General features: G+C 41.8%; 1 protein-coding gene, 1 non-coding gene and 2 pseudogenes across 4 annotated transcripts; 2 read left to right on the forward strand and 2 right to left on the reverse strand.

Annotated features, from left to right (window-relative positions):
• The first annotated feature begins 14,783 nt into the window (after positions 1-14,783).
• LOC133774279 (ADP/ATP translocase 2-like) lies at positions 14,784-16,208 on the forward strand (annotated as a pseudogene).
• Positions 16,024-56,527, reverse strand: LOC133774280 (actin-related protein 2/3 complex subunit 2-like; annotated as a pseudogene).
• Positions 41,635-41,763, reverse strand: LOC133774734 (small nucleolar RNA SNORA3/SNORA45 family). Its single transcript, XR_009868132.1, has one exon. It is a non-coding gene; the product is annotated as a small nucleolar RNA SNORA3/SNORA45 family (small nucleolar RNA).
• A 55,273-nt stretch (positions 56,528-111,800) lies between the features above and the next one.
• On the forward strand, positions 111,801-117,964 carry FST (follistatin). 3 transcript variants are annotated; one of them, XM_062211900.1, is made up of 6 exons: positions 111,801-111,909; positions 113,686-113,877; positions 114,281-114,499; positions 114,847-115,071; positions 115,783-116,010; positions 116,763-117,964. In XM_062211900.1, exons 1-6 carry the CDS (start codon positions 111,825-111,827, stop codon positions 116,843-116,845), a joined length of 1,032 nt encoding a protein of 343 aa, XP_062067884.1. In that variant the 5' UTR covers positions 111,801-111,824; the 3' UTR covers positions 116,846-117,964. The 3 variants fall into 3 exon arrangements, with proteins under 3 accessions (XP_062067884.1, XP_062067883.1, XP_062067885.1); XM_062211899.1 differs by having other exon boundaries at positions 115,780-116,010; positions 116,763-117,963; XM_062211901.1 differs by lacking the exon at positions 116,763-117,964 and adding an exon at positions 116,495-116,753 and having other exon boundaries at positions 115,780-116,010.
• The last annotated feature ends 26,215 nt before the right edge of the window (positions 117,965-144,179 follow it).

A 144,179-nucleotide genomic window follows, 5' to 3' on the forward strand; every position in this document is an offset into this window, starting at 1 on the left:
GTGGAAGATGACTCAGAAAAATCAGCTGGTACTCGGGGAACAGCCTGGAGTCTCGTAAAACAGACATGTTTACTCTGCAAGTTTAAACTATTGGCTCTTCCAGGATTAGGATAATTTCCTCCTGTCTTAGTCCTACCACCTGAGGGAGAAGGGATAGTCTCACTTAAATGAAGAAGATCAAAAAAGTTAGAGCCTTTACTGTATGGAAATGCTTCCAGAAAGGATGGTTTCAAGCTGGATTTTGAATATAGAAAATCCAGGATTAAAGACTGAGTCTCTTCTGAAAGAGGAGAAGGGCATGAGAGGAAGAAAATTAATATTTATTTGTTGCCTGTGATGCTTAATTTTGTGTATCAACTTGACTGGACTAAGGGATGCCCACATAGCTGGAAAAATGTCACTTATGGTTGTGTCTATAAGGGTGTTTCCAGACTAGTTTAGTACTGGAGTCACAGACTAATGAAAAAGAACCACCCTCAACACTATGAGCAACATCATCTAACCAATTGAGGGTCTGAATATAACAAAACGTAGAGAAAGAATGAATTCCCTCTCTATCTTCTTGATCTGAGACATCCATTTTCTCCAGCCATTGAACACTAGAGCTCCTGATTCTCAAGTCTTCAAACTCCAAGGCTTATAGCAACAAAAACTACCAACGTACTCCAACTGCCACCCTGAATCTTAGGCTATCTACCTGGGACTGGCATTTATACCATCAGCTACCGTGGTTCTTGGGCTTTTAGAAACCTACAGAATTATACCATTGGCCTTCATGATTCTCCAGCTTACAAATTACAGGTCATGGGGCATTCAGTCTGCATCACCACATGAACCAATTATCATAATAAATCTCTTCTTAAGTGTGTCTCTATATCTTTTTTTTTTCAGTCTATTTCCTTTTTTTTATTCCTTTAAATTTATTTATTTTTTATTTATTTTCCCCCGAAAGAAACCTTTTATTTAAGCAATACAAACTTCATGTACTTCGTAAGTACAACTTCAGGAATCAAGTGATTCTTCCCACCACTCTCCCACCCCTCCCCCTCCTCCTCCCTCTCCCATCCCCAGTCCTATTCTCTACTAAGATCTATTTTCAATTAACTTTAAACACAGAAGTCCAACTCTATACTAAGTAAAGAGTTCAACAATTTGCATGGAAAACAAAACAAAACAAAAACTTCCTCAACAGCTGAGACAAGGGCTGTTCAAAGTCATTGTATCTTCAAGTTAATTTCACTTTTTTTTTTTAGAAACTCAATTAACTTTAGAGAGGCACCCAAGAATGATACACCTTTTGTGAGCACTTAGACACAGTTATAATACAACTCTCTGAGGACAGAGGTCCTGCATGGAAAGTTAGTACACAGTGACTCTTGGTGTTAATTTGACAATTAACACCCATGTATGACATGAGTGATCACCCAAGGCTCTTGACTTAAGCTGCCTAGGCTATGGAAGCCTTCTGCATCCACAAACTCCATCAGTATTTAGACAGGGCCATAAGCAAAGTAGAAGTTCTCCCCTCCCTTCAGAGAAAAGTACTTCCTTTTTTGATAGCCCCTTCTTTCCACTGGGGTCTCACTCACTGGGGTCCTTCATGTATCTTAATAACTCTAGAGGTTGGAAAACTGTAATATACTATATAAGTGCTTCAATTAATTTAAGACTATTTTATTTGTGGAAGAAATGGAATTTCAGAAAACTAAATGGTATTCTCTTTGGAAGTCACTTGGCTGTGGTGCAGACTAGAGAATCTTGCAGCAAACAGAGTCTGAATGTTCTATTTCCAATATGGTGAAATATACAAGAGGGCTTGTCAAAGCCCATGAAAATTCACATTATATTTTTTTAAGATTTTATTTATTTGAGAGGTAGAGTTACAGTGAGAGGCAAAGACAGAGAGAAAACTCTTCCTTCAATTGGTTCACTTCACAGATGGGCACAACAGCTGGAGCGGCGCCAATCCGAAGCAAGGAGCCAGGAGCTTCTTCCGGGTCTCCCATGTGGGTGCAGGGACCCAAGGACTTGGGCCATCTTCTACTGCTTTCCCAGGCCACAGCAGAGAGCTGGCCTGGAAGAAGGGCAGCTGAGACTAGAACTGGCACCTATATGGGATGGCGGCGCTGCAGGCGGAGGGTTAACCAACTGCTCCACAGCGCCGGACCCTCACATTATATTTTAATTCATTTTGTTCATAAGGTTTTTTTTTTAAGCACTCTCTTGTTCCTGCAAATAAGAATGAATTCTAAGGGGATTCCAAAATGGATGAATAGGGAAAAGATGTGCTGGTTTTGATGGAGGGGGAAGAAAGCAGAAGACAGGTGGAGGTGGTGTGTTCCCGGAGAGAGTTGGAGGGAAGTTTGCAGTGGAAATTCTATGGAAGGAAGGGGGACACTGTGGAGCAGAGTGGAAGGAACAGATTTGCGGCAGCAAGCAGGGACACCACGTATGACTGGCACAGCCGGGAGCTAGAGGAGACGCCAGCTCCTGAGAACAAGGTGAGAGCAGACTGCGGCAGTCCGTGTCACTGGTGATGTCGCACGAGGGAGATCCTCGCAGACCACACTGATGTTGAGAGTGGAACGCAGCCCCAGTGGAGGGCAGGGTACCCATCTAATCCAGTAAAGGAAAAGTACATTTCTTTCTCCCCAACCCCCCCCCAACAAAGTGCCTGGCAACCTCTGGGGAGAAGGCACCATCTTGACACTAGTACAGGATGCAGCATCTCTCGCATATGCAATCAGGGGATTTTACCAGGAGGAAAATAAAATTCAGTGTTCCCCACAGATCTTGAGTCTGGCCTGGAGGGTTGACAGGGGGGTTGGGCATCCACTTAGGACTGTGAGGTGCCCCCATCCTCTCAACTTAGCACAAACTCCTAGGTTCAAACTGCCAAGGTGGAACACCAACAGGCATCTGGCTCTGGAAATGACTGCTGTGTTCATGGATGGAGCAGGCCCATAGGGTAGAGAGGGGATCCTCTGCACCCTATGACTGTGGGAGTCTTGTGTGCTGTGACTGCACAATAGGGTAAGCGGTGTGGCTGGGTCTCTGGGCAATCACTGCATCTGTTGTCAGAGGCTCAGAGCTCCCTGATAACCTGAGGTAGGTCACTGCAGGCAGAGGATTATGTGCTCACACTGACAACTGCACAGCTCCTTTATGCTGTCCATGTGCCAGTGTGGGTGAGGCTTGTAGCCACCATGGGCTAACCCAAGGCATCGATCACTTTGGAAGAGGAGAGGTGAGGCTGTGATTACACCAACAGGCATGGTCATACCCTCACCCCTGCTGACAATAGAAGAGATCACCCACTAACCAACGCTCCCTGACCCTAACCAGCACATACCTCTGGGTATTCACTGAAGGAGCAGACACTCCACTAAGCCCAGAGGTATAGTTCAAAGATAAAACCAATCAGTGGAGAAAACCAAAAGTGTTTCCACAAATGCTTGAATATTAATGCAGAAATATAAGAAGCAAGACCAAGGAAGACAACATGATTCCCCCGAAGGAACACAACACTTCAATATTAGAATGTGAAAATGAATAATTGATGAAATGCCTGAAAAGGAATTCAAAGTAATAATCATGGAATTACTCAGAAGCAAGAGAAGAAAAATTCATGAGTTAAACAAATCCATACATACCATGGATGAAAAATTTTCCCATGAGATAGAGATTTTGAAGAGAAATTAAGCTGAAATATTAAAAATGAAGGATTTGGGCCTGGTGCTATGTTGTAGGTTAGGCCTCCACCTGTGGTGCCAGCATCCCATATGGGCACCACTTGAAGTTCTAGTCACTCCACCTCTGATCCAGCTGCCTGCTAATGGGCCAGGAAAGCAGAAGATGTCCCAGACACTTGGGAAACTGCATACTTGTGGGAGATTTGGAAGAAGGTCCAGAAGCCTCAGATCAGCCTGGCTCCAACCATTGTAGATATTTGTGGAGTGAACCAGCAGATGGAGGGTTCCTCTCTCTGTTGCTTCCTACTTCTGTATGTAACCCTGCCTCTCAAATAAATAAATAAATATTTTTTAAACTTTTATTTAGTAAATATAAATTTCCAAAGTACAGTTTATGGATTATAATGGCTCCCCCCCACCATAATTTCCCTCCCACTCCCACCCTCCCATCTCCCACTCCCTCTCCCATTCCATTCACATCAAGAGATCACACAAACAAGACAAGTATCTGCTAATACTAACTGATAGAATCAAAAAGGGAGAGAAAGATCCAACATGGGAAGTGGGATACACAGCAGACTCATAGAATGGCAGATGTCCTAAACAACACTCTGGCCTCAGAATCAGCCCTCAAGGCATTCAGATCTGGCTGAAGAGCCCATGAGAGTATAGCAGGCATGGAAAGCCAAGATATCATGGAAAAAAAAAAAAAAGACCTAAATGAATGATCTCTGTGAGTGAGATCCCAGTGGAAAGAACGGGGCCATCAAAGAAGGAGGTACCCTTCTCCGAAGGGAGGAGAGAACTTCCACTTTGACTATGACCCTATCGGAATAAGACCAAAGTCAGCGAACTCTAAAGGCTTCCATAGCCCTGGCAACTCATGACTAGAGCCTAGGGAGATTACTGACGCCATGAACAGGAGTGTCAAATTGTTAAATCAGCAACAGGAGTCACTGTGTACTTACACCCCATGTGGGATCTGTCCCTAATGTGTCGTCTAAAGCGAAGTGATGCTATAACTAGTACTGAAACAGTATTTTTATACTTTGCGTTTCTGTGTGGGCACAAACTGATGAGGTCTTTACTAATTATATACTGAATTGATCTTCTGTATATAAAGAGAATTGGAAATGAAAAAAAAAAAAAACAACCTGGTGTTAAAATGGAAATGGCATAGAAAATTAATTAATTTGAAAAAAAAATTATGTAGGATCTCTGTCTTTAATGTGCTGTACATTGCTATTTAATGCTATAATTAGTAATCCAATGGTAGTTTTTTCACTTTGTGTTGCTATATGGGCAAAATGTTGAAATCTTTACCTAATATATACTAAACTGATCTTCTGTATACAAAGAGAATTGAAAATGAATCTTTACATGAATGGAAGGGGAAAGGGAGCGGGAAGGGGGAGGATTGCGGGCGGGAGGGAAGTTATGGGAGGGGGGAAGCCATTGTAACCCATGGGCTATACTTTGGAAATTTATATTCATTAAATAAAAGTTAAAAAAAAAAAAGATTCATTTTCAATTATCTTTATATACAGAAGATCAATTTAGTATACATTAGTAAAGATTTCATCAGTTTGCACCCACACAGAAACACAAAGTGTAAAATAGTGTTTCAGTACTAGTTATTACTTCACATTGGACAACACATTAAGGACAGATCCCACATGAGAAGTAAGTACACAGTGACTCCTGTTGTTGATTTAACAATTTGACACTCTTGTTTATGGTGTCAGTAATCTCCCTAGGCTCTAGTCATGAGTTGCCAAGACTACGGAAGCCTTTTGAGTTCGCAGACTTCGATCTTATTCCAACAGGGTCACAGTCAAAGTGGAAGTTCTCTCTTCCCTTCAAAGAAAGGTACCTCCTTCTTTGATGGCCCTGTTCTTTCCACTGGGATCTCACTCACTGAGATCTTTCATTTAGGTCGTCTTTTTTTTTTTTTTCCAGAGTGTCTTGGCTTTCCATGCCTGAAATACTCTCATGGGCTCTTGAGCCAGATCCGAATGCCTTAAGGGATGATTCTGAGGCCAGAGTGCTATTTAGGACATCTGCCATTCTATGAGTCTGCTGTGTATCCCGCTTCCCATGTTGGATCATTCTCTCCCTTTTTTATTCTATTAGTTAGTATTAGCAGACACTAGTCTTGCTTCTGTGATCCCTTTGACTCTTACACCTATCAGTGTGATCAATTGTGAACTGAAATTGATCACTTGGACTAGTGAGATGGCATTGGTACATACCACCTTGATGGGATTGAATTGGAATCCCCTGGCACATTTCTAACTCTACCATTTGGGGCAAGTCCGATTAAGCATGTCCCAAATTGAACATCTCCTCCCTCTCTTTTTTCCACTCATATTTAACAGGGATCTCTTTTCAGTTAAAATTTAAACACCTAAGAATAATTGTGTGTTAATTACAGAGTTCAACCAATAGTACTAGAACAAAAAAAAAATACTAAAAGGGATAAAGTATTACATTGTACATCAACAGTCAGGACAAGGGCTGATCAAGTCACTGTTTCCCATAGTGCCCATTTCACTTCAACAGGTTTCCCCTTTGGTGCTCAGTTAGCTGTCGCCTATTAAAAAAAAAAAAACAAAAACAAAAACAAAAAAAACAAAAAATACAGTGAAAAGCCTTAACAACAGATTTGGCGAGACAAAAGAAGGAATATCTGAGCTAGAAGAAATAGCTTTAGAAATACCTCAGTCAGACAAAAAGAGGAAGAAGGAGGAGAAGGAGGAGAAGAGGAAGAGGAAAAAGGAGAAGGAGACTCCACAGCAGCAGAGGAGGAAAAAGAGGAAGATAAAGAAGAGGGAGGCTGGCCTATGGAATATCAGGTAAAGCCACTGCCTGCACTGTCAGCATCGCATATGGAAACTGGTTGGAGCTCTGGCTGCTCCACTTTGGATCCAGCTCTCTGCTATGGCCTGGGAAAGCAGTAGAAGATGGCCCAAATCTTTGGGACCCTGCACCCAACTGGGAGACCTGGCAGAAGCTCCTGGCTCCAGATCAGCACAGCTCCAGCAATTGCAGCCATTTGGAGAGTGAACAATTGGACTGAAGACCTCCCCCCCCCCCCCGCCTCTGCCTCTGCCTCTGCCTCTGCTTCTCTGTAACTCTGCCTTTCAAATAAATAAATAAATCTTTAGGGGCTGACACTGTGGTATAGTGGGTAAAGTTGCCACCTATAGTGTAGGCATCCCATATGGGCGTCAGTTCAAGACCTGGCTGCTCCACTTCCAATCCAGCTCTCTGCTATAGCTTTGGAGGGCAGTGGAGGATGGCCCAAGTCTTTGGGACCCTATACCCATGTGGGAGACACAGAGGAAGCTCCTGGATCTTGGCTCCTGGCTTCAGATCAGCTCAGCTCTGGCCATTGCAGCCATCTAGGGAGTGAACCAGCAGATGGAAGATTGGAAGATTGCAAGATTCTCTCTCTCTCTCTCTCTCTCTCTCTCTCTCTCTCTCTCTTCCCTCTGCCTCTGCCTCTGCCTCTGCCTCTGTAGCTCAGCCTTTCAAATAAAATAAATGAATCTTTAAGAAAAAGAAGAGGAAGAAGATGAGGAAGAGGAAGAAGAATAATGAGGAGAAGAGAGGAGGAGGAAAAGGAAGAAGAAGAAAGAAAAATTTAAAGGAGTGCTGAAGATTTATGTGATAGGCCGGCGCAGTGGCTCACTTGGCTAATCCTCCAGCTGCAGCGCCGGCACCTGGGGTTCTAATCCCGGTTGGGACACCAGGTACTAGTCCTGGTTGCTCCTCTTCCAGTCTAGCTCTCTGCTGTGGCCCAGGAGGGCAACAGAGGATGGCCCAAGAGCTTGGGTCCCTGCACCCGCATGGGAGACTGGGAAGAAGTACCCAGCTCCTGGCTTCAGATCTGCACAGTGTGCCAGCTGTGGTGGTCATGAGGGGAGTGAACCAATGGAAGGAAGACCTTTCTCTCTGTCTCTCTCTCACTGTCTATAACTCTCTCTCTCATTGTCTAACTCTGCCTGTCAAAAAAAAAAAAAAGATTTATGTGATAAACCCAACATACTGTTTTAGGAGTTCCTGAAGGTGGGGAAAAAGAGAATGCATTAGAAAGCCTATTTAGTGAAATAATTACAGAAAACTTCTCCAATTTGGAGAAAGAAAAGAACATCCAACTACAGGAAGCACATAGAACTCCTAATAGACACGACGAGAGAAATACCTGATTAACTTCAAAAGATCTCCAATTAAACTTTCAGCTGATTTCTCATCAGAACCACTACAGTCTAGGAGAAAATAGACAGACAGTCCAAGTCTAAGAGGAAAAAAACTGCCAACCCAGAATATTGTACCCTGCAAAGCTCTCATTTATGAATGAAGGTAAGATAAAGACCTTCCATGACAAACAGAAATTGAATTTGTCACCACTGTCCAGCCTTACAAACAACGCTTAAGGATTTGCTACTCACAGAAACACAGAAACATGGTCATCACTATGAAAGAAGGTGAAGGCAGAAAATCTCCTAGTAAAAATACAAAAGAAATCCAACGCCAACAATAGGAATATTTATGGGAAAATGGAAGCGCCAAATCATTACTTATCAAGAGTAACCTTGAATATAGATAGCTTAACTTCCCCTAAAAGATACAGATTGGGGCCAGCACTGTGGCGTAGCAGGTAAGGCCACTGCCTGCAGTGCCAGAATCCCATATGGGCACCAGTTCGAGTCCTGGCTGCTCCACTTCCAATCCAGCTCTCTGCTTTGACCTGGGAAAGCAGTAGAAGATGGCCTAAGTCCTTGGGTCCTTGCATCCATGTGGAAGACCCAGAGGAGGCTCCTGGCTCTTAGCTTCAGATCAGCCCAGCTTCAGCCATTGTGGCCATTTGCACAGTGGGCCAGCAGAGGAAGATTTCTCTTTCTTTCTCTTTCTCTTTCTCTTTCTCTTTCTCTTTCTCTTTCTCTTTCTCTTTCTCTTTCTCTCTCTCTCTCTCTCTCTCTCTCTTTCTGCCTCTCTGTGACTGCCTTTCAAATAAATACATAAATCTTTTTTTTAAAAAAAGATACAGGCTGGCTGAATAGATTAAAAATAAGACTCATCTAAAAAAAAAATAAGACTCATCTATTTGCTGCCTACAAGAAACACACCTCACCAACAAAGATACATGCAGACTGAAAGTGAAAGGATGAAAAAAGATATTCCATACTAAAGGAAAGCCAAAACAAGCAAGTGTAGCCATCCTAATATAAGACAAAATAGACTTCAATACAAAAAATGTTAAAAAAGACTAAGAATGGCATTATGTAGTGATTAAGTTATCAATTCAACAGGAAGATGTGACCATAATAAAAGCATATGCACCCAATCCCAGGGCACCTGGCTATTAAACAAATGTTAATGGATCTAAAGGGAGATATAGACTCCAATACAACAGTAATGGGGGAATTCTACACACCACTTTCATCAAAGGACAGATCAACTCGAAACAGAAACAACAGAGCTAATCCACATGATGGACCAAATGGACCTAACTGATATCTACAGAACTTCACATCCAACAGTTCAAGAATACACATTCTTTGCCTCAATGCATGAAACTTTCTCTAGAATAGATCACATGCTAGACCATAAAGCAAGTCTCAGTAAATTAAAAAAAAAAAACTGAAATAATACCATGTATCTTTTCTACCACAATGGGATGAATCTGGAAATTAACAACCTAAGAATTTCTAGGAAATATGCAAACACTTAAGAGACTGAACAACATGCTCCTGAATGAACAATTGGTCACAGAAGAAATTAAAAAGAAATCAAAAACTTCCTGGAAATGAATGCAGATGACAATACAACATATCAAAACTTGAGCATGACCCAAATTGTACATCTCCTCCCTCTCTTATTCCCACTCTTATATTTAACAGGGATCACTTTTCAGTTAAATTTAAACACCTAAGAATAATTATGTGTTAATTAAAGAGTTCAACCAATCGTATTAAGTAGAACAAAAAAAAAATACTAAAAGGGATAAAGTATTAAGTTGTTCATCAACAGTCAGGACAAGGGCTGATCAAGTCACTGTTTCTCATGGTGTCCATTTCACTTCAACAGGTTTCCTTTTTGGTGCTCAATTAGCTGTCACCGATCAGGGAGAACATATGATATTTGTCCCTTTGAGACTGGCTTATTTCACTCAGCATGATGTATTCCAGATTCCTCCATTTTGTTACAAATGACCGGATTTCATTGTTTTTTACTGCTGTATAGTATTCTATAGAGTACATGTCCCATAATTTCTTTATTCAGTCAACTCTTGATGGGCATTTAGGTTGATTCCAGGTCTTAGCTATTGTGAATTGAGCTGCAATAAACATTAAGGTGCAGACGGCTTTTTTTATTTGCAATTTAATTTCCTTTCGGTAAATTCCAAAGAGTGGGATGGCTGGGTTGTAAGGTAGGGTTATATTCAGGTTTCTGAGGAATCTCCAGACTGACTTCCATAATGGCTTTACTGGTTTGAATTCCCACCAACAGTGGTTTAGTGTCCCTTTTTCCCCACATCCTCGCCAGCATATGTTATTGGTAGATTTCTGTATGTGAGCCATTCTAACCGAGGTGAGGTGAAACCTCATTATGGTTTTGATTTGCATTTCCCTGATTGCTAGTGATCCTGAACATTTTGTCATAACACTGACTTTCAAATAAACAAATCTTTAAAAAATGCAAAGTATGGCTAAAAAGTCAATAGATAAATGAAAAATGGAATTCTCAAAGTATTCAAGTAATTCCTTTGAAGGTATAAAGGAAAATTTGAAAAACAAAAAAACAGAGAATTGGAGCATAGTGAATTCGAGCATTGAAATTATTCTGTATGATGTTATGGTTATTAATGCAAGTCATTATACATTGGTCTAACCCATAGAATGTATAGCACCATGAGTGAACTCTAAAATAACCTACAGCCTTTTGGGTAATTATTATGCCTCAAGGTGTTTCATCAATTGTAACAAGTGTATCACTCTGTGTTGTGGTGGGGTGATTAATAATAGGAGATTATGCATGTATAGGGGCTTAGAGTATATCAGAAATCTCTTGATCACCTATTCAATTTTGCCCCGAACTTAAAGACACCCTAAAAAATAAAGTCTATTTAAATAAAAAAATAGGGCTAATATAAAACAATAAAATAATAGACCTAAATACAAGCATATCAAGAAGTGTATTAAGAGTCATTGGGCAATTTACAGGTTCAACTTCAACACGAAAAGAAGATGAAAGTCATCACTTCTGTCATTACAAGTTAAGCTGGACATGCCAAAAATCAATGCTTTTTTTGGACTCATGAGAGAGTAAGAGTCACAGGGCAAACCACCACCCTGAAGTCTGGAGAGACAAGTGAATCCTAATTCATAGCTGAGATTGTATTACCTGGAGCAAAAGGAATGGGAGCCATAAACTGGTAGGAATATTTATATAGAAGTGCTGATGAATTGCGAGGCTAAGTACGGCATACCATGAGAGTAAAAACTCCTTGATGACCTCAGTTTCTTGGTGCCCCAAACATTCATGAGTTTCACCTCCAGGAACACTACAAGATGATCACAAAAAGGTCCCTTCATGGCCTTGGCAAGTGTGGCTGGGAGAAAGTTAACCATTGTGAAATGGGTTCAGAGACTTCTCTAGAACAACGCTTCCCAGGAAAAAAAGCTTTGTCAGAGTCCTAACTCAGAGGAAGCTGATTGCTTTTAATCTAGGTCTTTCTAACTCTCTTAAAGTAGAAGAAAAACAATCAATAAAGGTCATAGCTTCAAGGTAACATGTTGCAGCTGTATAACAGTATTTAAAAAAAGAGCTATACTACTGGAAAACAGTCAAAAGGTCACAAGTGTACCAAAAGATTAAAGAGCAAATGTAAAATCTTTCAGATCTTACCACCATATTAATAGGCTCTAGTATACCAGCTAAAACAGTTGTAAAATATTAACTCTATCTAAAGAGTCTAAGAGATATTCATAAGGCAGCCTAAAGACAACAGAGTAAATAAGTCCAAAGGCAGGAAGCATTTGAAACTTCTGGCATATACAGCTACTGTAACTTTTAAATGCAGCCCAAATCCTAACTATATTAATAATAAAACCTCATACTCAAATTCTGTTATCTCAGTTCCTATTATCCAGTGCATCATGTATGATTTCAAAAACACACACACTACATATCATGCAAAAATGTAAGAAGAAACTTAGTCTGAAAAGACAGAGCAAGTATTAAAACCAGATTCAGATAGATTTTGAAATTATCCAATGAGAAATTTAAAATAATTATGGTTAATATCTTAATGGCTCTAAGAGATAAATTAAATGACATGAAAAAATGGGCAATATAAGCAGAAAAAAAAGGAAAGTTTAAGAATCCAAGAAATGCTAGAAATAGAAAACATAACTGAAATGAAGAATGCCTTTGATGGGTTCATCAGCAGACTGGACATGCACAAAGAAAGAATCAAAGAACTTGAATACACATCAACAAAAATTTCTCAAACTAAAACACAAATAGAGGGAAAAATCTGAAAACTGTGGATACTCGTAAGTGAAATACCATAAGACAAAAAAAAAAGTGATAGAGGATGGGTTGAATGGAGGGGAAAAAACACAAGAAATATTTGAAATAACGAGGGCTAAGAATTTTCCAAAATTAATAACAGACATCAAATTAAAGATCCAGGAAGTTCAGAAAACACCAAGCAGGATAAACACCAACACACACATACACACACACACACACACACACACACCCCACTAGGCTATCATACTCAAACTGCAAAAAACTAAAGACAAAGAGAAAATTTGTAAAGAGATCAGAAGATAAAATTTCCATCTGCTGCTTCACTCCCCCAAATGCTTGCAATAGCCCAGGATAAGTGAGGCTGAAGCCAGAAGTCCAGATCTCAATCCAGTTCCCCCACACGAGTGGCAGAGACTAAGGACTTAAGCCATCATCTAACACCTCCCACAGTATTCACCAAAAGTGGTGCCAGAACTTGAACCCAGGCATTCCAACACATGATGCAGAATACCCAAGTGGCAACTTAATTGCTGTGCCAAAAACCTGTCCCAAGAAATTCATTCAACTTGCTAATCTTTTGCTGAGGGTGTCTGTATCTATGTTCTCAAGAGGGATTCTCTTCTCAGATTTTCTGGAAGAGATCGTATAGTATTGGTACTATTTCTTCCTTAATGCTTCACACGTGAAAGCATCTGGACCAGGTACTTTCTATTTCATAATAGAAATTTTCTGTTTCTTGTTAACTAAGTTTTCTTAATGATGTGAGCCTCTGTTTGGATGACCAGTTTCTCATTGTGGTCTTGCTATATTGTGTCTTTTAAAGAATTGGCCAATTTCATTTTTTTATTAAATTTGTGAGTATAGATCCTCTGAGATTTTTTTATCCCTTCCTCTACAATTTGTCATAGAGTTTTTGCTCCTCTACAACATTTAATGAGAGACATGAATTTTCATAAGGGTCCAAGAGCAATATAGCAGTTTACTAGACTTATCTTGCAGGGATCTTGCCATATGTTAAATTCTGTATTATGAAACAATGTTCTCATGTCAGAAAAGCATATAATGACTCCCTCCATGAACTCTCCCAGCACATGACCAACTAGTTCTTGCTGTAATTTGTTTGTAGGATTAGTCTAGTGATCAACAGAGTTGGTGGTAGATCCTGAGATGAACCAACATTCTTTGGTTGCTCGCCTCATAGTCTCCAAGAAAAGAAGATTCTATATTCCTACAGTGATGACCTGGTGCCATATTGGCAAACCCAGAGAAAACAGGGGAGTTTCTGGGGTCAAGCAAATCTCCATAGATCACTTCCTATTAAGTGTTAGGATCTCACTGGTTCCCTATCAAGGAACCATTATCAGCATGGGAGCCTTAGCTAGGCTGAGAATTTGCCTTCTCTGAACTTCTTTTACTTCTAAAGATTAGGTCCTGGACCTGGTCTTCCTCTCTATCTGTCCTCCACTAGCAGAAAAGAAGATGACGTTGAAGGCTACCTATGAAGACATCTAACTCCTATACTTCACTTTAAACAAATGACAGATTGTCCTGAGCCTATAATTCCTCGTTTTTCCAAGTTAATATGGTAATAGCCACTCGACTTTCTATTCCTTGTACTTTAATTATCGTCTCTGTTCTGTATTCCAAAGAGATTTATAAATCTGTGCAACATCTCTCATTATATCTCAGGGTGGATGTCTCAGCAATTGTACTTCCGCATACCACAACAAACCATCAGAATTGGTGATGAGATAATATCCAGCTGCCATGATGAAAGTAATCCAACTTGGAAACCTGATTCTTAGAGTCAGCTTCCTAGGAACACTTCTGGAAATTGCTGCATTGTGTTGGATTCCCTAGAAGCAAAGCCCAATACAAGGTCTTGCAGTACATACAATGTATTGAGAGAGTATTCTTCAGGAAAGATCCCTATAAAGGGACAGAGTGAAGCAAAATTGGATAAAAGGATAAAGTGTAAAGCAAGCATGTGGTGTCTGGTAAAATCCAGCTATGGCTTACTCCCCAGAGGGAGGCTTAGAAGCGTATCCCACACCACAGGATCGACCCTGACGTTAGTCCATCAGTGACTGAGGATCATTCCCAGAGGCAATGCAACTCCCTAGGAGCAGTAGTTCCCAATAGAAGATGACAATTCTCTGGAAAACGTAAGCAGCCACAGACCGTGAGCAGTTGACACAGCATCTAGAGATATGGACGCACTGCCTTGCTAGGTGGGGATCTACTGCAAGTGGTGAAAAGAGAGTTTTTCCATACAGAGTGCCAGGAAAACTGGATATTCAGGTGACTGAAAAAAATAATAATCTTGAGCCTTTTTCCTATCATACTAAAACATCAATTCCAAATAAGTCGTATATACATACATTAAAGGTAACACAATAAAAGTCCTAGGAACAAGGTATATGATCTTCATATTCTTTTAGTATAGGATTTATTAAAAATTACACAAAAAATTGAGAGTCCCAGAGTCAAAGCCGGTTCCCAGCCCAGTCCTGTCCCGCAGTTGCCTGCCTCCTCTTTCCTTCCAACATGACAGATGCCACTGTGTCCTTCGCCAAGGACTTCCTGGCAGGTGGAGTGGCTGCAGCCATCTCCAAGACTGCGGTAGCGCCCATCGAGAGGGTCAAGCTGCTGCTGCAGGTGCAGCATGCCAGCAAGCAACTCACTGCCGATAAGCAATGCAAGGGCATTATAGGCCGGCGCCGCGGCTCAATAGGCTAATCCTCTGCCTGCAGTGCTGGCACACCAGGTTCTAGTCTCGGTCGGGGTGCCGGATTCTGTCCCAGTTGCTCCTCTTCCAGGCCAGCTCTCTGCTGTGGCCAGGGAGTGCAGTGGAGGATGGCCCAAGTGCTTGGGCCCTGCACTTGCATGGGAGACCAGGAGAAGTACCTGGCTCCTGGCTTCGGATCAGCGCGATGTGCCAGCCACAGCGTGTCAGCCGCGGCGGCCATTGGAGGGTGAACCAACGGCAAAAAGGAAGACCTTTCTCTCTGTCTCTCTCTCTCACTGTCCACTCTATCAAAAAAAAAAAAAAAAAAAAACACAAGGGCATTAAAGACTGTGTGGTTCGTATCCCCAAGGAGCAGGGAGTCCTGTCCTTCTGGCGTGGTAACCTGGCCAACGTCATCAGATACTTCCCCAACCAGCCTCTCAACTTTGCCTTCAAAGATAGGGTGGCGTGGACAGGAGGACCCAGTTTTGGCGCTACTTTGCAGGAAATCTGGCGTCAGGTGGTGCTGCTGGAGCCACATCCTTGTGTTTCGTGTACCCTCTTGATTTTGCCCGTACCCGTCTAGCAGCTGACGTGGGCAAAGCTGGAGCTGAAAGGGAATTCAGAGGCCTCGGTGACTGCCTGGTTAAGATCTACAAATCTGACGGGATTAGGGGCTTGTACCAAGGCTTTAATGTGTCTGTACAGGGCGTTATCATCTACCGAGCTGCCTACTTCGGTATCTATGACACCGCAAAAGGAATGCTTCCAGATCCCAAGAACACGCACATCTTCATCAGCTGGATGATCGCGCAGTCCGTCACTGCTGTTGCTGGGTTGACTTCCTATCCATTTGACACTGTTCGTCGGCACATGATGATGCAGTCGGGGCGTAAAGGAACTGATATCATGTACACAGGCATACTGACTGCTGGAGGAAGATTGCTCGTGATGAAGGAGGCAAAGCGTTTTTCAAGGGTGCATGGTCCAACGTCCTCAGAGGCGTGGGTGGTGCTTTTGTGCTTGTCTTGTATGATGAGATCAAGAAGTTCACATAAGTTATTCCCTAGGTTTGTTCCCCTGTAGACAGGCATGTTGTATTATAATCTTGAGCATTCTTGACAGGCTCTTGTCTGTCTTATCAAAAGCAACTATGTGCTGGTTGAAAATGGGAAGCAATAATACTCTTCTGACCAGTTTTCTCTTAAAGCCATTTCCATGATGATAATGATGGGACTCAATTACATTTTTTTATTTCAGTCACTCCTGATAAGTAATTTGAAGAAATAAAAATATACACAATAAAAAAAATTACACAAAAAATTTTAAAAAATGATTGGTGATGTGGGTAATATTTTTTTAAGATTTATTTATTTATTTATGTATTTGAAATCAGAGTTACATAGAGAGAGGAGAGGCAGAAAGAGATAGAGAGAGGTCTTCCATCCACTGGTTTTTTCCCCTTTGGCCACAATGGCCAATGTGCTGATCTGAAGCCAGGAGCTTCCCCCAGATCTCCCACACAGGTACAGGAGCCCAAGGACTTGAGCCATCTTCTGCTTTCCCAGGCCATAGCAGAAAGCTGGATTGGAAGTGGAGCAGCCGGGACTCCAACCAGCATCCATATGGGATGCTAGCACTGCAGGCAGCAGCTTTATTGGCTACGCTACAGCACCGGCCCAGACTGTTTTCATTTCTTGTTTCTCAGCATCTAGATGTGCATGGTTCAGTACCTTGAGGAAGTCAGCCTTTTTACCCACATACGTGTGTGAATACAGGCCTCAGAGCGCTTAATGTGGTAGTGCAGGTAGTTCTGGAACGCGTGGATCAGGTTGATGGTGTTATCTCAGGCACTGAGTTGGTGTGGCGAGGGAACAGTATGAAGGTGATATAGCCGAAGCTGTCGCCCGCAGCAGCATCCGTGCCTTTCAGCTCCAGAGGCAGCTCCCTGAGGCTAATGAGGACCTGGGGGCTGTGTGACTGGCTATGGGACTGGCTCTGGCTCTGCGTCCTTCTTTGAACTCCTGCATGAACATCTTTCCAATGACCACATCACTGTCATCTTTTTTTTTTCTTTTTGACAGGCAGAGTGGACACTGAGGGAGAGAGACAGAGAGAAAGGTCTTTCTTTGCCGTTGGTTCACCCTCCAATGGTAGCCGCAGCCGGTGCGCTGTGGCCGGCGCAGTGCACTGATCCGATGGCAGGAACCAGGTGCTTCTCCTGGTCTCCCATGGGGTGCAGGGTCCAAGCACTTGGGCCATCCTCCACTGCACTCCCTGGCCACAGCAGAGAGCTGGACTGGAAGAGGGGCAACCAGGACAGAATCCAGCACCCCGACCAGGACTAGAACCTGGGGTACCGGCGCCGCAAGGCGGAGGATTAGCCTATTGAGCCGCGGCGCCAGCCCATTGTCATCCTTAAACATGGTGCTGAAAACTACTGTGCCTATCCTTTTTAGACTCAACACTCATGGGCTCCTCATCCCTACCATGGATAACTGCACTGTTCTCTCCTTCTTTCCCCTCTTCTTGCAATTGGAAGTATTTCTCAAAGAGAGAAGTAAAACAGTTTCTCTTCAACATGCCAGCCAGATGTACAATGGAATCCTTGGCTGCAGGCAGATTTTCAAGGTCATATAGCAAAGAGACATTATATCCTGATTCCAGATTCACCAAGAAATTTCCATACACCCGTTTAATAACTCATCGCACCATGTGCCTGAAGTTCTTTGTAGAATTTCAAAATACTGACCATCACCTTTGCTTTGTCTCCATTATGATGTGAAATATGATAGAGACTCCATCAAACTCTACAAATGTTACTCCTACTGCTTCTGGTTTGTTTCCAGGGGCCACGTTCTGGAACCAGAGAGCGAGTGCCTCTTCGATGATACAGCTGTTCACCTCCTGCAGGATCAAGGCGGCGGCTGGCCCCAGAAGCCTCAACCTGCCTGCGGTGCCACAGCCATGGCAGCCGGTGCAGCCTCAGGACAAGCCTGGTCCCCGCCCAGCCCCCCGCTGTAGGCAGCCACTTCCGCTCTCAAAGTGGGTAATTTTTTACATTTCAAGACATCACTAAGAGAATGAAAATGTAACCACAGAATGGGAGATGATATGTGCAAGGTAGATCTCTGAGAAAGGACTCATATCCGGAATACGCGATGCATTCCTATAAAGTAATTTTTTTAAAAAACAGATTTAAGAAATATTTTTGACAATAAACACGTGAAAAGATTTCACAAAGGAGGATATCCTAATGGCTAATAAATATATTAAAGGGCTCTCAAGTTCATTAATTATCAAGAAAATCTAAAACCTCTATATATTCGTCTGAGTAAAATTTAAAAGAATAATAATGGCCATTTGTGAAGTAGAGCAGTGGATGGAAGATTCCACCTCCTCCCCCACAATTCTACCTATAAATAAAATAAAAAATAAAAATGATATCTAAGTCTGAAAAGCTATGAACCGGTTAAAATTTCATCAAAGTTTGCTCACTTGTGATGTACCAATTTCCTTGGTTTACCGTTTACTTCCTTCACCTGCAAAATCAAAGGCTATTCTTTCCTTTACAATATAATATGCCAATGTAGTAATATTTTATGTCTTATTAGAAAAAATTTCTGTGTTTATGTATCATGTTCTTTATTATTTAGGAAATCAAAAACACAGGTTTTTCATGAAAAAGCTATGATCATTAAAAATTGTGCTACTTTCAAAAAAAATAATAATGATAATAAGTGCTGGCTAGGATGTGGAGGACCTGAAATCCACATTGCTACTTAGAGAATAAATTGATATGACTGCTTTGGAAAATTGTGTATCCGTATCTATAAAAGGAGAATATTTGTCTACTCAATGCATAGAAATTTCATTCTTAGGTAAAACACTCAACAGAAATATGTATATGTGCATACAAAGGGGCATGTCAAGAATATTCATAACTATATTATTCAAAAAGCTGGAAACTAAACTAAAATGCCTTTAAAGAGTAAAATAAGTAAGTATATTCATATCATGAAATTTTACATAGTAATAAAAGTTTACAAATTACTACCACATGCAACAATATAAATGAATCTCACAGAAAAAAATTGAACAGTATAATTCCACTTATAGAAAAGGTAAATTATTAACTCTAGGGAAGAGGTAGAAGATAATGGTTAGGAAAGGCACATGAATATTGTCTGGATGTGCTATGCTTTTTACTGTTTATTTTCTGAAATCCATCAGGATGTACAATGAGGATTTACGCCTTTACCTATATGCATTTTATATTTCAACATACATTATTTTGAAATAAAACAGAGTGGAATTGCAATCAGCAAATTGCTGCTTTCTAGTTTGGCCCAGCAATACAACTTATTTTTTTCACATTAATTTTTATATTTCCCAGAAACTCTTTTATGCTTGGTGCATAAAGGACACTGAATTAATAGTGGTTCCCTTTTCTCTGCTTCTAGAAAAGATGAGAAAGACTTGAACAAGCTGTAAAAGAAGCATAGCAATACAACTTTGAAAAAAATGTTTCAGGGGGCCAGCGCTGTGGTGTAGCAGGCTAAGTCTCCACCTGCGTCACCAGTATCCCACATGGGCCCCAGTTCGTGTTGCTGCTGTTCCTCTTCAGATCCAGCTCTCTGCTATGGCCTGGGAAAGCAGTAGAGGATGGCCCAAGTGCTTGGGCCCCTACACCTGTGTGGGGGACCCAGAAGAAGCTCCTGGCTTCAGATCAGCCCAGCTCTAGCCTTGCAGCCATTTGGGGAGTGAACCAGCTGATGGGAGCCTCCTCTCTGTCTGTAGCTCTACCTCTCAAATAAACAAATAAAATCTTTAAAAAAAAAAGTTTCCGTTCTGATACTGAAATCTGTAATTGTTATTACCTGTTAGAGAATTGCATTTTACAAAGCCTTTTATGTATGCTCTCTTTTCATTCATGCAATGGGAAAAATGAATACACCAGGATTAGCACTAGCCTGGAAAGGGGTGGAATCTGGAGGCCAGCCATACCACACAACATTGTTGTAAAGTTGTCTCCTGGCTTGGGAGAAAATACTGGAAGAGAACTAAAATGCTGTTAACTCGTTTTCATCTCCCACGTGTGTCCAGGGTAGTCTCTCTTACTGCCCTCGTCATCTCATGTTTCCCTGCACCTTTCTCTCCATCTCTCTATTGCTCTGTTTCCTTTTCTTCCTATGAGTTTCCTTCCTCTTCTCCCTTTATTTCCTTTTTTCTTCCATATCCTCTACAATCACTCCATGGAGACAGTGGTGGTGATACTGTCCATAAGGCTGCTTCTGGGGAAGAGTATCTGTTCTCATCATTTTCCATTTCAGATACTGATTTTAATTTTTTGACTAATTTTTCTCAGCACAAATAGAGTATAGTACATGATAGAAGTGGCTAACTGTCCACCATCCATAATGGTGTCTTCAAAAAGTGACTAGCCGCAGCAAACTCAAAAGGCTTCCATAGCTTGGCAACTCATGACAAGAGCCTAGGGTGATTACTGATGCCATAAACAAGAGTGTCAATTTGTTAAGTCAACAACAGGAGTCACTGTGCACTTACTCCCCATGTAGGATCTCTGTCCTAAATGTGTTGTACAATGTGAATTAATGCTATAACTAGTACTCAAACAGTACTCTACACTTTGTGTTTCTGTGTGGGTGCAAACTGTTGAAATCTTTACTTAATATATACTAAATTGATCTTCTGTATATAAAGATAATTGAAAATGAATCTTGAGGCCGGCGCCGTGGCTCAACAGGCTAATCCTCCGCCTTGCGGCGCCGGCACACCGGGTTCTAGTCCCGGTCGGGGCACCGATCCTGTCCCGGTTGCCCCTCTTCCAGGCCAGCTCTCTGCTGTGGCCAGGGAGTGCAGTGGAGGATGGCCCAAGTGTTTGGGCTCTGCACCCCATGGGAGACCAGGAGAAGCACCTGGCTCCTGCCATCGGAACAGCGCGGTGCGCCGGCCGCAGCGCGCTACCGCGGCGGCCATTAGAGAGTGAACCAACGGCAAAGGAAGACCTTTCTCTCTGTGTCTCTCTCTCTCACTGTCCACTCTGCCTGTCAAAAATAAAAAAAATTTTAAAAAAATTAAAAAAAAAAAAAGAAAAAAAGAAAATGAATCTTGATGTGAATGGGATGGGAGAGGGAGCGGGAGATGGGAGGGTTGTGGGTGGGAGGGAAGTTATGGGCGGGGGGGAAGCCACTGTAATCCAAAAGCTGTACTTTGGAAACTAATATTTGTTAAATAAAAGTTAAAAAATAAAAATTAAAAGTGACTAACCAGCTATGACTACATTTCCCAGTCTCCCTTGCAGCTAGCTGAGACAAGATACATGAGCTCTAACCTATGATAACTGAATAGAAATGGTCCATGTCAGGGCCAGTTCATGGGGGAACTTGAAGCATTCATATGCAGAAGTTGCCAAGGCTTCCATCAATCAGGATTCCTGAAGGACTATGAGTGAAAGCTACTGCCCAGATTTCCCCCTGCCCAATGCTAGTATACAGGCAAGAAATAAACTTGTACTATATCTTAGACATGTAACATGTATGCACTCACACACACACACCTGGAGGTCTACTTTTTTAAAGCACTTGGCCCACCTTAACTGATATGGAGTGTGTCCATATCTTTAGTAAATAAGGCCTGTTGGATCAATTGTTTTAAGTTCTAGGCCTGCTGGGTTACAGGCTTTCTGTGAATATGCCTTACATGGGGTAGACTGACTATTCACCCCAAAAGGTGGTCTCCTTTTTCTTACAGGGAACAGAGAGCTGTTATGTATCATCAGTACTTTGCCTTTGAGCCAAAGAAAAGGCCTGGAAAATGACAATTAATTCTTGCAGCCCAAATAAAGAATGGACGGTGTATCTTTTCTCTTTAGGTCTATATTAGCATCTTGACTAAGGCTTCCTATCAAGTGGCTTTTCTAACAGAGTTCTCTTTTCTAACAGAGTTCTAACAGAGCGCAATGGTTGAAAATGATGATAGGGTTCAGCAACATTTCATTCTGAAATGCAATGGTTTCCTGATAACTCCAACTTAAGAATTTTATTTTATGTTTGGAAACCAGGACCAGTCTTGTTCTGTGTAAATATATATATATATATATATATATATATATATATATATATATAAAATTTTTAAAATCAAAAGGAAGAAATTCTGAATAGTTTGATGACTCTCCCACTACCTAAGCCTCTTGCTCAGTAAAACAATGCCAAGAAATTCCAGTGGCCTGGTGCACATGCAGCTTGGCTGGTGCTTTATATTTTAAAGGTACATGAGGAACTGTTAAGCTGGATCCAACTGGTCCAAACATAACCTTGGAGAACCAGTTTGTGTTGACTTTAACTCCATCCCAGAGACATTTGGAAATCTCTTGAAAACTTAATAATGAATTGTGGGTAGAAATCTGATAAGGTACTTAGGGCAACAGAGTTAATTCCAAATGAATTTATCATAATTAGTTTTGCCATAATAAACGTTAAGGGAATTAGAACGGCTTAGGCCATCCATTTGGAACATCATTGACATAAACCAAAGGACCCAAAGTACAAAATGTTATTGTGAGGCCACACAAATGATAGTGTGCAAAGTGTCACTGATCTCCAAATGACTCCATTCGGCATCTGAACAGCCCCACTGTTTACAACTCAACACTTATAACCATGTGGTAGGGTGCATTCCATAGCTCCCTCTGACAGGATAATTCCAATGTGTCATTTCATAAGAATACTGAACTAGACCCTAACTTGGCTAATTCTTGAGCACTCCAAATTCTCAAGAGGTTGCTTCTGATGGGAATCTGGCCCCAAGCGTTCTGAAATGCTCATGCTTAACCTCTACAACTCGACCCAAGAACTATCTAGCCTAAGTCTTATGTTCAGTCCAGTCGGTCATCCTGGGCTAACAATTGGGAGGATACATTGGTAAAGAAAAATGGAATTGACTGAGACTCAAGGCTAAAACTTTAGGCTACTGATCATTAGTGAAAGATCTAGTGTGTGATCTTAGAGCCATGATGACACCAAAGACTGTGGGTATTGACAAAGTCCACAGTAAACCCTTCACATACCAGCTCCATTCACACACACAGTACCCTGAAATGCCTGTAGTACTGATATAAGAATGCCCATTCATAAACTTTAACCACCTCAAAAACAAAGGCTACAACTCTTTCCTCTAGAAGGTTTCTTAGATGAACAAGTAGGAGTTTCACCAGAGAAGCTGAAGTTCCTTCATACAATATTCTAAGTTAAATATGGTTTTCTTATCTTTTCACAAAAATGTTATTATAAAACTAGAAAATATGAGCAAGCAAAAAATGTGAATTCGTATTTCTACCATCTCTAGAGAACCACTATTAATATTTTCAGGCATGTCCTTTTAGCTCTACATTCTTCAATGCAGGAGCCACTAGCCACAGGAGGTTATGGAGTAGTTGAAATACAGCTAGCCAAATTGAAATGTGCTTAGTGGTACAATACTCATTGGACTTCAGAAAATGTAGAAAAATATGTAATACCTCTCATTAACATACTTTTATCAGTTATATTAAAATAATACTTTTACATTCACTTAGAGTGTATCTGTATTTAAATATATTTATAATTATAATCTCATGGTTATATTTACTTAAATAAAATATTTATATTTAATTTCCCTTGTTTCTTTTTATTTTTTTAAGTGTGACAATTAGAAAATTTTAAATGACCTGTATAGCTTGCATTTAGTATTATATTTGTATTATTTATTATATTTCTACAGAATAATACTACTCTAGAACTTTTCTTATGCATTTAAGGAAACTTTTCTTATTTATATAACCTCTTTATGAGTGTTATAATATATGTGCATTTTTGTTACTTCACTTTTCAAGTTTAATAATACTTATATATCAAGATATTCTATATCAGCAAATACATATTGCAACACTATTTTTAATAATCGAATATACAGTTCAGCATTATATTGACAACCTTAGTTTATTTAACCAATGTATTTGTGTTGAACTTTTAGGTTATTTCAATTTGGACATACTTCCAAAAATATGAAGAATTTCTAAAATCAAAATCACTGTTTCTTCTGTCATATTGTTCCCACTCTTCACCTTCAAGATAGAATGATTAAGATTCAATGATGATGCTTCCATTTTATATGCAGTTAAGTAAAAATTACCAGACAGATTTTTCTAAGGCACATCTGAAATATCTCCAGAAAATATTTCACTTGTTACAAAACTGATCATAAAACTAACCCTTATATACATTAAAATGTATGAGTAAAAAATAGACCTGAGTTCTAATAGACTAATCTAATTAGATGTTTAATCACCCACAGGTTTCTCAGTTTTTTTTCTAAAAACTAATTTATAAAAAACTGCACTGATTTTAAGTAAATAAGTTATGAAAGCTCTCATTGCCTGGTGGTACAGCAAAAGAGGAGGAACTGGATCTGTCTACAAATCCTACTGGTTGACTGATAAAGGTGCAAAGATGACCCAAAGATTCCCCAGCCAAAAACTCAGTAGTATTTTAAAACTTTGTAAAATAAAGTTTCTCCTTTGTTATTTAGGAATTTTGTCCTCTCTTCCTCTGTGCTATGAACAGAATGTATCTTACCAAAATTCAGTGTAATGGCTTTAAAAGGTAGGGCCTAAGGAATAGTTAGCTCATAAGGGTGAAGCCTCAAGAACAGGATTAGGACCCATAAAAAAGACGTGAGAGAGCTTGCTTTCTCTCTCTCTGTCTCTCTCTCTCTCTCTCTCTCCGCTCTCCACCATTTGAGAATACAAGAAGATGAACACCATCTCTCAACAGAAAGAAGGCCTTCCCCAAGAACCCCACTGTGCTGACTCCCTCACCTCAGAGGTCCAGTCTTCCGCACTGTGAGAAATAGATGCTTGTTGCCTGGGCAACCAGTCTAAGGTGTTCTGTTATATCAGCCTACACTGATCGAAACACTCTGTCTCAAGTTCCTCCAAGTTCTCAACGCAAGGCAACATCCCTGTGTATTTCAAAGGAAGAACAATACCAAAAGGAGTAGAGGCAAATAAGAAATTCGGCCTCTAACTAAAAAAAAAAAAAAGAAGAAGAAGAAGACTTGACAAAAAAAGTTCTGAGATTTTGACCACAGAATAATGTGACAGAATGGAGTCCTAGGAAGAAAAGCAAATGTGACACGAAGAGGCAGGAACAGACTGAGACCCAGCATCAAGAAATGTTCATCCACCTCCTCCTTGGAGAAAGCTGCAGAAACACAGAACAACTCTCATCCATAGGCTTTTTCCCCAAGATCATTAGGTAAGCAACAAACCAAAGGCCCAACAAGCCTACTTGATCTTTCCCTGAGACAGCAGCCTACTTCCCCATAAGAGTTGTACTATTAGAAGGAAAAGGAAAGGAAAGCTCTTCCTTTCACAATATTTGACAACCTCTGTCTTCTACCCAAAAAAGAAAGAGGAAACAACAATAAAAGTCATCCATCCCAAATGGCTATCCCTGAACTACGGATGGAAGCTACAATAGAATTAATGAAACTGGCTTAGAATAAAAAGCATTGTATAAATGCACCTACTGTCTGACCCTACTCAGGGGATCACACTCTACTTCAGTAAAATGCAGAATAGTTTAAGGTTAACCCTAGACATGGACACTGTTTAACTGTGCTCTATAAACGTTTTACAAAAGTAAACCACATGTGTTTATTCCAAGCATTTTAAATGTGGGCAGAAATAAAATCCTAAAATCTTCATTGGTACTGCCTCCATTTTAAGACAGTAAATAGAAGAGAAGTACCTATAAACACCCCCTCTCTTAAGTATTTCTAGCTTTAAATACAGTATTCTTTGTTTCTATTTTTCACTGAATTTTTTTGTTGTACCATATGAAATGTAGGTCAAGTTGTTGGTAAGTGCTGGATAAAATCTGTTTATACTACAAGTAAATGGTAAAATCCTTCCAGTCGGACATAGTTTAAAAATATTACTCCTGCTGATGTGCTATTCAGGGTATCCCCAATAGATTTAAATGCTGAGAAATTCTTAACATAAAATCTGGATGCAATATTTTAATCACAATTATATAACTTTCCCTTGAGAGAAAATACATAAAATTCACAAGACCTTCTACTCCTGGGGACCAATAATGAGGAGCACAGTTGAAATCGTATACAGGTGCCTGTGCTTTATGATCATTAAAGTCATGGAAAGAACCCACATGTTAGTAGGAACAAGAGGTAGACTATGGACTCAATGTTTGTGTCACTCCAAAGTTTAAGTCCTAATATATAGCATGATGGAATTTGAATGTGAAGCCTTTGGGGGATAAATAGATTTAGATGAAATCCTAAGGTTAGAACCCCTATAATGGGATTACTGACCCTATGAAGAGAGAAAGCAACCAAGGATCTCACCCTGTCCATCACAAACATGCAGCAAGAAGACTACCATCTGAAAGCCAGAAAGAAAACACACACAAGGAACCAGACCCTGCCAGCACCTTGATCTCAGACTTCTAGCTTCCAGAACCATGAGGGGGAAAAATGTCCATTGTTTATATCACCTATTCTGTGGGAGTTTGCTGTAGTGGCCCCAATAGAATAAGACAAGGTGAAATTGCAATACTGAGGACAGGTCAGACATATAAAAGCCACTGTTGACTCCAGGTGAAATTTCTCCTAGTTCATATTAGAATCATCAACATACATTGCTTTTCAAGTAGTAATTTTTACAGGAAAGCCTCAGTGTTGTCACGTGGTAGCAGTATAAGAAACCAAAATGAAGTTCCTGGCTCCTGGCTTTGGCTCAGACCAACCCTGGTTGTTGTGACCATTTGGAGAGTGAACCAACAAATTGAAGATCCCCTTCTCTCTCTCTCCCTCCCTCCCTCCCTTTCTCACTGTCACTCTTTTTAAAAATTTATTTGAAAGTCAGAGTTACATAGAGAGAGAGAAAGAGAGAGAGAGAGAGAGAGAGAGAGAGAGAGAGAGGTCCTCCATCCTCTGGTTCACTCCTCAGATGGCCCCAATGGCCAGAGATGCACCGATCTGAAGCCAGGAGCCAGGAGCTTCTTCCCAGTCTCCCACACAGGTGCAGGGGCCCGAGGACTTGGGCCGTCTTCTACTGCTTTCCCGGGCCATAGCAGAGAGCTGGATCAGAAGTGGAGCAGCCAGGACTCAAACTTGCACGCATATCAGATGCTGGCACTACTGCAGTCAGCAGCTTTACCCACTACACTACAGCACTGGCCCCCAAATAAATAAATCTTAAAAAAAAAAAAATCCTAAAATAAGCTTATCTTTTTTTTTTAAAGATGTATTTATTTATTTGAAAGAGTTACAGAGAGGCAGAGGCAGACTGAGAGAGTGAGAGCAAGAGAGAGAGAGGTCTTCTATCTTCTGGTTCACTCCCCAAATGGCCATGACCACGATGGCTGGAGCTGGGCCAATCTGAAGCCAGGAGCCAGGAGCTTCTTCCAGGCCTCCCATGTGGGTACAGGGGCCCAAGGATTTGGGCCATCTTCTATTGCTTTCCCAGGCCATAGCAGAGAACTGGATCAGAAGGGGAGCAGCCAGGACTCGAATTGGTGTCCATATGGGATGCTGGCACCGCAGGCAGCAGCTTTACATGCTACACCACAGTGCCAGCCGCAAGCTTATCTTTTAACTACATTTTTCTAGGAACTTTTTAAAATATGCACATGTACACACATACCTTCAGTTTGTCTGATAATCTTTTGCTATATTAATCCCAATCATGAGTTTTTGTACAATGCATACGATGTCTAAGCAGATAGGAATGGTTATTTTTGGTGAAGGGGCTGAATTATTTGATTCCCAAGTTTCTCCAATGTACCATCATCACTGTCACAGCTCTTACTTAAACCATTGTTGTCTGTAACTGTAGAGTTGTGGAGTGGAATCATCCAAGTGCTGCCATGTGGCAGGACAACATTCAGAGTAACTCTAGACCTTAGGACAGGTGCTCTTCTGGTTAAAATCTTCTGGTTTTGGGGCCGGTACTGTGTCATAGTAAATTAAGCCTCCACCTATAGTGCTGGCATCCATATGGACACCAGTTCAAGTATCAGCTGCTGCACTTCCAGTCCAACTCCCTGCTAACGTGCCTGGGAAAGCAGTGCGTGCTCCTACACCCATGTGGGAGACCTGAAAGAAGCTCCTGGCTCCAGATCGGCTCAGCTCCAGTCATTACAACTATTTGGGGAGCGAATCAGTGGATGGAAAATCTCTGTATCTCTTTCTCTCTGTCTTTAACTTTGCCTCTCAAATAAATAAAAATAAAACTTTTTTTAAATCATCTAGTTTTAGAGTAACCTTGACCTGAATCAAAAATTACTTCTCCGGCAGTATTTTTTGGGTGTTCCATGGAGTAAAGAAAGGTATCACCAAAAATAAAACCTCTATCACCATAAAACAAACCAATATATAAATCATAATGGAAAAAAATAATAAAACCTACCAAGGAAAAATATGTGACGCCTAGAGTTTTACTAAGTAGGCACGGATCTGAGGTTCATAGACACACAAGGTATAGTCTTCAACTGCTCCTAAATAAGCTGATGCCCCCTAATCTCCAGCCATTTGCTTCTAGCATGTGCTAAAATAGCACCACAGTCCTGTAGAGAGCAGAATCTGTATTGGTCAATGACAACAGCTTTCCAGGAGAACTCAGCTAGTCCTGGCTCCAATCCTGACTCAACCATGGACTTGCTCACCTCAAGTCTTACATGAAGATGTCGCTTGTGCTTAGAGAATAGGGAGAATAATGGTGAAACTACAATGAAGGAAAGATTAGAAAAAAAAATAAGTTGCCAGTTGCAGTATTTCCTCCCAGTGCTTGTCTAGGTTATGAGCCAAATAAATTGGAGACCTCTAATTTAAAGGACAGGAAATGAAGAAAGTCTGCCCCTCTTATAAAAATAGAATCACATCCTTCCTGTGCATACTTTAAAAATAAATATTTTACTTGCTTATGGTGATTTAAGTGCCCTTCACTATTTTCCTTTGGAACAACTCTTACCATGGCTGAGCCACCCTCTCACCAGTAAACCTCAGCATTCTGGCTTGCTCTGTTTTCTCAGGATTTCAGCATGGGTGGCCTGGGAGCAATGAGTCACTGGATTCAACCTGATGTTGGATCTACTAGGAGATACCAAGCTGTGTTCCAAGATTGGGGATCCCATTTTGTCAGCTCATAAATGCCCTGGGCAAATCCAAGGGGAGGTGCATCAAAGACCTTCCTCCAAAGGGGGTTCATGTTTCTGAAGTTCTCTATTCCCTACCAGTACAAAAGTAAAGAAGGGATGCCAAACCCTGAAGGAATATAGCAGGCAGCTGAAGTACAAGAGCATCAGTCTGAGTTCTCTGCTCATCAGCAATTTTGGAACCACAGAGCACAGCCTGAGTTCTGCATTTCTTGGATAGCTTCTAAGAGCCAAATAGCATGCTAAGTGCTGAGCAGACAAAAATTAAAAGAAAAAATGGTAGGTCCCTATCTTCAATAAGCTCACCATCCGAAAGGTTTTCTCACATTTTTACTTAATCATTCTATAGTTGTAGCTCTTACATGTATGCATATGACCCATTTTAAGGTAATATTTTGATAGGATTTGATGTAAGGGTTGAGGTTCATTTCTTTGCACACAACTATTCAATTCCTCCAGCATGATTTGTTGAAAAGTTCACTCTTTCTTCCGCTGGATTATTTAGATATCTTTTCTAAAAAGTAATGACTGCATTATGTAGAGTCTATTCCTAGACTTTCTATTTATCCCATTGATTTATTTGTTTATCTTTAGACCAAAACCACACTTCATAGGTTACTGTGGTTTTATCATCATTCTTAAAATTAGATCACATAAGTCTTCCAATTTTGTTCATCTTTTTAAAAATTGTTTTGATTTGTCTAGATCCTTTGCATTACCACATAAAGTAGATAGTCAGCTTGTCAAAAAGAGAGAAAGAAAGGATAGCTTGCTAGTATTTTGACTAGGTTTTGAGTTGACTTTATAAATTGATTTGGGTAGAATTAACAACTATACTGACCATTTTTACTCATGAACATACAAAACTCCATTTTAGTCACTATATCTGTGTCATCCTTCTTTCTAAGTATTTTTTGAGATTTTTTTTTAAAGAACAGCATCTCTAACAGACTCTGCTATATAATATACAGTATTGAAGGCATAATTGATGTGTAATAAATACCAAAAGTTAATAATACTACCTCAGAAATTGTACAGACATAAGCTATATGTTATAACAAATAACAGCAAACTTCAGTTACTACATGCAAACTGTGACAGTAGGCTTTTTTTGCTAAAATACCTTCTGATATGTTGTTTGGTCTCTACATATTTCATGACCTTGGATTACATAAATAAGATGTCTGGTTTCACTTTTACTTCAAGGATCTGTACCTTCATTTTCAGTCTTTCTATTCCTCAAAAGGTAGGACCTCTGTTCATATATAAATTGTTTGCAAAATTTGATCTGGAATAGCAAGTAATAGTGAAACCCCAAGAATTCACATCTAGATTCTTTCTGATGGAATCAAGAAGATAATGCATCTCCACAGCTGTACTTGAGTATGACACTTGACTAGGATTAATATTCAACAAGCCATATAGCATAGACCCAAACTTTCAGAAAGGATGCCCATCATACATAACCAACCAAGAGAACAATGCAGATGCAATGTAGGTGACTATAAGCTTGGTTCACAGATATAAGGACAACCTTCTCAGTATAACCTGGGGCATCTCATTGGAAGTGGGCTGAAATTTAGTGAAACTTCAGTGTGGACAAAGAATGTTCTCAACTGCAGACAACTCCTCCTGCTTACAAGCATCCTTGGACTACTTCCTCTACAAATCCAGAATGGTTCCATGCTTCTAAGATTTCTCTCCAACAAATCTCAGAATTATAGGCTTTCTGTTTTGAGATGAATCTTAGAAGTCAACTAACACAATCCCCTTGTTTCACAACTGGGAAAACTTACCCAGTCATATACCATAGAGTACTGATGCAGAAATTGGAATAGAATTCAAGCTTTTTACCATTCATTACCCTCAGTAGCCACCACATGGCACAATATCATAGAAATTTGTCTAAACATATGTATATGTTAAGGCACTAATTTTTTTTATTTATTTGACAGGTAGAGTTATAAACAGTGAAAGAGAGAGAAAGGTCTTCCTTCCATTGGTTCACTCCCCAAATAGCCGCCACAGCCGGCACTGCGCCGATCTGAAGCCAGGAGCCAGGTGCTTCTTCCTGATCTCCCATGCGGGTGCAGGACCCAAGCACTTGGGCCATCCTCCACTGCCTTCCTGGGCCACAGCAGAGAGCTGGACTGGAAGAGGAGCAACCGGGACTAGAACCTGGTGCCCATATGGGATGCCAGTGCTGCAGGCAGAGGATTAACCAAGTGAGCCATGACACCGGCCCTAATTAGTGTTAAGGCACTAATTATCCCAGGATAATCTATTATTATCTCCCAGGATAGTTCTATTACTTCTTTCTTTATAATTACATAAATAGTATATAAAATTTTATATTTTGAAACTTACAGATTATAGAAGAGTCTTCACTATGTTCATAGAAAATTCTTATTATTAAAAAAAGTGCATAATTTCAAAACATTTTGCACCAAAATAAACTTGCATATTAATCAATTTGCTTTGAACTTTTCGAGGTACCCTCATATACAAATCTCCCTTGGTCCTACAAAATCCCTCTTTTTTAAAAAAAAAAAAAAGGTTTATTTATTTATCAGAAAGGCAGACTTACAGAGAGGCAGAGGCAGGGTGGGTAAAGGGGAAGGAAGTCTTCCATCTGCTTGTTTACTCCCTGGTTGGCAGCAATGGCTGAAGTTGAGCTGATCTGAAGCCAGGAGATAGGAGCTTCTCCTGGGTCTCCCGTGTGGGTGCAGGAGCTCAACGACTTGGGCCATCTTCTACTGCTTTCCCAGGCCATAGCAGAGAGCTAGATCAGAAGAGGAGCAGCTGGGACATGAACCAGCATCCATATGGGATGCTGGCACATGTAGGCTCTACCCTCTATGCCACAGCACTGGCCCCACAAAATCCCTCTTGTCTCCCCGACACACCTTTGTTCTGTGGTGGGTGTGTGCCTTTTTCCCCTTTGCATTCCATGAAAGTAATTTTTTGTACAAGCAAACATTTTGTTTAGCCATTTCTGTAAATGATTTGGTATAAAGCACTAGCATTTCAGAAACCAGTGCCAAACATATTATGTTTTTCTTTGGTTTTTAATAATTTGAATTTATTTAATTTTTAAATTTTTATTTATTTACTTATATGCAAAGCAGCGAGACATAAAGAGACAGACAGTGATCTCATCAACTGGGTCTCTCAAGGTCAGGCTGAAGCTAGAAAGTGTGAACTCAATCTGGGTCACCTACATGGGTGACAGGGACTAACTAGTTGAGTCATCACCTGCTATCTCCCAAGATGCATATTAGCAAGAAGCCGGAATCAGGAATAGATAGGAATTTAAACTCAGGCACTCCAATATGGATGGGATGCAGGCATCCCAAGTAGCATCTTAAATACCTATCCAATTTCGTGTCTCATATTGCAATCTTAAAATAGCAAACACTCTAGTGGTTGCTGATACTTGATAAAATTGTAAATATTCATGGAGTACAATGTGATGTTTTGCTTTATGTGTATATCATGGAATGATTGAATCAAGCTCATACACCCATCATCTCACATACTTAACATTTATGTGGGGACACCATTTAAACCTAGTAATGTAGAACTTTTAGTTCTATAAATACTCAGTATACTATTATACACAATATAGATCACTTCACCTTTACATATTATTAAAAATTATAATTTTGGCCGGCGCCGCGGCTCACTAGGCTAATCCTCCGCCTTGCGGCGCCGGCACACCAGGTTCTACTCCCGGTCGGGGCACCGGATTCTATCCCAGTTGCCCCTCTTCCAGGCCAGCTCTCTGCTGTGGCCAGGGAGTGCAGTGGAGGATGGCCCAAGTGCTTGGGGCCTGCACCCCATGGGAGACCAGGATAAGCCCCTGCCTCCTGCCATCGGATCAGCGCGGCGCGCAGGCCGCAGCACACCAACCGCGGCGGCCATTGGAGGGTGAACCAACGGCAGAAGGAAGACCTTTCTCTCTGTCTCTCTCTTTCACTGTCCACTCTGCCTGTCAAAATAAAAATAAAATAATAAAAATAAAAATAAATTATAATTTTAACTTTTTAATAATTTGGAGGTGATTTTGAAGTAAATGATATTACAATCACCTATCATTAGCGACTCAGTTTACATGTCTGTTTGTTATCTTACATCTTGGACATCTGCCACATAACTGCAGTGTGCCAGGTGGTCAGTTATCTACTCCACACTATATCTCCCTTCTAGTATGCTTTCTACAGCATCACAAGGAGATGGCCCAGAAATACACCCAGAGTCCCTTTTAACCATGGGTCCAGGTTAAATTCTGTCAGCTAAACAAACACACCCCCCCCCAAGACCGAGAAGGCAGTAGAGAAGAAGCTATTATTCTCTGGCAGTTTTATTATTATTATGTAATTACTTACTTTGAAAGGCAGAGCACACACAGAAGGAGAGAAAGCCAAGAGCCAGGAGCTCCATCCAGGTCTCCCACGTGGGTGGCAGGGTCCCAAGTACATGAGTCCTCATCTGCTGCTCCCCAGGGTGCACATTAGCAGAAGTTGGATCAGAACTGGAGCAGGCAGGACTCAGACACTCTTTAAGATGCAGGCATCCCAAGCAGCAGATGAATCTGCTAGCCAAATGCCTTCCCTTCGCCAGCAGTTTTGCAGGCAGGCATATGGGCAAATGAAGAAGATGGGAGTTTACAGCAGCTACCAAGAAGGCTCCAGAAAACCACCTGCTACCTGGTTTGTAAAACAGCCTTATGCAGAGAAAGCCTTAACGCAAGACTCTTGGAAAGACAGAAATTCCAGAGCCAGTGCTGTGGCATAACAGGTAAGGCCCGCCGCCTGCAGTGCTGGCATCCCATATGGGCACTGGTTCAAGTCCCAGCTACTCCACTTCTGATACAGCTCTCTGCTATAGCCTGGGAAAGCAGTAGAATATGGCTCAAGTCCTTGGGCCCCCACACCCACATGGGAGACCCAAAAGAAGCTCCTGGCTCCTGGCTTCAGATCAGCACAGCTCCGGCCATTGCAGCCAACTAGGGAGTAAACCAGTGGATGGAAGACCTCTCTCTCTCTCTCTCTCTCACTCTCTGCCTCTCCTTCTCTCTCTGTGTAACTCTGACTTTCAAATAAATAAATAAATATTTTTTTTAAAAAAAGACAGAAATTCCAACCAGTTCTCCAAAGACAGGTTTAATTCTTGAATCAAATAAGGCCATCAACACCTATGTCTCATAGTCCAACCTACTTCTATATCCTATTTCAAATTTCTTTACTATTGTTTATTTGGGGCTTTTATTTACAAATTTCTTTCATTTGAATGCAGAAAGAAAGAGGGGTCCCATCCACAGGCTCAATCCCCAAATGCCCTCAATGGCTGTGACCAGGGTAGGACTGGGACCAAAGCTATACGAGCCAGGAATTCAGCCCACGTCTCCCACGTGAATGGGAGGAACCCAACTACTTGAACATTCACTGCAACTGCTGTAGTAGAAAGCCAGAATCAGAAGCCAGAGACAGGCATTGAACCCAAGCACTTAGATGGTGGACAGGGCCGTCCTAACTGGCAGTTTAACCACAAGGCCAAATACCTACTTCACTAAGATTAATTTCAATTCAATGTCACTTTGATTAATTATAAGGCAGCGCTGCAAATCCCCTTCTGGTATTTCTTAGGGACATTGCTGCATATATCATCTTCTATATGAAGGTCCATTTAGAAATTTCTTTTTTTTTTTTTTTTTTTTTTAATTTTTGACAGGCAGAGTGGACAGTGAGAGAGAGAGAGACAGAGAGAAAGGTCTTCCTTTTGCCGTTGGTTCACCCTCCAATGGCCGCCGTGGTAGCGCGCTGCAGCCGGCGCACCGCGCTGTTCCGATGGCAGGAGCCAGGTGCTTATCCTGGTCTCCCATGGGGTGCAGGGCCCAAACACCTGGGCCATCCTCCACTGCACTCCCTGGCCACAGCAGAGAGCTGGCCTGGAAGAGGGGCAACCAGGACAGGATCGGTGCCCCGACCGGGACTAGAACCCGGTGTGCCGGCGCCGCAAGGCGGAGGATTAGCCTGTTGAGCCACGGCGCCGGCTCATTTAGAAATTTCTTTCAGAACTAGTTGCTAAGGGAAAGATTTGCCCATATAAGAAACTGATGGGTTAATCAATTAATCACTTCGTTTGCTAGGAAAATTAAAATAAAATTTTCACTCAGTTTTCAGAAATTATGTAGAACACAAAGGCTCTTTTGGGTTCTATCATCCTGGGTTTTTACATTCTACATGAATTAATATTTTTCCAGGCCTGTATTTTTAAATTTGTTTATATTTACCCTTACCTCTCCCATATACTCTTGAAGTATAAATTTTCAAAAATATAGGTAGCCCTGTCTTGGTCAGAACTCATCACCAAAGGAGTAAACTTGAACAATATTCACTAGTTTATACTCCTATCTATGAAAATCTTTGGGTTCCAAAAACCATGCCAACTCTACCCCAAATCACATGTTTCCACAAGTCCTCAGTGGGTGTTTACACTCACATGCATCTGTTCCCTTATCAGGCATTGGGCACCACAGGTATGTATTTCTCCTTTCAAGTAACAGTCCAGAGGAGTGTTCACGTCAGCAGAGCAACTTACCCCCTCATGATCATTCTGGAACCTAAGCTGATGGCTGCTCTGCCACTTTAAACACAGGACTTCCAAAGTCGCCCTGAGTGTCAACATCCCATCCACTAAAGATGGTAAAAAAAGGAAAAAGGTGGCTTCATTGCCTGCAACACCAACATTCCATATGAGTACCAGTTCAAGTCCCTGCTGCTTCACTTCCAATCCAGCTCCCTGCTAATGCACTTGGGAAAGCAACAGAAGATGGTCCAAGTACTTGGGCCTATGCCACCCATGTAGGAGTCCTGGATTGAGTTCTTGGCCCCTGGCATCAGCCTGACCCATCACTGGCCATTGTGGCCAATTAGAGAGTGAACCAGCAGATGGAAGATATCTCTGTATGTGTTCATGCATTCTCTCTCTCTCTGTAACTCAACCTTTCAAATAAATAAATAAATATTAAAAGAAAGAAAAAAAGCATAGAAAAACATGCATGGGAGATTTTTACACATCAAACCTAGAGAATTTAGTCACATGACCACACAAAATTTCAAGAGAGGTTGGGAAATGGAGTGCTGCCACATAACAGGGAGAAGGGATTTAAGCTGGTGGTCTTCTCCACAGCATATTTTCTTGTATTCATTTTGCTGTATTAGTGACATATTCTATTTTGCCACAATTATATTCAGCATTTCCCTGACATCTTCAAAAACTGTTTCAAAAGATAAAACATTATTTCATCTCATATATATACCAAAACCCACCCACTCTCTTACTGTTGGATATTTACATTTAGCTTCTTTCCAATTTTTGTGGTTTAATAAAAGAAGTTGAAACACAAATATTATATAACAATATTTGGCAGCTTCTCTAAAATGTCTGAGGATCAATTCCTACAATTACAGGAACTACAGGGTCAAAGGATATATACATTTAAGGAAGGTGCATTCTTCCCATTTCATGTTGTGAGTAGAGTGGGGCCAGGAGAGTGAGGAGTGAGGTAGGATTGTTTAATCACCCTCAGGTAGAATGCAAGAGATTTTCTTCACAATTATCACCCCTCTAGTTGTCAAGATCTCATCAGGATCTAAGAATGTCCCAAGTTCACATAAAATCAGATGGGAACTGGGCCTAGTCTCTCCTAGATAATCCATAGGAGATAGGCTAAGTACTGTGCCTCAAAGATGCTCACAAATGTCATGTTCGCAGCCTGGGTTATGCCTAACAATCACTAAAATGAAAACCAAATGATCCAGAACACTGGCTTTGAGCCCAAATGATTTCCCAGGTGCTAGCAATTGACATACTCAATCTAGTGTAAATTGGAGGCAACTGCATCCCTACCCGCAAAAAAATCTCTCCAGGTCTAGTGCCTCTTCACACTGCCATATACATTTTTAAGTATTCAGCAATGTATAGATATTGGCAAGCAGTTTCAAATCCATTATGAAATGCATTGATCTACAAGTAAATAAGTTAGAAAAATTATAGACCATAGAATAGGTCTCAACAAACAATAGCCCACAAGCCAAGCCTGGTCTGCAGTCTTTGTGAATAAAATTTTATTATAACACAGCCACATGGATTCATTTCCACGCTCTCTGTGGCTGCTGTCTATTACAGCAGTAGAGTTAATTAGTTGTGATAGAGACATTATGGATGGCCTCCAAACTTTAAATATTTACTATCTAGCCTTTCGCAAAAAAGGTTGCTGACCCTCAGTCTAGAATCCACATTGCAACTACTGAACCAGATACTCGGACATTCTACCCCTCTGTTGAGCTTGTTCGGCTTTATATAACTTTCTTCCTTTACTAGTGAACTCCTGGATGACATTAGTGCATTGTTAATGCCTCTGGCTTCCTTAACATCAGACCATTTCCCCTACTTGCCATAATTAAATTTTTAAATTAATTTTCAATTCCTTGCTTAATTTTGGTCCTCAATTTATGTGCCCATGCTGTTTTAGTCACTGAAATTAATCATGAACTTGCTAAGTGGCATGTTTCTCTCTGGAAACGAAGGACACAAGTATTTCTTAATGCATGGTGAGCAGCACTATTGATATTTCTCTTTCTCTTACTCCTAGTAAATATTATGCTGCGTCTGTGTGGTCACAGTCATTTCCATCACAAAAGACTCTACAAATGCAGGATTACCTCATCCCCATAGAAACAAAGGAGAAAGGGAATTAGGCTGAAGGGAAAACTAAAGTAAAACCATCTTTAGGGATATCAAAGGGACTTCGAAATAACAAAGTATATTTCTTTCAAATAAATATGTCCCTTTTCAAGAGACTGTTGTGGCAGAGAAAACTATCTATAGAGTCCTAAAAATTGTCATTCAAGGCAAAGGAAAATAGAGAGGATCCTTAAAATTAAAAATCAATTCAAGAGATTCTAAAATTTAAAATATTTAACTAAATCAAACTAAATAACACCAGAACAAGCACACAGCTATTTAAAAAGCACATGTAAATTTGCAAGATACTTCTGTCTCCTACTTAAACAGCCAGTTAATCACTGTTTTCCAACTGACGTAACAAGGATGTACTTGCGTGTATTATTTACAAGACCAAATACATGATTAATAAAAAGACGCAGTTTAAAATACCCTCTTTTAATGTTTTTGTTATACAAGTGGACCCAGATTTGTGATTAAAACTCGTCAGAGCAGCATGTGAAAAAGTTCTATGAATCATTAGTGATTTCCTGCCTTGCCCCTTTCCAAAGTAACTCATCCTTTCTCCTAACTGAAAACACATAAAAAGTTGACAACTATAAAAAATCATGTAGAGAAAGGCAACTTGCTTTTTTAAAAAAAATTACCTTAATCTTTAATAAAGGTCTTATTACCTAAATGCTCATATGTCACTTAAGTCCTTCCTAGAGGTACAAAAGTGATTTATAATCTAACAGAGATAACTGTAGAAAGAGCCCCTTCTGTTTAAGTGAATGTGGAACCTTTTGCGGACTGTGGAAGTGCTGCTTTTGTTGGCATGCTGACTTTTAAAGGTGAAATAGTCCTCGGTAGCTTTAACTAAAGATTTGTGTGGGGAGAAAAAGAAGGACAGAAGAGTCTCCAGAGACTTCTTTGACCTACAGTGGCCCTACAGCTTGATTAAAGTCAAGGGTTGCTCAGTGAACAAACAATTTTCAAATCTTCACAGAGTGTTGAAAGACAGATCTATTTGCAAGTCTTCATATTCAGGAGTACATCCCAAACTAACATCCATCTTTTTGGCTTTTTTTTTTTCTTCTACAAACTCTGGGAATTGGATATTGAATCCATTTTCTCCCTCCATCCAGCCCTTTCTCGGCATACCCTTTATAAAGTGTAAACAGTACTGGTTTGGGGCAAAAGTATGAAGACAATGTCAGTCTTTGGCCTCCCGGAGCTTCCCTTTCAATATTTCCTTCTTTAACTTCACTCTTTTCCTCAAGGAATCTAGCGCCCCATGCTAGGCCCAAATATGAATTATCTACTGCTGTTTAACAAATTACCCAAAAAGTTAGTAACATAAAACGATAAGCATGTATTACCTTGCACAGTGTCTGTGGGCCAGGAATTTAGACAAGGCTTAGCTTGGTGGTTCTGCCTCAGTATTTCTCTTGTGGTTGATGTCAGCTGAGATTGCTATCATCTGAAGACTTACTTCCCTGAGGCTGGAGAACCCATCTCCAGGATAGCTCACTCACCCAGCTAATTAGCACTGATTGTGGCCAGGAGGCCTCACTTCACCACAAGAGCTCTCCCTATGACCTCACAACATGGTTTCTCCCAAGTGCTCTGGGAGATCTCCCAGAATGCTATGGGGGAGAAAGGCAGAAGTCTCAATGCCCTTTGTGACCTAGCCTTGGGAGTCACCCTTGAGAGTCATCTCCACAATGCCCTGTTGGTTTCAGGGGTAAATTTATTCAACGTTGAGTGTGACAAACAGGAAGCCATTATCACAGGGGCCGTCTTGAAAGTTCCTAAGAGGCCAGGGGTAGGGAATGTCTGGCCTGTGAGCCACATAAGCCCCAAGAAATAATTTGGTATGGCCCTGCTAAGGCAACTGCAGGTAAGAATGAAAATTCAATAAATCGACAGCAGGTTAATTTTTACGTTGTTAATTCTGTATGACCCGTGAGTGATGTTATAAACATCCGAATGGCCCTTGGCAAAAAAAAAAAGATTCCCTACACTTGCTTAGACCCTAACGACCCCAGGCCTTCCACCTTGTCCTGCCTCCCTTTGTTTTGTCCTATCTACATGGTTTTCTCAACCAAAAAGCAAGTACCTTGTGAGTTTATTCTGCTGGTTGCCTATTCTTTACTGCATGGCTTTGCTGACCTGATAAATTTCGTTTTGCTTTTGTGTTCAGAGAATGCTGCAGACACTGCTTCTATCACACATTCTCCTTCATCAGAAAATGAATGAGCCACAGTTTCAACTGAGCACTGACTGTAGTGGAGACAGCTTAGGTAGGGGAAATGCCATTACTACATACAGGTCAGGGGAATGCTATTACTACATACAGGTGGGGGACGTGCCATTAAGTCCTGGAAAATCTCACCATGTGGGCCTGTACCTGTGTCAACAATTCCCTAGTCTGAGTTTGTAGGGACAATTTGGACAATGGGATGATTCTAGTCACAACATGTTTCTAATTCAGCTCTCTGATCAGTCCCTGTATATGCTTTGTGTGTCCTCAGAGCCTAGCAGAGTAAGAACACAATAAACATGAGTTGAATGAAAGAAGAATGGTCCAGACAGACTTGGTTTCTGAATAAACGATATTACTGTTGTTGCTTCAAAGAAACACAAGTGGTATAGCTTCAAGAAACAAGAGCAGAGGACAGGCAAAAGAAAAAAAAAATGTTCAAAACACATTGAATCAAAATAACACAGTTACTATTAGAAGAGAACAATTAGAAGTAGAGCTCTCTGAAATTAAAAGAAAGCCAGGGACGGGATGACTTCATTTGAGTTATGTCTTTGAGATTAAAAATAAAAGAATTACAAACAGTAATTACCAGAGAATGACAATAATAATTTCATTTCATAAACATCTAACTTGGGCCATGTACTGCACTCACATTATCAATACCTCTTTCAACAACCCAACCCTATATTATGGATATGAAGTGCCTTATTCACTAAGGAGAAACAAGAATGAGGCAAATGGCTGAGTGAGAGATCTGGAATTCAAACCTAGGTTTGTCTATCTTCAAAGCACAAACTACTTCTCCAACACTACACTAATTAAGTAGCCCTGTGGGGTGCCCACAACCTGTATCAGAGTGCCTAGTTCAAGTCCCAGCTTGTGCACTTTCAGTCCAGCTTCCTACTAATGAACACCCTGGGAGACAACAGGTGATGATGAATCAAGTACTTGGGTGCCTGGCACCCATATGTGAGTCCCAAATGGAGTTCTAGGCTCATGGCTTCAGCCTGACCCAACTCTGGCTGTTGAAGAGAGGTAGGAAGTACACGCAGAGATAGAAGGCCTTTCTACATCTATCACTCTGTCTCTATTTCTTTGCCTTACAAATGAAAATAAATATTAGGGAACAACAAAAAAACAGTTTGACCTCTTTGGCCCTCTGTCATGTGCCTTGGCTCCTGTGTCCAAGCATCGTCAGACTGGTTCAGGGCCACCGTGGACTTGCCCAATAGGCAGTGTGCCCAATAGGCAGAAACCAAGCCAGAAACTTGCATGGTTCATCCCCGACCATACTGCTTTCTTGAAAACTAGAAAAAATATGATTGGATTAAAACTCACCTTATTGCTGAAGTCTGTAAACTACAGTGCTGTGTAAAATTTGATTGGAGGAAGGAAGAGAAGACTGAAATATTTACATTTCTTTTTTTATCTGAAATATGTCACTACCTGGTGACTGGCTGTGCCATGAGGCCCCCAGCCAGTGAATAAGGTCGGCAGTTACTCTTCCAGAACTGTAGCACACTAAGGCAATAGCCAATATCCAGGTGTGACTATAGCCTGGATTACATTTCTTTAAGAGCAATGAGCTACATTTACTTTTCTCTCCATTCGTGTATAGATATATCCAAAGGGCTGAGCTTTCTGTATACCATCTTTTTTAAAAGATGTATTTATTTATTTGAAAGAGTAACAGAGAGGTAGAGGCAGAGAAAGAGGTCTTCCATCCACTGGTTCACTCCCTCAGATGGCTGCAATGGCCGGAGCTGTGCCAATCCAAAGGCAGGATCCAAGAGCTTCTTCCCAGTCTCCCACGCGGGTGCAGGGGCCCAAGGACTTGGGCCGTCTTCTACTGCTTTCCCAGGCCGTAGCAGAGAGCTGGATCAGAAGAGGAGCAGCTGGGACTAGAAATGACACCCATATGGGATGTCGGCACTGCAGGCGGTGGCTTTACCCGCTATGTCACAGTGCCAGCTCCTTCTGGATACCATTTTTTACATTGCGTAACAACATTCATCTCTATATGACAGGTCTAAGCTGCATTAAAAGATTTTAATGAGAAGTAGAAGAAAAGGAACTATACTCCAGGCTGACATGTGGCTACCAAGCATACAACTCCAAGGGGGAAAAAGATCATCTACCAACTACAGATTTAGATTTTAAGAATGCAGGAAACATAATGTACTGAACACTATCATTTGATTACTCAGTGCTGAATGACACTAAAATGCTGAAGAAAGGAAAAGGAGAAAAAAAACGAAGAAATTCTCTCCAAGTGGATTACCAATGTATTTGCAAACTAATCCTCCAAGGCAATGAGGAAGAAAGAGTAACATTTGATTTCCTAAAATTTCATAACAAACTTCTGAGTGTGTTTCAATTCTCTTCTATGCATGTCATGGAGAACTTGTTTTAAAACTCAAAGTATCTAAACTTTTAGTAACTTCTTTTTTTTTTTTTATTTCATAAATGTGAATTTACAAAGTGCAACTTTTGTATTGTTGTGGCTTCCCCCCCCAACCTCCCTCCCTCCCGTGGCCCTCCCCTCTCCCTCTCCCTCTCCCATCCCGCCCTTTATCGAGTTTCATTTTCAATTACCTTCTTATACTGAAGATCAACTTAGTATATACTAAGCAAGGATTTCAACAGGCTGCACTCACACAACCGCACAAGGTATAGGGTATTGTTCGACTAGTAGTGTTTTTAAGTTTCATAGTAAAACACATTAAGGACAGAGATCCTACGAGGGGAGGATGTACCCAGTGACTCCTGTTGTTGATTTAACAATTGGCACTCTTATTTATGACATCAGCAATCACCCGAGACTCTTGCTATGAGCTGTCTAGGCTATGGTTCTACATTTCATCTTTGCCATGGCATTGCGGAGGATGCAAGAAGTCTAAAATGTGCCTCTTTCTTTGACAACAGCAGTTCTCAAATTTGAGCACACATCCAAATCATCTGGAGAGACTGTTAATTAAAACGCAAAGTGCTTGTCCCTGCTCTGTCTGACTGAGGAGGTCTAAGTAGAAGCCTACATAAAGTACAGCTCTAAGGGCTGACGTTGTAGTGTGACGGGTAAAGCTTCCGCCTATGGTGCCAGCATCCTAAATATGCACCTGTTTGAATCCCAACTGCCCCACTTCAGATCTAATCCCGCTAATGCACCTGGGAAAGCAGCAGAAGATGGCCCAAGTGCTTGGGCCCCTGCACACACATAGGAGACCTGGAAGAAGCTCCTGGCTCCTGACTCCTGGCTTGGGATTAAAAGGCAAGAGAGGGTAGAGGTTTGCCTCAACAGTCAAAATGCTACTTGGGACACCCACATCCCATATTCCGTATCGGAGTTCCTGGGTTCGAGTCTTAGCTCTGCTCTCTATTCCAAATTCCTGCTAATGCATACCTTGGGAGGTAGCAGATGATGATTCAAGTAGTTGAGTCCCTGCCACTCACATGGGAGAGCCAGACTGAGTACCTGAATAGTGCCCAGTTGTTGCAGGCATTTGGGGAGTGAACCAGAAGATGGGAGATTTCTTTCTCCTCCTCTCTTTCTGCCTTTCAAAATAAATACATTTTAAAAATAAATAAAAGACAACAGTGTGCACATTTGACTGGTGCAGCAAGAGACTGGAAGGAGGAAGCCACTAGCTAGTAAACGCTGCCATCCGGGCTTCAGGTGATAAAAGCCTGAGAGAAAGGAAGGCAATGTAAATCACAGTGGAGAGACCACTGGAACAGCTAGAGAACTTGATCTCCACCTGACACAGAAGGACAGGGGGAAGTCAAGGTTGACTGAGGTTCTGAACCCTGTGCCTGGGAGGGATACTATAACAAAACATGTCACTCTGCTGGACCGTGCCCAACGATTTCTGCTGACAATATAATATCAGAAGGTACTGACTTCCAAGGAGGAATGGGAGAGTCTATTTTGGCAAGTTTCAAACCTTCCCTAATCTTACAGGGTCAGGATTTCAAGGCTGAATCTCATTTGTGTCCAAACCTATTTAAACTCTTTAAGAAGTGATTTCCTGTTTTAGAGAGGAAAAAAATGTATATTTTTAAAATTATTCAAAGGGCTTAAATACTTCTTAGACATCAAACAACTCAAGAAATAATATTTTGATGATTTAAGTAAAATTAATAAAAAACATATGGATTGAATTTCCTTTCAAATACACATCATGTTTAGAAAGTAAGGGTAAGGCTGCTTCAAAAATGAGTTTCTCTTTTATCAAACCTAAAATGGCTGAAAACTCTTCAAACATTCAAAATCTAGCCAGACATATCCTACCCTGGTTGCTGTGCTATTGAATATCAGAATCTTTTGGGCAATTTTACCCTTTTAGTCAATGAATCATGACATTGGTTTCCAATAGACATAATATTTATGGACTGTTTTGACATATATATCTGCAGAATAAAACCATGCAGTTGAATCAGTTGAATGCTCCTATGAGAGCTTCCATACACATCCATGAGTGCCCATTCTGTCAGTAACCTATGATTATGATCATGGCTTTCACATTTGGCAAGACAGCCTGTTCTGAGTAAATCCTTCTCCCTGAAGAGCCATGGGACAGCTGACTAGCTTGTTAGCTGCGGTTCATTTGCACCACCCCAGCCTATACACATACACACAGCAGCAGCAGGAGCAGCAGCAGAAACAGCAAATTGCTGGTGTTATAATGCAGCAGGTTAAGCCACTGCTTGTGACAACTGTATCCCCTACCAGAGTGCTGGTTCAAGTCCTGGCTGCTCTACTTCCAGTCCAGCTGCCTGCTAAAGCTCCTGGGAAAGCAGTGGAAGATGGGGCCCCTATCACACTCCTGGGAGAACCGAATGGAGTTCCTGGCACCAAGCTTCAGGCTGGCCCCACCAATTGAAGCCATTTGGGGAGTAAATCACCAGATGAAAGATGTCTTTCTCTCCCTCCCTCCCTCTCTCTCTCTCTCTCTGTCTCTCTCTTCCTCTCTGTCACCCTGTCTTTCAAATAAATAAATATACAAGTTGTTTTTAATTGCATGGCTTTTGTGTCTTATTACCTTATACTTTCTGATTTGTTCTCCCTTTAGCACAAATTCCATTACATTCATCTTAGACCTTGGCCTTACCCAGATCCTATAACTTACCTTCCCTACTCCTAATCTCCCCTTCCTGATTCTTCTATTGTACTCCCTCACAGCCCTGATCCTCATCTGCAAAAGTAGATAATGTTGGGTTATTCACAAGATAAACAAATCCATAATTTATTCATACCTGAGGAGAAGGAACCTTATGGGTCACTTAGTTCAGCCCCCTTGTTATCGGCCAAGTGAAGAGAACTCCCATTGGGACATAGCTGGTCAGTAGCCAAGCCAGGCTTAGAGTGCAAGTTTCCTGATTTCCTATCCAATTTTTTCCCATTACACCACACTATTTCTTGGACACCTGCTTTTTACAAGTGACTGCATGACTCCCAAGTGACTGTCCTTTTCTATAAAACAAAAAGGAACCATTTCCCTGACTTATTGTTCATCACTTTGCTCCCAACTTTCTGTAAAACTACTTCAGCAAAAATATTTATGGTCAGCCTTCCTAGAGGATACCATAGGCAAGGAAGATAGCATTGGTCGGAAGAGTACCTCCATGGTGTTTATATCATGGATCATGATTTACTATTGCTGACTCAACCAGTGTCTGTAGCCAGATCTCATCAACACAGTTTAGGGCAGTGGTTCACAAATTGGAGTGATTTTCAGTACCCAGAGAATATTTATCAAAATCTGAAGACATTTTTTGTTTCCACAACAGGGGATACTATTGGCAGCCAGTGGGTGGAGCTCAGAGATGTTGCTAAACCTCTTTAATGCATGGAATAACTACCACACCCCCATATAACAAAGAATTATGTCCCCAAATAGCAAAGAGCTGAGCTTGTGGGTCATGATGTAGTACATGAGCTGTTGTAGACATCAAACAAGAATTGCAGTATTGTCTTTAGAGTCAAGGGTAGCAGCCAGACCCTTCTGCATTGGAGCACTCTGTGTCATGCTCTGTACCAGGTACTACTGCCAGATTTTCAATCTGATCATCTTTCTGCCTGGATATTAGAAACAGAGAATACTGTAGCCCTGCAAAGTTCTAGACATAAAGAAAGATAGTCTTCAGCAAGATACATTCCTGGGCATGCTACATTACAGTCAGATAAAACGCTGCACCCACTGGAGAGTATGAAGTGTCTTACCCATTCATGGGATGAACAACAGCAATTTGGACCTGATAAAGAACTTTCAAAAGATGAATGCTGTGTCGGTGCCATGAAGCCATCCAAGAATAACTAGACAGGAATCTGTAAAGAATACTTTGCAAAGTGAAAAATGGCCACATGGTTTCTTTTGTTGTTGTTGTTGTTGTTGTTCTGCCAAGTGAAAAGCAAACTATGCTTTAAATATTTCAAGAAAGAAAAAGCTCCCTTTGATACCTCTTATTCCCTTTCACCAAAATGTCATCTTGTGAGGCTGGGTGCTATCCGGGATGTATCAAAAGCCTCTTTTATCAGTGTTATTTCTACTTTGAACACATTCCTTTAATTTAAGTCAGTATGACTGGTTTGTATTAAACTATTGGAAATGTTCTTGGGTTTCAGTCTGATAGTAAATCCATAAAAAAGCAAATGGCTTTTCCATTTCCGGGAAATCTAATTAAATGTTGTGAAACAAATGTGCTCTGGTGTGGTATAGAATGGAATAATGTTGAAGAATAAATACTGAATTTCTGTTATTCAGTAAGCTCTTTGAACTCTGGAGAATGTGAGAAAAACACCTTCCCAAGGTAGGGGATCTGGAAACACAGAGATAAGGAATGACAAATGCGCCCTCAAAACTACTCCAGATTCTCCACACTCTAGAAACCTAAATCAAATTAAGGAAAACCTCCTCTACAGGCTCAGGTAAAAGATCTCTCTAAGCAGGGGCCATAGTTTGTATCTGAGGGATTTTCTCTCCCCTGTAGGCCCTACCAGAATCCTCAAGTGAGAAAATGTGTGTGGGGGTGTGTGTGTCTGGGGCTTTTATCTCCTGCACCCTTCCCCCACCACCACCACTTCACACTCAGTCCAACTTGGTGTTGGTGGATCCCGCCACAAGATGGCGGTCATAGTTTATCTTTGTTTTCAGCATCTATTTTTGACAAGATATTTGTGAGGTTCAGTGGCGGTGCCATTGGGGTGTCTTTGGAAATGTATATAGTGTTGTAGTGTCCATCACCTTAGTGCCTTTCTTCCCAACCTACCTATCGTCTAAACAAAGCATGGTACTTGCTATGTAAACACAGCCTCATGGCAAGGTCTCTCCTAACCAGAGGGCTGCTTATAAACCCATTCTATAACTGAAATTCAATGCCCATCAGTGACATTTATATTTTTACAGAAATAATATCCCTGTGCCTTATGGCTCACAATTTACAAGCTATTGCACATGCTATTGTATTTCATGCTTTATCACATTTCTGACACCCTTCCCCCACCTAGAGGGGCTTTACTGAGTGCACAGCGCTGGGATGCAGGCATTTTGTGTCTTTCTGTGCTGGCTTGACCAGGAATCCTGGCCACCCCTTATCTACTTTTTGGCCTATTTCACTAAGATTGTGCTTTAAAAGATATATGACTACCTACCCTCCTGCCAACCTAAATCCCTGGGGATTTCATTCTCAGTAAATTTGAACCTCTCGCCCTGCTTTCCACTTGAAAAAGAAAATTAATTATCAGTGACTTTTGTACAAGTAAGTTGAGTTTTATAGTTTTCCATAAAGATACCCAAACATCAGCCCTGATCCTGAACAGCAGTGAGGCAATTACTAGCCTACTAATTCACTCAAGTCTCTATGGTTCTCCTTAAGAAAGTGCGGCACTAGTGTGTTAAATCATGTCCCTGATTCAGCTGGCAAATAGAGACCTCAGATCTCCGACAAATAGAGATCTGGCAAATAGAGACCTCAGGAGTGTGGGCCTCTCCTCCTTGCCTAAGTAACATCCAAGTCACATCCTGTCTAGTCCTTTCTCATAATGCCACTTGGCTCTGCTGTGTCTGTGTGACTCTGTCTGTGTGCGTCTGAGTGTAGCTGCTTGAATGTGCACAGCAGGAGGTCATAGAAGTTGTCAAAGCGTTCTGATCTAGTTGAAGGAGGGCAGCATTGCAATTAAACACTAAAAGGCACTAAGTGTTGAAATACTAAATTACCTGAAAGAATCTTTGTTCGTAGTTCCCTGGTCTTCAGAATTAGTTCCATGAGCGATAATTTCTAACTTAAATTTGTAAAGAGCCAAATTTACAGATAGAACAGTAAGCTGAAAAATAGCAGCATTCAATAAATTGTATTTAACACTGGAGAAATGAAATTTCACGCTCTTTGCAAACTTTCTTCCTCTAAAATGATTGATAAGCAACCCCACAATCCAATATTCTTATGCATGCAATTTGTGTCATGTGACATCTATAACATTTTTACTGCACTTATTTTCTTTGCAAGTCTGCCTTCCTTCTCACCATCCCATGGGTACGAGGGCAGGGACTCGATATTGTACAACTACAAAGTCCCAACACCTAGCACAATGCTGTATAAAGCCATTGGGTGATAAATGCTTGTTGACTGAATTGAACAATTGACTCTGAAGAGTTCTGCTAAATTCAGTGTTGGAATCCCATATGGGTGCCGGTTCCTGTCCTGGCTGCTCCACTTCTGATCCAGCTCTCTGCTATGGCCTGGGAAAGCAGTGGAAAATGGCCCAAGTCCTTGGGCCTCTGTACCTGCTAAATTAAAAAAATGAAAGTTTATAGACTGGGCAGTGATATCGTCAAACATAAAACATTTTGAAACTCATTGGGGTGTTCAGCCTCACCACTAACACAGTGGTTAAGATACCAGCATCATATATTGGAACACCTGGGTTTGATTCCTGGCTCTGGCTTCTGATTCCAGCAGATGCAGACTCTCAGGAAGTGGTGAGGACTAAGTGTTTGGGTTCTTGCCATTCACGTGGGATTGAGATCCACCTCCCAGCTTCAGCCTCCCAGCCCTAGCCACTGTGGGCTTTCAAAGAGGGAACCAGAAAATGGGAGCACCTTTCTCTCTCTCTCTCTCGCTCTCGCTCTCGCTCTCTCTCTCAAATAATAAAACTAAACAGATAAATAAAAACCAAAGTTTCTGTGTAAAGTACCTTCTGTTGACAGTATGACTGAGAAAAAGATCATTAACTCTCTATATTAGAGAAATACAAACCAAAGCAATAATGAAATATTTTTCCACCGTCAGATGACTTTTAGTTTAATAACTATTTAAATATTAAGTCTTGACAAATGGAAACAAGCATGCTCAAATAGTGTAAATTGATTTGACTATATTTACCAAAATCTAAAATGTAAAAATGTGAGAAAGGCATTTGGCATGATGTTAACCACTTGGGATGCCCACGTCCCATGGGGGAGTACCTGATTTCAGTCCCAGCTCCTCTGCTTCTGATCCAGTCTCCTGTTATTGTACATCCTGGCAGGCAGCAGATGATGGCTCAAGCATTTGTGTCCCTGTCACCCACATGTGACACTTAGATTGAGTTTCAGGGTTCTGGTTTTGGCCTGGCCCAGACCAAGACCAAGCTGTTTCAGGCATTTAGGGAGTGAACTAGAGGATTAAAGATCTCTATCTCTCCTTTTCTCCCTCTCAGCCTTTCAAATAAAATTAAAATGTATGTACAAGTATGCAAACCCTTTGATCCACAATTCCTCTTTGAGAAATCCACATAGGAGTAAACTCAACATGTGCATAAAAGTAGGAGGTTCAATAAAGCCTAGTTTTCACACTCCTGGGAATTTATCTCAAGGAAATTAAATTAGCATATGAAAGAGTTATCTGTACCCCCATGTTTATTGTAGCTCAATTCACAATAGCTAAGACATGGAATTGACCCAAATGCCCATCAACTGAAGACTGGATAAAGAAATTATGGAATATGTACACTATGGAAGACTACACAGTGGTTAAAAAAATGTAATCTGGTAATTTACAACAAAATGGATGTATATGGAAAACATCATACTTAGTGAAATAAGTCTCAAAGGGACAAATACCACATGTTCTCCCTGACCTGTGATAACCAATAGAGCACCTAAAAGGCAATCTGTAGAAGTGAAATTGATACTTTGAGAAGCAATAACTTGAATAGCCCTTGTCTTAACTGTTGAGGGACAGTTTTTTTTTTGTGTATATATATATATACACACATATATACTATTTGTTGAACTGTTTACTTAACATAGAGTTAAACATATGTGTATAAATTCAATTGAAAATAGATCTCAGTAAAAAATAAGAGTGGGAATAGAAGGAAGGAAGAAGAGAAGTGGGAGTATGGGTGCGAGGGTGGGCACAGTGGGAAGAATCACCACATTCCTAAAGTTGTAATTATGAAGTGTATGAAGCTTGTAACTGTAAAACTGTATAGTTCTGTATATATTCCTATGGACTTACTTCTAAGAATACAGTTTAAAAACTTGCCATGGCATCCCAAATCCCTTTAGGCTGGATGGTAAAAATACCATCTTAGGTGTTAAAGTAATCTAATGGATAGGATTAAGTGTCTGATAATAGTAATAGATAGAATTTAAAATGAGTGGATGCTCTAACATGGGAAGCAGTATGCACAGCACTCATAGAATGACAATCACTTTAAATAGCACTCTGACCTCAGAATCAGTCCTTAAGGCATTCTAGTCTGGCTGAAAAGCCCACAAGAACATTTCATGCATGGAAAGCCAAGACACTGTGGCAAAAAAATGACTTACATGAAGGATCTCTGTGGGTGAGGCCCCAGTGGAAAGAAGTGGTCATCAAAGAAGGAGGTACTTTTCTCTGAAGGGGGAGAGAACTTTGCTTATGGCCTTGTCTAAATACTGATGGAATTTATGGATTCAAAAAGCTTTCATAGCTTAGGCAGCTCATGTCAAGAGCCTCGGGTGATCACTGACATCATACATAAGAGTGTTAATTGTTAAATTAACAACAGGAGTCACTGTGCACTAACTACCCATGCAAGACCTCTGTCCTCAAAGAGTTGTATTATAATTATGTCTAAGTGCTTACAAAAGATGTGTCATTCTTGGGTGCTTCTTTAAAGTTAATTAAGTTTCTAAAATAAAAAAGAAAAAAGATGTGAAATTAACTTCAAGATGCAATGACTTTGAACAGCCCTTGTCTAGACTGTTGAGGAACAGTTTTTTTGTTGCCGTTGTTTTCATGCAAATTGTTGAACTCTTTATTTAGTATAGAGTTGTTCTTCTGTGTATAAAGTTAATCAAAATTGGATCTTGGTGGAGAATAGGGATGGGAGAGGGAGGAGGAGGAAGGGTGAGAGAGTGGGTGAAAGGTCAGGTATGGTGGGAAGAATCACTAGATTCCTAAAGTTGTACTTATGAAATGCATGAAGTTTGTATTCCTTAAATAAAAGGTTTCTTTGAGGGGAAAATCAATTAAAAATAAAGCATGGTTTGTTATTGAACAAAATGGAGAAAACAAATGTCCATTAATAAAGAAATGGTAAATAAATGAGAATGCATCCATATTATGAATCACTGAGACAGCATTTTTTAAATGAGGTAGACTTCTCACTCATTTCAAAAGGCTTCTGAGTCTCACTAAGTAGAAGAGCATGTTGCAAGTTCCCCTTTTTCTTTCTCTGGCGTGTGTGTGCACACATCCATGTGTATATATATGTGAAATAGACTTACTAAAAAGAGCCTCAAACTGGACACAAAGGAAGGGGCATTATAGCAATTCAAACAATGTCAGGCTCAATATGTTATTCTTCTTTTCATTAAAGCGTCCCACAGGATCTGTTTACCAATCACTTTGTCTCCTATCATGGCTGTAGCCTCTTGCCTACACAGTGGTATAGCTGTCTTTCCATTTTGTTTAAAACAAAGTGGATGTACTTAAATATGTTATAGTGAAATTCAATTATCTTCTTTTCCTTGTCTTTGTCATTTACTTTTCTGTTTGTGTAAATTAGTTGATTGTGATCTTTCTCCTTAGATTAATTCAGCCCATGACAGTGGCTGGGAATATTCAATATGGCTGAATAAGTGGATGGATAAATGAGCAAACACAGGCCCGCGCTGTGGCTCAATAGGCTAATCCTCCGCCTTGAGGCACTGGCACACCAGATTCTAGTCCCGGTCGGGGGGCCGGATTCTATCCCGGTTGCCCCTCTTCCAGGCCAGCTCTCTGCTATGGCCCGGGAGTGCAGTGGAGGATGGCCCAAGTGCTTGGGCCCTGCACCCCATAGGAGACCAGGAGAAGCACCTGGCTCCTGCCTTCGGATCAGCGCAGCGCACCAGCCGTGGCAGCCATTCGAGGGTGAACCAACAGCAAAGGAAGACCTTTCTCTCTGTCTCTATCTCTCACTGTCCACTCTGCCTGTAAAAAAAAAAAAAAAAAAAAATGAGCAAACACAGGCCCCCATTTTGTCTTAGCTGCCAGAATCTCCCCAGGTGTTAGCTGAAGGTAGGTTTTATACCTCAGCAAAGAGAATGAGAAGGAGGGATTTGTATTCTAATAACAAATTATGAAAGACAGAAAGAAAATAATTTTATCATGTGATTGTGTTGGTTACACACCCTCAGTAAAATATTCATTGAATGAATAATAAATCTCTGGTGCAAGAATTTATATGAAGGTGGTATTTAGAGAGGAGAGGCCTTTGCTGAACCTTAAAACCAATTATTCAAACAGTTCAGGAAGATACGTAAGAGAAAGTTTAAAAACTACTAACAATCCACCACTTTTACTCCCACCTTTCTTATTTTTTTTTTACATAAGTAATGTATAAATACATTCTTGTTTTAGATTCAAAACATGGAGATTTTTTTTTAATCAACAAAAGCTAAACACCTCTTACTGCTCCTATTCCCACTCCCTTTCCAGAGGAAACTTCCAGTTGGCTGGGAAGCTTTTCCAACACCCCTCCCTCTATGCATTTTACAGCTTTGTATGAACACACACTCATATTTTTGTTGTTGTCATTGGCCTGATCTACAAGAGGAAGATGTCCCCAAGGAAATGACTAAGTGGAGATCCCACATTTGAACCTTATTGTTGGAAGACCACTGTTGGGCAACTAGTGCTGTTTAAATAACTCCTGAAATTCGTATATCTAGGAATCATGCAAAATGAAGGCAAATGTATATATGATTTCCTTCTACCCTGTTAGAAAATTGGTATTGCGACCTTCATCCTCAGCACCTTGGTCTTTTACATGCTTAAAAAAGAGTATTTCATGGTGGACAGAAATATATAAGTGAAATAGAAATTGAGATTGATTGAGAGGCCTAGAGTTGGCGATAGAGGAAACAAATATCAAGAGAGAAATTTGGAAGAAGGGAAATAGGAGCCCAGTTAGGTGACTAGTAACCAGGGGAAAGAAGTAGCAGCTGAGGGTTGATATATAAAACAGTAGGCAGAATATGATGGATATTTAGCAGGAAAGGCAAAGAGGACTTGGTGAGAAATGAGGTAAGGAAAGGATATGTCAAGGTTAAAGCCCAGAGAGTCCTGGGTGACCAAATGAATGGTGGTGACTTTCACCAAACACAGGGCACTGATAAAGAAGCACTGGGGCTGGACAACAGGCATTGGACCTCTTGACAGTCTTCAATATGTCATAATCAAATGGTCTATAAAATGTCCAACTAAAGATGCTAAGTAGAGCTCATAAGAGCCACGTAGGCTGGAAATACAAGCACAGGCATCACTGATGTTTAGACATGTGGCTGATGTCAAGTGGAGCAGACAGGTGCCAAATAGAAACAGAAATGAGTGGTGGTCAATGACAAAATTACCCAGTTAGAACAGGACCAGACCTGGTAACCATAAAGTCCATGGAGACAAGGCCCAACTGCCCTCTAGTGGAATTCAAGCCATTTGAACAGCCACAATCAGAAAGACATAGAGCTGATTTTCAGGTCTTTGAGCAGGAGCACTGCAGGCTCACAGAGGAGGAAACATTACCTCAAGGCAGGACACTTACCTCCCTCCAGAAGGCTCTCAATAAAATGAGATATCTCTAGTAATGGATTTTTTTCAAAATATAGCTAATTATTATAAGTCATTTTTTCTTTTTTTTAAACTTTTATTTAGTAAATATAAATTTCCAAAGTATAGTTTATGGATTACAATGGCTTCCCCCCCCCCCATAACTTTCCTCCCACCCGCAACACTTCCATCTCCCGCTCCCTCTCCCATTCCATTCACATCAAGATTCATTTTCAATCATCATTATATACAGAAGATCAATTTAGTATATATTAAGTAAAGATTTCATCAGTTTGCACCCACACAGAACATAAAGTGTAAAATACTGTTTCAGTACTAGTCATTTTGAAATATTCATCCACAATCCCTTTTCTATAATTCAAACTTCTAAAAATTCCCTAAAAAAATAAAAATAAAAAAAAACCACAAAATTATTTTCTTCCTAAACCCAGTTAATGGAAAAACTACTTGACATGAACTCATTTGGAGGCAAAATCTGACCTGAGTTTCCATGATGCTTTTGTACTCTTCATGTATCCCCCTTACTGGGAACACCACACTTTTCATGACAAAAACTTGACTGACCAGATGAAGGTGTTATACAATATGATAGATGTAGCTTATTGCATTTCTAAAACTCTAATATCTCTTGCAAATATCTCAAATCTAGCAATGCTAAGTCTCAAGTGTATGCAGTTTTCAGCTCAAAAACTGGGCAGATAATCAGCAGCAGAATATATCCGATCATTTTAACTTTTAATCATAGGAATGTTCAAAAAGGGAACTTATCCCTGCATCATGTAAACAAATGAACAAAATTCAGACTCAAGTAATCTAAAATTGAACAGCAGAGCAATAGGGAAATCTCAGCAAAAGGCATAAGCAGATGCTAAGCAGAAGCCATTCAATGAACAGCCACTGCCCTGACGTGTGTGTGTGTGTGTTATGTGTGTTCACATGTACACACCTGCATGTACATCATGCCTATGAATCAGGAGACATAGACTGTAGGTGCCTCCTCTCTCCCTGCTGTGGTGCCTCCAGGAAGCATACAATGCAGTGGACTTAGTAAGACCTGAGCTCCTGTATCTAGTTCTCTTTTTCACAGATATCTTAAAAAATTGGGATCATAAAATCTAAATGAAGATTCTATATAATATTTTTCCCTTTAAAAAGTACATATAAATAGTAATAAGCATTTTCCACTAAAACCATGCCAAGAACAAAATACTCTGTGCTCTGAAAGGGCCCTCACTACTTATTATGGAAAAAATCTGATAGTCTCATTCCTTGTGCTCTTCCGATAGTTTCATGGCCCAAGGCCAGAAGCAAGTCAGGACAGAAATAGTGTCAAAAATTTTTATTTTATCTTTGTCTTCTAAAAACAGAAAAAAAAGTGCAGGATTCTTTCTCACAAAAAGCAATTTTTTAATATAATTTAGAATTAGAGACTTTTATGTGATGTTGATTCATTAATTAACCACATACTTATTGTGCAGCTACTAGGCACTACGCATTGTCTTCAATAGGATGCAAGGCAAAGTCCTCCTAAGTTGTGTGGAGAGGAAAGAAGCCAGATGGCATTACCCCCACCTGACAGCTACAGAAATAAGATTGGGAAGGATCTATATGTCCATATAAAGGAAATAGGAGCATATGTTGCCTCCATGCCCTGTGCTCTTAGTCTATATCTATTAACCCATTTGCTCACAGCAATACACTCCCAAAGGCCAAAGCAGACATCAAAGAAGGCCCAGAAAAGTTGCAAATACAAGCAAATGAGAAAGTCACAGAGCCAGCCAGAACACACACAGCCGTGTTCCAGAGTGAGAGGAACAACACAATGGACCCAAACAAAGAAGCCAAAGGGGAGGGTTTGGGGGAAGGATTGTGATCCCATAGCCAGACACACCAAATCCAAATCTGGATTATTTTTAAATCTGCTCCTAGGATGGATAGGGTGGTAATATTCATTTGTGGTGAGTATATTTATTATGATTTTCCTCCAGGGCTTGCCTTAAGATGAACATTTGAGAAGAGTCTTCTACTGAAAAATAGGAAGTAATCCCAAGAACAACACACCTTGATTTTCACCGAGTCCCTTTTTCCTTGCCAAGAATCTCAGAGCACTTTGGAGGGCACCCGATTTCCAACGAGCAGTAGCTGGATAGGAGGCGCTTCCAGAGCCTCTTGGAATTTCCTGAAGGGAGATAAAGGCGGCGAAGGGGTCATCAAAGGCCAGACACACTGCGTAAAGTCTGTATTCCTGCATGTTTTGCAGACAGGTATGGGAAGAGCTAGAGATGTTACAGTTCTGTAAGCTTTTGGCTCCCAGGGGATTGTGATGGGCCAAAAATTCAGGTAAACAAAATACCAGCTGAAAACTCCTCTACAAGAATGCTTTGGAATATCACACCTGGATTTTGGCTCCACGCCACCACAAACAGAGTATGTGGGCTTACTGGCATTGAAACAAGAATATCCGTGGGAGAAATCAGGGGAGTCGATGGCTTAGGGGCCTGATAATGGGCTATGTTTTGCCTCTTATCTTCTGGCCCATAGTCAGCCCAGGTGGAAAGTGACTAAAAATGGCTACCTCACTGTGGCCTCTGGGCTTGGTCCTTTCTACCTGGTAAACAAGGATCTACCTCCATCAAACAAAAGACCCAAAAGAGAAACTTGGAGCAACTGTCTAACAGATCTGCCAAGAACTCGATGGGCCATAAAAGAAAAGAAAAGAAAAGAAAATAGTAATAGTAATAAACCAAGAGAAGAAAAGAAAGAAAAATTGGGGAAAGGGAGGATGGTGGGGGATTAGGCCTCCTTGCCTTAACAGGTGGCTGGGAGCTGGCACAAAAGCTGCTCTCGTGGAAAGCCCATGTGGGTCTTGAAGAAGGGCTTTTGTAAAGAAGCAGTCAGTCGGGGCCTGAGAAAGTCAGTTAATTACAACACAGAGGGCAATGTCTCAGCCTCATGTCACTCGCAGACAGGATTTACACAGTGCTAGCGTTAATTGAATACCTCACCAGTACATTAATGGTGGACGTCCTCTCATCAACGTGTCCATTAACCTGTCCTTCGTTTCCAGCCTCCGGGGCCACAGCCAGCTTTTCAGATCAGCATCTCTCAACCTCCATGCTGTTGCCATTTTGAACAGGATGATTCTTGGTGGCTGCACTGTGCGCTGTTGGACAGCATGCCTGGCCTACCCACTAGATGAGAGTAGCAACCTCCATCTCCCCAGACCTCAGAACAACCCAAAATGTCTCCAGAAATTGCCGAATAGCCCTGAAGGACAAAAGTACCCTCAGTTAAGCATCGCTGTCTGAGGAGAGACCAACTGGGATGTTTGAAAGAGCATGAACCCTGAGGCCAGCAGACCTGGGTGTAGGTCCTAATCTCACCTCCCGTCTTCACAACTTGGGCAAGTTAATGGCCACTGAGCCTCAGTGTCCTTGTGTGTGCCTTAGGATTAGAGGAGAAACATCTTGGCACCTGGAGGGTATCCAATTTCCAGTGTCCTTCCCTCCTGCTCTCCACAACCGTCTCAGCCTGGAGACCATTTCACATCATTCTCTGTTGTTTTATTATTCCCCCTCCCACTCCTACTCTCCATCGAATTCCTGAATTCTTCTCTGATATGTCCTTATGGCATAAACCCTGAATTGAAATCAAAGGAGGTGGGCTTATGCCTCAACTTTGTGCTTACTTGCTACATGAACTTGAACGAGTTATTTAATCCTTTTTTGATTCTCTGGTGTTAAATCAGTGTCACTCTCTTGGTATTCACAAAATTGTATGCTTAGATGCCTGGCCTGGCCCGCTGTTCTTTGTGAGCCATGGGCCATATGGGATTGCAGACTCATTTTTCTTCACTCAACCAAGTTGATATCTTATTAAAGTGATTCTCAAGCATGCCTATGCATTAAGATGCTTTGTGAAGAGCTTCAAAACAAAACACAGAGGCTCAAGGCATCACCAGCGAGCGGGAGGTCCAGCGTGGGGCTCAAGCAGCTGTCTTTTTTTTTTTTTTTTAACTTCTTAGCTGATGCTTATACAGGATTGGGATTGAGATCTACAGTCCCAGACTCTCCGATCTTTAGTGCACCTGCTCACCGTCTCTAACTCATGACTAACTCAGCTCCCTCCCACATCCAAAGCAGTGGCCAAATTATAGCCTCTGCTTGGATTGCTTCTCCAGATTTTCTCAGCCAGTCCATGGTTTTTGTTTTTGTTTTTGTTTTCCTTTTTCAAAATTAACTCCTCTTAGCAAGCCTTCCCACTTTCTCTGGTACTAGGATTTGCTCATCCAAGAAAATTCTTAGGACATGTATGATATGTTGTACTTAGAAATCAAAATTTATTTTTAAAAAATCAGCAATTATACAGTATTATACTTGGGATAAAAATCTGGAAGAACTTCTTCCAGCGCCATCACAAATCAGAACTTTTTTTTTAACTCTTCACTTTCAAGTACTGTCAAAGACAGTGTATGAGCCATGTAAGAAGGACCATGTTAGGCTGGCGCCATGGCTCACTAGGTTAATCCTCTGCCAGCGGCGCTGGCATCCCATATGGGCACTGGGTTCTAGTCCCAGCTGCTCCTCTTCCAGTCCAGCTCTCTGCTGTGCCCCAGGAGGACAGTGGAGGATGGCCCAGGTGCTTGGGCCCCTGCACCCACATGGGAGACTGGGAGGAGGCACCTGGCTCCTGGCTTCGGAAGGGCCATTGTGGCCATTTGGGGAGTGAACCAACTATATATATATATATATATATATAGAGAGAGAGAGAGAGAGAGAGAGAGAGAGAGAGAATGACCATGTTATCAAAGTCACCAGAACAAAAATTCTACAGTTCATCTTCACCAACACACCTTGCTCACCACTTGGCTCTAATTATCTTTTAGACTCTTCCAAATATCAAACCCCCCATTAAAGGATGATTTGTTATTCTGGGCAATATTCAAAAATTGTACCACATGCTCTAAACACAATTTCAAAATGGTTTTGAGCAACAGCAATATTATTAGAATAAGTATGTTAGTTTTCAAAGTTGATTACTTGGGTGGAAACATTCATTTAAATAAACAAATTATGACACATTTGCTTTGTAAAAAGTTCTCACTATGAGTCACAACATCTTAACACTTTTAAGTTTAATTACTATTACCAGTTTGAAAGCTGTTTGATTCGTGCTGAGGTTCTCAATGAGGAGACATTTGGCAATGTCTGGAAACACTCTCATTATCACAACGTGGAGGGTGTGGGGTGCTTCTGACATCAAGAGAGTCCAGGATGTTACCAGTCAACATCCTCCAGCGCACAAGACAGCCTCCCTCACCTTTCCCAACCAAGAATGGCTCAGCCAAAAACGCAACAGTGCCACTGCTGAAAACACTGCACTAGATGTTTCCATGGTTCCGGGACGCTTTCTATATGTTGATCTACCTCTCTGTCTTACGTTGAAATTTATTCTTTATCATATGTGATATAGGCAACAGGAGAAGTACTATGTAACTCCCTAGGATTTTTTTCCCCTGGTAATTGGAAATTACTATTAATCAGGAGTCATTTCCTCAAGGAAGTGTGACTGACAAGAGTAAGATAATGTGATTGGGGGTGTGGACTCCGGAGCCAGCCTGCATGGGGAGAAATCTCAGCTCTGTCATTTCCTAGCTATATGACTTGGGGCAATTTACGTAGCTTCCTTATACTCTCATTTCTTCATCTGCAGAATGAGAATAAAACTCTCTCATCTCATATCATTTTTGTGAAGGTAAAATAAATTTTTAAGTATTTAGTGTCTGGCATGTAAGAGGTGATCAATAACGTAGCTATCAATATTATTATTACTATTAAGTAAATATCACTGCAAAAATTACAATGCTAAACATTTTCAGAGTGTAAACCAAAGTAAACTTGTGATTAGCATTGGCAGGGCATTATAGCAATGGCCCTCAGTCTGTGGACATTAGAATCACTCAGTGCAGGGTTAATGTTGTGGTGCCGTGAGTTAAGCTAGCATCCCACATAATTCCAGGCTTCTCCATTTCCCACCTAGCACCTGCTAATACACCAGGGGAAAAGCTACAGAAGATGGCCCAAGTGCCTGGGTCCCTGCCACCCCCGCGGAGACCTGGGTGGAGTTCCTTAGCTCCTGGCTTCAGCCTGGCCCAGCCACAGCCATTGCAGCCATTCAGGGAGTGAAGAAGCAGATAGGAGATCTCTCTCTCTCTCTCTCTCTCTCTCACTCTCAGTAAACAAGCAGAGGATAGATCTCTTTCTCTATCTCTCCCTCCCTCCCTCCCTCTCTGTGTTATTCCGCCTCTCAAGTAAAATAAATAAATCTTTTTTAAAAAAAGAATCACACAGAGAGTTTTCAAAAACATGAACAAACAACATCCAAGCTACATTTTAGACTAATTACATCAGATTTCCCTGGGAGGGGACCCAGGTATTTGTACTGTCTTCAAATCCACCACATGATTTATATATATGTGTGTGTGTGTGTGTGTGTATGTATATATATATATATATATATATATTTGAAAGGCAGAGTTAGTGAGAGAGAAAGACAGAGAGAAAGGTCTTCCTTCCATTGATTCACCCCCCCAAATGGCCACTATGGCCAGCGTGCTGCGCCGATCCAAAGCCAGGAGCCAGGTGCTTCCTCCTGGTCTCCCATGCGGGTACAGGAGCTCAAGCACTTGGGCCATCCTCCATTGCCTTCCCAGGCCACAGCAGAGAACTGGACTGGAAGAGGGGCAACCAGGACTAGAACCCGGTGCCCATATGCGCTGCCAGCACCGCAGGCGGAGGACTAACCAAGTGAGTCACACCACATGATTTCAATGCATAGTTTAGATTGAGGAGTATTATAGTAAGATTAGTAAGAATGTCAGATAAGAAGGGGGCATATTAAGAAAAGAAACAAATGCTTGTGAAGGAAGTAAAAGGAGAAGAGTAATCTTTGAATTAATGAATAAGTTTAGATTAATAGAGATACAGAAATAAGAATACAAAAGTTCTTACTTTTTTTAAAGAATTTACAACCCCTTTACCAATATAATATACAAAGTACTATGGGAACAGGGAGGGAAAGGCCAGGGTCAGCTTGTGGTAGCAGGTTGGACCACTCCCAGGCCAACACCCAATATGGGTGAGAGTTTGAGTCCCAACTGCTCCACTTGTGATACAGCTCCCTGCTAATGACCCTGGGAAAACAATAGAAGATGACCCACATGTTTGGGCCCCTACACCCATGTGGGAGACCCAGAAGAAGTTCCTGGCTCCTGGCTTTGGCCTGACCCAGCCCTGGCTGTTGTGGCCATTTGGGGAGTGAACCAGCAAATGGAAGATATCTCTCTGTCTCTCCCTCTCTCTGTAACTCTTTCAAATACATAAATAAATAAATTGTTAGGAAAAAAGAGTGACAATGCCAAAAATCCCAACAGAAATCTGAATACTATAGACGTGTATGTTGATGTCTTTCTTTTTTTTTTTTTTTCTTTAATTTTGCCTTCCACTCAAACTTCAAAGCTAACCAGTAAAACAAGTGTTTCCACATACTGGAAGAAGTTTTCAGTATGTACATTTGCCTCTCCAAAGGCCTATTAAACAGATCAAATCCTAACTGCAAGAGCAAAGCTACCGCCACTCACTCCGACCCAGCATAAGCCTCAATATCTTGTTTTATTTTTCTTTGTGCATCCTATTATGGACCTGTATAACAATACAAGACCACCACACAGGGCGGGGAGGAGCTTGAATTGTAACAGCTGTGGTCTCAATGCAGGAACCTCAGCCCACTGTGAAATTCTCCATAGCTCTGGATCACAATTAGAGCAACACCTGTGCAAAACAGGTTTTTTCTGATCCCCTAGAAAGCCCTCTATTTTATGCAAGCCCAAATTGTGTTTGTTGTTCTTAAGCCATTTCTCTGCCTCGGAATTTGGACAATCACTCAACTGCTCCATTTCATCCCTCTAAAGCAATCCAGAGAGTTCATGGGAGATACATCAATGAGTCAGTTCATTCCTGCCTCACCCGACCCTTCCCTATGTGATTCCCTGGGCAAGATAACTTTTACAGGATGAAAAAGAATATCCTTGGTCTCTGCTGCATAAAGGCTTTTTATGAAGTCAAATCTTCCATGGTGTTGATGGCACAGGGGAAAACTGGGTGGGGGAGGATGTGATTCCTCCATTTCTGCAGGACCTAGTCCACGAGTAAAAGAGGCAGAACTGCATGCCCCAAAGGAAATGGTTACCAAATTGAGGCGATCACTTACGCTAAAAAATTTCTGTGGTTTCTGTTTGAAAAGGGTCAGAAGAAAGTCATTCTTGGACACTACTGAAAACGTGATTAAGACAACTCTTCAGAGGCCCACAATAGGGACAGGAAATGTCAGAATCAAATTTTCAAGCTCAATTATTCATCTAATAAATAAATTTTGAAGATGGGTTTGTCTTATGAAAGTTGAGAAGTACAGTGTTTAGCAATTATGCAAACCCTGAAGACTTGGCTCCTTGAAACCATTTCTGTTGGTCTTGGAATGTTCTCTGCATCCAAGTAGCTGACAAAGTTTTTTATTATTATTATTAATAACACAAGACTTTAAGAAAGGTATGAGATCTTTGAGTGAGTAAAGAGACTCTGGCTTAATTCCATTTTTCCAGTCTTACTATGGACCCATGGCTGCTGATTTTCTACTTAAGTTTTGCACTTGTGTCTTTTCTACTACTAATAATTCATCATTCAATTCAGGATGAATTTGAAATCTGGATATTGAATCTGTTAAGAAGTCTTACAGAAATATTTGCACAAAGGAAAATCAGTTGAAATCTTAGTAGGTGATAATTGTAATAAGTGTCCTCCTGGTATGCCTGGCCCCTGGAGGTATAGCTACCCAACAGCTCTTTGCTGTTCCACATCCATCATAATGTATTACAGTATGCATGCATCCTATGGAAACTTATAATCAGGTTTCTTTTGCTCTCATGGTCCTCAGTGTTCAATGATCTAACACGATGATGTGTGAAGCCTTGAAAAAAACACCTGCCCTCTAGGGGCTTACATTTTTAGTCAGTACAACATGCTGGCAGGTAGCTGACAATAAGTGGATTTAAATAAATTGCTTACTACGTGCTTAGTATTGTGCTAGACACCACAGAGGTTTCAAAGGTATAAAACATGCGTCATCCTCACAGATGACACAATGGAGTTTGAGAGACAAGACAAATGCTCTGGGCTGGCACTGTGGCATAGTGGGTAAAGCCACTGCCTACAGTGCCAGCATCCCATATGGGCACTGGTTCAAGTCCTGGCTGCTTCACTTCCAATCCAGCTCTCTGCTGTGGCCTGGGAAAGCAGTAGAAGATGGCCCAAGTCCTTGGGCCCCTGCACCCATGTGGAAGACTTGGAAGAAGCTCCTGGCTCCTGGTTTTGGATTGGATCAGTTACAGCCACTGGGGCCATCCGGGAAGTGAACCAGCAGATGGAAGATCTCTCTCTCTCTCTTTCTCTCTCTCTCTCTCTCTCTCTCTCTCTCTCTCTCTCTCAATATGCCTCTGACTCTCTGTAACTCTGCCTTCCAAATAAATAAATAAATTTTTAAATAAAATAAAATAACAAACAAAAGAGAAATGCTAGCAAGGAGATCCACAGAGATCAGAAGGATCAGAAAAGTTGAAGAGGAGGTACGCCTTTAGCAAGACTTTGGAGAATTGATAACATTTGGGTGGAAGGAAGGCATTTAAGTAGAAGGCTAAGGTAACCAAAGATGTGAAGGCAAAAATGAGTATGGCAGACATGTGGGACTCCAAGGAGATGCCCCCTCTTCAATTTTCTTTTGTTCATATTATATCTATCTGATGGGCACAAGATCCAAATTGTTTGAGAGAATTGTGGTTCATTAGTGTGGACTCCCTATGGGAACAGAAAGGCAAGGGAGCCTTTGAGTGAGGGAATATTGATAGTTCAGTGGATTGAAATGTCTGTGACTGTCTGGAAGGGAAAAAATAGAAGGATTATGATTATAAAGCAGTGTATAATGAGCTACCATGGGAACATATAGTCCAGGAGCCAGGAAGATTCCCAGGAAGACATGGCTCCTTTCATTCAGCAGGTATTCACACACACACACATACACACACACACATCCATCACATAGACCTGGTTAAATCTGATTGCCAATTATACAGAGTGTAAGAGTGAAGAATACTCCAGATGATATCTGAGTTTCTCAATATTCAATCTGATCCTGTACACTCCCTTCCATATGCTTCCATCATTGTATACTAAGCCCATTCATTGGCTTCCACCAAAATCCCTTCATGCTCAAGCACTTCTTGAATTCAGTACTTTGGTTATAAATTGGAACAGTCATGCATACAGGTTGCATTTTAGAATGCATGACCTTCCATCATCCAGGTGGATCCACTGGCACTTGTCTCTCCTTTTCTTTTTTCTGAGAACTAAACACATTCTTTGCTTGTCCAGCACAAAATAATTCCATCCATCCAAGCACTTACCCGAACAGATCATTCACCCATCTGTGTGAATTCTAGTGAATGCAATTTTCTCCATTTTGTTATAGAATAGAATGATGATTACCAGAACTAATGAGAAGCGGAAATGGAAAAATGATAGTTAAAGGGTGTAAAATTGGCACAGTGGGTTAAGCCACTGTCTGCACTTCCCACATCCCTTATGGGCATCAGCAGTTCGAGTCTCGGGTCCTCTGCTTCCAATCCAACTCTCTGATAATGGCCTGAGAAGGCAGTGGAAGATAAACCAAATCCTTGGGCCCCTGAACCGATGTGGAAGACCCACAGGAAGCTCCTGGCTTCAGCCTGGCCTAGCACTTGCAATTGCAGCCATTTGGGGAGTAAACCAGTAGATGGAAGATCCCTCTTTATCTGTCTCTCCTCTCTCTCCCTGTGACTCTGACTTTCAAATAAATAAATAAATCTTTAAAAATTTAAAATAAACAGTATAAAATTTCAGTTATGTTAGATAAATACATTCTAGAGATCTACTATACAACACAGAGCCAACAATTAACAATGCTCTATTATATACATACTTAAAGTTTGCTAAGAGGATAAATCTCATGTTACCTGTTCTTATCAGAATACAACTAATAATAATGATAAAGGGGAGAAACCTTAGGAGGTGATTAAAATGGTTATTGCCTTGGCTTTGGTGATACTTTCACAGTTGTATAATTATATGCAAATCATTGAGCTGTAGACCATAAATTCGTACAGGTGTTCAATCATACTGCAATAAAGTGGTTTTTGTAAAAACTCTTCCTATGTACAGGTGAAAAGGGTAATAAGTATATCACAGCTTACAACATATTCTCACTACACACACACACACACACACACTCACACGGAAAGGTTTAGGAGATCAGACAAAGCACTCTGATGATTTGCAGTAGTTCCCCTCACACCATTGCTTTTCTTCCCTCCACAGCCCTGACTTATTCTTCTCTTAAGGCCTCAAAGAAAGGCATTCTCTAAAAAGCCTATCAGAATCCTCTTCTGGCGCTTTCACTTCATTCATTTGAGAGGTTGCTCCTACTCAGACCAACCTTGCAAGACCCACTCTAGCAGCAGAGGTCTCCAAAGATCCTAGAGGGAGGGACTTCTGTGAATCAACCACTACCGTTGGCTTTTATTTTTCTTAAAATTTATTTATTTGTTTATTTGAAAGGAAGAGAGAGGGGCAAGCATTGTGGCACAGTGGGTTAAGCTGCCTCCTGCAGCGCCAGAATCCCATATGGGCATCAGATCAAGCCTCAGCTGTTCCATTTCTGATCCAGCTCCCTGCTGGTGTGCCTAGGAAAGCAGTGGAAGATGGCCCAAGTGGTTGGACCCCTGTACCCACATGGGAGATCCAGAGAAGCTCCTGGCTCCTGGCTTTGGTCTGGACCCTCCCAGGCCATTGCGCGCCATTAAGGGAGTGAACCAGTGGATGGAAGATCTCTCTCTCTCTCTCTCTCTCTCTCTCTCTCTCTCTGCCTATCAGATAAATAAAAGAAATCTTAAAATAAATATAGAGAAAAGCATAACAAATTTGTTTAAGAAAGAAAGAAGAAAAGAAAGGAGAGAGAGATCTTCAATATGGCTGCAATAATTGGGCCAAAGCATGGAGCCTTGAACTCCAGCCAGGTCTTTTGTATGGATGGCAGGGGCCCAAGTACTTGGGCCATCCTCCACTGCTTTCCCAGACACATTAGCAGGGAGCTAGATAGGAAGTGGAGCAGACAGGACTCGCACCAGTGCTCATGGATGCCAGCATCACAAATGATGGATTAACCCAATGCACCACAATGCTGGCCCCCAGCACTACAGTTAATATGGTCAAAGGCACTAAGATTTGAGAGAGTCCTAGGAAGTAGGTGAAGCTTCCAGCTCCACCATATTCCACATTTTCTTCTCCCAAGAGTGAGAGACCTCCCTGGATCTCTGAATCCCATCCAGGGGAAGGATAGTGTAAACACCTTGCCTTTGGCAGCTGCTCCCTCCAGGCCCTCACCCACACATGAGAAAGGGTTAGGGTTACAAAGCACTGTTGCTCATGGCACTGCAGCAGGTTACCTCTCTACCCATTTTCCCGTTTCTTGGCATTGATTTCTAGAAAAGCAAGGGTTTTCCATGCTGGTAGAAGTCTGTCAAAAAACTATCTCTTTCTTCCACTGAAAATCACACTATAAGGTGGTTCTCAACTCAAAGTTGATGAACCAGGAAGTCTGATGAATGTTCTTCTACCACATACATTGACAGGAGCTACCACCAGTCTTATGGTGGCGAGGTAGCATATTCCTGGCTTCTTCTGAAACAACTAATATCGAACAACATATTTTCCTTCTAAGGCTATCTTGTCTACCTCTAAGCAATTTCCAAAACTTCATTCTAAATTTAAATGGAATTTCCAAAGTCATCAAGATTCATGGCAGATCCCACAGACCCCTAATCTCCCTGCACGATGCACCCTGCAGTTTAAAAGTCATGATGACGCCATACTCTTGGTTCACTTTGCCCCTTGATTTGACAGATACCAGACAGAACACCAAAATTAAATCCAGATGTCAAATGGGAACTCAGGAATCTGTTTGAATTGGGACAATCCCCAATTCTCCAGGACTGTGAAAGGCAGAGCTCTGTGATCCCTGCCACTGCACAGGCCTGGCTACCTTGGGCTTCTGCTCTGCACTCCCACACATCAGTCCAAGAAGGAAGCTGAGTCCGCTCACTGACTTCTACAAAAATCTACACACATCCAAACACATTTTGAGTTGAGAACCTGTAGGAGGACCTAGGCCTGTTTCATTGGGAAGGATCACACCCCACTTTTCTCCATTTTTCTTCTTTCTCTTTCTCACTCCACCCCCAAACTACCACTCCTTTGCTATCCACAAAACAATTCTGCGCTCAGTCAGAATCCCTGGCTCAGAGAAGAAAGCCAGTTCAGTATTGAACCTATTGTGTTAGAGATGACTATGGATCAACCAGTTTGGGGTGTCCAGCTACCAACCAAACGTCAACTGAAAAACATTCTCTCTCTTTCTCTCTCTCTTTTTTTAGATTTATTTACTTACTTAAGAGGCATAGTTATAGACAGAGAGAGAGAGAGATCTTCCATCCACTGGTTCACTCCCCAAATGCCACAACAGCTAGAGCTCGGCCGATCCAAAGCCAGGAGCCAGAAGTTTCTTCTGGGTCTCCCATGCTGGTGAAGGGGCCCAAGCATTCAGGCCATCTTCGACTGCTTTCCCAGAATATCATCAGGGAGCTGGATCAGAAGTGGAGCAGGGGCTGGTGCTCCACTAGAGGGTAAAGCTGCTGCCTGCAGTGCAGCATCTCATGTGGGCACTGGTTCTAGTTCTAGCTGCTCCACTTCCGATCCAGCTCTCTCTGCTATGGCCTGGGAAAGCAGTGGAAGATGGCCCAAGTCCTTGGGTCCCTGCACCAGCATGGGGGACCTGGAAGAAGCTCTCAGCTCCTGGCTTTGGATCAGCACAGCTCTGGCTGTTGTAGCTATCTGGGGAGGGAACCAGCAGATGGAAGACCTCTCTCTCTGTCTCTGCCTCTGCTTCTCCATAACTCTTTCAAAAAATTTTTAAAATCTTTAAAAAAAAAAAAACAGATGTGGAGCAGCTGGGACTCAAACCAGTACCCATATGGGATGCCAGTGCCACAGGCAAATTCTTTTTTTTTTTTTTTTTTTTTGACAGAGTTAGACAGAGAGAGAGAGATAGAGAGAGAGAGAGAGAGAGAAAGGTCTTCCTTCCGTCTTTCCATTGGTTCACCCCCAAATGGCTGCTACAGCCAGCACTGCGCCGATCCGAAGCCAGGAGCCAGGTGCTTCCTCCTGGTCTCCCATGCGGGTGCAGGAGCTCAAGCACTTGGGCCATCCTCCACTGCCTTCCCAGGCCACAGCAGAGAGCCAGACTGGAAGAGGAGCAACCAGGACTAGAACCCAGCGCCCATATGGGATGCCAGCACCGCAGGCGGAAGATTAACCAAGTGAGCCCCAGCGCCAGCCCCAACACAGGCGGATTCTTAATCTACTATGCCACAGTCTCAGCCCCCCAAAAACATTCTCAACGTCAATGAAGATCAATGCTCTCCTGCCGATTGCACCAACTTCTTGTTCACCTGATTCTTATGCCCCGAGCTTGCTCTGTGCATTTTAAATATTGTCCCATTTGTTCTTGTGAATCAGTTCCATGAAGGGAACTTTTATTTCACCCACTAGAGTATAAAGTCCCTACAATCAGCCATAGGACTTTTTCTTTATCTTCCTTCTGTAACTTCTATTATCATCATGCGCTATACACTGTCAGCCAGCACTCTCAACTGTGTGACTTGCTAACTAGGGAAGAGTCTTTGTAATTGGGAATTGCTTCAAGAATTCTGGAGTTAGATATTGTAGAAACATTTGGAAGGGAAATACTATGATGGCTTGGTTTTGGGGAAGGCAGAAACAAGAGAAAACATGCAAGAAGGGAACAAGAGAGAAAGAATATGGAAGCAGAGAACACAGGACTTTTGAAGAAGAAACAAGGACATATAGCAGGTTAATCGGGGCAGGCTGAGCCTCTCTACTTGAAACCCATGGGGAAACAGTCTTACTTCAAATATTTTTAGCTGGAATCAGCAGAGCAAAGCATAGGATTGGCAATAGAAGTTGAATTGATTAGGTTGAACTAAATCATGTTGCTAATATGCAACTGTTTTTCACCTATGGAGATAATAATGTCATATGACTCAACCATATCTAACTAACCAGGAAATTCAGTACATGATTACTCAATTTCGCAAGGGTAATGGAAAATACTTGTTGGATATATGACTTAATTTTTTTGCTTAGCATTTGTAAGTTGAAAATACAAGAAGATACTAAAGTTATTACTTAAAAAAAGACAAAAATCAATTGTTTTCACTTGCCTCTACTTCTTTTATATTTATATGCATGGATTCAAATACATGCTTTACATTAACTGTGTATCTGTGTTCTAACAACAAATGTACTATATAATTCCTCTAACTATCCAGCAAGAGGCTATTAGGAGGGCCAGGTAAGGTCTTTTAATTTGCATATGTGTATTCTACAATATGTCCAAAGTCCACGAGAGTAGAGTGGAAAAGAGGTCACTTTGATGGTCATTCAGGCAAGGCTAAGAAATAAAATGACAAGTGAGATCTGTGTCAAATTTTTTTCTTTGTCTTAAAAAATGAAAATGGAGGTGCAGTGGGAGAAGGGATTTACTAGAATTAAACATTTAAAAATGAATAGAAGAAATCTGTGGTCAAATGGAAACACGATTCTTATCAGATGAAAATATTGCCCATAGATACATAGACATCATTCTTCAACACAGCACTCTAATGAACTGGGATTCTGAGCCAGTGAGTCTGAAGAATAATAATACCATAACTATATATATGGCTGGCTTGAGAATTTCTGTTTTGCAATTTTACTTGTTCCAAGAAATGACAAATTGAGGTTTAACAAATACAATAATTTTTGGTCTTTGTTTATTTCTTTTTAAAGGAAAAAGAAAGAACAAAAACTTCACAGTTGGGAATAGAAAATACCTCATGGATATGGGTTTTATTGCAAGCTCTGCGTCTGAGTTAAAGATGTTAATGCTGAATTCGCCCACCAAGATCAAAACTCCTACAAAACTCTTCCAGCTGCAGCATTTATGGCTCCAGGTTTTGTTTCAGAAAGTGAGGAATATGTTCCAGGATTATGATCTTATTTCTCTTTCTTGCCTGTTGTAAGCATAACTGTAGCCTGCACTTTTAATGCTATGGAAATGTTCAGTTGGCATTGTTTTTCCCACAGCCATGGAAACACCTGCTTCCAAATTAATTTATAATCTATTTTACACCTATGGCTGCAAGCCACATTCTAGTTTTTTTTTTTTTTTTAAGAATTTTGGTAAAGCATATAAGAACGTTTATAATGTCTGCTTCTTCTCCTTTCTGTTCCTCATGACATAATGTTGGATTTTATACATTTCATATTATGTCCAGCTTTTTAAGATGTTAATAATATGTAAAGATATGTGATATGTCAGAATACATGTAGTTTTTTCTGAGTCTTTTAAAGCATATCCCAACACAGATATTTTACACTGCTCGCACTTTTCTTGACTCTCCTCCCAATTTCTCCTTTTATTTTGCCAGACTAAACCACGCAATAAAGTATCGTTTGAGTTACTTTAACAAAGGAAGAAATCTGAGTGTGCCCACAACATTACTAACTTCAAATATGAGTGATTCACTTCTGCAAAAATATGTATTCCCCGCTTAGGTTTTCTGGTAAGGTAAAGAGAAGAAGTCTTTAATACATCCCAGATGATGCTGTGGAAGAAGGATTACGAAACTCCGCTTAACTACTGTTTCCTTGACTGTGCTTTGCTCTATTTATCAGTTACAAGGGGCACAGTATTTCATAACTGAAACAATATTTAAGCTACAGTAAGTATTACACTGAGATGGTATGGGACTGGTACATGTTAACTTTTAAATGTATCTTAAAATATTTTAGGGCAGTAAACATTCCTTTTTCAAAACAAAGAAACAAAACTGAATCAGGTTCCCAAATCAAGGATGAATCATAATGTATGAGCATCAAACTAAAAATGATCACTTTCTCCCTTCCATTACTGAAAGGTGGTCTCCGTAGCATAAAGACACAAATATTTTCAGTCCCTGAGAGTTTCATGTGGCATTGTTTTAAGACAAGAAGCTTTTGTTGCCATCAATGCCATCATTTGTGATAATTTAAATTCCCCCATCAGTTAATGAATAGGACAAAAATGGAGTTTTTTAAATTAGTGTCTACTGTGGCAAAAATGTCCTACATGAAGGACTTTGAGGGGTGAAACCCCAGGGGAAAGAAGTGGTCATCAAAGGAAGTACTTTTCTCTGAAGGGAGGAGAGAACTTCCACTTTGCTTATGGCCTTGTTTAAATACTGATGGAGTTTGTGAATTCAGAAGGCTTTCATAGCCTAGGCAGCTCGTGTCAACAGCCTTGGGGGATCACTGACATCATACATGAGAGTGTTAAGTGTTTTGTTTTTTTTTTTTTTTTTTTTAAAGAGAGGAAGTTTATTCTGAAGAACTCTCTGTAATGTACAATTTGATCTTTAGACCTTTGTTTTTTTGTTTGTTTGTTTTTGTTTTTGTTTTTGTTTTGACAGGCAGAGTGGATAGTGAGAGAGAGAGACAGAGAGAAAGGTCTTCCTTTTTGCCATTGGTTCACCCTCCAATGGCTGCTGTGGCCGGCGCATCCTGCTGATCCAAAGCCAGGAGCCAGGTGCTTCTCCTGGTCTCCCATGCGGGTGCAGGGCCCAAGCACTTGGGCCATCCTCCACTGCCTTCCCGGGCCATAGCAGAGAGCTGGCCTGGAAGAGGGGCAACCGGGATAGAATCCGGCGCCCAGACAGGGACTAGAACCCGGTGTGCAGGCGCCGCAAGGCGGAGGATTAGCCTGTTAAGCCATGGCGCTGGCGGTTAAGTGTTAAATTAACAAGAGTCACTGCGCACTAACTTCCCATGCAGGACATCTGTCCTCAAAGAGTTGTATTATAATTATGTCTAAGTGTTCCCAGAAGACGTATCATTCTTGGGTGCTTCTTTCCACCTGCGGCACCAGCAACCCATCTGGGCACTGGTTCAAGTCCCTGCTGCTCCTCTTCCAATCCGGCTCTCTGCTATAGCCTGGAAAGCAGTGGAGGATGGCCCAAACACTTGGGCCCCTGCACCAGCATGGGGGACCTGGAGGAAGCTCCTGGCTCCTGGCTTCTGATCAGCTCAGCTCTGGCTGTTGTGGCCATTTGGGGGAGTGAACCAGTGGATGGAAGACCTTTCTCTCTGTTTCTCCCTCTCAATGTCTATAACTCTCTCTCTCTCTCTCTCTCTCTCTCAAATAAATAAATAAAATCTTTTTAAAATATAGTTATAAAGTTTCTAAAAAAGAAGTGAAATTAACTTCAAGGTGCAATGATTTTGAACAGGCCTTGTCCCAACTGTTGAGGAACAGGTTTTTTTTGTTTGGTTGGTTGGTTTGGTTTGGTTTGGGGGTTTTTTGCCATGCAAATTGTTGAACTCTTTACTTAGTATAGAGTTGGTCTTCTGTGTATAAAGTTAATCGAAAATGGAAGAAAAAAATTAATGTCTAAAGGACTTGTAACCACTATTACATGGCAATCATTTTTTTCCTCATTAAAATTTCAAGCAATAGAATAGACATTGATTTTACAAGAGATCATTAGTAGTTAAGTTTTTTGCAATGTGAGATATAGGTCTCAATCATTTGAAGTCTCATAGGATTACGATGTTGTTGATGTTGCATCACTGTTGTTTGTCATATGGGCCTGCAAGTTCACACAAGAGTGTCAACAGAGGATGTCTTTACAATGCAGACTTAGACTCATAACCCAATCCCTTTGAGTCCTGAAGCATTGTTGCTTCACTTGTCTACCTTTGCAATCTTTTAAATTAAGAAGGAAAAAATTCTAAGGCAGAAGAAACAAATAACAGGTACATAAGGAGCCTTGACTTTATAGGAAGGGATTAGCAACACTATCTTGTAAAATGATGAGAAGTCATTGCCTAATTGGTAAGCCATGCCCTTCAGAAGACAATATTAGTCACCTATTTATTACTTTTTCTTTCATGTATTATATTTATTTTTCCCGGCTTAAAAAGCCTTCATGCCATGCCACATTGACTAACAGTGATGGATTGGGAGGCTAGATTGTAAAACCTCAAGACTTAACTCTGACTTACAGAGACATACAAGAGTACTTCAAAAGGTTCATGGAATATGGAATTAAAAGATAAGTTTAATTTGGTGCAAAAAATAAAAAAAAAAACAAGATCCATGCCTAGGTTTTTCATAATATGCATTTTCCATTTGAAGATGCTCTCATCTTGTAACAGTTTTACAGACCACGGGTAGACGAGTTAGTTGTGAAAATAAACCTTCTACACTCTTTCATATCTGTAAGGTACTTACTGTTTGAGTCACTGTCATTCTATTGGCTCATTTTAGTTAGAGAAAATTAAATTTTACTTTGGTTTCCCATTGTGGGGGCAACAGAATGGTTCATTGCCTTTTCTGTTGGTATTTTTCTTCCAAATTTTTACAAAAACTCTTAAGACATGACCAGGGGAAGATTAAAACTGTGGTACAGGAAGACACCACTGACTGATACCTTTTGATTATCACCTACAGTGAAACATCTGTGAGAACCAAGTTCTTCTCCTTCCCTGCCATTCTCTCCAACTCCTCCCTTCCTGGGTCTTTTTCCTCCTCCTAAGGAATTCTCCTAAAAACGGGCACACTACAAGGTTGAGTCTTCAGGCTGCTGACAATCCCTGCTTTTTTAAGGAATCTTGATGGATAAAAGCCTCTATTACCATAATAAGCTGGTGGCTCCCAAGTTCACGTTTCCCATCCTAATGATCCATAAGAATTCTTGGCCTAAGCTTACATAATGCCACTAATGTGTTCAAACCTCATCATTTCCTAACAAACAACTCCTTTTCCAGCTCCCCTACCTTAATTATGCATTACTGTAACTCCTTTGCATACATCCAAACTCATTTTCCCCTTCTCTCCATTATTTTTCTTCAAAAAATTAATCACCAGCTAACATACTATGTATTTTATTGCAAACCTTGATGATGTCTTGAAAAGACACTACCTGTTCCCCCATGGCCATTTCCCATCATCTCAATCTTTTTCTACCTTTCTCCTTCTTTTAAGAGGTTAGAAGGCTTCCTTGTTTATATTCTTATTATCTATTTGTCCCTCAGTTGAACATAAGTTCCATGAGGTCAGAGAGTTTTCAATGCTTTTGTCCACTGTATGCCAGCACTGAGAACACAGGAGGAACACAAGACAGCGGAAATGCATAAGTGAAAGAACAAAGCCATAGTGCTTTCTAGGACCTCTGGATCACAAATGTTACAATTATATTTCAATCTGGATTTACATATGTCCTGCACGTCTAATCAGTTACAGAGTCCTATGACTTGGCCTTTCAACATTTTGTTTCCACCAAGTCCAAACCCTAAATGCTTCAGACGTGGATTTAAAACAAGTCTCCAGGATCTCTCCATTTCAATCACTTCTTCCAGATGAATCTTTCTAAAGCTCTAGTTTTCATCACTCTACAGATTCTAAAAGCTTCCATACAACTTCTAAAATCCCGCAGAACCTTGTCGTTGATACATTCTGTCTTTACTGATGCATTCAATCCCAATTACTACTCATCATTCTTCTTTCTCACCCACTTACGTTGAACTTCTGACTAGCCATCTCACATGAAATGGTCTTTCCTACTTCAATGCCTTTACTGCTAGATACCTGTCCTTCCTTTCGACAACTTATCCAAATTCTATAAATTTTTTTTTGAAATCCAATTCCCTGTGCTCCACTGGGCTCTTTGAAACCCTCACCAAAAACCACAGCCCATACTGATTCCTGCTTGTCTGGCCTCTGGAAATACATATTGTCAGAGTCTCATAACCCATCACTCTGTTAGTCAGAGGTTTCATGGCTTCCCTTGGCTCTTTGGTAAGATGATAACACAAGTAAAGCTGAATCATTCTTATCAGAGGTCTTAAATCAATGCTGCATTCCACAGAAGCCTACATCCAAAACCCCAACATACACTTGAAAGCATCTTGAATTTTTACTGAGATTTTTCAGGTATTTAGCAACTATCTCAATGTTCCACATTTCCCATCATTATCTCTGAAGTCTTCCTAACAGTTATTCAATTACCAGACATCTCTCTCCTTCTCATTTATATTCTCTACCTGTAAAACTCTAGTCCATGTTGCTTTTCTGTTTATTTCATTGTCACCTTGTGTATCAACCCTGAATCTTTTATTATTCCAGGAATGGCTCTGCCCTCTGTCTCTTGTATATCGATTTAGACTTTTGAGGTTCTTTCCAATGTTATATGCAGATATTAACCAAAACAAAATCCCAGCACCTACAACTGTTGAAATAAAGAGGCATCATCCTCTTTCAGAAGTAGAAACAGAAGAAAAACTATCAGTGTTTAATAGGCTAACTTATTTTATATTCCTGTCCTACTTTTCCTCTGGTTAAATCTTGGTGGGTTTCTGAAAAGGGCACACTACTTGTTCTTCCTAGGGCATTTCCATCAGATCCCAACCCCCTCCTGCCTTTCTCCTTTCTCCTTCTCCTTTCTCTGTGATGTTGGGAGACTCATCGTAACAAGCATCATTGTGGGATAGACCAAGCTAGACAATGACCTCTCTAGCCTGAAGCTCCTGCTGCATGCCCCCCACAGGCAGCAATCTGTGATTTCCAGACCTCTGACTCCCTCAGATGAGTGCCCTGCCTAGGCCAGCCCTTCCCTCCTGACGCTTTGTCCTCTGCCACAAGAAAGATAATCAAATATCCAAGTGATTTTCTCACAGTTTCATGACTCTGCTGTATCTGTGGGTAAAACAGGCTACAATGTGACCATGGAGCCACCTCGGTGCCACTGAACTGCAAAACCCAAACCTGAAGGTGTCTGGCCATGGAAATACCCCACAACAGAGCAGGAGAGGAAGAAAACGGTAGGCCGTGCAAGTGGAAGGGCAGTGGTGAATGCAAAGGCTATTTTCACGAGTACACAGAGGACGCCCACAGACATTTTCCATCATAACAGAGGGGCACTTTGGAAGCGCTAAGGTCTGTCAATACAGACAGCATAGGAACAGAACTAGGAACACAATGATACTGTTCATGTGATTCCTATTTTATTCCTTGGCTCTGCAACTGGGAAAACAAAGTTGCATGGAAAATAAAATAATCACATCCATATCAAAGTGCTCTTGTTATATTTACAGTATGTGGAAAGTATGAACCCTGAGCCAGGCACATAGTAGGAGCATAACTGATTATTCTCTACCTACTCCTCTTCCCAGACACCCCTGCCTTTCCAAGTGAGGGCTCCATATCTTCCAAGAATCTATTCATTAAAAGATATTCATCAGGCACTTACTAGGCATTGGAAATACAGTAGTGAATAGGACAGAAATAACTATAGCTTACAAGCAAGTTAGGCACAGAGCAGGTGCTTAATAAATATCTGTGCATTGACAAGACCAATCCTCGTAGTCTCATCTCCTCCACTGGAATCTGCATGTCCCAGAGAGCTCTAACCAGGATTTGCTATCACAGGAAGTAGTTAACGTTGAATTAATGCTTAAGGATAACCAAGAGATGGAAATAAGAATAGGTATCCTGGAGAAAAATAGAGGGCTGAGAGACCTAGAATGAAAATGAATTGCTAAAATGTCCATCCACATCAATAGGAAGTAAATCTGGTAAATTTTAGGAGGGGTAGTATTAGGATTTACCATATCAAACCATGCCAAAATCCATCATGAATCCAAGTAGGAAAGGTCAAATGAAAATGTTTTACTATTGAGATTTATCATCATTGTATGTATATTATTCAAGTAATGCAAGTTAATTTTCCACCACAGTTGATAAAAACTTTAAAAGGGTTCAAATTGGGGCCAGTGTTGTGGTGTAAGTTGTTAAGCCTCTGCTTGCAACAACAGTATCCCATATGGGTACCAATTGGAGTCCCAGCTTCTCTACCTCCAATCCAGCTCCCTACTAATGCCCTGGGAAAAGCATTGGCAGATGATCCAAGTGTTTGGGCCCTTGCGGCCCATATGGGAGACTTAGATGAAGCTCCTGGCTCCTGACTTCAGTGTGGCTCAACCCTGGCCATTGTGGCCATCTAGGGAGTGAACCAACATATGGAAACTTTCTCTCTCTCCCTCTATCTCTCCCTCTCTGATTTTCAAGTAAAATAAATCTTTTAGAAAAGAGATCAAAGTATAATTAGACTCCATTTATACAAAAGAGATTGAACAAGGTGAAGGTTTATGGGGCTGGGTTTGTGGCGCAGCAGGTAAAGTCACCACCTGCAGTGCTGACATCCCATGTGGGCACAATTTCAAGTTCCTGGCTACTCCACTTCCCATCCAGTTCCCTGATAATGGCCTGGAAGAAGCAGCAGAAGATGGCCCAAATGCTTGGGCCCCGCTACCCATGTGGAAGACCTGAAAGTTCCTGGCTCTTGGCTTCTGGCTTCAGCCTGGCCCAGCCCCAGCTGTTGTGGCCATCTGGGGAGTAACCCAGCAGATAGAACATATTTCCCTGTATCTCCTTCTCTCTCTCTGTACCTCCATATGTGTGTGTGTATGTTTGTGTGAGTGTATGTGTATGTATGGCCTTAAATTTTAAAATAGATCAGCAAATCACTGTATCTGTGATTTTCTAATATCTTATGATGATCCATTTGGCATGAAAGAGCCTATACTATAAACCATATATTCTTTGGTCTTATACTCCAACAAAACATTTTTTCATTCAACAAACTTTTATTGACTATTACCATGAACTCTTCTATTTCCTGGAGATTAAGCCAAAATATCATGTAACACAAAGTCTACAGCCTAGAGGGGACAAAAAAGAAATATAACAGCGTGATCAGCAGTGAACAGTGAAAGAACAGTAAATTCTTCCTAGGGAAAGGGAGGTGATCAAAATGCCCCAAGGAAAGTGGTTCTTATTAAGTTCTGAAAAATAAATATGAATTTGTCAGGTGGATGTGAACAGAGGTAAGGAATAGCATCCCAGTTGTAGAAAAGAAATCTGAGGAGAGGCAGGATCTGGACACCACACAGAGTAGCTGTGTACATTTGTCCCAAGTGATGAATTTGCCATTAGTTAATATTTTCAATAATGGACAAGTAAGGATTATCTAACTCACCTCTGTATTTTCCGTAGATCCCATGGCACATAGTAAGTGATCAATAAATATTTCTTCTTTGTTGCACTAAGACTTGACCCTCTATGAAGTACTCTGAAGAATTTTTAAGGTGAGAATGATGTAACTAGGTTTGGGGTTTTTTTTTTTTAATTTTTTTTTTGACAGGCAGAGTGGACAGTGAGAGAGAGAGACAGAGAGAAAGGGCTTCCTTTTTGCCGTTGGTTCACCCTCCAATGGCCACCGCAGCTGGCGCACTGCGGCCAGCGCACCGCGCTGATCCGATGGCAGGAGCCAGGTGCTTTATCCTGGTCTCCCATGGGGTGCAGGGCCCAAGCACTTGGGCCATCCTCCACTGCACTCCCGGGCCACAGCAGAGAGCTGGCCTGGAAGAGGGGCAACCAGGACAGAATCCGGTGCCCTGACCGGTACTAGAACCTTGTGTGCCGGCGCCGCAAGGCGGAGGATTAGCCTAGTGAGCCGCGGCGCCGGCCAGGTTTGGGTTTTAAGAAGTGTTGCTGAACAGCTCTGCAGAAGGTGAGCTGGAGGAGAAGAAGAAAGAAAGCAAGGAGATAAGTTTGAAAACAACTACAAGAAATGATGAGACCTGCACCAAGGCATCACTGAAAGTTGGAGAGGAAAGAAGAATTTGAAAATGATTTGGGCACTAGAACTGGTAGTGCCACGTGACTATTAAAGATGGGAGGTGAGGCAAGGAGGACAGCCTCGAACACTCCCAGGTGTCTAACACTCAGGAGAATACTGTGCTTCCAACAATATATGAAATACAAACAAATACCTTTGATGAAACTGTTCACCATAAACACAGTCACATGTACGTACGATAAAAGTTCTGAGCTAAATAGAAGACACATGTTGGAAAGGTTGGGATTGTTTTATAATTCATTTATTCATTCAAAGAATATTTAATGGGTTCCTGTTCTATATCACACATTATATCCAGTGGTGATTGGGGATATAATCGTATGGAAAAGTATATAGTCCATACCTTTGTGGATCTAATGGCTTTGTGTAGAAGATAGGGTCTCAACTATATCTTAGGCAGATAGGGGATAAGGCTTTAAAAAGCCTTATTAAGAAGATTCTCCTTATCTTGAGAGCAATGGAGGGCTATGGAAGGGTTTTTAAGACCAAATAAAATTTTCACTTAAAAAAGATTACTCTGGCTATTGTGCAGTGGATTATGGTACACTAGAGGATCCACTTAGGAGGCCCCGACATGGATCCAGGCCAGAGGCAATTGAATCTTTTTTTGTAAATTTTTTTTATTTGACAGGTAGAGTCATAGTGAGAGAGAAAGACAGAGAGAAAGGTCTTCCTTCCATTGGTTCATTCCCCAAATGGCCGCTACAGTCAGCACCGCGCTGATCCAAAGCCAGGAACCAGGTGCATCTTCTGGTCTCCCATGCGGGTGCAGGAGCCCAAGGATTTGGGCCATCCTCCACTACCCTCCCGGGCCACAGCAGAGAGCTGGACTGGAAGAGGAGCAACCAGGACTAGAACCCAGCGCTCATATGGGATGCCAGCACCACAGCCGGAGGATTAACCAAGTGAGCCACAGTGCCGGCCCCAGCAATTGAATCTTAGATTCCAAAGAATGGTGCTCACCAGTATTGGCTATTTTGGTTGTCTATAGCCAGTTTCCATACTTATAGGTCAATGTCTTGTGCCATATCAGACTTTCAATATTTCCTCTATAAACCCCCTGCTGAGGCTGATGTTGGTGGCATAGCAGGCTAAGCCAACTATGATGCCAGCATCTAATGCTAGAGTGTAGGTTCAAGTCTCAGCTGCTCCACCTCTGATCCAGCTTCCTGCAGATACAGCTGAGAAAGCAGCAGAAAATGGCCCAATGAGTGGGCCCTGCCACCCATGTGTGAGACTAGGACAGAATTCCTGGCTCCTGATATCAGCCTGGCCTAGATCTGGTTATTTCAGCTATTTGGGGAGTCAACCAATAGATGGAAGATCTTTCTCTCTCTCTCTCCCCCCCCCCACCCCATCTCTACTTCTCTGTCACACTGCCTTTCAAATACATACATCTTTTTTTTTTTTATATATAATCCACTGCTAAGGAGATGGTGGTGATGGTGATAGAGGGAGGTGCATGAAAAAGGTTTCTGGGAGGTAGAACTCATGCCCCTTCAGGAAGCCAACAAGATTTACCCCTGGTTACCAACTGCCTCTGGCTATTGATCCAGGGTGAGTTAAGTGTAGTAAGGATACGGAGGGCCAGAAAAGAGCCCACCCCCTTGGCAGCAGTAAAAGGCCATGCTGGGAAGTGCCCACCCCCTTTTTTATTTCTATTTCCCCCAGGCATTTGGCCACTTCCATCTCAAGGAACAGCACCACTTAGCCTTTTGGTTTATAAATGAAGAAAATTAGGCTTTGAAAGTACATAACATTCCCAGACCAGTTCATCTATTGTAAAACAAATTGTCAGATTCTTGTTTCATCACATAGACAGGCCAAAGATTTGGTCAATGCTGCACGTAACACATGTTGCTCTCTGACCATCATGATCAGATCCAAGCTGAATGTTTTGTCCAAATCCATTGCCTCTCCTTCACTCTGCCTTATGTTCCTTGGGCTATTCACAGTACCCAAAGCAAGTAGAGCAAATGAAACTCACCAATTTGTTGCTTATTGCAACTCAACTCAGATAAAAGTCTTAGCTGATAGGGGGATAATTAAACCTTTGTTCTAAATGAGCTTATAGGATTATCTCCAGCTTTTAGCTCTCCATACCATTTTTGTCCCCAGGGGTCAAATATAATCTTATGTTGGCTAGAAGCAGGACTTGGCAAGCAGGGAGCTGGCAAAGAAAAACTAAGGCAAAAATCAATAACTAGTCAATATATTCTTATCCAGCAGCTGCTTCTTGGAAATCATTGCACTACCTTTTATAGAGAGTATAAGCTGTTGTACCCTCAGGAAGCACACAAGCTTGACTTTAAAATGGAAGAATAAGAAAGAAAGAGAGAGCTAGAGAGAGAGAGAGAGAGAGAGAGAGAAACAACTACTAAGCCATATGCAAACTGCATCAACTGAAGCACAATCAATGACTTTTTTTTAAGATTTATTTGTTCATTTGAGAGCCAGAATAAAGAGAAATGTATCTTCCACCTGCTAGTTCACTTCTGAAATGGCCATAATGGATGGGGATGGTCCAGGCTGAAGCCAGGAGCCTGGAACTCCATTCTGATCTCCCTCAAGGGTGCCAGGGGCCCAAGCACTTGGGCCATCTTCTGCTGAATTCCTACGGACATTAGCAGGGAGCTGGATCCGAAATGGGACAACCGGGACTTGATCCTGCACCGATGTGGCATGTAGTGCACAGGCCACTTCTCATCCTGCTGCACCACAACACTGGCCCCACAACCAGTCTTTGAAGGTCCTAAAGGGGAGGTGCAGTTTAGGGAGTGGCCAGAAATATGTCTGGAGCTGTCAATGTTGGCAAGTTGTAAAAGGGAGACAGCTCAAGATTGAACAAATGAATTGGGACAGCTGAAGATAAAGGATTGGGGCTTTTTGGCTTTTGAAGGGGTCTGGGAATTTGGAGAAAGGTTGAGGGTGTTTTGTTTGTTTGTTTGGTTGGTTGGTTGGCTGGCTGGCTGGTTGGTTAGTTGGCTTTCATATATATTTTTATCAGCTTAACTGGAATGTTTGGAAGAGAGGTAAGAAGAAAGGAAAGGTCTACATTTTCCACTCTGGTAGGAATTTTAGTTTTAAGAAACATTTTTCTACTTCTATTCAAGAGTCCTAATCAATCTTTACTCCTTTTCAACATTCCAAACACTGTTAGAGGTTCACAAAAGAACCTTGAAATGGAATTTCATGGAAAAAGCTCCTCTGTGTGACACAATTATGAGAACCCCTGGAATAAAATATGCACGAGTAATTCAGAGTGTTCCTGGAAAATGGAATTCAAAGACAAATTTATTTTGGTACAAACATGTTTTTATCCATGAATGTCTTTTCATAGTACACATTTTCCTGAGCTTTTTCAAGAACCCCCTATGCAGGGATTTCAAATGTCTTTGCATCAAAACAAATATATCTTTAAATTCCATTTTCCATGAATTTTTTGAAATATTCTCATATATGAGAGATTGTGACTTCAAAGGTGAAATCAATCAGAGATTCACAGGTATAAGATGTTCATTTTCATGTTTTAGTTTGGAGATTCAAAAGGGAAGGAAGATTAGGCTGCCCCAGAAGTTCTCTGTGCCAAGGATATGTTGATTTCTGGAAGTCTCAGAGAGTAATGAGACAGGAAAACTCTCATGCAACTCCAATCAGCAGAAATTCCTAGTGATGGGAAACCCATTAAGAAGCTAGAAAGTTTTGTTGTCACCAGAAGCAGGATATTGCAAAAACCTATAGTATAGGGGTTGGTGCTGTGATGTAGTAAGCTAAGCCTCCATCTGCAGGGCGGGCATCCCATAAGGGCACTGGTTCTTGTCCCAGCTGCTCCTCTTCCAATCCAGCTCTCTGCTATGGCCTGGGAAAGCAGTAGAAGATGGCCCAAGGCCCAAGTCCTTGGGCCCCTGCACCCATGTGGGAGACCAGGAGGAATCACCTGGCTCCTGGCTTTGGATCAGTGCAGCTCCAGCCATTGAGGCCAATTGGGGAGTGAACCATTGGATGGAAGACCTCTCCCTCTCTCTCTCTGTGCCTCTCCTCTCTCTGTGTAACTCTGAATTTCAGATAAATAAATAAATCTTTAAAAAAAATCACAAATCCAAGAAAATGTAGGCAAGTAAAGGGAAAACAAGGCATTGTGGACTACAAGTAGTGTGGAAAGTTTTCATACAAAAGTAACGTGAATAATAATAGCTCTAGTCTTGAGCATGTATCATTACAGGTGCTATGCTTGGCACATTTCTATATTATCTAATTAACTTTTTACAACTCTATGAGAGAATTATTGTTTCCAGAGCTACCAATAAGTAAGGAAGAGGAGATTCTGAGCCTAGCTTGAGCCTGAAATCCACTCTCTTTCCACTGAAGTCTTAGTTCATGGGAGCTATTGAGGTGCTTAGTATGAACTAATATAGAAAAGAAGGGGAAGAAAGAAAAGAAAGTGGCTAAGGTAGCCCAGCAGATAAACACAGGCAAGTCTAGTTGGAAAGCCAGAAGAAGTAGACGCTGCAAGTGTAACTGGCAGGTTTTGAGCATTCACAGTAAAGAGACTAAAACGTGGAGGTGACCATGAGAATGGACTGGAAGGCTTTAGGAAGATAAGGAAGAGTGGGAACACAGACAAGAGAGATACTAACACAAAGAGAAGGTGGTGAGTGTCCCAGGGCTGGGTTCCAACATGACAGGCATACTTGGCTTGACAAACCGGAAAGTGCCTGAAAGAAGAAAGCCTGGATGGAGATGAAAGGAAAGAAACAGACACACCCACCTGCTGGAAAACAGAAATGGACCTACAGCAACAGCAGCTGATACCCCGCATTTTCAAACGGGCTGAGCTCTAACACAAAGGAGTGACAGATTGTCAGCAACTGTTTTCAAAAGAAAGCCTATGATCACAAGATCCAGGACATATCTGGATCTACACCACATGTCACTGGGGCCAGCACAAACGAAATGTCTCCACCCCTAGGGGCTCAGTTATGTTACGGGAGTTTATCTCCGAGAATTCTTTGTTTTCCATGCATTCTTGTGGTCTAGCACTGCCATTTCCTGAAGAAGGTTTTCATGTCTCTCATTTTCCCAGTGAGTGAAGTTAGTCATAGAACCAATGATCAGAGCAACCCTAACTTTGCCAGGGTCTAGCCCTGGACAGGATCATGAAGAAAGCCAAGCTCCACTGGGAGATCTCCAGCTCCCCTCATGTCTGCCTCCCTCCTTCAGCTCAGCATCCTCTCCCCTCCCTCCTTTTGTGCCTACTTTGTGTTCTTAAGACTTGAACTCTCAGATAGCTCTCCATGCATCATTTCAGTGATTCTAGAACTTCACTAGGTGTAATAACCACTCTGGCTTGCCCATCTCTCTGCCTGGAGATTCTGTCCCAACTGGTCTGGGTGGGGGCCCTAAGTCAGTGTTTTTCATAGACCCTCAGGTGTTGCTGATGGAGAGAAGCCACAGATGGAGCAACTGCATTGGGGTGTTTGTTGATGATTAAAGTAATCATTGTTAATGGCAGAGGTTTTAACAAAGACTCTCGACTGGAAGTGTTTAAAGCTGAAGATATTTATCTCCAGTGGCAGGATGTTGGCTAAGGAAAGTCAGAAGATCCTCTCTGGTACTTTCCAATTGATCATGCATGCTAAAAGGAAAAAAAAAAATGTGCAGTCTTTCTTTGTAGCCAACAGAAACATTTCACGTCATTCCACTGACCTTATAGCTTTAAACACTATCAATATTGTCATTTAAAATCATGATTTTGACATTCCTTTGATCAAAAAGAAAGCTGCTTGCAAAATGTTACAGAATGGGGGCCAGCGCTGTGGCACAGCGGGTTAAAGCCCAGGCCTGAAGAGCCGCCATTCCATATGAGCGGCAGTTCTAGTCCTGGCTGCTCCTCTTCCGATCCACCTCTCCGCTGTGGCCTGGGAAAGCAGCAGAAAATGGCCCAAGTGCTTGGGCCCCTGCACCCACATGGGAGACCTGGAGGAAGCTCCTGACTCCTGGATTGGAGCATAGCTCTGGCCACTGCGGCCATCTGGGGAGTGAACCAGCAGATGGAAGACCTCTTTGTCTCTACCTCTCTCTGTAACTCTGTCTTTCAAATAAATAAAATAAATCTTTTTTTTAAAAAAAGTTACAGAATGAAAATAAAATTACAAATTTTTTTCAAAATAATCATTTGACCTATAAACAACCAGCACTCAAACCAAACTCTCTAAAGGGCAACTACTCATAAAGTTGACCCTTGGATCTTCCCTGCGCCAGTCCCTGCAGGTCTCATGGTCGAATACCTTTGTCTGCTTTGATTGTTGAGATAAATCCACAGCATCATCTGAATACTTCCCCACGTATCTACACCAAGTAGGATTGTACAGAAAATAGAACTTACTAGGTAAATTTAAAGATGTTGCCATTTTTTTCTGTTGTAATCAGAACCAAACGTCAAAACCACAAACACCTCATAGTAAATGACCATGTCTCTATTATTCATAGTTTAATTGTTCTACCTTCCTTTTCCTTTCATTGATTTTATTTTAGATTATCCTCTTCATCCTTTTCATACATTTATAACTATCTTCAAAACCCAGTCCTTACTATTTTGAGCAAATATTCGAAAGGGAAAAAGTAATAAAGTAATCAATGTGTATTCTATACGTCACATTTGACCTTTATTCTCATCACTGCTCCAGAGAAATTCAAGAAACAAGATGAATTGTCATTCAACCTTGATTCTCAAACACATCACTCTAGGACATCCCTCCCCTTGTCTCTCCCCAGAGCGCCTACCTTTTAGCCTAAATGCCAACAAGCTCCACTAGAGGGCAGTTTTCTAGATTCTTGACATGTGAGAATTAATTTACTAGTACTACTTCCTATTAGTTATTCTTCCTTCTCCAAAAGCATCCTATTAGTTGGGAGAAGAGAGCAACAGAAAGGGTGTCATAATTCTAAAGACTATATTTTCAGTCCTATTTGTCCCTGATACTAAATTTGGAAATTCTGGTTATTTTCCAAAAACCTCTAAAAATCATATTTATGACATATGGATCACTTTCTCCCCTGCAGCAGAATTCATTTTTTCTAAAAGTTACTACTTTATAAAACCAATCATGAAGTGTTAAATCTTTGCATCATGTGCAAACATGTGAATGAAATTAATGTTGGAAAGTAAAGCTACTGATTGTCATTTTTTAATATTTTATTTCCAATAATAAACCTGATATTCTAAGAGCTACCCCTTAATTTTTAGAAAAGTTGTAAATATTAATGTGTATATTCCTATAATATCCTGAATATAAATTTGACAAATTCAGGGAGTTTGAGTTTTGGTTGGGGGTGCTAGTAGCAGGAGCAAAGGATGGGCACTCTTTGAAATTTCTGTGTTCCTTCTTTAGGCAGATGCCTGAGAGTCTGAACACACGTAAATCTTTAAAAGATGCCAAGATTGGGGCAGGCATTTGGTTCATCAGTTAAAACACTTCTTGAGATGTCACATCCCATATTGGAGTCCCTGGCTCGAGTCCCAGTTCCTCCACTTCCATTTCAACTTCTAGTTGATGCACACCCTGGGAGGCAACAGATGCTGGCTCAAGTACTTGGGTCCCTGCCTCCTACGTGGGAAACATGGATAGAGTTCCTGGCCCTTGGCTTCAGCCTGGTTCAGCCCAGGCCGTTACTGGCGTCTGGGGAGTGAACCAGCATATGGAAGATCTCTGTCTATCTGCCTTTCAAAAAAAAATGAAAAGAAATTTAAAAAATTTTAAAGGACAAGATTCTTTAACAATTTTTGAATTTGAGAAGGGAAATCTTACATAGCTTCCACCCACTCACAGTATTACTGAGAAATCTTTAACAGCTCTTTGAATTGGGTCAGGGTTCTTCCATTCATTAAACAAGTATTTATTCACTACTTCTTATGTGCCAGAATGGTGTCAAAAAATCAGCAATGCATTAACCAAACAAAAGTGACCTTATCATCTTCATTTGGTTGAGAAACAGTTAGGAATGTGATCAAAGTAATTCTCAGACTAGGCAGTCACAGGTTTAGACAACTATGTATTTCAAATATTTTGTCCCCTTGGAGATAACACGAATTTCTTTCTGTTTTCTTGTTTTTCTTTTGTTTTTTCTATTTTTGATAGAATGAATTTCTATAATGTAACTTAGTCTAGACAATGAAAATGTATTAAATCATAACTGAAAAATTCTTGTCTTAAAGCCAGTTGCTCCAGGACAAAACGATCTGCCTATCTTTGAGGGTGTTATAAAAAATGAACTGGGATATAGAAATTCTAACATATTTGAAAAGAACCACACTGTATTATATAATTATTCCTCCTAATTCTCAGACCCTAGCTCAAACAAAATATCAACATTAAAATTGGTCATAGATTTCACTAAATTCCTACAACCAAGAAATAATCTTTATATATGTTGCTTTATGTCAGGGGTCCCAAGGAGTGGATGTGAGGTCATTCACACTTTCATGAGCACCCAATGTGTAAGCAGTGTGGTCCAGTTTAAGAGTAGGGCCTCTGGGCCTCATTTCTGGAACTGACTCCCATCTCTGTGCAACCATACCCTCCCTATGCTTCAGTTTTCTCCCCTTCTTATAAAAATATTTCTAATAGCCCTACCACATGAAATTATTCTGATAATTAAAACTACTACTACGGTGGCAGGCATTTGGCACAACGGTTGAGGGGCTCCTTGAAACAGAAGCATCCTGTATTTATTAGTGTCTGAGTTTGAGTCCCAGTTCCTACGCTTCCAATCCACCTTCCTGTTAATATGCGCCCTGAAAAGCAGCAGGTGATGACTTAAGTATTTGGGTTCCTGCTACCCACATTGAATTCAGGGCTCCTGGATTCTTCCAGGTCCAGCCCCAGTTGTTGAAGGCATTTGGGAAGTGAACCAGTAGATGGCAAATATCTGTTTCTGTCTCCCTCTGTGTCTCTCTGTCTTTCAAATACATAAAATAAATAGCAATGACACTATGTATGACTACGATAATAGTAGTAATAATATTATTTTTTTAACTTTTATTTAATGAATATAAATTTCCAATGTACAGCTTATGGATTACAGTGGCTTCCCCCCTCATAACTTCCCTCTCACCCGCAACCCTCCCCTCTCCCGCTCCCTCTCCCTTTCCATTCACATCAAGATTCATTTTCAATTCTCTTTATATACAGAAGATCAATTTAGTATATATTAAGTAAATATTTCAACAGTTTGCACCCACATAGAAACACAAAGTGAAACATACTGAGTAAGTAATAATATTATTAATACTACTATAACTCTCACAGCTAAAAGGAGCCTAAGGAAATATAATGACTAAAGGTCATGTGGTATTCTGGATGGATCCTGGAACAACAACAAAAGTATGGACTTCCGCTAATAATATTATATCAGTATTAATTCATTAACTATAACAAGTGTGCCATACTTATTAAAATGTTAATAATTGGGAAAGTGAGTGTAAGATATATGGAATCATAACTTTTTGTAAACCTCTAAAATAAGGTTATTTAAAAAGCAAAAATTAGAATTAGAAAAAAATTGTAATAGTGCTTTAATTAAATTTACAAGAATATATGAGCCACAGTAGGCATTCAATAAAATAGTAGTAATAGAATCCAGAAAAAGGATTTAGGCAAAATTGTGAATTACTATTTCCTTATGGTTTGTTTTAAAGGTTTATGTATAAATACATAAACCTCAAATAAATATCAAATAAATTTGAGATTCAGAGTTATAGAGAGAGGAGAGGGAGAAGGAGAGAGAGAGAAAAAAAATATTCCATCTACTGGTTCATCCCAAAATGGTTGCAATGACTGGGACTAGACCGGGCTGAAGCCAGGAGCCTGGAATTACATCTGGGTCTCCCACATGCGTGTCAGGGGCCCAAACACTCAGGTCATCATCTGCCACTTTCCCAGGAGTGTTAGCAAAGGCCTGGATTGGAAGTGGAACAGCCAGGACTTAAACCAGCACTCATATGGGGTGCTGGCCCCTTCCTTATGCTTTCTGTTTTATTTCTATTGCTACTTTTGAGGTTTTATTTAAAGAAAAAAAGCTGTAACTGTAAATGAAACTATTATTTAATTTTGCAGAAACTTATTGTTTCAGCATTATGTAGTAAAGGGATCAGTGTGCCAAAGACTGTATTCATTATAGTGATAGTATGTTTGAGGCAGAATTGTATGTGGTGTGATTAGTTAAATAAGCATTCCTGAAATGTCAACAGCACCTGTTTAAGAAGCTATGAATTTATTCCATGAGTTTGCTTCTGAACTGTTGTTTTATTTTCTAGGTTATAATTTTTATGAGCATTTTATAGTAACAAGTATAGATCTAGTCATGTTATATGACCTTTCTCTGCTTTCTGTTGTCCACAGGATCAAGTCTTCATACATCATGTAAAGACCTGAACAGTTTAACCTTCCTAGGTTATCAGTTTCCTGCTCCACAATCCTATGCTCTTCAAACATTTATGTCTTTTCTTGTGCTTTTGTCTGGAATATTTTTATCTCTACTCTTCTTCTAATAAAGTAACTCATCTTTGAGGGTCTGTTCCATTTGGTATAAACATTTCTATTCCTTCAGAAAAAAAAAATAATTACTCATTCTTTCATCTTCCCATAGCATTTGTCCACAAAGATTATGAGAGTTACAGTCTTCTGGGGAATATTGAGTATGACTTATTCATTTTCATATTTATTTTTTGAACTGGATTTACTGAATTCGAATGACCCTTTCTTGGAAGCACAATAATTGTGACTAATTAAATGAATCCACACAGAATACCTTCCTGTTCTAAATTTCCCTAAACATTATATATACCCTCTGTATATAATGTATATATGTACTACTGTCACTCACGTGGGTTTAGGTTGCTTTGGGATTAGTTCATTACTGTTTCACATCCTCACTCTACCTGAGACTCTCTACCATGTCTTCACTCTCTAATGAGATGAGATAATCACATCTATTTCTGTTTGTGTTTCTTTATGAGTCAAAAACATAGTCATATTGCTATGTATTTATGAGCTTGGGCAACCATCATTCAATACCCAAAGACTTTAACTCTTCATGTTTACTCTCTTCAATTTTATCTCTGAAAATTGCCAATACTCAGGATTCCCCCATCTGACCCAGATCCTGCTGGAATTATGTTTATCATTAAGCAGTAATGATCCATTTAAAAAGTTGTATACCTTTATAGAGAGACGTGGGTGTCTTCAAAGATAGCTAAAGTTAACCAATAAACATATGCATTATTTCTTTACAAAATTAATACACTTATTACAAAAATTCAAATCATACCCAAAAGTAGAAAGACAAATCCATCTTTTATCCCCTAATATAGCAATTTATTGTATAATAAATGATATCTTCTCATGTTGTATACATTAAATCTCTCACATATAACAAAAATGTACTTTTTCTAACTTTTTACATAAAAATTCATATTATAGTAACCACTCCACTTAATAAATGATAGGAATCTTCTTATCTTATCTTCATATCTTTTATTTTTATTTTGACCAAACCATATAAATGTATTTAGAAAGAGGAGTTTTGATAAGAAGTAGAACTTTGAATATGAAATATGGTAAAGAAACAAGTGCCCAAATCTCAAATCTGTCTTACAGACATGTTTTTTTCTTCAATGAACCAAGGAGGCCAAGTTCTGTGATGTCAGAAACAATCCTCATAAAGCCCAGAACTTAATTATTGAACTTAAAATTAATCCTGGCCCACTTTATTTCCACACCTTTGATGCTACTAGTTCAAGGCCCTACACTAGACCACCTCATACTCCTACACCAGATTCTTAACAAGCAGATATCTTGATGAGAGAAACTCCCTAAGCTCCTAAAATTATGATGAAGCCAGCATGTTAGCTTCGATGGCAGACTTTGCTAAAGCTATGAAATCTGCTCTCTACCACCAGTTGAATTTGGGTACATCTATTTGTGCAGTGTGCTAGACAAAACCATGCTTCTAAAAGCCAGAATCAGACTATGCCCAGCATCCTCTTAAAAACGAAGCCAGCACAGAAGGCAGTATCATGCGCCGTTGGTGCAATCATTCAGGAACTTCTATATATTCAATGACTTTCCTTCTAAATCCAAAGCACAGGAAAATACATGAGATTCCATGGGACTGTGTCCTAGATGATGCACAACCATTCCCATGCAAAACTGTAGCCCAAACCTAGGTTGGTGTGGTCACCTCCACAGAGGAAACTTTCACAAATTCATTGGGCAGAGCCTTAAATGCAAATTCCACTTTCTAGGAAATGTGTTGTTCAGAGATGTATAGGCAGCCTAAAAAACAAAATGCTTGTCCAAAAACCAGCCTTTCTGGTGGAACTCATGCCCAAAAGGACCAAGATGGGACACTAAGCAGTCAATGGAAGTAAATTGTTCAGCATCAGCATCTACCCGAACCCTCCCTTGCTACCCCCTGCAGTCTCCCCAGCTTCCGTCATAGGCCACAATAGGCATGAGCGGAAATACAAGAGTGCCAGAAACTAAGATCCAGAGCCTAGTCACTCTATTAGCATCTGAGCTCTGCTCTTTGAATCTCTCGCCTTGGGCATGTGCACTAAACCACAGCAGCTGTACCCACCACAAGCCAAAGGGCTTGATGAAAAGCAGAGCCAAGAGGAGAGAAGAGGGAAGAATGTGTAGAGGTTGGACAGTTAGGGAAGTGGCATGTCCTTTGACTCCTAGGACACTACAGTGGTCATCAGATCCATGCTGCCCACTTCAAACCTGGAGGAGCTTTTTGTTCGGTGAGATTTCATGCAGCCCCAGAGGTGAAGAGACAAAGCCACCAATAGTGGCATGCAGCCAGACTACATGTGTGCTCAGATGAGACTGGACTGTGCGTCATTAATCAGGCAGCCTTGGGCCCCACTCACACACACAGATAGTAACGCCGCCAGGGGCAGCCATCTTCTAATGCCAAGACCAAAATAAATGCTTCAACCTGAAATATAGACACAGGCCAAGACAGGTCCCTCCGGAACTTTGAATTCTTTTCATGGCCTAAAGATGACTGATGGTGATGACGCTGCAGTCTGTGGACACATTACTCTATCTGCCTTCACTTTTCCAGGACATGTTTCTGATACCCTTGATTATTCTCAGTCTTTGCAAATGTCATTTTTCCTGAAGTTTCCTCTTCACTTTCTGAGTTGTCTCAGAGATTTCCCCGAGCTCTTTCATTTCTGTGCATGTAGCATGTAAGCTTTCATTGTTCAGCTACCTGAGCATTTCTCCCTTCCCCACGCTCCCCCCACCCTGTTTCACCAGACTGTGCTAGTCTATCAAGATGAAAACAACACTGACACTCGGAACAAACTTCTCCTGTCAGATGCATACAGGGGACTCTCTGTTGCACAATCTGCACTTGTCCCTCATGCAATGGAGATTCAGCTCGCAGATACGAGATCCAGACTGCAGATCAGAAGGGAGACTGACTTCTGCCCTTCATTTGGGCCAGAGAATACTTATCTCCTTCTCTCCAACTTCTTCTCAAGTTGCAGTTCGACCTGGGGAGATGTAAATATGTAAGTAAAACCCAGGACCACAGTCACAGGTTATCCCTTTCAAAATGCCAGCACTTTTCAGTTGCCTTATCACAGACTGATTCAGCTCCTCATTCATAAAGGGCCAATAGCAAGAAAGGCGGCCGAGTGTGCAGCAGGACCGCGGGAGCTACCTCCCTAGACGGATCTTTTTGTTCTGACACATTGGTGAGTGGGATGGGGCTGTGGGCAAAGTTTCTGTGTCTCTTTCTTGCAGCCACAGGCTGTCCCTCATTCACAGTACTGCTGAAGAAAACTTTTCTGGGGCAGACATACCATAGGAATCTCCAGCAATTGTTGTCAGTGTTTAATATTTATCAAACACCCACTACTGGAGCTGGCATTCTACCACATGTAACTTGCATCTTGTTAGAACTTTCTAGGAGGGAAAAATTACTTTAGCTGAAAACTAAAAGCTGTTTAGCTATGGTAAAGGCAACAAGAATACACATTCCTCAAATATCTCTAATTTCTTCCCATAACACAGTGCAATTTTTTCTACTCCTTCCATTAAGAACAGTCATTAGCATAATATACTCCATAAGTACATCTCTATAGTAATTTTTTTAAACATTCAGCTAAGCCTGCCAGTATCTTGGAGTGAAAACAGAAGTCAACATGTTAAAGCATATTTTAAAGTTTTTTTTTTTTTCAGAAAATGTATATTATAATTGGAAATAAATTGACTCATTTCCAATCTGCACACTCTTAGTCTTTGTCTCGGTTCCCTGCCTTTCTCTTCCCCAGCACCCAAGGTTGGAGCCTCTGATGAGCTCCATCTGTAGAGTCCGAGCCTGTCCACTCTCCTGAAATAGGAGAAAGCAGCACCGGGGAGTCATAACTCCACCATTCTTAAAGGGCTCAGGTCACTTTTCCAGACCCATGGGCCTTTCATCCTTTTCCTATACCTTTATTGACAACCAGATCCCAAAACCGGCCCAAAACTCATCTGGTCTACAAGCCAAGAACTCTAAAGCTTGTCTATTTCCTTCCAACCTTCCTTCTCAAAGCAGATCCTACATGTTGTCAGAGAGCATGCAAAGTAACAAGTATTTCTAATGCCCACATTTTCCAGAGCACTGGATCTCTGCTGGTGAACCGTCCGACTGGCCTGGTATTGGTGATCTCCTCGATCATTCCATAAATACATGGAAAAAGCTCCAAATGGCTATCCACTAAAACATTAACCAGTTATCTCTGGGAGCTAAAGAGACACATAATCTCAATTTTCTCCCCTATTATACTATATTTTCCAAATGTTCTGCCCTATCGCATACTACTTTTATACTAAACAAAATGTACATTGGATTATGCTACAACTTTGCCAAGTCATACCATTCCCCTTCTCCTGCATGTCTGCTTTGGTACATTCTCTCCTCCCTTTTCCAGATCTACTTTTGGTGAAAAAGAGTTTTTGCTCTATAAAGGAAGCCAAAAATCTAAAGACAAAATCCTAAGAGAAAATGCTTTCTAAAAATATTTTAAAATCTTTTGTAAAGTAAAAGGGTGAGGTTTTGAATCCATATCCTTTAAAGTGCAGAAAAAATTAGTGATTTAATGATACAAGAAATTTAGATGTTCATGGCATCATAAGAAATTTTAAAAAGTGTTAAAAATTAAATCAAAATGACCGAAAGTTAAAACTGAATTAGAAAATGTAAATCAAAACCACAAAGAGGGGAAGCAGGACGCAGGGAATCATACACTGGACCCAAAGCCAAAGAACCCTCAGCTGTGGAGGCTTCCCCGCCACTCCCATCCCCACCCCCTCTCCCACTGTGCTTTAGTCAAGACAGACTTTTCTGTGTTGATGGGGAGCTACCAAATTGTAACCTCAAGGTTTTGCTCTACTTGGGAAGTGTGTTTCCTTACAAAATAGGAATTTTGCACTACCGATTCTGTAAGCCATGTTCCTCTATTGTATCCATCCGTAACAAAGTTCACTGTTGTATATTTGAATTTCTTTAGTCTGCAATTTACAGGTTGCTGTCATTCATTTCCTTGTTGCAAGATCTCTTTATATAACTTTAGTTCTAAGTAGAATTTACTTTCAACAAAGAAAAAAAAAGAACCACAATGATATGTAACTTTATACGTAATTAAGATGGCTATAATCAAAAAGACAGTTTATAACAAGTGTTATTGAGGTTATCAGACATGGAAACACTCATACACTGATGGTATTAGTACAAAATACTATTTGGAAAATAGTTTGAAAGTTTCTCAAAAAGCTAAACAGAATCACCATATGACCCAGCAATTCTACTCAGGTACATATGAATGTTCATGGAAGTCTTATTCATAATAGCTAAAATGTAGAAACAACACAAATGTCCATCAATGAATTAATAGGTAAGCATGTATGTATAGCCATTTAATGGCATATTATGTGACCATAAAAAGAAATGAAATGGGCCGGTGCTGTGGCATAGCAGGTGAAGCCACCGCCTGCAGTGCTAGCATCCCATATTTGTGCCAGTTCGAGTAGCTGCTCTACTTCCAATCCAGCTCTCTGCTATGGCCTGGGAAAGCAGTAGAAGATGGCTCAGGTCCTTGAGCCCTTGCACCCATGTGGGAGATGTGGAAGAAGCTCCTGGCTTCTGGCTTTGGATCGGCGCAGCTCCAGCCTTTGCAGCCAATTGGGGAGTGAACCAGTGGATGGAAGACCTCTCTCTCTCTCTCTCTCTCTCTCTCTCTCTTTCTCTCTTCCTCTCCTTCTCTCTGTGTAACTCTGATTTTCAAATAAATAAACATTTTTTTAAAAAAAATGATGAAGCACCAATACATTAGGCAACATGAATGAACTTTGGAGATATGATGCTAAGTGAAAGAAGTTGTTACACAACAACACCACATATTGTATGATTCCATTTATGGGAAATGTCTAGAACAAATAAATCCTTACAGAAAGCAGATTAATGGTTACCACAAGGAAAGAAAGAATGCAAAGTAACAGGAGTACTGGATTTCTAGCTGGGTGATGAAAGTGTTCTAGAATCAGCTGATGGTGATGTTTGTACAACTCTATGACTATTTTACAGATGGCTAAATTCTACACTTTAGGAGTGAATTTGGTGGCATGTAAACTAGACCTCAATAAAGCTATGTTTTTAAAAAACTAAACTGGAATATCAATATAAATTTATGATTTTTAAGTACATTTATTCTATCTCTGTCCATTAAAATTTCCCAGAAGCAACATCACAAGGAGCATCCCTAGCACCTAGATTATGGCCTTTAATGTCATCCCCCAATTAAAAAAAAAAAACAAAAACAAACAAAAGAGATTCTTGGGAATTGACTGATTCCACACCTAGGGAAACAAAAAATGTAAGGTCAGTCTTGACAATTTGTTCAAGAAATTCTAAAAGATTAATGGGGTTGTATGAAAAAAATACAGAGGCTCCCTTAACGGGTATTCCACTGGCCAAAATTACAAGATCGAGGCAATAAAAACAACGACTGGCCGGCGCCGTGGCTTAACAGGCTAATCCTCCTCCTTGCGGCGCCAGCACACCGGGTTCTAGTTCCGGTTGGGGCGCCGGATTCTATCCCGGTTGCCCCTCTTCCAGGCCAGCTCTCTGCTATGGCCCAGGAAGGCAGTGGAGGATGGCCCAAGTGCTTGGGCCCTGCACCTGCATGGGAGACCGGGGAGGCACCTGGCTCCTGGCTTCGGATCAGCTAGATGCGCTGTCCGCAGTGGCCATTGGAGGGTGAACCAACGGCAAAAAGGAAGACCTTTCTCTCTGTCTCTCTCTCTCACTATCCACTCTGCCTGTCAAAAAAAAAGGGGGGGGGGGGAGGAGTGAGAGAGGGAGCAATAAACAGAAACCATTATTTGTCAGTTTATCAGGGATAGGCCTTCAACCAACACCTTACTAGGCTTCAGAGTAATCAAAGAGCCCCATCCATAAACACACATCTATTTGTCAGACGTTTTTCTTTTATATTATACATTCATACTTCTTATATATATTTACAGTATGAGGGGTCTTCAAGAAATTCACAAAAAATACATATTATGAAAAAACCACATGGATTTCAAAAAATTTACATCGAAATAAAGTTATCCTTTAATCTGAAACTTACACAAAGTTTTTAAAGTATCTTCACATACACACCCACTGATATTTGATCAGACACCGGAAGGAAGGAAAGGAGCAAGCCACTTACACATTCAGAGGAAAAGTCTGTCAAGTAAAAGGAGCAACAAATGCAGGTTTCTGAGGCAGGAGCACTTTTGGAGACCAGCAAGTTGCAGAGAAAGGAAGGAAGGAGAAAGCAGATGATGAAGTCAAAGAGGCCGCAGGGGGAAATGCCTCTGAGTATTGCCTAGAGTAAAGATCAGTCCAAACCGCATGAGGCCACGGGCCCATTTTCACTCTGTTAGTGTATGTGATACCCTCCCAGCTACCCCTGATCACCTGCATCTTTTTGCCTGAGGACGACAAACACGGATGGATGATACACCTCCACTTGGTGCTCAAGGCAGAGATCACTGATGGGCTATACTTTTAGAAACCTTTTATATATGGGAGGGGGAAGTCATTGTAATCCATAAGCTGTACACTGGAAATTTATATTCATTAAATAAAAGTTAAAAAAAAAAAGAAACCTTTTATGTTCTCATTTGATAAAATGTACCTATTTCCCACTCCTGTCCTATACTACTAACATGTCATCCTAACTGAGCCATAAATTCTATATTGTATAAAAAATATGACACAGCAGTGATTTCATCAATTCCTTAAACCTGTTAGCAGAATCTCCCATCCTCTTAGAGCAGAGTCCATGAAGTAAAGCCCGAAAGTAAGTTTAACTAAAAGTGTTTATTTATTTATTGTAAAGGCAGAGCAACAGAGAAAGAGATGGAAAGTGAGAGAGAAAGAGATCTTCCATCCACTGGTTCATTCCTCAAACAGCTACATAGCCAGAACTGGGCCAGGCCAAAGAACTCTATCCTGATCTCCCAGTTAGGTGGCAGGGACCCAGTAACCTGGGCCATGATTAATTGTCTCCCAGGCATATTAGCATAACACTGGATTGCAAGCAGAGCAGCCACAACTCAAACAGGCACTCGGATATGGACTGCCCATGTCACAAGCAGTGATTTATTTATTTATTTATTTATTTTCAGAAACCCCAAGACATTTATTTTACAGATACAGAAAAAAAAAATGCTAAAAATCTTGTGGAACCACAAAAGACCCCACATATCCAAAACAGTTTTGATTAAGAAAATAAACCTGGAGGCATCACTTTTTTGTATCAAAACCTATTACAAAGATGGTGCTAGCGTTGTGTCATAGTAGGTTATCCACTGCCTGAGACGAAAGGCATGCCACATGGTGACAGTGCAAGTCCCAGCACAAGCAGTGATGTAAACCACTACACCACCACTCTGTTGCCCCAGATATAAGCTGTTTACTGGAGCATGTTATTCAGCGGCACCTAATGAGAAAAAAGGGAGAAGGGAAGGTGCCGTGGTGCAGGTTAACCACCACTTCGGATGCCCACATTCCAGACCAGAACGTTTTGCATCAAGTCTCGCCTTGGCTTCAGATTCAGACTCCAGCTTAATGTGCATCCATAGAAGCAGCAGGTGGTGAGTCAAGTACTCGATTCTCTGCCACCCAGGTGGGAGACCCAGACAGAGTTCCTGGCTCCTGGATTCAGCCTAGCCAAATCTGTCTGCCTGTCTCTCTCTCTCTCTCTCTGCCTTTCAAATAAATAAAAAGTAAGCTTCATTTAAAAAAAAAAATGAAAGTCAACACAAAATGGCATTACTGAGCTGGCCACTTTCATTATGACTGATTGCACAATCACACAGAGTAACCTGACATTTTTCACAAGAATAAAGAGAAAGCATTTTTCCAGGGTGTTCCATTATTGATGATAGTAGATGAGTTGTTCTGCAGAATGACCCATTTTCTGGATTTATCTGATTATTTCTCTATGATGTAGTTACTCTACCTTCTAAATTTATCGTAAATGGGAAATTAGAGATGATACCTTGATGAGGTCCAACTTACTCATATTTGGCAAGAATTCTTCATGAGTGAAGCTATTTCTGTGTATTATATACATCAGAGCACACATATAACTCATAGCCCCATCACAGAGACACAAAGATTAGCCACTGCATTTGGATGACGACAGCTTCATCCCTCTAATATGTCATTGTGATCTCCCCTTGAAATAAATAAGTAACTTGATTACTTTGAAACCATGTCAATTCCCCATCAATCATTCAAGGAACAGTTTTTATAGCAATTGGTTCTCATTTGTACTCAATAAATACTGTGCATACTTAAAAACTATTGTTTAATGTGTGAATAAATGCCAGAGATAACTGTGGATGGATTTTTCATTTTCTATTATCTTTTCACTTATCTGATTTGAAAAGCTGACAGACAGAATGATACAGAAATCTCCTATCTGCTGGTTCATTCCCCAAATGCCCACAATCATGAGACAAACTCAACCCAGGTCTCCATGTGGATAGCAGAGACTCAAGAACTTGAGTCATCACCTGCTGCTTCCCAGGGTACATATTGCAGGAAGCTGGAATGGAGAGCAGAGCTGGATGGACTCCAAACCCAGGCACTCTAATATGCAATGCACACAACTCAAGCTGCCGCTCACCCACTGCACCAAATGCCCACCCCTTCCATTCTCTTTACCTCCACTGCAGGTGTTGCATCCCAGATGGCCTTTGGAGGCTAAGATTGGTCTATAGAAATCAAAGATTTCCAAACAACTGTGTATCCCAAGATAGTGCTTGAACCCTTTTGCTGCTCTCCTTTAAAATTAGCCCAGAAATTGCAAGGGGAAACATATCCTTCCTTGGGTATCAGTTTACAAAACAACTTCACATTGTCTTTCATTTGTTTGGTTAATTCATTCTAATGTGCTTGGTGTTCTTGGTTGTAATTTGTCACATCTAGGAAGATCTTGCTGTTTCTAGGGTCAGAAAGGAAGATGGACCAGTGTTACCTGTAAGGCATTTTATCTACAAAAATGTCACTGACCTCTTAGGGCATTCAAACTTCTTTTTCATTCCCACAGTATCCAATCCCTAAATCCAAGACCCAAACAGAAAATAGTCCTTTCTCCACTACTCCCTATACCAGGAAATATTACTGCCCACTCACTTATTCAGATTGAAAGCCAAGATTCATTAGACCCAAACTTTTACAAAAATTAGCATAATCTGTATGATCAACTTCTCCATTCTCCTAAATCTCCACTCTTCTCAAACCTTGTGCTTGGATCATCACTAGACTTCTTTTGCTACTTCAAATGACCCTTTTCTTGCCTCCTGGGCTTCACAAATACTATCTCCCCTTTTCCCACCAAGCATCAAATTCTCCTAACTAACCATTCCTCAATGTTAAGATCTCAGTTAAATGTCATCAGGAAGACTTTTCCCTTTCTTCATCCTAGTGTGTGTACTTAGTTATTTAAAATCTGCCTTCTCTTTTATCCTAAAATATCCAAGAAAACTACAACTGTATTTGTCTTTTTAGTTTCCCTATCCCATCAAAGAGTCTGAAGAACATAATAGACTTGCTGTACTTCCATATTTTGTGCAGCCCATCTGTAGATTTCATGATTAACAGTAGAAAAAAACATCTCTGAAAATATCTTAAGTTGTTCAGAATATAGTAGTAATTATAGAATTGTTCATTTTATTTGTTGTTCTCCGAGAAGCCCAAATTACAATTCCTTCTAGAAAACAAAGCTGTCAAATGCTCCTAATTCAACCTCCCCCTTCCAAGTTTTATGAAGAAAATGATGGTTAATAATACTTACCTGGTAAGGTAGGTAAGAAAAATAAAGTTGACATACTACATATGTCTAGCATGGAAAAGGCACTCAATGCATGGTAGCAATTACTAAAGAATGAAATACTAGGTACAATCAGGGTGTGTGTGTACAGTGTGCAAGTGTATGTGTGTGTGTGCGTGCTGCTGAACTCTATCAAAATAACTGTTGTAAAATGATGACACTGGTTAATTTTCTTTTTTAAAAAATTTATTTTATTTATTTGAAAGACAGAGTTAGAGAGGTAGAGACAGAGAGGTCTTCCATCCACTGGTTCACTCCCCAGATGGCCATAAAGGCCGGAGCTGCGCAGATCCAAAGCCAAGAACCAGGAGTCTCTTCCAGGTCTCCCATGTGGATGCAAGTCCTTGGGCCATCTTCCACTGCCTTCCCAGGCCATAGCAGAGAGCTGGATCAGAAGAGGAGCAAGGAGCTGGTGCCATGGCTCACTTGGTTAATCCTCTGCCTGCGGCACCGGCATCCCATATGGGCACCAGGTTCTAGTCTTGGTTGCTCCTCTTCCAGTCCAGCTCTCTGCTGTGGCCCAGGAATGCAATGGAGGATGGCCCGAGAGCTTGGGCATCTGCACCCGCGTGGGAGACCAGGAAGAAGCACCTGGCTCCTGGCTTCAGATTGGCGCAGCTCGAGCCATAGCAGCCATTTGGGGGGTGAACCAACAGAAGGAAGACCTTTCTCTCTGTCTCTCTCTCTCACTGTCTAACTCTGTCAAATAAAAAAAAGAAGAGGAGCAGCCGGGACTAGAACTGGTGCCCATATGGGATGCCAGTGCTTCAGGCCAGGGTGTTAACCCGCTGTGCCACAGCGCCGGCCCTGACACTTGTTAGTTTTCATAAGACAGTCTAATATGTGGAGTTATACACCTGGAAGAATATTCTGAGATCTGAAAAATCCTTGGAAAGCAGTAGACTAGCAGAATAATCATCCCAAGTACAAGTGTTATATTTCAAAGTTAGGAATCTTAATCTGGATCCATAAAACCCTAAAAGATCTGTGCATGGATTTCAAAGTGTCCATGACCTCCTTAAAAATGCATATGGGGCAGGTGTTTGGTGTAGTAGTTGTAACACCAGTAGGGACTCTCACATCTCATATCAGAGTGCCTGGTCAAGTTCTGGCTCTTCCATTTCCAATCCAGTTTCCTGCTAATATGCATCCTAGGAGGCAGTAATTAATGACTCAAGTACTTGCACTCTTGCCACCTCTGTAAGAGACCAGCATTGATTTCTGGGCTCCTGGCTTTGCCCCTGACCCAGTGTGGCTGTTAACAGACATTTGGAGAGTAAACCAGAGGATGTAAGATATCTCTATCTCCCCCTCTTTCTCTTTGATTTTTCTTTCTTTCTTTCCCTTTCAAATAAATAAATGTTTTAAATAAATGCAAAGCTTTGAGTGGGTGTGCATGTGTTTGTGTCTGTGTACCATTCTGGGGAAATGGTCTATAGCTTTCAATCACTTCTTCGCTGGACTCTGAGCAAGAAAAAGTTAAGAATTGCTGCCTAACTATTTCTTCAGGAAATCTGGTGCTCTGGCAAAAATGAAAATGTTGACAATGTGATCGCTGTGTCATCTGGCTGGCCAAAGCAATGTTTTCTGTTAAAGCAGAGTAGAAGTCTTGGGGCCAAAATGATCTCAACTAAATGGTTCTTCTACATTATGTTTCCATCTGCCCAGCATGTGAGCCATTAACACATGCTTCCTGTTGATGATTTTCATATCCTTATTTGTAAGGAAATTGCACTGAGACGAGTTCAAAAGAATAATTTATCTAATGTACTAGAAAATAAAATAAATGAACTCTTTATATATACTAATAATTTTATGTTGCTAAAGAGTGACTATTTATGGGAATAAAGTATACATTGACCAAGATGTCATCTACTAGTTTCCATAATATATATATTTCTATTCTAGTCCAAAAAACAGCAAGTCTCAGCCATGTGTTGAAATAATTTATTTCAACACTTAATGCATCATCTTTCCTGTATTTCCACATGTTGTGTCATAAGCATTTGACCTCAACCCATTGTTAAATATTTAATAGTACTGTTGGATAAACAATACAAAGTATTGTTTACTTTTGAATGTGTCATTTACATGAAAAAACTAAGCCAATACATGCTGTAAAAGGTACACATTTAGGTTTCGATACTAACCCTCCTGGAAGACAAAAAATGAAATATAGGGGGGAGCAAACGACAGAGAGGATGAAATGAATCAGGAACAGCAATGACAATTGAAAAGATGCCATAACTCTCCAATAAAGAATAAAGGCAGAGAGAAACTGCCACCCAAGGGCTGGCATAATAGAAAATGCATGTTTCCACCTCTCAAAATTTCAGCACAATAATGAATTTATTTGAGTATGAGTCTATTTATAGGAAAATGATTAAATAATATTCCACAAATCAACCAATACAGAATCATTTTTGACATTCCGTGAGTTTAAACCTCAGGGTGGCATGGATGTATTCACTGAAAGGAGCAACTATGGTACAAAAGAAACATGGAAAGAATGCATGCAACAAATTTTGGTAAGTTAACACACCATTCCTGGAAAAAATGCTCTATTTATGTTCTTTTGGATTTACCATAGCCTCTTAGTCTTAGGAATTATAAGGAAAAATATCAGCCTGTATCAAGGAATCTTTATAACCCACTGAGCTTCTTGGAGATGCTGAACTGAAAACTGTATATAATATCCTACTTCAACATATGTTTTCCAATGACATTGAAAATACAAAATGGATCCATAAGCCATAGTTGCTATAAAATAAGAAAACTTAAGTAAATGAAAAGATATACCATGTTCACAGTTTTGAAGTCTCAATAGTGTCAAAATATCAATTTTCCCCCAAATTGATCTATCCCAATCATAATACCAAGCTTTAACTTTTTTTTTTTTTTTGAAGCCAATAAAGAGATTCTAAACATTGTTTGGAGATGCAGCTAGGATATCCAAAGTGACCTTGAAAAAGAAGAACAAAGTTGTAGGAATTATAACATCTGGTACACTTAACTATAATGTCACAGTGATCAAGATAGTGTGGTAGCCGGCGCTGTGGCTCAATAGGCTAATTCTCCACCTGCGGCACCGCCACACGGGGTTCTAGTCCCGGTTGGGGCGCTGTATTCTGTCCCGGTTGCCCCTCTTCCAGGCCAGCTCTCTGCTATGGCCCGGGAGTGCAGTGGAGGATGGCCCAAGTGCTTGGGCCCTGCACCCACATGGGAGACCAGGAGAAGCACCTGGCTCCTAGCTTCGGATCAGCGTGGTGCGCCAGCCACAGTGCATCAGCTGCAGCGGCCATTGGAGGGTGAACCAACAGTAAAGGAAGACCTTTCTCTCTGTCTCTCTCTCTCACTGTCCACTCTGCCTGTCAAAATAAATAAATAAATGATAGTGTGGTACTATCTAGGGTGGCCTAAGATCAACAAATAGATCAATGGAATAGAGCAGACAGCTAAGAAATAGATCCACACTTATGAGGTTATTTAATTTTTCTGTTCATTTTATTTAAAAGGCATGGAGAACGCAAACAAGAGATTTTCCTATCATTGCTTCACTCGCCAAATGCCTACAACAGTGAGCCAGGAGCTAAGAACTCTATCCAGCTCCCAAATGGCTGGCAGTGACCCAAGTACTTGAGTCATCATCTGCTGCCTCCAAAGATATGCATTAGCAGGAAGCAGGATTATAAACGGAGGAACCTGGACTTGAATCAGGCACTCCAATATGGAACGCAGACATCCAAGAGATGACTTAACCACTGCACCAAATGCCTACCACTCCCCATTTGATTTTTTACAAAGGTACAAAAACAAGATACAAAATGGATTTGGAACAAAAGTTACTTTGAGTAACAATGACTATGGCAGCCTATTCTGCTACTATAACAAATACTTTGGACTGAGTAGTTTATAAACAGAAATGTCTTGCTCACAGCTAGGAAGTCTAAAACCAAGGCACCTGGTAAGGCAGCTTCTCTGCTTCCAAGGTTATGCCCTCCTAACTGGAAGAAGGGTGACGAGTCAAAGCAGGAGTGCTGGTACTGTGCCATCATAGGTTGAGCCACTCCTCGGGATACCATATGGGAGGTCCTGGAACCAAGACCTTCCTCCGTTTCCCATCCAGCTTTCTACTGATGTGTGCTAGAGATAGCAGATAACAGCCCAAGTCCTTGGGTTCCTGCCACCTATACGGGAGATTCAAATGAAGTTCCTGACTCCTACCTCCAGCCTGGCCCAGCTCCAGCACTGTGGGAATTTGGGGAGTGAACCAGTGGATGGAAGATCTCTCTCTCCCTCTTTTTTCTCTTTCTTTGCCACTCTGCATTTCAAATAAAGAAACGAAGAAAGAAAATAAAAAAGGTAAAACTGCTTGGAGCCAGAGTTGTGGCACAGTCCATTAAACTACTGCTTGGAGGGGCCAGCACTGTGGTGTAGCCAGTAAGGCCACTGTCTGGAGTGTCAGCATCCCATATGGGCGCCAGTTCAAGTCCCGGCTACTCCAGTTCTGCTCCAGCCCCCTGCTGTGATCAGGGAGAGCAGTAGAAGACGGCCCGAGTCCTTGGGCCCCTGCACCCACATGGGAAATCCTGAGGTAGCTCCTTGCTCCTGACTTTGGATTGGCACAGCTCTGGACACTGCAGCCAATTGGGGGTGAATCAGTGGGTGGAAGATCTCTCTCTCTTTCTCTCTCTCTGCCTCTCCTTTCTCTGTGTGTAACTCTTGACTTTCAAATAAATAAATAAATCTTTTAAAAAATAAATCACTGCTTGGAACAGTCCCATGCCATATCAGGAGTGCCTGGGATTGAGTTCCTCCTCTACCTTCCAATCCAGCTCCCTAATTTTTTTTTTTTTAAAGATTTATTTGAAAGGCAGAGTCACAGAGGGGCAAAGGCAGAGAGAAAGAGAGAGAGGTCTTCCATCTGTTGGTTCATTCCCCAGATGGCCACAATGATCAGAGCTGTGCCAATCCAAAGCCAGGATCCAGGAGCTTCTTCTGGGTCTCTTACATGGGTACAGAGGCCTAAGGACTTGGGCCATTTTCTACTGTTTTCCCAGGCCATAGTAGAGAGCTGAATGGGAAGTGGAGCAGCCAGGACTCGAACCAGCAACCATATGGGATGCCTGCACTGCAGATTGAGGCTTTAACCCACTGCATCATAGCACCAGCCCCCAGCTCCCTATTAAAGGAACAAGCATTCATTCATTCTCTCTCTCTCTCTCTCTCTCTTTAGTAAATATGCTATTAAAAATGAGAGTGAGAGGCACTATTGCATAGTAGGTTAATCCTCCACCTGTGGCACCAGCATCCCATATGGGCACTGGTTCGTGTCCTGGCTGCTCCTCTTCAGATCCAGGTCTCTGCTATGGCCTGGGAAAGCAATGGAAGATGGCCCAAGAGCTTGGGTCCCTGCACCCACGTGGAAGACCCAGAAGAAACTCCTGGCTTCTGGTTTCAGATTGGCTCAGTTCTGGCCATTGAGGCCATTTGGGAAATGAGCTAGCAGATGGAAGACCTTTCTCTCTGTCTCTCCCTCTCACTGTTTGTAACTCTACCTCTCAAATAAATAAAATCTCAAAAAAAAAAAAAATGAAACATGATCAAAAGCAATTGTACCAACTAAAGATTGCAACACTGAATAGACAAACAGTAAAGAATTAGTTATTAAGTGTTCAAACCATTGCTACTCTATGGAAAACTAAAATGAGGTAGCAGAAAGCCCAATATACAAAAGTAACGACAGCGCAGCAACCCTCCTTCAAACAGTGAATAATCCAGAAAGGTGGCCTTTACTTTGATTGACATGTTGTTTTGAGCATGAAGTGAGGAAACAGAAGAGCAAACAGGGGTTGGCCCCTTCACACTTTCCACGCAGAAGAAAGTGTAAGTGGAATCTGGGTTTAAACGCCAAAGGTCACACTGTGATATTTTCAGTCATATCCAAATATAGGAATCATCTGTATTGGGACCTATGATACTTCAGAACTTTCTATTAATCCAATGTAACTTTCCTATCCTGAGGCATAATTTGAATTGTTTACTAAGGTTTATTTTAATGGCTTAATCACATTGAACTTGAATACGCTGACGCGCCTAGTTAAATGAGTATGTACCACATCTTTTAGTTGACTCCTAGACACTCAAAATATTTCTAAAATTGGAAGAGAAAATGAGGCAACAAAAATGTCACACAGAAATAGGTAGTATCAAAAAGAAAACACTATGAGTGCCTGACACTACATAATACCAAAGCAACAGTGAAAAGAGAAAATTTCAAATAATCAACTAATTGTTACCTCAGTACCATATTAAAAAACATATTTTGAATGATTTTTTAAATCAGCTTGCAGTTTTAACATCTTGAGCAAACACCACTTTTATGTCCTCACATTTCTTTTCAATTCTGCCAATACAGAACTAGCAGCCTCCAACCCCCACTCAAATCCTTATTGTATCCTATGAAGTTGCACAACGCCCAAGACCGTGACGCACTAAGCAACTGTTTTTGTACCTAGAAGGACAAAACCTGATTTTAAAACCCGTTCAGCCTATTTCTCAAATGCTTAATTTCTGCTGTTTAATTAAGATAGACCATTTGCATTTGAACACTTATTTTACAAAACACCTAACTTTAAAAAAAAGAAAAAAACTTGACTTTTAACATTTTTAAGGCAAAAAGTAAAAGCTGCTTCGTTCATGACTTTCAAATGGTTCATGCATAACCTCATCCCACTCCCTCCATATTTCTCTTAGGACTGAAATTTAACCAGGTCAGTTCTGGACTTAAACAACAATTCCGTATGAGTTCAAATAGCTACCTGGGGAGTTAGACTGAATCGTCCGCTAAACTCTAATATTTTAAATTTATAAACTTCAGAAGGAAGATAGCTTTTGAAGCTGACAAAAAAACAATCAGAGAACAGTAGTCTTTTTGTGTGCTGCCCAGAAACTCAGTTACAAAGTGGTCCTATTGTGTTTCTCATAATTTACATTCACTTTTTTGGCAGACCAGAAAGGAAAAAAATAAGAAGTCAAATTTGGAGGCATACAATAAAAATGAAAGACAGCATTTTTATTTTAAAATGTCCCTTTGACATTTAGATATCTACAACCCCAATATTTAACATTTCCAGGCAAGAAAACAGCACAAGAAGCCACAGCTGTTTCTCTGTGACGTCACTGAACAGGTGTGGTACCATTTCATTCCACAGAAATTGGTTAGATCTCTGGCTGATGCCCACAGGAGGCCCATATGGAGCCAGCATAGACACAGGTCTTGTCTCTTTCAAGATGGCCCAGAAGGGGGGAAAAAAAAAAAAAAACGATGACACGATCCTGGTGCCTGAACTGTGCAGATGGCAGTAGACATTCTCCCAAACAGATCAATACTATCCAAGGTGCAGCTGCAAAACAGGATGAGCTTGTCTCGTTAAACAAACACCAAGCGGCTTATTCACAAGGGCAAAAGAAAGCCTGCACTCCTGTTTTCCACAGTGTGTTTGCCAGTGACCTCAGCCCTGACCTGCAAGCCTTCCCTGACTGTGGTGGGAAGCAGTCTTGCCTTGGGTCTTCCTCTGGCACTAGAGGACTCCCAAAAAAGTTGGCGTTTTTTTTATAGTGAGAGCTACTGTGTCTGCTTTGGCCTGGCCAAGACAATTACGTGATGCACAAACTGATCAATGTGGTTGATTTAGTTCAATGACTGGTCTTGAGCATTTGACATTGCATAGACAAGAAATGAAACAAGATAGCATTTTCACATATTACCCAATCACACTGGAAAAATGTGGCTATATCTTGGATCAAATTAATTTAAAATATTTCTTATGACACAAGTCATTTCTATCTACCAAAACTAAAGTAACTGGATAAACCAAGTACTTTTACTCCAATGTCCAGGTAAATATCTTTACTAAGACCAAAAAAATTGCTTCTATTCTCATTTTCATCTTGCCACATAGTCCTTCCCCCCTAAAAAAGCAGTATTTGTGTACACATGTACAATCTTTCTATAACAACTCTTTATATGTGTATGCATATACGTAAATGGAGATCTAAATCTGATAAGAACACCCCAATTACATCAGTATCTTCGCTGCTTAGGCTTATAATAGATGGGGAAATTATTATGATCTTTAAAGGGATCTTCCCAAAAGTCCTGAGAAAATCAGTTGTGAATTAAAATGTGACCTTATATTCCTCTAGGCAGGAAGACTTGATACACAATTGGGCTTGTGGAAAATTGAAACGTTTTCTATAGCCGCTGTGTGGAAAGTCTAAGGAAAAGAACCCAGCTTCCAGGGGTTACTGGCTGATTCAAGATCAATATGTTGATTTAAACGTAGGACAAAAATAAAATCCTGTAATGATGCGAGGGTCTTAAAAACGTTTTAGTGGCTCTTGGTAGCAATGCCACGGAGACAGGATTCCGTTAACCTGGTTCAAACAAAAGCTGCCTCTCTCGCTGCCACTGACAGACAAATCTGTGCAGAAGGAGGAAAAAGTAACAATACTTGTTAGCGCCTCTCTTTCCTTGAAGTTTTCCCAGGGAGGAAAAGTACAGGAGGGGAGAAGACTAACTCTCCCTGCAGCACAGCAGCGTGCAAGCCCTCTCTCCACCTCTGTGAATAAAGGAGAAATAAATTCAACTTTGGAACTCTGCCATGGAGTGGCGGCTCCTGCAAAGGGGGCAGTTTGCTATTAATTGTTAATGTCGTCTGCCATTAGAGGGCACTAAACAACTCTACATTAATGCGTTGGAGGGAAGCGAGACAAGGAGCCGGGAAAAGAAAGAAGGGAGGGAGACGAGGGAGGGAGGGCTTGGGCAGAGTCGGGGAGAGGGAGGGAAAGAGAGGAGAGAGAGACGAGGGGCGGCAGGCGTAGGAGGACCGGGGAGGAAAGGGAGGGGACGGTGGCGGGGGTGGGGTGGCGGGACGGACGGACAGACAGACAGACGGGGAAACCCAGACAAACTGAATCTGGGCAGATTAAAAAGGACGTGCAGCTCCAGCGCCGTCTGAAGTGCGCCGAGAGCCAGCCTCCCCCGACCGCCGCGCCCCTCCCTCGCGTGCTCACGACGGTAATTATAAAGCGAAAGGCGGCGGCGGCGGCGGCGGCGGCGGCGGCGGCGGTGGCGGCGGCGGCGGCGGCGGCGAGGTCACCGTTTTTACCAGCCTGCTGCACCGAAAGCGCGCGGTGCAGGTGCGGCGGCCGCGGGGCTTTGTGATTCATGCGCCCACTTTCAAAGGGGGGCTCGGGCCCGTCTGAGAGGCACCCAAACAACTGTCTTCTAATATTAGCACGGCTGTACTTCGGGATCTATTATAGTCTGTCCAGACAGATCCCATTGTAATGGGATCTTTTATTAAAAGATTAGCACTATCTCCTGCAGTTGGTGGAAAAAAATCTGTTATCACTGAGTTATTTGCAGTTGTGGAGGGGGTGGGAGGGGGGTGACGGAAGATGGGGGTGGGAGGGCCTGAGGAGGACGGGGGGGGGGGGAGGGAGGGGGCCGAAGGAGGGGCGGGTTTGAAATCCGCAGAACAAATCCCAGTGACCTGCGAATGTCCAAGAATTTTGTCTGCATACTTCGCTGTCTGTTGTCCTACGGGCTGGAGAAGCGAAATGAATAGAAATTTAAAAGGCAGCTTTGGCATAAACAATATAGCCTTTTCCGTGAAGTAATCGCTTTATATAAAAGGAAATATCGCCTCCTCAGTTTCATTCAGCGGTGCCAAAAATGTTATAAATGAGAGACCCGCCAACTTCCAGTGAAGAATGCCAGGCACTGTACTTAATAAACTGAGGCTACAGAAGTTCATTATCGATGTTGCAATCTTTTTTTATTCGCGGGGGGGGGGGAGGGAGGAGAGAGAGAGAGAGAGAGAGAGAGAGAGAGAGAGAGAGAGAGAGAGAGAGAATCGAGTCTGGAGCCGAGCAGGAGACGAGAGAGACAGACGCACAGGACAGAAACTAGGGGAGTCGCCGAGCGGGGAGGAGGGGGCAGACCGCCTACGTCGGCGCCCCCGCTCGGGGCTCCGACTCCAGACGCCCGGGAAGTGAAAGGGGAGAGAGAAGAAAAGGGACAGGGCGAGACTGCACCGGGGCGGGGGGGGGGGGGGGGAGGCCGCGTCTGAGGTGTTAAACATTTTTGTTTGCTCCTCGTGGAGACCCGGGGCTTGCGTCTCCGCGCTGCTCCGCCAGGGTGGAAGGTGCCGGGGCCGGGGTTCCCAGCGACCCCCTCAAGGGCCGAGAGCCGCCGCCGCCGCCGCCAAGTCCAGCACGCACAGACCCAGACACAAAACCTCCCGCCGGGTCCCCTGCGCGCAGGCTGTGCGGGAGGCTGGCAGGGTCCGACCCCACCCTGAGCGAGCGAGGGCTCTCCCGCAGCCCGCGGCTCCCCCGGCGTCTGCAAAGTCTTTGGCCGGAGCCGAGGAGCGAGAAGCAGCGGAGACCCAAGTGCCGGCTTCCCCGCTCGGCTCGCCGCCCGCTCCAGCGCCCCGCGGCGCACACCCGCGCGCGCACACACACACACACACACGCACACACGCCACCCCGGGCGCGGCGCGCTGCCCGCAAGCGGCGGCGTGCAGGACATGAAGTGGGTGTTCTTCCCCGCTCCCCACCCCCGAGCGTCGCCCCCACCCCCCGCCCCGGCCGACTGCCCCCTCCCTCCCGCTCCTACGCAAATAAGAACTCGGCGATTCCCCTCCTGCCGCTTTGATTTCGGGCACCTCCGACAGATAACTGGGAAGGGTTTCCAGAAGGTGGGAAATGTCACCTGATTCACAGTGAACTTTTAAAAGCTCCCCACCCCCAAGGAGCCGCGCACACCCTCGCTCGAGGCCGCCCTCCCACAGCCCCACACACTGGGAGACCGCCCACCGCAAACCGCGGAGACCCCCGTCTAGATTTAAAGCGCGGCTGCGCCCGGCTTCTGACGTCCATTGAATCGCGCGGGCGGCCGGCTGTGAGCGCGGGGCTGCGCCCGGATCGCTGCGCCCTCCGCCGCTCGCCTCCGAGACGCGCGCCGCTCGCACCAGCCGCCCCGCCGCCGCGCCCGCTCCCCGCGCCCCGCGCCCCGCGCCTGCCCCCAGGATGGTCCGCGCCAGGCACCAGCCCGGCGGGCTTTGCCTCTTGCTGCTGCTGCTCTGCCAGTTCATGGAGGACCGCAGCGCCCAGGGTAAGCGAGGGGAGGGGGGGGGATGCGCTGGGCAGGCTGGGCTGAGGGCAGGGGGCTCTACTTTTCCGTGGTCTGTTCGCCCCAACGCTGCTCTTGGAAGATGTTGGACCAAGTTAGCGACTCCGCGATGGAGAGCAGTGGGGAAACACCAAGCCAGTGACACTTTGGGACCGGCAGCGGAGTTGGGAGCTCGGCTCTCCTTTAAAAGGAAAAGGAGCAGGCTGGAGTCTGCCTCAGTAGTTAGGGTTAGATGCTCCGAGTTCTGGCCGGGATGACTTGAGATGGTATCTCCGGGGTTGGGGACCAGCATCAGTAGTAGCCTGGGGATTTCGGCCGCCCGGTTTGCAGTCGAACCTCTGTGCCTCCCACGTCTTTTGGAGACTTTTTACAATGACCCGGGGCTGCGGAGACACTGAATTTTCTCCGGTGGCTTGGGGGACGTGGTTTCAGAAAGTTTGCCCAAACTTGGAAATGTAGGTGCTGAAAATTTTCGAGGGAAGTAGCTTTCTGCCTAATGGATGCTGCTTCCAAACCCCCTCCCCCAACTCCGAAAAAAAAAAAAAAAGTCAAATTATTACCCGGGAGTGTTGTGAGTTACTTTGCAGTTTTTTTTCCCTCTTCTTTGCTTCATTCCTCGGACTGTTAACTTTCTGTAAAACAGCGAGCAGCCCACAACTGATTTAAATGCTGAGCTGTATCAAGAGTAAATCTCTTCAGTTTGTCTTGTAAAAATAGCTGTTTATTTCCATTAGTCTCGGGTAGAATTTTTTAAATAATACTAGCAGCCTGTGGTCCAGTTATTGTTAAAGTCTTACTTCCTGACCCAAATCTGGATGTTAAAAGAGGGGAAGGGGGAGAGATTCCTTGCACAGGTTTCTTCGTGCTAGGTGGAAGCTAGGTGTACGGAGCCGGAACCCGGCAGGACGCTCGCCCCGGGCCGAGGTACCCTGCCCGCGTGAGCGTGAACGTTTCCAGGGTGTGAGCGGCCCCGCCGTCTGCACCGCCCTGCGCCCGGCTGCCCGCGTCCAGGGACGTGGGCGCCAGGGAAAGCAGCCCTCGGAGATTTCGAAAGCTCGCGGTGGCCGCGGGCGTGCTCAGGGGCGGCGGATTGCAAAACGGGCCCGTCGGGCGGGCTGCGCCTCGAGGCCGCGCGGGGCAGCTCCGGATTGCTTTTTTGCTTTCATTTTTCGCAAGTGCCTTTTTGCTTGATCGCGCGCGCGCGTGCGTGCGTGTGTGTGTGTGTGTGTGTCTCCTTCTCTTCTCTCTCCCTCTCCTCTCCCGTTCTCTCACTTTCTTAACCCCTGTCACAAATAATTCCCGTGCCGCCTACATGAAACCAACATGTAAAAACATCCGTCGCATCCTGTTTTTGTCAGGTTCTTTAATCTGCCCTTCGAGTCGCTGCAGGTTATGAAATGGGACGAATAAAAGTAAACAGTCTAGTAAAAGTCAATGCAAGCTGCACGTGTTGTGTCTGGGTCACTGGTTAACTGACATTGATATGGCTGGGGCGCTCTGGCTTCTGCCTCGCCCTGCCTCCCCTCGTCTGCCCCCCACCTCTGGGATCAGGGCTTTCCCCCCCTCCTTCCCCACCCCTCCACCCCCTCCTATTTATTTTCCGCGCGTCTCCCCCGCCGCGCGCCCTGCCCTCCCTGCTCCACGCTCACCCCCTCCCCACGCCCGCCGCGTCGTCTGTGCTCGCTCGCCCGCCGCCTCCCTCTCCCCGTGCCCCGCCGCTCGCCGGCGCATCCACCTCCCACCCCTGGCTCTTCACAGCTGGGAACTGCTGGCTCCGCCAAGCCAAGAACGGTCGCTGCCAGGTCCTGTACAAGACCGAACTGAGCAAGGAGGAGTGCTGCAGCACGGGCCGCCTGAGCACCTCGTGGACCGAGGAGGACGTGAACGACAACACGCTCTTCAAGTGGATGATCTTCAACGGGGGCGCCCCCAACTGCATCCCCTGTAAAGGTGGGACTCTTCCTCCCCAACCTGAGGCCCTCAGCAGAGGGCGTCTTACCCTGGGCTTCCCCACTACCTGCTGGGGGGGGGGGGGGGGGGACTGCAACCTGGAGAGCTGTGTGGGTGGGCTCCTCCTTCCTACGCCCAGCTCTGAGACGCCATTGGGAGCCATTCCTGCCTGTCACAACTCTACGCAAAACAGAGTCCGCAGAGGTCCCCGGACTTCTGAGCCACGTGTGGAGAGAGATTTGGGCATGGGGCGCTGCCCCCCTCCAACCCACTAAGAGAGGGCCTGGGGGCTCCTGAGAGCAAACTCGGAGCTACAGGATTGCACAAGCACCAGCACGACCTCCGGGCTGACCTACGGATCGCCCGGCCCTGGTTGTAAGCCCTACCTCTTTCCAATTCATAGAAACGTGTGAGAACGTGGACTGTGGCCCCGGGAAGAAATGCCGGATGAACAAGAAGAACAAACCCCGCTGCGTGTGTGCCCCAGATTGTTCCAATATCACCTGGAAAGGTCCCGTCTGCGGGATGGACGGCAAAACCTATCGCAACGAATGTGCACTCCTCAAGGCCAGGTGCAAAGAGCAGCCGGAACTGGAAGTCCAATACCAGGGCAAATGTAAAAGTAGGTCCCGCCCTTCCTGAGCAAGCCCTCAGCTCCCCTCCTCGGAGCTCTCTACCTACCGTAGACCCTCTGGAAGCCCCGTAGGGGATAGAGTAGTCCACAGGAAGCGCCTCATAGCGATGCTAGTGATAGCAGGTAAAGGAATTACTTTTGTAACTTGAAAAGACATAGTGAGAGTGCTAAAGGGACCGACCTGGAGTCGTAGATTTTCTCTGGAAAACCACAGGACTCCCCAAGTGCCTTTTGAAACTGGATGCTTTAATTCCATAATTGCCTCCGTAACATCAAATGCTCACTCCTTAGGGGCCACAGGTGCCTATTAATGTGTGTTTCTCTCTGTGTTTCAGAGACCTGTCGGGATGTGTTCTGTCCAGGCAGCTCCACGTGTGTGGTGGACCAGACCAATAACGCCTACTGCGTGACCTGTAATCGGATTTGCCCTGAGCCTACCTCCCCGGAACAGTACCTCTGTGGGAACGATGGCGTCACCTACCCCAGCGCCTGCCACCTGAGGAAGGCGACCTGCCTGCTGGGCAGATCCATCGGACTGGCCTATGAGGGAAAGTGTATCAGTAGGTATTCTGAATGCAGGAAGGAAAAGCAGAGGAGGCAGGATCAAAAAGGCTGGCTCTCGGGTGATAGCCGCTGGGTTGAGCAATAAAGAAGGCTGTGGGCCTCCCCAGGCACATGCTTTCACCAGAGGGCGAAATACTCCCCGCTTTGAGTAAACCCTCATGATCACAGCATTCATTCATTCCTCACGGAAACTTGTTTTCTGGAAGCACTGACATCTATATTCAAATGCCTGCAAAGTGCAGGAAAAAATGTTCCATTTCAGAAAACTTCAAACTCTCAATTTTACACTTTTTTTTTTTTAAAGTGCCAGACTTGCTGGAAGTGAAAAATAATTACTTAACAGTTCCTGAAATCTGTTGTCAGATTCTAGTAATTGATGGAATTCTTTTTTAAAAGATCCCACTTGTGGGAAATAATCAGACACACTTAATTCAAGGATATTCTGAAATCCTGTTCCCCAAAAAAATGTTATTTTCATGCACTACTATTGTATGTTAGAAATGGGCTGTGAAGGGTGGGAGTGTGTGTGTGCGTGTGGGTGTGTGCACATTTCACTTTTATTATCAAATATTTTTGTGTAACTTCTTCATTACTCTCTCCCGTAAGTAATAACACAAAAGTGATTTGTTTCTATTTATTGATGAGATTAGAGAAAGAGAGAATGAGGAAGTCAGTTTACTCATCACAAACACATTATATCCTAGAAGCAAAGTCCTGTGAAGACATCCAGTGCACTGGTGGAAAAAAGTGTTTATGGGATTTCAAAGTTGGCAGAGGCCGGTGTTCCCTCTGTGATGAGCTGTGCCCTGACAGCAAGTCCGACGAGCCTGTCTGCGCCAGTGACAACGCCACTTACGCCAGCGAGTGTGCCATGAAGGAGGCTGCCTGCTCCTCAGGTGTGCTGTTGGAAGTAAAGCACTCTGGATCTTGTAACTGTAAGTGTGGTTTTTAACCTTGCTGCAATTTAAGTCTCTCCCAGGCAAGCCCTGGGGAATGGACACTTAAAAAGCACGCAAACCTCCCCACGTGAGCCTATTTATATTCCAGTTAGGCAGCTGCTGAATCTCACCAGCAATTCAGTGACCCACAAAGAGATTCTCTGCAATGTTTCCTGGCTTTTAGGACTTTTAGGATGGTGATCATCAACAGGATGGCCTCTGAAAACCTATTTCCAGTTGTTTACCCATAATTCTTTTGCTTTAGTAATACGCTTTGCTCTTTGCCTTATTAACACTTGAATCTAAACTAACTGCTTCAAAAATTTTAGGTTTTTTTGTTGTTTTTGTTGTTGTTTTTTACCAAAGACAGATATCATATCACACATGGGCTGCTGCTTTTTGCAGTTGCCTCTACTAACTCTGATTAAGGACCCAAAGCAGTTATAACTAGAACACAAGAGCGCTTTTTATCTAATTTCAGGAATCTGCCCGTAAAACCTGAGCCATTGATTCTTCAGAACTTTCTGCAATTTTTGACTTCATAGATTATGTTTTTTTAAAAAAAATTAAACTTATTGCATAACAGCAGATGCCAAAAACAAAAAATAAAAGCATCTTACTGCAAGTCACATAAAAACGCAACGCTGTAATATGGCTGTATCAGAGGGCTTTGAAAACATACACTGAGCTGCTTCTGCGCTGTTGTTGTCCATATTTAAACAACAGCTCCCCTGTATTCCCCCATCTAGCCATTTCGGAAGACACCGAGGAAGAGGAGGAAGATGAAGACCAGGACTACAGCTTTCCTATTTCTTCCATTCTAGAGTGGTAAATCCTCCACCAGTGTTCAGTGTTGACATAGCCTATGAGCAAAAAAAAAAAAAAAAAGAAAGAAAAGAAAAGAAAAAGAAAGAAAAGAAAAAATATATTGTCCATACTGTAAATAAGTGTATGCTTATTTATTTGGGGGGGAAACTATACATTAAAGACCTTTGTCCTAAAGCTCTCTCCCAGGCCACCTTGCTACTCATTGGACATGGAGAGGCGGTCATTTTGAGGTCTACTGGATGAGGCCCATAGTTGAGACTTGTAGACATTTATTTATACTGTGTCATGTTTTTATAATTTATACATACAATGTCTGGTTGACTGTACACCTTGTTTTTGAAGAAATTTATTCATGAAAGGAAGAGCAGTTGTTATTTATTGTGAGGTCTCTTGCTTGTAAAGTAAAAGCTTTTTTTTTTCCTTGTAAACCATTTAAGTCCATTCCTTACTATTCACTCACTCATCTGTCTCCCTACATTTCACTGTTGTTAGACCCTTTTCCACTTTTAACAAACTTGCATGTCCGTTTCCGTCATGTTTATTTATTGGATTTTCTGCTGCCTGATCTGTACATACATGGTCCCTCGGGTTTTGTTTACAAGGAATCTTGACTGACCAAAAGGCATTATAACTCTGACTCAAATACAAGGTACAGAGGATGTGCATCTTTGTGGAAACTCCTAATTCAGTTCTCTTGTTAGGATGAAGATGTTTGAGAGAAAGGGGATGACAGTTGCTTTAGAATCCTAGTGATGTACTCTTATGATGGTAGAGATCCAAAGAAATGGAGTGATGTGGGTATCAGGAGACTAAAGGAAGGTGGAAGCTACACATTCAGCTTCTGTTTGGTGTCTCCTTTAAACTAGCTGGCTGTACCTTTTAAATTAGCTCTTTTCAACCAGTGTGTCACTCAAAGTTATATTGAAGCTTTATCAGTTCAAGTTTCTTGCTTTTCATAATACTTTTTTCTGATGCAATTTTATATTTTCAAACATGGCAAGTTAAATATAAATTCATTTAAATATATAGTTTTGTACTTTTCTACCATGTAAATGTGCAATGTATATAAAAGTTATAATGTGTATTTGTAAATAAATGATGAGTGAAAAAATAAAAAAATTTTAAAAAGCCAATAGCCTCAATTCTTGATGGTGCAAAAGTGGTTGTTTGGGCTTTTAGGTAAAAATGTATATGGTAACATTTACTAAGGATTACAGTGATTTTGAAAATAAGTGGCAAGGCCAACAGAAGCTTGGAATTTGGAATATAAAGGGATCTGAGATCCAGTAACTCCTGTGTAGGAGGCACACATGCATGTCATGAAACACGCAGAGGAACATTCAAGATGTGGACCTCTCCCTGTGTTGAACCAAGCCTAAAGTTTTCTCTTTAAAGCAACCATCTTCTTAGCTTAGTCCTTCTTATTTACAGGCTCATTGCCATCGGCAGGGGCACCCTGTATCCTACTTTCCTTATTAAGTAAGGTGCACCTGTGGTTGGTGTTTGGCACAGCTCTTAAGTCACTATTTGGGATGCCTACACACTGGATCAGGAGTGCCAGGAGTTCAAGTCCTGACCTGTCATTCCAGCTTCCTGCTAATTCTCATCTGGGAAGCAGCAGGAAATGGCTCAAGTATTTGAGTCCCTGCCATCCTCATGGCAGATCCATGTTGAGTTCTTTCACTCCTAGCTGTTGTACACATTTGAGAATTGAACCAGCGAATGGGAAATTTCTTCCTCTTTGCCTTTCAAACAAGTAAAAAATTGTTTAAATAAAGTGAATCTTAGATATTTGCAAAAACCACCCATCACAAGGAGAAGTAAAAACAGACTGGTAATATTTGACAGGCACATTCTAGAAATCAGAGTATCAACTGCAGAAATAGGCATGACAGTCTTGGAATTCTAAACACTTAGGTAAGGATGAGAATGGAGATTTTCACAGTGTTGTGCATGGTTCCTGGGGATTCGATCATGAAATTCAAAAGAAAGCATGTCAGTGCTTGGCAGTTTTTGTTAGATACTATCACAGCCATAGGACAGCATTGGGAGTATCAGTGGTCCCCGTGATACACTGTAATACATGGGCTACATAAGTAGTTTCTCACCACAAGTTTCCTATTCAGTGTGCTACATAGTCAAAGCCCAAGAATATTAAAAATATCAAATGCCAGCAGTTAGAAATTCTGAGTAGAGACTATGAAAGGGAAAGAGCAAAGAATTTTCAATGTTGCCAAAATTACTTAATAAATAGATTTTTTTCTTTCAAAGTGTTTTACTCCATTTCTTTTTTTTTTTTTTTTTTTTGCCAGGCAGAGTTAGACAGTGAGAGAGAGAGACAGAGAGAGAGTTATAGACAGTGAGATTACTCCATTTCTTTTTCAAGTTTTATTCCCTTGTGAAAACTCTGTTTCTTAAGAATAATCACCAAAAACTATTAGCAGCAAATGTTGACTCTCCACTGTGGTCACCAAATGAGAAATTTGGTGGAGGCAGAGGAGTTTTGGCAGGCAGAGTCTGTATTAATGATTAAGAGTCCAGAGTTTTATTATATACCCTCCCTGGGTTGCCAGAAAAAGAGAAGCAGAAGTGACGAAAACAATCAAGTTGCAATTAACCCCAAGAAGGTTGAGGGTTAGCGGATGAGCTACCCTGGGGAGGGGCTCCCAGGAAAGGAGTCAGGACAGAATTGGTTTCACAGCTCTTCCTGGAATTGATTTGTTACTTGGTCCTGGGATGCTACAGACACTCAAAAGCGGCCATTGGTTATTGGAGTAAAAACGTCAAATTTAGCAGGCACCAATGTGTGTCTTGACAAGAGGGAGTGACAAAATCAGCAGCTTGCCTTTTAAACAACATCCAGATTATTTATTTAAGATTTTTATTCCATGCTTGTCAGCATCAATCATTCCTCCTAAACACCAAACCGTATCTCATTTTCATTCTTGGAGTTCTCTGCTTTTCCACTAATCCTGCATTAGGCTAATTAGCAGCAAAAATTTTTAAATTAAGTCTCTTAAAAGTATATCAACATTTGGGGCGAATGCTGTGGCACAATAGGTTAATCCTCTGCCTGCGGCTCTGGCATCCCATATGGGTGCTGGTTCTGGTCCCGGCTGCTCCATTTCCAATCCCACTCTCTGCTCTGCCCTGGGAAAGCAATAGAAGATGGCCCAACTCCTTGGGCCCCTGCACCTGCATGGGAGACCTGGAAGAAGCGCCTGGCTCCTGGCTTTGGATCGGCACAACTCTAGATGTTGCAGACATTTGAGGAGTGAACTAGCAGAAACAAGACCTTTCTCTCTGTCTCCCTCTCACTGTCTGTAACTCTACCTCTCAAATAAAATAAATAAAATCTTAAAAAAAAGAGTTTATCAACATCATTAGATTATTGTTAGAAATGCAGTGATGGACCAAAAAAGTCTAATTCACTTAATAGAAACAGTTTCTATTAACTAGTTTTAATTAGTATGACTATATCCTAATCACCATTAGGAATTACAAAAATATAAATAATGATAAATCTGATTTTCATCAGTTGTGTCCTCAAGTATGATAAAAATAAAATATAGCATAATTGAAATAACTCTGAAACAGAACTGCTGGATGCAGTGTACGACTAGACTGGATCCTGTTCCTTAGGAGAAAATGCTATAATAATAGTGGGCCAATTCATACTAAAATCATAATCCTACCCAAATATAAAGTATTGCATCAAAGACAAATGTACTGAAATTGATTGCTGTGGTTATATAAGAGAATATTCCTAGACTCAAGAAACATTCACTGAAGTATTTAAGAGAAAAAGCCCCAAAATGCATGCAACTTATCCTTAAATGGCTTAGGATAGATTTTATCATTTTTTTCCATCCACTCAAATATTCAAATGAAAAAATAAAGTAAAAAAATCTGAGTACAAAGTTTATGTAAATTTTTGGTACTTTGTTTTTGTAATTTTCCTATAAGTTTTAAATTATATCCTAAAATCATTATCAAAGAGAAGGGGGGATTGGGGCTAGTGTTGTGGCTAAGTGGTTTAAGCTACCACCTGTGATGCTGGCATCCTATATGGGTGCTGGTTCAAGTCCTGCCTGCTCCACTTCAGATCTAGCTCCCTGTTAATGTGCCTGGGAAAGCAGCAAAAGATGGCCCAAATGCTTGGGCCCCTGCCATCCAAGTGGGTAACCTAGATGAAGCTCCTGGCTTCTGGCTTCAGCCTGGCCCAGACCTGGCTGTTATGGCCATCAGGAGAGTGAACCAGCAAATAGAAGATATTCTCTCTCTCTCTCTCTCTCTCCCTCCCTGTCCCCCTCCCTCCCTCCCTCTCCTTCTTTCCCATTGCCTTTCAAACAAATATAAATGAATAAACTTTAAAATAAATAGTATAAGTCTTCTTAAATTTTAATGCAGTTTTCCACAAAAGGACCATAGACCCCTAAAGATAGTAATAGGGAAAATTCTATCCAAATGATCAAAACTTCTAACATAAATTATGTAAGGACTAGATACAAATCATTTAATTAGTAAACTTATTTGTTAAGAAACATTTTTTCAAAACCTAATTGCTAAGATTGGCACATTTCTGTTTTTCCCATTCCACTTTCCATTCAGGCACCACACAATTCTTTTTCAGCCAAAAGCCATCATGTAAATAGACTCCAGGCATGCCTGCCCTACGTATTCAGCAGACCTGCCCAGACATGCCCACACCCCAGCTTCTATTTTGCTGGAATCCCCCCTTGAGAACTGGATGGTCCCTAGGGTTTGCCGTCCTGGGACCTCAGATGTCTTGGCTAGTGCTATCAAGATTCCTGTGGCAGAGTCCTTCAGACACTTAAGAACATATTCTCTGGATTAGACCAAATGCAATCCTGGCAGAGCTGTAATTTGTCATTTTTCTATTTTAAGAAGGTGGCCACGGAACCAACTGGCAATGTTGGGAACCAGATATACTCCCACCAAACATCTCTTGCATTCATTCCTGAAGGACTCACCTCTGACTAAAGAGAATACAAGCTTTTCTCAAGCAGTTGATGGCTTTGCCCCCTTAGAGGCAAAAGCATAATCCTGGTAAGGATCCCATTGATTCCAGTTTCAAAACAAGATTGTGACAGAATTTTAGCTTTTCCAGCACCAAAATGAATAAATGAAGTAGCAGGATGATTCCATGGGCATGGCACAGCCCATAAGCAGTGATGCAGTTAAAGACCAAGGGGAAGGCCAGCTCCTTAAGGTTGCTGTGGGCTCAGAGCTCAGTGACAGCAGGTAACAGACGGGTATCCTAAAGAATGAGTGCCCCCAGGAGAAGTTACCAAAATGGATTTACAGCAACTTATTCATTGGACATCTGGAATTAAGACCAAGTCAATGCAATTACCAAATATAAATAGCGCTGTTTAAGGTGCATGGACAAGCAGCATCAGCATGGCCCAGGAACAAATTAGAGTACTATCCCAGAACCAAGAAACCAAATTCACAGAGGGTAGGGCTCAAGAGACTGTGTTTCAAAAAGCTACCTCAGTGCTTCTAATTAATTTTAAAGTTGGAGAACTATTGTCTTAGATTCATTTCAAACTCTGAGTGAGTCCCTAGTATCCATGCAGGACACCTGTTTCCTCAGCCTTCCCTGGCCAGAAGTCTCATATATAACTTGGCTCTTTGCTATAGGGAGTATGCCTCATGGTGGTAAAGACTTCTGGCCACAGACATCACTGGATGTATTTTTCCTAACAGAATATTCTCACCCTTGTTTGCCCCATCTACCAAGAAACTGAAGGCCATTCTTAGCAATCAGACTACTGACATTCCAGAAAATGTTGACATCAGTCCAAAGGGGCATATAGTTACTGTGAAGTGTCCCAGAGGAACCCTGCAGAGGGACTTCAATCATATCAGTGTGGAGCTCAGCCTCCTTGCAAAGGAAGAGAAGCATCTCCAGTCTGATAAATGGTAGGGAAATAGAAGGAATTGGTGACTATTTGCACTATCTGTCACCATGTGCAGAATATGATCGAGGGGTTATGCTGGGCTTCCATTACAAGATGAGGTCTGCATTTGCTCACTTCCCTATGAACGTGGTTATTCAAGAGAACGGGTCTCTTGTTGAAATCTGAAATTTCTTGAATGAAAAGAACATTCAAAGGGTTAGTTGAGAAAAAAATAATTAGTCCTTGAAGGAAATGGCATTGAACATGTCTCAAATTCAGCAGGCAATAACAGTTAAGAACAAAATTTTTGGATGGTATCTATGTCTGAAAAAGGAACAGTTAAGCAAGCTGATGAACGAGATCTAAAAGTTGTCCAGCTACAGAGGTAAGAATTGTAACAACAAGTATAAATCTAATTTATGTTAATAATGCAAAAGAAATCTACTGATCTACTGGCTTAAAAAATTAATATTCTCATCCTCCACTTTCTGAAGGGAGACTCTCCCAGTGAAACTTTAACTGGGCTGGTTAAGAGTTGTGAACTTGCTTCCACCACCCCTATGTAAAGTGGTTTGTCTGTTAAGAACAGACTAGGATTTTGAAGGAAGGGTGGTGATATTCCAACCCTGTACTCCCTTACATTGCCATTTGGCCCAGTTCCCCTCTGTGGCACTACAGCTTCTTGCAGGAGTCCTGCCTCATCTCTTAGGGTAGCACTAAAGCCTTATCTAAGGATGTCACAGCTGCTATTCATCTCACCCACCTCTTTCAAGAATAGAAAGGCCTCAGCAACCAACTGCACTAGAAACACTGGCTCCAGACAATTGCAAATGAACTTCAAGAGTCAGAGCCAACAGCAACATCCCAAGACCCAGGACCTGAAGCAACAGCGAAAAAGCCTCTCTCCATTGTCCTGCCCAGAACTCTAGCCCTCCTGGCCTCAAAGAGTTTGCTACCTCAGTTGCTTCAATGACCTTCCTCCCAAATCTTAGTTCTGTAAATTCCTATTTTTCCATTCCCTCTGGCCAATTCCTAATGGTAAAGCAGTGAAATCCACCAGCTCCACACCTGTACCACTGCTGTTAAACAAAGATGAGATTCCCCATAAGTACAAGCTGGAGCCCTACATAAGGATGGAAGCTAATCCCAACTGGGTTAACCTCCCAGCAATGTTTCCTATACTCAGATGTCTCTCATTCCCATTCCCCTCTCTGACATTTCCAAACCTTCTTACTCTCTTCAAACAGCAAATCCCCTCACTCCACTCACTGTAGGCAGGAGAACCTTAGCTCACCTGCCTACTTAGAAAAGAATTCCCTACCTCAGCAACCTCCATTCCTGTCATGAACCTTTGGTTTTCTCAACTACAAGTAACTTCTAAGTTTATTCTGTTCAATCTCAGAGAATCTTATTTTATATCTGGTTTTCCACCGCATCTCCTCCCTTCTCCCCTCAGCAGCCTTCCCTCCATCATTTTGAACTTCTACAGTGGTTTTATTCATATCAACCCATAACTATGCTTCCTAATTTTAAGAATAAGATATAGAAAAATGAAATAATGCACTTAGTACAGTTTGCCTAATTCTGTGTATATGTATATGTCTGCAAGCGTGTGAGCATGCTTCAGCCTTGGTTAGACCTTTAAAAGAAAGCTGTCTCTCTGGACACGACTCTTGAAGTAGTCGCCACTGTGTCTCCATTGCCTCACCTCCTTCTCTTTCCCCAGCCCACTGCAATTTGGTTTTTTCTTGAACTATTCTTCTAGAGAGTTTTGACAAAGCTTACCAGCGACTTCCAAGCTACCCAGCCCAATGGATACAATGGACACTATTCAGTCCTTATCAAACAGGGCCTCTCCTCCAATTGTACGCTGTTAATCAGGTTCTCCTCCTCTCCATTCCCCTGACTTTTGTTTTCTCACCCCACTCCTGTCTCAGCATTTCTTCTTTAGGAGCTCATGCCCTTCTGATCAGTAAAGAAGGGATCAAACCCTGGCAACCCATGGGTTCTATCTCATTTTTGTTTATCCCACAAACATGTAAAATCATGAACAAGCTGGTAATCTGTAAACCTTAGAAAAAGTCATCAAAACTTAAATTCTATTTTAAAAATAAAAAATTCTGACAACTGGGTATCACTGGGCTTTGGACACCACCCCGGCACAATCACCAATAGCAGAGTGGGGTAAGCCCTCCCTAGCTCACTGCACTTCTCTTTCTCCCATTGTCTTGTGCCTATTTTGCTTCATTCATCCACATTTTCTGTCTGCCCTTTGTAGGCCAAGATTTTCATTCAGCACTCCCTTACTTTTCAATCCACACAGTCTTTTCTGTATTCCTCCGCATTCTAATGCCATTAAGCTTGTAACTGCAATCCACACTCTGGTGACTAGGTCTTTGTGACCAACTCTGATCTGTTACTAAGCTTCAGATCTCGTTTGCACTTCTATGATCAGGATACTCCACCTCAACCACAGATGCACAGATGTACTACCCTGCCAGAGGAGTGCCCCTCACCCTGCTTACTGCCTCATGCAGATTCCCTACCAACCAAAAGCTCACAGCTGTACGTTTGATTGGTGATTACATCTCTACAGGGGAAGCTGAGAACCGCTGAGCTACTTCAGTTTTGAGTTGGGAAGGTGAAACTCAGCACAGACAAGTATAAGTTTGTAGAGAAGGTATCTGGGTGATCTTGGCAGTCACAGTAACAGGTAGATACTACCAGATAATCCAAATACAAGACAGGTATAAGGTGGTTAAAGGGGGTGGGCATTTGGTTCAGTGGTTAAGATGCAGCATGGGATGCCCTCAAAGCTCCTGGGTTTGAGTCCTATCTCCACTCTCCCAGCTTCATGATGATGTTCATCCTGGGAGGCAGCAGCTGATGGCTCATGTAGTTGGGTCCCCATAACCTGTTTCAGTTTCTGGCTCCTGGCTTTGGCCTGGCCCAGCCCTAGCTCAACCCTACCTCAACCCTGGGTGTTGTTGGGAATGAGTCAACAATGGGAGATGTCTCTTTCTGTCTCACTATCTCATGAATAATTGTTTAAATTTTAGACTGACAGAGAATCAGATTAAAAAAAAAAAAAAAGTAGAACTGCAGGTGAATGCAGCCAAAGGGAGAGTCTAAAATTCATCAGGATCTGCAAAGTTGAAGAGTATTTTCTCAAAAGAGTTCAACAACTGGGAGAAGCCTTTCACAGTCTACCACAAGTCAAATGCTCCAGCCAGTGAGACAGCATTCTCCAAACACTGCATTGTTTCAACAGAGAGCAGGGACATCAGGAAAACACAGAAGCAATTCCCAAGTAACAAACAATAGCAATCAACATTCAGCAGAATGTTTGCAAACAAAAGCTTCCTCCACTCCAGTCTTTAGAGAACCAGTGCAGGTGTTTACAAATATGCCTTTGAGGAGCCTGAATTTAACGTCAAGCAAAGGCTGATGGAAAATTAAGAATTCTCAAACAATAATAAAGAGCCTTAGATCAGAAAGTCAGATCTCCAGTGCTGCAGACATGTGCCAGAGATCTAGTTGGTAAAAGACACATGACCATATCAGGATAAACATTTCCCTTCACCAACACTTAGGGACAGAGAGAATGAATAGATTGTGAGAGTTATTTTGTTTGTCTTATTGAGTATCTGTTCAAAATCTTGAAGTGCTTTCCATCTTATGAGCAAAATTGATACCTAAATAAAAACCTGTGTCATTATTTTATTTTATGACAGCAGTTTGGAGTTCAATTTTTAAAAACTTACATTTGACCTCAATATTAAACTAATGTAAAGTTTCAACAATCAAATGAAAGCATAGCCAGGTTTGTATTGAAATGTAATGTCAACACAAAATTGAGAATTTGTCAGAGAAAGATTATACTTTTAAAAATTTCTTAGAAATCAAGAACATACCATCTACTCGAGATAAACACATTAGTCAATGCCAATTCTGATGGTATTGGGGAGAAATGGGGGAACAGGACTGTACATATGCTCTAGATCTGGTGGTCGTGATGATTCTACAACTCTGCAAATATATAAACATCATTGACTTACGCATTTTAGTTTTAAAATTTTGTTTATCTTCATTTTATTTGAAAGGCAAGAGAGATAGAAAGACAGAAACAGACGGCATAAGATCTTTCATCCACATTTTCACTCCCCAAATACCAGGGCTGAACATCCAGGGCTGAACTAGGCCAAAACCTGGAACTCAACCTGAATCTCCCATGTGGGTGTCAGGAAACCAGGTACTTGAGCCATCATCTGCTGCCACCCAGGTGTGCATTAGCAGGAAGCAGGATGAGAAGCAGAGAAGCTGGGATGTGAACACCTGCTTTGTTATGTAATGTGGGCATCCCAAGTGGCTTCTTAAACACTTTGTCAAATGCCTGCCCCTGAATAATACAACTTAAATGGATGAAAGGGATAGAATGTGAATTGTGTCTTGATAAGGTATTACTTTAAAAAATTATCCAAATAGTTTAAGTGAAAGAAGTTCATAGTTCCATCTAATTTTAAAATTTTGATTTTTTTCGCTGGCGCCATGGCTTAACAGGCTAATCCTCCGCCTTGCGGCGCCACCACACGGGGTTCTAGTCCCGGTCAGGGCACCGATCCTGTCCTGGTTGCCCCTCTTCCAGGCCAGCTCTCTGCTGTGGCCAGGGAGTGCAGTGGAGGATGGCCCAAGTGCTTGGGCCCTGCACCCACATGGGAGACCAGGAGAAGCACCTGGCTCCTGGCTTCGGATCAGCACGAAGCGCCGGCCGCAGCGGCCATTGGAGGGTGAACCAACGGCAAAAAGGAAGACCTTTCTCTCTGTCTCTCTCTCTCACTATCCACTCTGCCTGTCAAAAAAAAAATTTTTTTTTATTTTTTATAAGAATCAATTTATAAAAAATACACATTAACATTTTAAATCTACATTTTAACATATTCTAGTTGTGTATACATATTTACTTTAGATTTTGACACCCTTAAATACTAGTTTTATAGTATTAACTATAAACATTAAAATTATAGCTCTCAGGGCTGGCATCATGGGGTAGCAGGTTAAGCCGAAGCCTGCAGCACCGGCATCCTATATGGGCACAAGGTCAAGTCCCAGCTGCTCAACTTCCAACCCACCTCCCTGTTAATGTGTACGGGAAAGCAGCAGAAAGATGGCCCAAGTTCTTGAGCACCTGCACACACTTGTGAGACCCAAAGAAGTTCCTAGCTCTTGGTTTCAGCTTGGCCCAGCCCTACCCATTGCGGCCATTTGGGGAGTGAACCAGCTTTTGGAAGATCTCTATTTGTGTCTCCTTCTCTCTCTGTAACTCTGCCTTTCAAATAAATAAATAAAATTTTTTAAATAAAATTATAGCTCTCAAAAAATTAGTGATTTTTAACTTCAATAAGAAAAAACTAAATCATTTAATAGGCTATGAATGTCATATATACATCATACTTTATAAGATTTATTTGAAATACAGCAAGAGAGAGATCTTCCAGGCACTTCCATGTCACTCTCCAAAGGCCTAGAACAGCCAAGGCTGGACCAGGCTGAAGCTAGGAGCCAGGAACGTCAAGTCTCCCACATATATGGCAAGAACCTAGATACTTGGCTCATTATCTGCTGTCTCCCAGGTACATTAGCAAGTAACTGGATGGGAAGTAGAAAAGACAGTACTCAATCCAGCGCTCTAATATGAGATGCAGGTGTCCAAAGTGACAACTTAGCGCACTGCTCCACAACACGCGTCCCATCCCAGTTTTACTACTAAAGTAACTGCAGGGGCTGGGGAAGGAGGCACAGGGTAGGCCTGGTATGTGCCAAGGTGCAGCATGTTAAGTCACTTAAGACATTCCACATCTCATATCAGAGCGCCTGATTTGAGTACTTGCTGCTCCACACTTGTATCAAGCTTCCTGTTGACATGCCTGGGAGGCTGCACATGATGACGTGAGTATTTGGTTCCTTGCCACCCAAATGGGAAATCCAGATGGAAGTCCTAACTCTTGGTTTCAGCTCATGGGCATTTGGGGAGTGAACCAGCAGTTGGAAGATCTCTCTCTTTCTCTCCCTCTGTCACATTTCCTTTCAAATAAATAAATCTTGTTAGTAATTAATAACTGGGGCCAGTGTTACAGCAGAATGGATTAAGTTGGTGCTTCCAGTACCAGCACCCCATATCTGAGTGCCAATTTATGCTTCTGGTTTCTCTGCTTCCATTCCACCTCCCTGCTAATATGTGCGAAAGCAAAAGATGGCCAAAGTTCATGTGGGAGACTGGGATGAAGCTCCTGGCTCCCAGCTTTGGCATGACCCAATCCTGGCTGTTGTGACCATCTGAGGAGTGAAGCAGTGGATGGAAGATCTCTGTCTCTCTGTATCACTCTGCCTTTCAAATAAATAATCTAAAAAACAAAACAAAATCTGCCCTGAGATGTTGGGAAAAGGAGTCAGAATTCTAAGGAAAAAAAAAAAAAGATTTAAAGTGGGGCCGGAGCTGTGGCATAGTGCATTAAAGTCCTGGCCTGCAGCACTAGCATTCCATATGGATGCCAGTTCAAGTCCCAGCTGCTCCATTTCCGATCCAGCTCCCTGCTAATGCACCTGGGCAAGCAGCAGAAGATGGCCCAGGTCCTTGGGTCCCTGCACCCCTGTGGGAGACCTGGAAGAAGCTCCTGGCTCCTGGCTTCAGATCAGCCCAGCTCCAGCTGTTTCAGCCATTTGGGGAGTGAAGGAGTGGAGGGAAGACCTCTCTCTCTGTAACTCTTTCAATTAAATAAAATAAATCTTTAAAAATTTTTTAAATTTATTTAAAGATTTAATTTACCAATGTAGACTTCTATTAGCATCACTAAAAAAAATGCGTGAACTGGGAAAAATGATAGGTTTCCTGGTTTTTTTGGTACTAAAAACTTCTATTGCCAAATTCATACAAATATCAGGCATTTGGTGCAGCAATAAAGACAGTGCTTGGAACGACTGCAGCCCCTATTAGAGTGCCTGCGTTCACTTCCTGGCTTTGCTTTAGTTTTCAGGTTACTGCCAATGTGCACCCTGGGAAGCCGCAGGTGACTGGGTTCTTGCTACTCACATGGGAGACCTAGACTGAGTTCCTAGCTCCTGGCTTCTGGCTGTTGCAGGCATTTAGGGAGTGAACCAGCAGATGGAAGATAGAAGATCAATCTCTCTCTCTCTCCCTCTCCCTTTCAAATAAAAATAAATAATAGCCATTGTGCTTTTAAAATTTTGTTGTGAAAATTTTACCAAAGGAAAGAAAGTTTTATTTTTTTTATTCATTTATTTGAAAGGCAGAGTTTCTTCGCTCTGGAAGATTTAGAGGTTACAATCATGCCTGAGCTCGCAAAGTCGGCGACGGCCCCAAAGAAGGGCTCCAAGAAGACGGTGACCAAGGCGCAGAAGAAGGACGGCAAGAAGCGCAAGCGCAAGCGCAAGGAGAGCTACTCGGTCTGTGTGTACAAGGTGCTCCAGCAGGTGCACCCCGACACCGGCATCTCGTCCAAGGCCATGGGCATCATGAACTCGTTTGTCAACGACATCTTCGAGTGCATCACCGGCGAGGTGTCGCACCTGGCGCACTACAACAAGCGCTCAACTATCACGTCGCGCGAGATCCAGACGGCCATGTGCCTGCTGCTGCCCGGCGAGCTGGCCAAGCACGCTGTGTCCGAGGGCACCAAGGCTGTCACCAAGTACACCAGCTCCAAGATCATCGGCATCCCGGAACAAATTTCGTAAACCAAAGGCTCTTTTCAGAGCCACCCACAATATGTTTAAAAGACCTGTAACCTGGGACTTTGTGTGCAGTAAATGTTTAGCACTAACACCCTGAAATGGTCTCACTGTGTTGCCCTGTATTGTGTAAGGGTTATGAAGAAATAAAATGCAGTTGGGTGCTTGTAACGTCAAAAAAAAAAAAAAGAAAAGAAAAGAAAAAGAAAGAAAGAAAGGCAGAGTTACAGAGAGGCAGAGGCAGAAGCAGAGCAAAAGAGAGAGAGACAGAGACAAAGACAGACAGAGAGAGAGAGGAAGGTCTTCCATCCACTGGTTCACTCCCCAGATGGCTGCAACGGCCAGAGCTGCACTGATCCAAAGCCAGGAGCTAGGAACTTTTTCTGCAGAGAATCTTCTATTGCTTTCCCAGGCCATAGCAGAGAGCTGGATCAGAAGTGAAGCAGCCAGGACACGAACCAGCACCATTATGGGATGCCAGCACTGCAGGTGGTGGCCTCAACCACCACACCACAGTGTCAGCCCCAGGAAAGAAAGTTTAATCTACTTATATATTAGCACAGTCTTAAGGCGATTCATTATGTTATCATGAATTTTTAATGGTGTGCTGCTAATGTATGTCATCATAAAAGTTAATTTTTTTCCCATTTGATCATAAAGCAATGCTGGAAAAAGAATTATTGAATAGTTTAATCTATAGTAGTATTTTAATTTTACTTGTAGTATAAATTTCATTTTGGGAATGAGAAGTTTGCAACTTTTTTTTTTGCAAATAGAGTTGTATACACTCATTCCACTGAGAGCAAGTTATTCCATCTATAAGAAAAATTTTCACACTTAAAAATATGCATTTGTTTCTACTGAGAAACTAAGTAGAAAATTAGACCCTACACCTGAATGTTAATTTTCTTTAACTAATTAAAATTAATTTCTCAAATTGCCATTTTTAAATTGTAGCTTTCCCTTTCAGAATGTGAAAGGAGAAAAGAGTTAACGATGTCATTTCTCCTTCATACACTCTTACAATATTCTCCAATTCTACTCAGATTGTCATCATTTAAAGTTGGATGTGCACTTACTTTCTTCAGATTTTAATTTGCTAATTCCTTTGAGGGGGAAAAACTTGAGAATTTATGCAAGCACTTTGTTGCCTGTCTAGAATATTAATTATATAGCTTGATATAGGAGATGCAACTTACTATAGCAATGATGCAGATACAGATATAATAATCAGGTATTCAAGAACATCTTTCCTTAAAACCCTATCTCAATTCACATAGGACTCCTATAATTACCCACAGTCGGATGGGGTTTGGACAGGTCAAGGTTACTATCAGTTCACCTGACAGAGAAACAGAGACACACTGCTCCACGTTAGGATCTTCCCAGAGTTTCAATCCACTGTTTAATCCACATCCATTCCCCATTCATTCTCCACCCCTCCTTCTGCTCTGTGCCCTGGAAGGCTGAGCCCTGGAGACTGCATCTCACATGCCCCTGTAGGAGCTGGTTGCCCTATAGATTTGGACTGGGCACTGAGAAGACAGCAGATGAGCAGAGTGCAGGGATGTGGGGTATTTCTTTCTACCTCTCTCTTTCAGCACCACCACTCCGGCTGAGCTACCATCCTCCAAGTCTGCCCAGGAGAAGCTTTCTTGAGCTCCAGAAACTCTGTCCTCCTGCTCCCATTCAACCCTTACCAGCCTCCTCCCTAGGGAAGGCAACGTCTTCTTGATCCTGATCTCTAGATACTTCACATCCACTGTTCACTGCAGTACCCCAGTACCCCTGCCCGCTGAATCATCCTATACAGACCTGATTTTTTGAATACTCAGTCCTTAATTCATATAGGAAAAGTGATGAGGAAATGCACAGGCAGAAAATGGTCCCTCTTCCACAGTCTGAAATGACTGCTTCTGTTTGATCCAGCTCACTTCACACCATAACAACACTGCTTTGGCTGACAGTGTTTCTAAGTGTTGGGTCCTTAACCAATATACTTGAATATGTGCATTTATTTTTTGTACCTAATTTAGAGTGTACAGTAGTTCCTCAGATGCGAAATAGGCAGCAAAGATGGACAATTTCCACTGAAAACCAGAACAGGATTCGAGAAGGCCTCTCCAGCTGTTACATTAGCACACTCTGATTTTAGGGCTAAGGCAAGCTATTCTACCACCTTCTGTTCAGAATTGTGTTCAGAACATGCTACCAGTTTGTCTGAAAACATTACTTTTTCCTCTGTGCTTTTGTGAATAGATCCGCTCTAAGCACCCTTTCCTTGAACAACTGAGGAGGAACTCTAGACTCGGAATCAGCCACATTTTCTAATGAACAAGGGAAGTTACTCTGTGTATATATATTTTTAATTTTTTGACAGGCAGAGTGGACAGTGAGAGAAAGAGCCAGAGAGAAACGTCTTCCTTTTCCGTTGGTTCACCCCGCAATGGCTGCCGCGGCCGGTGCACTGCACTGATCCGAAGCCAGGAGCCAGGTACTTCTCCTGGTCTCCCATGTGGGTGCAGGGCCCAAGAACCTGGGCCATCCTCCACTGCACTCCCGGGCCACAGCAGAGAGCTGGACTGGAAGAGGAGCAACCAGGACAGAATCCGGCACCCCGACCGGGCCTAGAACCCGGTGTGCCGGCGCTGCAGGCGAAGGATTAGCCTAGTGCGCTGCGGCACCAGCCACTCTATGTATATTATAGGGAGGATAATTATAATGAGATCAGTAATATCATAGTCAATGTGTGAATTATCATAAGATAAGCCAATTTATTCCATTTGCTAATGCAAACTTTCATTACTTTAAGTGAATAAACATAATTTTGTATAACAAACATTCTAACACATACTGTTTCTTACAGTAAGCATACTTCAGCACACTCTGAAACTAATATGGCCTTCAATTTATGGGTTACAATTGTCAAGCAAAAAAAAAATTCCTATTTTTAGAAGCTTCATATAGTAGAAATCTTCCTGCTTTCACTTAGTCAACATTTAGAAGGAATCATAATAATTATGTTTAAAAGAGATGAAATTTGTGTTAAGTTTAAAGTACAAGAGCATTGCTCCTCCTCTTACCAGTCACCTGATCATTACATTCTTAAAACCACCAAATATAAGCACTTATTTAAAAGAATCCCCTTAAAAAGCTTTAAATGGAGACTGCACACTCATGGCTATGGAAGTGAAAAGTAACAAAAGAATACCAAGGAGAAAGCACATTTGTCTCCCACCCCTATGCAAGTTCCCCACCCAAGAAGCAATGAATGTTCCACTTTCTATTGAAATAGGAATATTGAAGAAATATTCAGTGCATAATCAAGCAGGTACCTGTATCTTGCTTTGTTTTATTTTGCTTTGCTTTGTTTTGGTAGTATAATAGAAATTCAACTGTGCAATTTGCTTTCTCCATTTTTTTGTACCTTATAGACTGTTAAACATCAGTATGGAACTGGTTTATATTTTAAAGAAGATGCCTAGCGGCCGACGCCGCAGCTCAATAGGCTAATCCTCCACCTGCAGCGCCGGCACACAGGGTTCTAGTCCCAGTCGGGGCGCTGGATTCTGTCCCGGTTGCGCCTCTTCCAGGCCAGCTCTCTGCTGTGGCCCGGGAGTGCAGTGGAGGATGGCCCAAGTTCTTGGGCCCTGCACCTGCATGGGAGATAAGAAGAAGCACCTGGCTCCTGCTGCAGTGCGCTGGCTGCAGTGGCCACTGGGGGTGAACCAACGGAAAAGGAAGACGTTTCTCTCTGTCTCTCTCTCTCTCACTATCCACTCTGCCTGTCAAAAAAAAAAAAGATGCCTAGCTATACTGCACAAATGTAACATAACTTAGTCTATTTATAAACATTTAGCTTGCTCCAAGTATTTTGATATTATATACAATGATATCCCAAATATGTGAATTAATATATACCCTTATATATCTACATATATGCACATATATGCCTTGATTAATGCCTTGATTATGATTTCTGAATCATAGAATAGATATGGTTTACATTTTTAAAAATGTTTATTTATTCATTATTTTCAACTACTTGAAATGCAGAGTGACACATAGGGAGGCAGAGACAGAGAAATCCTCCATCTGCTGGTTCATTCTCCAAATGCCAGCAACAGCCAGGACCAAAGTCAAGAGCCAGGAACTCTGTCTGGGTTTCTTATATGGGCCACAAGGAGCCAAACACTTGAGCCATTATCCACTGCCTTTCCAGGTGCATTAGCAGGAAGCTGGACTGGAAGTGGAGTAGCCAGCACTTAAACCAGCATACCAATATGGGATGCAGGCATTGCACCACAATGCTGCCCCCCAAAAGTATATATTCTAAAATGACCACACAGAGTCTGAAGAATCTTCATAAATTGTACAAGTGAAGAATATGGTAATGCTATAGTAAAAAATATAATAATGTATAAAGGTTTCTGTTTCCTATTATTCAAATCAGAAGGATTTTTGCAGGATTTTTTAATAAAAATATATTTTTGGGGAAAGTTTACCAATTTTATAGAATTACCTGTACCATGATATTCATCTGTGTCTAGAATTACTGGTACCATGATATTAATGAGAATATCTAGAATTGTGATATCTGAGTCAAAGTACCACAAATGCAGCAGCTTCTAACAGTGCCCATTCATTAGCTCACAGTCTGTAGATTAGAAGTTCAAGCATAGGGCCAGCACTATGGCATAGGTTAAGCCTCCACCTATGGTGCCCACATCCCATATGGGCACCAGCTCAAGTCCTGGCTGCTCCACCTCTGATCCAGCTCCTTGCTAATGTAGCCTGGGAAAGCAGTGGAAGATGGCCCAAGTTATTGGGTCTTTGCACTCACATGGCAGACCCAGAAGGAGCTCCTGCCTCCTGCTGTTGTGGCCATTTGGGGAGTGAACCAGTGGATGGAAGACTTCTCTATCTCTGTAACTCTCTGAAATAAAAGATCCTTAAAAAAAAAAAAAAAAAAAAAAAAAAAAAAAAAAAAAGGTCTTTCTATAACCTTAAAAAAAAGAAGAAGTTCAGGCATGACATGGGTGAGTAAGATCAAGCCTCAGGATATTTCAAGGTTGAAACCAAGATGTTAGCCAGTCTGTGTTCTCATCTGGAGCTCGGTGGCCTCTTCCAGTCTCACATGGTTGTTATAGAACCAATTTCTGTGAGGTTGGAGGGCTCAGTTCTCAATTTCCTGGCTGGCTCTCAGCCAGAGGTTGCTCTCTGCTCCCTTTTCACAGCCACATGGCTCCTCTGTCTTAAGACACAGCAACAAAGACTCTCAGAGACAATCTATACTTCTAACCTGTAACTTCACCTGATTCTGCTGCTCCCTAGATCCAGATTTAAAGGGTATATGCTATTATGTCAGGTCCCCTTGAATAATCTCCCAGTTTTAAAAGCAGCTGATTTGGAAACTTTGTGACTTCTGAAAAAAAATCTTTTCTTGGGTCGGTGCCATGATGTAGTGGGTAAAGTCGCTGCCTGCTGTGCTGGCATCCCATATGGGCATCGGTTCAAGTCCCAGCAGCTCCACTTCTGATCCAGCTCTCTGCTATGGCCTGGGAAAACAGTGGAAGATGGCCCAAGTCCTTGGGCCCCTGCACCCATGTGGGAGACCTGGAAGAAGCTCCTGTCTCCTGGCTTTGGATCGGCGCAGCTCCGGCCATTGAAGCCATTTAGAGAGTGAACCCACAGATAGAAGACCTCCCTCCCTTCCTCCCTCCCTCCCTGCCCTCCCTCTCTCCCTCTCTCGCTCTCCCCCCCTCCCTCCCCCTTCACCTTCTCTCTGTGCATAACTCAAATAAATAAATAAATGTTTAAAAAAAAGAATAGGCTGGTGCCGTGGCTCAACAGGCTAATCCTCCACCTTGCAGCGCAGGCACACCGGGTTCTAGTCCCGGTCGGGGCACTGGATTCTGTCCCAGTTGCCCCTCTTCCAGGCCAGCTCTCTGCTATGGCCTGGAAGTACAGTGGAGGATGGCCCAAGTGCTTGGGTCCTGCACCCCATGGGAGATCCACTCTGCCTGTCAAAAAAATAAAAATAAAAATAAAAAAATAAAAAATAAAAATAAAAAAAAAGAATAAAAAAGCCTTTCACAGCAGCACCTGATTGGGATTTGACTGAACAACTATGTATGTTGGGAGCCAGAGATCTCTGGACTGAATGTTTGTGTCTCTACTTCCACCCCCAAATTCACATGTTGAGACCCTGATCCCTCTATGCTGATAATTAAAAGGCGGGTCCTTTGAGAAGTAATAGGTCATGATGATGAAGCACTCATGAGTGGGATTAGTACCCTTATATAAAAGACCCCAGAGGGGCCAGCGCTGTGGTATAGTGGGTAAAGCTGCCACCTGCAGTGCCAGCATCCCATTATGGGCACCAGTTCAAGTCTCAGATCTTTCACTTCTGATCCAGCTCTTTGTTTATGTGCTTGGGAAAGCAGTAGATGGCCCAAGTCCTTGGGTCCCTGTACCCATGTGGGAGATCAGAAAGTCACTCCTGGCTCCCCGCTTCAGATTGGCCCAGCTCTGACTGTTGGGGCCATTTGGGGAGTGAACCAGTAGATGGAAGATATCTTTCTCTTCCTCTCTCTCTCTCTCTCTCTCTGCTTCTCTGTACTCTTTCAAATAAATAAATAAATCTTTAAAAAAAAAAAAAAAAAAGGACCCCATGGAACTTTCTCATCCACTCCCCACCATGTGAGGACACTCTATGAAGCTGGCAGTCTGCAGACCGGAAAAGCGCCCTCCCCAGAATCTGAGCATGCTCGTACCCTGACCTTGGACTTCCAGCTTCCAGAACTATGAGATGTCAGTTGTTTAAGCTACCCAGTCTATGTTCTTTTTTAACAGTTTCCTAAGAAAACTAAAACAGAAAGCATTTTAGAATTTTTTCCACTATGTATTATTTTAAAGATAAAAATATATGTTATTTAATATATCACCATAATTTTTCACCAACATTTTCATAATATATCACTTAAACTATATAATCAATTAAGAAAAAATATATTCTTGGGGATCTTTTTTCTCTTTCTCTCTTTACTTAAAACACTCTACTTGTTTTCCAAAATTCTGGAATGACTTACCCAAACATATCCTTTAGTTCAGAACACATTTTATTCAGAATTTTCTCACAGATATAGAAGTATAACATTTGTTGAGATCCTTTAATGTTTATATTCATGTATTTTAATCAACTTTGGGAAATTTTCAGCCATTATGTCTTTTTTTATTTTTAAAGATTTATTTGAAAGTCAGAGATACACAGAGAGAGGAGAGGCAGAGAGAGAGAGAGAGAGAGAGAGAGAGAGAGGTCTTCCATCTGCTGGTTCACTCCTCAGTTGGCCGTAATGGCTGGAGCTGCTGCCATCCAAAGCCAGGAGCCAGGAGCTTCTTCCAGGTCTCCTACATGGGTGCCGGGGCCCAAGGACCTGGGCCATCTTCTACTGCTTTCCATTAGACAGCTGGATCAGAAGTAGAACATCTGGGACTCGAACTGGGGCTCATAAGGGATGCGGGCACTGCAGGCGGCAGCTTTACCTGCTATGCCACAGCGCCCCCCCCCCCCAGCCATTATTTCTTTACAAATTTTCTTGCTCTCTTTTATTCTTGGGCCCCACAATTTATGTGTTGTTTGCTTGTCAATCTTCCACAATTTGTTTAGGCTCCGTTTACCTGCTTTCAATTGTTTATCCTTCTATTCCTCAGGTTCTGTTGTTTCCATTGTCCTTTCTTCAAGTTCACTGACCCTTCTGTCTTTGAATCGCTTTAGTTTATTTTAAACTTCAGTGGCTGCACTTTGCAACTCCACAATTTCCTTTTGGTTTCTTTTTAGGTTTTCTATCTGCTTGTTAGTATTTCCATTTTATTTGTGCATTGTTTTCTTCGGTTTCTACACCTTTTGCTTTAGTTCTTTGAGCATAGTTAAGTGTTTAAAATTTTTGCCCACTATACAGGCCTTTTCCTGAATATTTTCTTTTTTTTTTAAAGATTTATTTATTTATTTGAAAGTCAGAGTTACACAGAGAGAGGAGAGGCAGACAGAGAGAGAGAGGTCTTCCACCCACTGGTTCACTCCCCAGTTGGCCACTACAGCCTGGAGCTGCAACGATCTGAAGCCAGGAGCCAGGAGCTTCTTCTGGGTCTCCCATGTGGGTGCAGGGGCCCAAGGACTTGGGCCATCCTCCACTGCTTTCGCAGATTACAGTAGAGAGCTGGATCGGAAGTGGAGCAGCTGGGTCTCGACCTGGTGTCCATATGGGATGCCAGCATTTCAGGCCAGGGTGTTAACCTGCTGTGCCACAGCGCTGGCTCCCTGAATGCTTTCTATTGATTTTTTCCCCCTTGAATGGGCCATACTTTCCTGCTTCTTTGTATGTTTTGTTATTTTTTTGTAGAAGACTGGATACTTGAATCTACTGACGTAGTTATTTTGGATATCAGATTTTCTTCTCTCTTCAGGGTTTGTTGGATATTGTTATTTTTTTAATGAAATACCCTTTGTAGCCTAGACTGGGCCAAGCCAAAGCCATGAACTAGGAACTCTATCTGGGTCTCCAACGTAGGTGACAAGGCCCCAAGCACTTGACGCATCATCTGCTGCCTGTTAGGATGCTAACAGGGAGCTAGATTAGAAGCCGAGTAGCCAGGACTCCAATTGGCACTCTGACACGGAATGTGGCATACAGGTGGCATTTTAACTGCTGCACCAAAACACTTGCGCCTTTGTTAGTTTTTAATTGTTGTGTATTGTCTGTGTCAAGGACCATCCTGGGGTAATTACTGAAGATCTCATCAGGTCTCTTCTAAGGCTGTGCCTTTAAAAAAAAAAAGTATTTATTTATTTAAAAGGCAGAGTTACAGAGAGAGAGGGAAAGTCAGAGCAAGATAACTTCCATCCACTGATTCACTCTTCAAATGGCTGCAACAGCTTCAGCCAGGCTGAAGCGAGCTTCATCCAGGTCTCCCACATGGGTTGCAGGGGCCCAAGCACTTGGGCCATCTGCAGCTGCTTTCCCAGGCCAATAGCAGGGAGCTGTATCAGAAGTAGAGCAGCCAGGACTAGAACTGGTGCCCATATGGGATGCCGGCGCTGCACATGGCAGCTTAACCCACTTCACAATAGCGCCAGCCCCAGCTTGTGCCTTTTCTTGGGCCTGTGCAACCACTTATAATTTTCCAAACATATGCAATTGCTTTTAAAAAAAAAAAGATTTATTTTATTTATTTGAAAGACAGAGTTACAAAGAGAGGTAGAGACAGAGAGAGAGAGTTCTTCCATCCGATGGTTCACTCCCAAGATGGCTGCAACAGCCGGAGCTGTGCTGATCCAAAGCCAGGAGCCAGGAGCTTCTTCCAGGTCTCACACGTGGGTTCAGGGGCCCAAGGCCTTGGGCCATCTTCTACTGCTTTCCCAGACCATAGCAGAGAGCTGGATCGGAAGAGGAGCAGCCAGGACTCGAACTGGTGCCCATATGGAATGCCGGTGCTTCAGGCCAGGGCTTTAACTTGCTGCGCCACAGCACCTGGCCCCGCAATTGCTTTTGAATGTCCTAGTCTTTAATGTCTTGCTTCCAAAAGTAGGAAAAAAGAGAAAATGAAGAGAGGCCAAGGGGGTACATGCTATTTAAATCCGCTAGAAATCACTTCCACTTAAGAGATAGAGTTGCAGCAATAAAGGGAGGTGCAAAACAGTGACTGCCAACAGCATTCAGTGACCGGAGCACAGATCTGGAGGACATGGTACTTTCTGCCCACCGTAGAGCCATCAAACTATGCTCAGGTTGCTCTAGGAACATGTTCATAGCTGCCTGCCTCTGGTTCAGGGTGGGGGCTGGGTAATTGCTGCTATACTAAGAGCTGAAATTAACCCCAATTTATGGTCCAAGCCTACCCCCTAAAAACTACAAACTTTCAACAGACTCAAGATTTCCAAAATAGTTACACCAGACAGACTGCCAGTGCACGTGCTGTCTAGAGAGGAACACAGACTCCTTGTGCTTCCTAACCAACCACCTTCCTAGCCACTTATTTGGCTGCTTCTTTATTTTTTAAAGATTTTATTCTATATGGAGTATATTTTTAAAAAAACATTTCAAAGTAATGACTTTTTTGTGCAGAGATTTTATGTTAAAAATTAAAAACATTTACATTTATTCAAATTTCCCTTCTCTAAGCTAATTTTCAGCATGCTTCAGATTCAAATGAAGGTTATAGCCCCAGAGTTTTATCTGTACTGTGAAAAAGTTTATAAAACTTGCAATACTTTTTACAAGATACTTATTATCTATTCACTGTGTACACATAACATGCTCCCTCAATTTCATCATTGACCTAGTCATAATAACACTCTAGTTCTTCTAGGATATCAAAAAGTCAACACTTTTTAAAAACAAATTTCAGATTTTCTCATTAGTTAAAAGTTTATTTGATATTCCTGGAAATATATGTAGGATGAGATATAAGAAAGGGCATGCACTTTCCCTAAGCCTAATTTTGATGTCTTAAAAATATACACATTCATTATATAACATTATTTAGGCTGAAAAGAAATCTAAACGAATCTTTTATGCATCAGTCTGCACTATGAACACCTAAGGCACTCAAGAACTTAAGATTTTGTGCTTCCTTTGTTATGAAGCTAAATATTATGGAATATAAAATCTGACCCAAACCTTGACTTCTCCTTAATGTGGAATTTGAAAAAAGAAACTAAATCAATGTTTTATTTGCCATCATTCTAAGGGACAATGCTTGCATCAGCAAACCTCTGGTCACTGGAGATAAGAGTAAGTTCATCTCATTCCTTCTATTATCATCAATATATTCGTATCTGCTGGGTTCCAAGTTTCCCAGTTTATAAATAATGTCCATGTTGTTCATTATAGCTTACACACCACCCAAAAGTGTCTGGCCCATAGTGCCTCCTTAATAGATATCTGTGGAATGACTGCATTCAGTTTAACATAACTCATCATTACATAGATTTTCACATATAATTCTTCACTCTTACGAATTACTATTTTTCAGGGCCAGCATTCAATGACCTTAAAACAGAATTCCTTAAGAAAAACAAAGAAGTGTTTCTGGTCAAATTATTGTTTCAGCACACACACAAATGAAGAGCTTAAAGAGAATTTAGATAGCGGGGTGTGATGGCAATTGGAGTTGAGCAGGGAATGACAGACTAAAGCACACAGAATACTACATTGCTAGGTACTTTTTCCCGATGAGTCAATAATCCTGCATCATCATACGCCACACTGACTTCGCCACAGTTGGAGTGGACAGGCCAGTATGTTTCTTGGCTCAAGCACAGTGAAAGCAAAGGCAAAAAAAAAAAAAAAAAAAAAGTGAAGGAAATGTCCATTTCATCTTTTGGTGAATAGCTTCAGCCCATGATCACTGCATATTGTACAACTGAGGGTGCTCCAAAAGAGCCACGCATGGGAATAATTTTTGAAGTTAAAGGGCTTGACGAATAACCTTCTTGGAACTAGAGAAAAATAAATGGCAAATCTCAGAGCCCTTTAGGAGTGGTGATCATTCTGGACTTCACTGTGACTAAGAAGAAATGACCAAGTTTCCTGACTGGTGGTTGGAAGAACATAAGCCCAGGAATATTTCTCAGCCTCAGGATATTTGAATAAGATGAAATCAAAACTATCAATGCAATATCAAGAGAGTAATCCCATACAATTATCTATTTGCAGTTAGCACTTCCCTTACTGTAACGGCACCCCTGTGCTAACAGGTATGATCTCATTAAAATGACTTAAATTGAATCATTACAAATGACTTAGTTGACTCAATTCAAGCAAAGAGAAGTTTGAAGGACTTAATCTCAAACTCAGCAACTGAAAGCACACTAACCTACGTGCTTAATCATTGCTAGGTTCACTCACAGCAAAAACAATTCTCATAACTTTTGCTATATGGGTTGAAAGGTACCCAGTATTGCTTACAAGTGCAGGAATTACAAATTTCTTTGCTTTTAGTGAACTAATTTTGTCCCTGAGTCCCCACTACCAGTGATAATTGAAGAAAAATGTAAAGTCTAGTTAAAAGTAGCTGTGCTCTCTAGCCTAATGTATCTTAACTAGTCTGTAATGTTAAGTCTCTCTCAAGCTTATTTCTTACTGCTGGAAGGGTCGCTTTTCCCTCTCTCCATTGCCAAGATTATTTCTAAGCAGAGAAGGAACCCTCTATGTGTTTGTGATAGTGGGAAGGAGGAGAACTTGTGGTGTGTGTGCTCCTCTCTTGATGTGTGCTAACCACTACAGTAAACACTAGTCACTAGTCACATATGGCTGTTGAGCACTTGAAATGTGGTTAGACCAAATTAAGATGTGCCGGCAATGTAATATATTCACTGGATTTCCAAGACTCAGTATAAAGATTATTAGTATTTTTATATTGATTACAGGTTGCAGTGAAAATATTTTACATTATGGTGTTAAATAAAATATGTTAAGGATATAAAAAATATTTTTTTGCTTTTGCTTTTTAAATGTGACTACTAGACAATTTTAAATTACAGTTATACAGGCTAGTGCTGTGGCATAGCAGGTAAAGCTGCTGCCTCCAGTGCCAGCATCCTATATGAGTGCCGGTTCGAGTCCCGGCAGCTCCACTTCCGATCCAGCTCTCTGCTATAGCCTGGGAAAGCAGTAGAAGATGGCCCAAGGCCTTGGGCCCCTGCACCCACATGGGAGACCTGGAGGAAGCTCCTGACTCCTTGCTTCAGATCGGTGCAGCTCCAGCTGTTGCAGCCAACTGGGGAATGAACCAGTAGATGATAGACCTCTCTTTCTTTCTGCCTCTCCTCTCTGTATAACTCCGACTTTCAAATAAATAACTAAATCTTTTTTTAAATGATGCTGCTAATTTTCTGAAAAATTGCAGTTGTAGCTTGCATTGTATTTCTACTAGACAGCACTTTTCTGAGTCTTCTGTCTTCAGTGTAGCTCAGTTTTTTCCTCAGTGGTAGCCACTGGCATCTGCTAAGAAGTGCCTGGACCTGCATGGTAACCACTGCAGATGACCACTAGCCCTACCAGGGTCTCCAGTCCCAAGTTTCCCACCCACTCCAGCTCTCACTTAACCACCCAAGCCACTCTGATCTGCTCATCCTTGCAGCATACCTGCTTCCCACCATGAAGTAGTACACGAAAGTCATAGACTGTGGACAAAATTCCAGGACCATCTATCTGGAATCCTCCCTCTGCATCTGTTTACCTTCCATCCCAAAGCTACAGCAGGGAAGCACAGTGCAAGCCTGGACGTTCTCAGATTCCCCCTCAAGCTCTCCGGGTTTGCTGTCTTCTTGCCACATCCCTGGTTTGTCCAAGGAGCAGAAAAACTCATCAAATCCCTCAGCAGCAGTTCCTCGAATGTTGGTCTTCTCTCTGCTTGTATCCCATCTCAATCTTCTCCCATCATATAAGATTTCTCCTTCCTCTTCCTGGCTAATGGGTCATTCCCATCCATCATGTTCTCCATGCCATTTATACTGTGGATTGTGGTGAAAAATCTACAAAATGAGTTCATGAGATCCAGCTGTTGATAGTCAAAGAGAGCTTTTAGAACATTAAGCCACTGAGCTCTACTGGAGAAGGTCATATCATCATTCATATTGGTGATGTAACGCTGGATTTTCAA

The sequence above is a fragment of the Lepus europaeus genome, chromosome 15 (assembly GCF_033115175.1).
Source record: "Lepus europaeus isolate LE1 chromosome 15, mLepTim1.pri, whole genome shotgun sequence".
NCBI classification, from domain to species: Eukaryota; Metazoa; Chordata; class Mammalia; order Lagomorpha; family Leporidae; genus Lepus; species Lepus europaeus.

Bases quoted from the DNA above. Each gene is read 5' to 3' on its own strand.
- FST (XM_062211899.1), top strand. From the start codon at position 111,825: ATGGTCCGCGCCAGGCACCAGCCCGGCGGGCTTTGCCTCTTGCTGCTG. The intron at 111,910-113,685 runs GTAAGCGAGGGG...GGCTCTTCACAG, and splicing joins GGAGGACCGCAGCGCCCAGG to CTGGGAACTGCTGGCTCCGC. The intron at 116,011-116,762 runs GTAAGTGTGGTT...TCCCCCATCTAG, and splicing joins GCACTCTGGATCTTGTAACT to CCATTTCGGAAGACACCGAG.